Here is a 144,179-nt window from a genome sequence, read left to right as displayed (position 1 = left end):
CTGAAGCAACCAGGATCAGAACACAGAAGCTCCTGGTTCATAACAGTGATCTAGCCTAAATTCTCTAAGGCAATAAGTATTGTTAGGCTCAAATGTTACTGAAAGGAATGGAATGCAGACACTTGCTTTGTAAGGGGGGATTGCCTGCTGGTTGCACGAGGGGGTTGTCAGCGAGAATGAACTCATTGGTATGAGATGGCATTATTAATATCCATTGTTTATGGAAATATATTTTTAAAAGGAACTCACAGTCTGTAAATTAAAAGCTAGTCTATGTATTCTCAATACAGCAGTTACTCTCCTAATTCCTTCTCTCCTACCTCTCCCCCCACACTGCTTGTTGGTTATATTTATCTACTTTTATGTTACCATTATCTTTCTGTGTGCCACTTCCTCACCAATGTAGAATTCTGTTGACTTTGTTGGGGCTCTGCATACGTACAGCATTCATGATCTAGGCCTTGGTTTATACGCTTTCTGAAACTGAGACTGCTTCACATGGTGCAAGTGACTAAAGCAATGGGTGCTATTACAATATAGATTTCATTCTTTTCTATTACCATTTACAGAGTAACACCAGTTAAGAATTTCCCTCTGACATTCAAGCTACCTAGGGGAGCTAGATGGAGCAGCTGAAAGGGTTGTATAGTTTGTGCTGGGACACTGACCCAGAGAAGGGGATAATGTTTATTTTGAGCAGCAGTTTGCTTATATTTGTGGTATGTTTAAGTCTAAGACCAGAGGACCAGTTGTGGCTACTGGGGCAGTATGGAAGCTACAGGGGCACCTGAGGGGCACCAAATTAGGGCCTTACCTGGGACAGAGATCCCCAGGAAGGCTGGGGAGACTAAGAGTAGCTTTGCTCAGAGAGCCCAAGGGGCTGTTGCAGGAGACCAGAACCCAGGAGGGCATGACCAGAAGGCCAAGGACCATGAAGCCCGAGCAGGTGTGACCAGAGGGCTGAAGGGCCCAGAGCCTGAGAGGGTACAACCAGAGGGCCAAAGTCCAAAGCAGTGAACCTCAGCTGAGGGCAAAGGTTGAAGCCTAGACAGCGGTTTGAGGCTTAAGGGGCTAAATGCCACTTTGGGGGCCAGGGGGCTCTCTATGAATCAATATTGAGTGACATCTGCAAGGCATGGGCATAGCTGTAAGGGAGGACAGAGGCCACGATTATGGGCCCTAAGGAGACGTGTGCCCTACAGCACTAGTAGGTAGGGATATCCGCAAATTGTGGAGGAAGTGTCCCCTGCAACAGCTCCTTTAATTTTTTTCATTTTGCTGCTTGCTTCCTCTGGCTCTAATTGGTGGAAGGGACCTGCTAGCCAGGCCATTTGTCACTGATCCCCAGGGAAGTGAAAACCATGGTTTTAAATATTCCAGTTTTTGCCTCCCTGCCACCGATTGGCAGAGGGTCCCCAGTGACACTGCCTGTGGCTGAGCAGCAGGGAGGCAAAACCTACAGCATATTTAAAACCGCAGTTTTCACTTCACCAATGAACAGCAGCAAATGGTCCAGGAGGCAGGGTCCTTCTGCCAATCAGGTCCGAGGAGGAAAGCAGCAAAAAAAACCCCCAAAAAACAAAAAAAATTAAAGAATCTGCTGCAGGGGCCACTTCCTCCAAAATTTACAGAAATCCCTACTAATAGGGCCACAATTTAGTGCCCAATGAAGGAAGACTAAGGCAAACTGGGGCTCACTCTGGGACTTTGGGGCAACCTCCCTAAATACTATAAAAATTCCATCAAAGGGCGGTAGGTGAGGGGGGAAAAAGAAGGGTACTCTGAGGGGCTGGAGTGGGGCAGAAGCTGTGTGGCCACCAGCGGGCTATTAGTGTAGCTGAAAGGTTGTGAATTGAGCAAGCTATTTTATATTAACTACCATTGCTTAGATGGATTTAAGACCCAATATAGGGATTTTTTTGTTTCTTTTCCCTAAGTGTCAATTCAATTTTACTCTGAGTAATGGAAATAATTTCAGTTAGTTTTCTTTGCACTTTGAATTGACCTCAATGAATTCTTCATGTTAATAATTCTAGCATCTCTTACACTAATACAAATATCTTCTAGTCATTCCCTAATGCTAGACACAGGACTAAGAAAACTAACTGTCCTTGCTGACTTTTATACATGATGCAGAAATTCATAACAAGATGAAACTTGACATTATTAGGGAGAGCAATGTCACCAATTATCTTCTCTTAACTTTTCCCCCCAATGTATCTTTTTCCTAGTTTCACCTCACTTTTTTCTCAACTCCCACATAAAATAACCACATAACATATTTCTCAGTGTTATTTCTAACACTTTAGGTATCTTAGCCTAAAATTGAGATCCTTGGAATCCTTACTCAGCTTCTGCCTAAACCCTGAACATGGTATGAAATCTTTTTCACTTTCTACCAAAAAATTAAACATACTTTGCAGTAGATAGTGGGACCTAACTCACCCATATCAAGCTATATAAACACTTTTATTTTCTTGTTGTCCCATCAAATATTCTAGCATTTGATATTGAATGGAACACCTTCAATAAGAGTGAGAAACCTTCATCACAGAATATACTCTAGCCCTGTGGTTAGTGGATGCTCCTACAGGATAGAAGATTTGAGCTGAGATCTCTGCTCCAAATCAGAAAGAGGAGAGACTTGAACCTGAGTCTCCCAGGTGAGTGTTCCAACCATTGGACTTAATAGCTAAAAGGGCCTCCTTTCTGGTGCGAGAGAGAATTAACCTGAGTGCCTAACCTCAGAAATGGGTGGATGGCCATGAATACTTAGTGAAAGGAAGTATTTTCTTCCAGCACAAAGTTATGTGCCTAAAATACAGAAAGGATTTAGGTATAAGCCCTGCATTTCTCCTTGACATTTCCTACTAACGAGAGTACTGACCCCACTCATCATGTGCTATGGCTTGTCAGTCTCATACTAATGCACTTAACTCTGTGGGTGCTGCTAGAGGGCCTGGTGTCTTAAGAGTCAAAGCTCATGAAACTGAGCCAAAATGCCTTTTATGGATCTAACCCCAAGCCCCTTCATTTGTTTAAGCCTTTATCTTTTTTGGCGTTTCATTTGATTTTTTTCCTCATTTAAAACATCTTTAACTTTATTAGGATCCTACTTTTAATTCATTGCAAATCTCTGGAGCCAGATAGTCAGCCAGTCTAAATTGGCAAAACTCAATAGATCCATGCTAATTTGTACCTACTGATGATGTGACCCTTGATATTTAACACCTCCAGTGCCCTGGTCAGCGCAGTGGTAGGCAATTAGGAGACATCTATGGCTTTGTGCCTAATGGTTCAATGCTGGTTATGACAAGGATTTCCTGGAACAAAAGTGCCATGGTTCATCATACTGTAGGGGTTCTGAATATTTTTAAACAAGAAAGACCAATTTATCTTCAATTTTATTTTTCTGATTTCATGACATTTATTAATTATTCTTTATTAATTTGCATTAATAAAGAATACATTATGATTTTAATCCCTTTCTATTGGTTTTACTTTTCATAGCATCCTAGATGGTATTGTTAAGCTACTAGGACAATTCACTGGTCCTAGAAGGTGAAACAATTGTACCATTTTAAAGAGCAGTGAAAGGAGGGGACTTACCACTAGTGTATATGAATCAACTGTTTCTATGTTATTTGTCAATGCAAATCCATAATAAGTGAGTCTAAATCACAATTATTTACTGCCTGAATGAGTAAGGAAGTAAATTATTTTGGTGTAGATTCTACTTACTGTGTTACAGAGTCAACAGATGAAACTGTTATTGCAGATTCATCTGACCCATAGTAAGTTGTTATCCCTCTGCCCCTTTAAAGTAGTGTAATGATTTCATCTTTGTAACCATCAGCATCTATGGTTTTGATTCTAACTTGATTTATACCAGGTTCTAGCTACACAACCCAGATATTTGTCACTGAAATTCCACAGCTGTGGTGGGGTTTTAAAATGCAGCCAGTGAAGTACTGATGGCAGAGGGCAGCCAAAATGGGCTAATTTCATATATTTCTTTGACATCCCATTTGTTACTCATAGGTTCAGCAGGGAAGCCATAGTCACCTCTCAGGAACAGGTCTGACTTTATTATTATAATAAACTAAAGGAGAGGGATACAACTGGAAGATAACTGTATTCTACAACTGCTTGGCCTTGTTTCTAACCCACCACTCACAACCAGTTCTATCCAAGTAACATGGTTACATTGGTACACACCTCATAATGTCAGTATCCTTAAACCCTGGAGACATTTTGCTAGAATTGCTCTAAGTGAACCCTAAACCAGAACTTTTCATGTGTAAACAACTTCAGATATAACCATATAGCATATAGCCATATATATACTAGTTGGAAATAAGTGAGGAGGGAAAAAGACCTGGACAGAGAATGAGGGGGTTTTGTATGATAAAGACAAGGAGTGTTTGTGCTGAACTAATGGGGTAAAAATGTAGGTTTTTGGATAGAGACTGAAGAAAGTGGTTGCTTATAGGAAAAAAAGGAGGGATGGGTCAAAATGATGTGCAAGACATCTGGAGTGGAGAAGGAGAAGGAAGGTATCTTCACTTTATAAATCTATGTTGATGCTTTAGTATATAAACAATGTCTTCACTGCCCTTGCAATGAATTCCACACCCTGTTCCTATGGCACAGCACCATGCTGGTACAGTAAATATAACTTGCACCAACAGAGGCAAATTGATCCCTGTAGTACATCCTTTATATACTACATATGATTTACTTAGGCTTTATTAGCTAGAATAGCAGTTGTTGCAGCTTGATATTATTCACTGCCAAAAGCAGAATATTTCATAGCAGCGAAGCAGTTGATTTGCAGTCATTTCATCTCTATCGCCTTAACTCCAGAGTTAACGTGTCCAGAAAAGTTAGTTCTTTAAAAGCCTAGTGAAGGTTTGAAAGGCTCAAAGAATCTAATTATAATCAAGTGTGAGGTAGGAAAGTAGAATAGTTTTTCCCTGTGATTTCTAGACTGTAGGTGATATGGTTCATTTCAAAGAACCAGCTAGGACTTTTAGTTTTCAACAGAGTTCATCTTCATTGTAATTTGTGCCACCTTAACCCACCTACTTTAATTGGCTTTCTGTCCACAGAATATAGACTTTTTTCACCACCCCTGCCAAGCCTGGACTTTGAACAACCTCCTTCATTAAAGTCAGTTGCCATTCACAGTTGCAGGTGACATTGATTAATTGTCCAATTAGTTTAATTATAAGGAGGAAAAGATGTGCAAAGCAACAAATGTATCAGGAGTGTTTAATGTACAGTAGACATCTAACCTAATAAGAATTTTAAAAGCCTGACAAATCAATATTTCTTTTTTTTCTTTCTCTCTCTCCTTCCTCTTTTTTTTTTTTTTTTTTTTTTTTTTTTTTTTTTTTTTTTTTTTTGCCTCCTCTGTGGTCTTTGCTCAGAACATACAATGGATTAGGAGGGAGCTTTAAAGTCCTCTCTTCTAGAGTTTGTTTGGGGAAATGTTTTTAATATTGCTTGTATATATATGTATATATCTTCCTGAGCCAAAACAAAGGACATACATTTAAAATATTTTGAAGTTAAAAGCTGCCTTGAAGATATCTAATTTTGGTGCCTTCATAATATTTTTGCTCTGAATTTCAGTGATCCTTATGTTCTTTAAAAGACTGTGATGTTCCTTTAGCAACACTGCAGGAAATAGAGAATCTGTGATTTTCTCTATTTTGTTGGTAATTATAAACAGGAGGTAGTCACAGCTCAGATACTTGTTTGTGTCTTGTGCTAGATTTTTTTTTTTAACTTTGATGGAAAAAGAAAGCTATTATCCATGGTTAAGAAAATGCCACCTAAGACAAATTTAAAATTCTTCCAATTAACTCAAGTAATTAGAATCTGGAAAATTTCCAGTGAACTTCCCATACTCAGTTTGAACTGAAAAATATGCACAGAAGCCAGTGGTGCTCAGAAAGGTGTGAAGAAATAGAGTAGATGTTGCCCAATGAAGACAAGCCCATACAGATGTGTTCCTGGAACTATCTGCTAACTAGAGAAGAATGTTTTACATAGACCCATATGGCACAGTAATAACTCTAATACCATATGTTTTTACTGCTAAGTACTCAACATGCCATGTTTTTAAACCAATGAACTGTGTACATCATAGGGCTTCAGTTCTGCATAGTTTAAAGCATATCATACTGCTCAACAGTGAACACAAAATAATAGTAGCACGGGCGGTGCTAAACTCAGCAGTTTCCTTTTAAAGGAAGAGATGAACACCTTTTTCAGCTTCTGTTTGCCTTGGCTTGCAATAAACCCTTAGACTCAAAGAGAAACTCAATCTGGCTTAAGCTCAAAATTATATGAAAAAAACACCTTTTATATCATTTCACTTAAAACATAAATCAGTGAAAAGACCACTTACAGTTAGGCCATGTTTCTCACAAAGTTCTGTAAATCTGCCACACATTTTGGGCTGGAGACACATTCCCCTAAAAGCAAACTAACTTAGTGCTGTATTTAATTAGTTTTACTAGAGCTCAAGTGGTTTGACTGTAAACCACTGTAGTACTGCTCCTATTGGAAATCAGTAGTAAAACTCTGCTTCAGTAAAATCCTGCCTCCACAGAAATTAACGGAAGTAGGATTTCATCCAGTGACTTCAGGGGTGTAGGATCAAGGCCTCAAAATGCTGGTATTCCTATTATCATGAGATGATGTTTAGGGCTCAATTCTGCAAGGTTCTACGGGCTTCAGAGATGGGAAGACAATATTACAAGGTTACATATGCTCCAAAGGTGGGGGGGACAATATTTTAGTTAAAGTGGCTCCAATAGCCACAATGTCAGGTCCTCACACTTCAGTGTCCTCGCACTTCATCTCTTCTATGACATGGTCTGGCACCCAGGCCTTCGGTATAAGCTACTTACCACGCTACCAGCCAGAAGTCTGCTTAACTTCATTATGGAGATGATCTCGAATTGGTCCTTTACTCTGAGTGCGTTATGTGGAAAGACAAGTTGTCACAAGAGACTCAGGAATGGAGTACCACAAGGCTCCATCCTAGCACCCACACTGTTTAACATCTACATGGCAGACTACGTAAGCACCACATAGACCAAATACATGTACGCAGACAACCTGGCATGTACTGCTGCCAGCAATAACATATCATCAATAGAGGCCAAACTAAACCATGACATGGAACTCATAGCTTCCTACATAAAACAGTTGCAATTGAATCTGAATATACAGAAGACCACCTTAACACTTTTTCACCTGAACAATCATGCCACAAATGCCAAGATAAGAGTTGTTGTGGAGTGAAAAGAGTTACCCTCTGAGAAGACACCAATCCATCTAGGTGTCACTCTAGACAGAAGCCTAACCTTCAGCCACCACCTGGAGAACATGAGACACAAGGGAAACCTCAAGGACAGCAGCCATTAAGAAACTAGATGGTACAACATGGAGTGCTGACTTCTCTACTTTGAGAACAACCGCACTAGCCATGGTCTACACATCAGCCTTCCTGTGTGGTCAAATACCACCCAAAACTGGACAGTGCCCTGAATTCTGTATTACAAACAATAAGTAGCTACCCAGTATATATGGAATAGGAAAACATGTCCATCTTATAACATCAAGAGGTCTGGAATACTGCTTGATCTGGTAATCAAAACCCAAAAGGAAGACCATCCACTACATGACATGACTGAAAAATACCCAATGAAAAAACATCTAAATAGCAGAAAAGCCCTACTATTGTCCACTAGAAACATCATAGAGGAAGCAGGAGACACCATACTGTCATCATGGCCCCAGAGAAGGTGGGAAGAGCAATGGAATAACAACCACACCCCACTACACAACTAGATACTACTACTATCTTCATTTGGTGGGCCAGTAGGGGGTGCTCCTATGCTGAGCCGCCCACCTCACTGTGCCCGACCACCTTCCAGGCTCTGAGTGCCTCCCTGGGGATGCCTCACATCTGGCTGACCCCCTTCCAGGAGCACACCCACTAGCCTGAAGGTAATGCTGCCACCACCCAGGGTCTGGACTGATCCTGGCACCGTGCCCCCTGGGAAACACAGGCCTAATAGCCCTTGAGGGTACTCGACCCACTTCAAGAACTTGGGGTGCTTCCCTCAGTCTGAATCAGAAATAGTGGTCTCCTTTAGTCAGCCGAACCAAGGGGACCCCAAGGCATAATCTAGACCCATTCCCAATAAGTCTCCCATGCTAGGTACAAAGGAGAACTTTATTGGTTACAAGAAGTAGGTTTGGAATAGGGTACAGGGTAGAGCAATATCAGAGAAATCCCATAGAGCAAACTGTCATGGCTGATAGCCTTTCATCATACATCGGAGTTACTGCAAGCTATATATCTAGTTAGATCTCAGGTAGCTTACTCACAAGTATCATCCAGCGGTAGGTGGAGATTCCCTCTGGAGGCAGGCAGTTCCTTGATCATGAGTTTTGAGAGATCAAGTTTCAGATGGTCCAGCTCTTCTCTCTCTGAGTCTTCTTCATGGATGCTGTCCCCTCCTCCTGGGCAGTCTTTAACTTATATAGCCCTTATGACCTCATTTACCTGGTCCAATGGAGGCCAGCACCTGTTGGCTGTCAGCCAACCAATTTGAAATGCATCACTGATTGCCAGGTAGACTGGCATTACTCAGAACAATAGGGAGCCCAAGCCCCTCACTCAGTTATGTGATGCGAGTCATGTAGGCAGACAGAGCAAGTTACCCCCCTCCCTCAGGAATATATCCAGCTCAGGTTACAGCTCAGGGTCACATGAAGAGATGGGGAAGAGGAGTGACCATGGTAACCAAATTGTCACATAGCAGAGTTTTTGGGGAGAGACAGAGGTGGCATTCTGCCAAACTTCATACCTTCCTAGTCATAAACTCCCACATAAGGCATGAGTAAACCTGAATTGATTGTGATCAGGCTATGAAGCCTTCAACAAAATCAAACATAAAATGAATCTTACAAACTCACCATCGTGCCCCTGTGGCAAAGGAGATCAGACAGCCCAACATATAACAACTGACTGCCCTCTATATGGTCCACCAGAGGGAGTGAACATTCTGAAAAATTGCAATAATATTGATGAATCTACTCTTAAATGGTCGGAGGAGTTAACTTTCTAAAGTCATATGCAAGAAGAAGATACCTGATTAAAATAAAGTTTTAAAAGATGTGAATGTACTAAGTTTTCCTGAAAGTCAGGAAATTAATCATTTTTTTTATTTTTAAGGAGAATGGCTTGTCCTTCAATTTTATCAACTTGTCAATTCAAACTATGAATAATAAATGTAAAATGAATCATGCACTTCAGTATATAAAACAAGTAAACCCAGAACAATAAAAGTAAGTCATTTTAGAAAAAATGATGATACAATACATGTTAAATAGTGGTTTGTTTGTTTTTTGTATTTTCTGATAATATTAACATTAAAAGACTATTTAAAATGCAATTGACTTTCCACCATGTTTGTTTAACTGCCTTCACGCAGCCTATATATGAAATACATGTTTTTTTGCAGAACAATTCAAGGCACTTTCTGGTTTTCCGTTAACAAACTGATATTTTGTTCAGGTCAAAAAAACGTGGTGAAAGGATGCTTAAATGTAATTAAAAATACTGACACAGATTTTAGTTATTTTATTTGCACCCATAACAATGGTCTTCAATTTTGACCATGCAATTGTAAAAAGCCAGAACGCTCTTGGAAAAGGTATGTGGATAATTAGTTTAGCTCTTTTTGTCATTATAGTTTAAGATTGGGACCGCTTTCATTAACTTCTTCTGTTTCATTATTAAAATGTGTGTCCTGTGTCCGTAGGACATTTTTTGCACAGTACTGTTCTTAAGTTAATGGTTCAGGAAACTAGATTAGGTGCATTTTGCTATAGTTCTCCATTCCAAGGATTCTGCGTATTCTTTCCTTGTCTATTGGAATAGGCATGTTGTTGATGGAACCAGTCGGATCCCTCAGTTAGGTCTAAGCTGCCTGCCTGCAATCAGGGATCGGGGTCCCCCATTCCCAGCTCAGGTGCTTCACAAATCATGCCTGGCTCTGCGGAGTCACTCACCCCTGCAGGGTCAGGTGCTTCAAGAAGTTTACCTGGCCTTCCCTGGATTAGATGGAACATATAACCCACCCGAAAGTGAAGGATGGGGTTAAGATGCCCCTACCCATCTTTCACCGGGGTGGTTACTGGCCTGGTATTTCCTGGGGGCTCCCACGCAAGTGGGAGTCCCACCAGACCACCCACTTCTGGCAGGGTGCAGTTTTAGGTCATACCCAGGACCAGAGCTTCCTGCTCCTCCTTACAAGTTGTTCCCATGCAGCAGCTTAGCAGGCAATGTTTCTTGCCTGCCTCCCAGCAGTAAACTGCTCTTGTTGATATAGGTGGCCCCAGTTCTAAAATGGCCGCCATAATCAAAAACCTGCTAAGTGCTTGATCTAGTAGCCCTTAAAGTGGCACGCACCACTAGTGCCCTGCCACAGCTCCCTTCTGACTTCCTTCCCTTTTGTGGGTAGCCATTGCTTACAGAGACAGGGTACAAACTTTCAGGCAGTTAGACTGGGTAAAAAATGGCTACCTAATCTAATTTAGCTCACCCATGTGTGGACCTTACAATTAGATCCTAAAATCTAAGTGATGAACCGTACAGATGTTCCCCAAATTTTAGACTGGTCAATAAATGGCCAGCTCGATCTAACTTCAGGTCACCTAATAGAAGCACTATCTTAGATCGGGCATGGTTAGAGCAATCTAACTGAATGTCTGTACACATTTGAAGTCCAGCCCCAGGGCTGGGAAAGCCCAACCACACACCCCAGCTCCAGGACTGCACTTTTCTTACACCCCCCAAGCACTCTCCCCACCCTCACATGGCCACTCTAACCGCCTTGGACCAGCAACTTCCCTGAGCCTGCAAACCACCACTGGTAATCACTGTTATCAGCATTCACTGGTGCCAGAAGCCCAATCAAAGTCAGGGTGGGGGAAGGGTGGGCAGGTTCAGGAGTGTGGGAGTTATTCATCTGGGAGTGGGGAGGTCTGGCAGATAAAAATAGCCCCTGGTCACAGGGAGAGAGAGCCCTTCAATCCCACCAACTCCCTCCCACCCCCCACCCAGATACCAGCAAACCTTCTGCAGAGCCTCTATCCCCCCCATGATCCACTGGCCTCTCCCTCTACTCTGTCTTTGCTCAGATTCCTGGCACCAGTGAGTGCCTGTGAAACCAGCAGTGGAAAACCAGCAGGATTGGGTGGGGGGCACTAGGGGGTTGTTGATTCATAGATGTTAGGGTCAGAAGGGACCTTAATAGATCTTTTAGTCCGACCCCCTGCATAGTCAGGAAAGAATGATGGTTTCAGATGACTCCAGCCAGATGCCTATCTAACCTCCTCTTGAAGACCCCCAGGGTAGGGGAGAGCACCACCTCCCTTGGGAGCCCATTCCAGATTTTGGCCACTCTAACTGTGAAGAAGTTCTTCCTAATGTCCAGTCTAAATCTGCTCTCTGCTAGCTTATGGCCATTATTTTTTGTGACCTCCAGGGGCACCTTGCTGAGTAGAGCCTCACCAATTCCCTTCTGTGCCCCCATGATGAATTTATAGGCAGCCACAAGGTCGCCTCTCAACCTTCTCTTGCGGAGGCTGAAGAGGTCCGGGTGCCCTAGTCTCTCCTTGTAGGGCTTGGCCTGCAAGCTCTTAACCATATGGGTGGCCCTTCTCTGGACTGTCTCCAGGTTATCTACATCCCTCTTAAAGTGTGGCGCCCAAAACTGGGCTCAGTATTCCAACTGCGGTCTGACCAGTGCCCAATAGAGGGGAAGTAGCACCTCCTTGGTTCTGTTTGTCATGAATCTGCTGATGCATGATAAAGTGCTGTTGGCTTTTCTGATGGCTTCGTCACACTGCCGACTCATGTTCATCTTGGAGTCCACCAGGATTCTGAGATCCCTTTCCACTTCCGTGCTGCTAAGCAGGTCATTTCCTAGGCAGTAGGTATGCTGGACATTTTTCCTCCCTAGGTGCAGCACTTTGCATTTCTCCTTGTTAAATTGCATTCTGTTGTTTTCTGCCCATTTGTCCAACATGTCCAGGTCTGCCTGTAGTTGTTCCCTGCCCTCCAGCATGTCCACTTCACCCCACAGTTTTGTATCATTCACAAACTTGGACAGAGTACACTTCACTCCCTTGTCCAAGTCACTGATGAAGACATTGAAGAGTATCGGTCCAAGGACTGAGCTCTGCAAGACCCCACTGACCACGGGGGGAGTCCAGGGAGAGATCCTCCCAAATCCCTTTAAGACTCTGCTAGCCCCACAATCCCACCAACTGCCCACCCATGGTCTGACTACACTTCTCCCACCCCCGCCTCTCCCCCTAATTTGACTTATTTTAGATTGGACTCCCAGAATCTATCTAATCAATCACTGAGTTAGATTAGGTAGTCATTTTTAACCCAGTCTAACCTCCAGAACATCTAAGTGTAATGTCTGAGTGTAGAGCCATTTACATGTCCTCCAGTTATACACTACGTTTCTGGAGAGTTTCAACTCTATTATAACTCTTAACTGCTTCATGCATCCACTCAGGAAGTTTTGTTTGTTCTATTCCTGGTACCATATGTTTGAACCAAATTGCTCAAATGCTTCTGATTTGTTCAGTAAATGATCCCATTGTGTAATAAGAACCACTACATAAGGTAACCAACTGGTTCATGCCTCAGGATAGTAAAGGTACTGGTCCCCATAGAGGCAAGTGATATTCGTGATCGTCATCCAAGCTAGAGACTTCTTCATGAACAAACATTTTGAGAACTAAACCAATAAGTCTGGGAAACCTGAAAAAATATATAAATATAAATTCATATATTTTGAAAATAAATTTTAAAAGGGCTCTATATATCAAAGTTAGAGGCAGACATGGTCATTTTATATTGGACAAGCTCTAAAAAAAACAAGCTTAATTTTTTTTAAAGAAACCTTTATTAAATACAGTTTTAGGCAAATCTCCCCAGGATATGTATTTTTAAAAGTGGTATATTTTAGAGGTGCATTCTGCACAGTTGAACAAAAAATGAGAACAACTCACTTGTCAAGTGAAATAACCTTAAGTGCCCTCTCTGAAACTCTATATATAATGTTTTATATAGTGTAAAATACTGAATATATTGTTTTAGTACCCAAGGGAAATTTTCTAAGTAAGGATCCAAAGTCTCCGTAGATGGGCATTGTGCAATGATCCATAACACCAAGTCAGTCACAAAAATATGAGCAGACCCTAATTGTCATCCCCACGAAATACATTCTATTGAGAAAATGAAGGTAAAACTTAGGGGAGGAAGAAATGATTCTATACTGTCTGTCACTTAATTCTGTCCATTCCAATATGCATTCTAGAGGCATGTCAGAATTGCCTACGGGAAGAAAATGACAAGAGTATAAAATAGCTAGAGTTAATAAGGAGGAGAGTAGGTAACAGGTACTAAGGAAATCAGATTCCTTAACTGCTATACCCAGATCACCCCATAACTAAGACACCAGTTACTTAACCATAGTACCCAAAATATTTTAACCACAAGATTCAAAATATGCATACAGCAATATTGATTGACCACAACTCCTAGAACTGAGCTAGAATCCAAAAAGATACAGTGCCAGAAAAATGTTTGCTCATCTTTAGTTTCACTGTCTAAGAATTAAGGTGACTGTGAGCAAAAAGAGGTATTGTGAATAAAGCTGACTGGAAAAGAATAAAATAATAATGTGGCCACTTCTATTTTTTAGAGCCTCATATTCTTAGAAAATTAGAAACCTTCCTGATTCCAAATCAGGTCTGGAGGAAGAAGAAACAAATATGTGCCACTGGTCATGGCATTTTATACGTCCTTACTGAACCCTCTACATTATGTACCTGATCTATCCAATTACCTCCTATCTGTGAGTTTAAGACACTGCAGAATATGCATCAAATTTACAAGGAGTTAATGGGATGATCTATGTAATTGCAGGCCTGTTAATCTTTCATTGATAGTGGGCAATATAATAGAACAGGTCTCAATTAATGAAGAATTAAATGAAACTAATATAACTAAAGCCAATCAACCTGGATTTATGGAAAACATATTGTGCCAGAATAACTTGATATCTTATTTACTTATTTATTTATCATGAGATTACAGTTTAGTTTGGTTGATACAAGTAATAGTGTTGTTGTTTATTTAGACTACAGTAAAACACTTGGCTTGGTGCCACAAGACATTCTGAATACAAAATTAGAATGATAAAAAATCAGAAATGGCACAGATTAAGAAGAGTAAAACCTGGCCAGCTGATAAATTTCAAAATGTAATTGTAAATGGGGTCTCATCATTCAGTGCATTTATTTCTAGTGGAGACCCACAAAGATCAGGTTTTGCCCTTTTTATATATAACATTTTTATCAAAGATCTGGAAGAAAATATAAAATAATTGCTGTTAAGTATACCAGTGATATAAAAATTAGGAGAGCAGTAAATCATGAACAGGATATGTCCAGACACAGAACCATATGGATCATCTTGTAAGCTGTGCCCAGGCAAGTAGTATGTATTTTAATACATTAAAATATATTAAATGTTGCATATTTAGAAAGAAAAAATGGAGGCCATATTTACAGGATGATGGTCTCTAACCTGAGAAACAGTGACTCTGAAAAAGACCTGGAGATCATAGTATAGTGACCTAGTGAAAAGGACTCTGCAATCGTTGGATGTAAACAGAAGGAAATAATAAGGAGAAGGAACAAAGTTATATACTTCTGCAATTGGGACAGTACCACACCTATCTGGCACCCATAATTCAACAAGGATTTTGGTAAATTAAAGAGAGTTCAGAGGACAGCCAGAGGAATGAGTAAAGGGTGATAAAGTGTAACTTATACTGAAAGACCCAAGGATCTGTTAAACTTAACCAGGAAAAGATTAAAGGGTGACTTGTTCACAGTTCATAAAGGAACACAACATGAGGAACAGAACCCCCAGGAACAGAATAACACAGAGCTCCTGCAGGGAGTGGTGTTCAGAAGCGAGACCAGGGTCAGGATTGGGATTGAGATTGCAGGGCTGTGACAGTGCAGTGCCAGGGTACAGGGCAGAGCCACAATCTGCTCCTGGCACATCTCTGCCTGCAGAATTGGTGCCCATCTCAGGGATTGTGAGCAGATCACGGCTCTTCCCTGGGCCCTGGCCCCATGCTGTCACTGCCCTGCAATCCTGCTCCCAGCCCTGGCCTTGGCCCAAGAACTGGCCATGACCCCACCCACCCATCCTGCTCCCAGATGCCACACCCCACCCACTCATGGACCCATCCCATCTGCCCAGCCTCATGCCTTGCCAACACGGGTGCCAGGCTAGTCTCCACCCACCAGCTCCATCTGGCACCCTCTGTCATGGGTGCAGGGTGGACAGGCCAGGGTGCCCAGGCTGCAAGGGTGGGTCCAGTAGTGATGGCAGAGACTGATAGCAGAAGCCACTAGGAACCACCACTGAGGGCGCTGCTGGGAAGCAAGCTCAGCTGCCACACCCCCCAGCTCTGCTGCTCACATGGAGGCAGTAGGACTGGCCACACGCACCACGGCCCAAGCTGCCCCATGCTCTTAGCCTGGGTAGTGCTGAGGGACCTGCTGTGGATTAGACAAAATCCCTTGGCAGGCTGGATTCAGCCCATGGGTCATATTTTGCCCACCCCTACTCTAAATGTTTTAAAGATAAGCAACTCAAAAGGAGATTTACCTTGGAAATATTTTACCCATGCTGTGTTTGGATGGTCAGGAGAAGTAAAATGATTCACTTTCATTCTTCCAGCATTCCAGGATACATAGCTCCCAACTGCTCTACTCCTTTCTACCCTTCAAAACTCTAGTGGTCCTGCCCCTCCCCCCCCCACTTCCTGTTCAGAGCAACTACTCTAAAAGTAATTGCAGAGAAACTATGGACCTGGAGAAGACTGCTTCCCACTGATATATGGTACATGGTCTGGCTATGGAAAGCTCAATTTCAGCCCAATCACAGAGCCATGGGGAGTCTGACATTGATGTGGCCACTCCACACAGAGAGGTTTAACAGCTGAGAGATCCTGGAGCCAGGAAAAGCATGCTTTCCCCAGCCCCAGGATCTTGCCACCCAGTCCAGGATAGCTCCCCCCACAGCCAGCATAATCCTTGCTGCCCCTAACCCCACTCCCACCTCTGACTCAATCCCAATTCACTGGACACGTGCAAGATTTTATCCTTTAATTTTTGTTTAATGTTTTTTTCACTTCCTTCTTTTTATTCCCTCTTCCCCGCACCTCACTTCAAACAGTTTTTTGAGATGTCTCCCCTCCTACCCTCTGCTCTGGCTGGACTCCTCCTGGATATAGAGGGAAGACCCCATGCTGGTTTCTCTGCCTCCCAGCTCCATGCTACCCTTCCCTCCTTTTCCACCACAGGGGAGGAAAGAGTCCTGACTCCTGTCCACTAGGGGTGTGCAAAGCAGGCCCTATTCGATTCAGATTCAACCCTAATCAGGGATAGTGATTCGATTTGTCGATTCAGATCACTGTCCCTGATTCAATTCAGCCAAATATGAATCTGAAGATTCAATATTGATTTGGAGAATCAGCGATACAGACATAGACACAGTTTAAAAGTTTTTTCTACATACCTTGAGGTACCAGCACAGCTTGTGAACACTGTGATGCTGGGGTGCATGGAGTGTCCCACAGGAATGTTGGGGAGCCCTCCATGTGCTTAGCAGTAGACACAGAGTTGGGCTGAAAGGACTTCCGGTCCACTTCCAGGTCTGCCTGGGAGTGCACTGGGGAGCCCCCTGAGCCCCCTTGGTTCAGTGATTGGCTGCAGGGGGACCCCAGGTGGCCCCCCTAGACCCAAGGGGCATCAGTCACTGAGCTGGGGGGGGGGCTGTGCAGGGGGACCTGGTGGACCTGGAAGTGAACCAGAAGTGCTTCTGGTCCACTTCTGGGTCGGCTGCCAAGTATGCTGGGGAGCCCCCCACACTGATTGATACAGTCCTGGTGAAAGGTGCCCTCTAGCTCTAGTGAACTGAATGCATTCAAATACCCCTGACATGGGTGACTGGTGCCTCCTGAATCGGGGGGGGGGGACCCTATCACTGAGTGGAGGGGGTCCCCCCAGCAGCCAATCACTGAGCAGTGGGGAGGTCTTCTGGCAGCCAATCGCAGAGCAGGGCAGGGGGGTGGTGGCTGATTGCTGAGTAGGAAGTGATAGACTGGCTGGGAACTGCACATCTTGGGATGCTGGAGAAATGAAAATCAAGTGTTTACCTCCCCTGACCATTCAAGCAATACCGTGGAACGACATGGATAAAATGTTTCAAAGATAAACCTCGTTATGAATAGCTTATTTTAAAAAAATGTTTAGAAAGTACTTACAATGGGTTAGCAAATAAATGCTCCTCTTTTAAGTGTCTTTACGATGGTTTAAAGGTAACCTGTAACATGGCCTTTAGCTTTTTGAAGCCAGTGTAAACCCTTTAACGGAGCAGACTGTTAGCTCCCATTATGGACAATTTGCCACCCAGAATCCAATTTAATACTGAATAGAGGTTTTTAATTTTTTTACTACTTACATATAAAAGTGAACACAGTCAAAATATTTTTAGACTGCTGGACTAACAACTGACGATTCTACTGCATGTCTGCCATTCTTCCAGTGTTTTATGGAATGTGCACAAAAAGAAACTGGAACATCTGAATTTTATCAACTTATCTGCCAAAAGCTTGCTAGTGTTGCTCTGTATCAGCCTTTCCAGGCTAGGCACATGCAGAAATCAGGCTCACATCATGCTGTGTTTTATTTCACAAGTATTATCTATTCTGAAAACAGTCCTATCCATGTCCTTCAACAAAAAATGCTTATCTTGAAATGTTAATCTGAAACGAGAGCAAACAAAAAAAATGAAGTCCATGTAGTCTTGTGTTTTGATTACTGCATTAAACTGATTTTGACCTTCATTCAGAATTCAGACTGAACCTGGATTTAAATTCTTAAATGTAATAAGACCAGATAAATTTTCCCCAATTTCAATATTTTTAAAACCCCAGGAAGGAATAGAAGTAAAATGCTTCAACAAAGCCAATTTTGGCCTACCTTGTAATATCAGGAAATGTCTGTGCTTACAAATTTAAAAGCGTCATATGGTTTAGGTGAAGTTTAGAAAGTATCTAAACATTTGAATTCTTAGATTGATATACCTTTTCATAGGAGATGATCATTAGAACTGTAAGGATTCAATAAGTAACCCTAAAGCATCTGCTAAAATGGAGATAGTCCGTGGCATACATGCATTTTTGGTAGTTTGCTCTACACGGTACTTTTAAACTTCTTGGATGCCCTACATACCTAAGGAACTGCCTTCCCTCTTATGCTTCCTTATGATCCCTAAAGTAGGTCAGCAATGAGCAACCTTCTACAAGTACCACATGGGAGGTGGGAATTTATTTTCTGAAGTTGCTCCTCAGCTCTGGAACTCTCTCCCTCTTGAGACCTACCAGAGCCTGAGCCTGGACATCTTTTGGAAGTACTGTAAGACCTTTTTGGGCTGACATTTACCAAATAAAGGTAGGATGAGATGTTGTTTAAAAAGGGGGTCTCTATTTTACTTTGATATGCTAGTTCCCTTTTAAGTTGTTTTTGTTTTCCTGTCACTCTCCCATTTTTAATTTATTCTGTTTTCTAACTGTAAGCCACCCTAAGCCTTTATTTGGAAGGGCAGCATATACCTTGCATATATAAATAAATACATTTTGCTTTCCTTTATTCCTTGATCTTTTATATATAATAAAATGTGGGCCCAGACCCTCAGCTGCTGTAAATTGGTGTAGTTAAATTAATCTGCCTTGTGATGCCTAGCCCACACCATAATCCTTGAAAAGTCAGACCATTTTTTCCAGCTATTATACTAAGGTGTTAGTTGTTCAGCACTGACATCACAAGCTGGGATGATGTAAGGGAAGCTTATACTTAAGGGCTGTACTACAGCAAAGATCCAGAGCAGTTGTAGAAGTAGGTGGAAGAGGAAGTAAACAGAGGAAAGATGGAAGTTCAGCAATCTCCAGGTGCAATTAGTGCTTCGTTCTCATACCCTGGTACCATATCTTACATCGGCATAACCTCAAACAAGGATTGTTGGTTCAGAGTCGAACTTCACAGCCAGTCCCATCATTGCAGGGCATATACACTAAGTATGACAAATATGGTTTTCCTCAAGAGGCACCCTCAAGCAAGCAATGCTGCTCTGGGGAGACTGCTTCTTATATTGGAAGAATTGTTGCCTCCTCCACAGGGCTCTTGGAGTAGGTCAGTTAGCTCAGGTAAGTAACAGTGCCAATAAACCTGCCTGTGCAGCCACAGTTACGCTATTTCTGGCTTTGAAGGAAGTCTGCCTGGGGCAACCTTTTGTTTTAGGATACCAACATCCAGGATAGCAAGTTTTATCATATGGACATAGCCATTATGTCTGATCTGTTTTTTCACTTTCACCATTGTCTTTCAAGATGGATGTGGGCCAACACAGTGATGTGACCAGGAAAATCATTTATTTTTTACAATAATGTGAAACCAAAATCTGACCCATTGTGTACAAAAGTGGCACACACTGACTGCATGCATACAAATGAGAATGTTAGAATCGATGTGCATTATAAAAAATAAGAATGATTCTTTGTATATAAAAACACAACGTTATAATACATTGTTAAAACTTCATCTCATTTGGTCAGTAATTATAAACTTTTATGAATTAATAAAATGGGAAAGGTTGTAAAGATGAAAGTATCTAGACAGTAGTATTTAAAAAAATACCCTGCATGATGTAAATAATTTGCGATTTTTTTTATTTCATGCTGGGTTGTTGTTTTTTTCCAATATACTAATGACCTGTTTGAGTTAGCACCTTACGCTTTGCCATAAGCCTTTAAACACATTTAGTCATTAATGACTCAGAACTGCTATATTAATATAACACTAACACTTTTTAAGCAAGTCAAATAGATACTAAGAAAAAGTAAATATTGTACAGCTTTAAGCCAATATTTCCCTAGTTAGAAAATAACAAATATTTTTTATCCAATGCACTTTGAGTATTCCCAGAGAATTTTTATCAGTGACAAGCTAACACTAAAATTTGTTTCTGGTGTATACTTTCTGAAAGGGTGTTAAGAGTGGTTATTGTAATTTAGTGTGCCAGATTCTCAGGTGGTGTCACTTGGTTAATTGAATCCAAAAGAATGATGTGGAAAAACACAGCCGAGTAGGTGGACATAATTTGTAAAAAATAGTGAACAAAATCAAAATGTTAAGTCCGCTCAATATGTATACTTTCCATGTCAAACTATCTAGCCATTTCAAATTAGGCCACCATCCTTATTTCACTACTCAACAATGTAGAGAAGAGTTGTTGATTATAAGGATCTTTCCAATAATAGTTTCCCCCATCTTGTGAAGAAGGGACTTCCTCTTCTTTCACAGCAATCTCCAAGGGATTATTAGAGTTAGATGGTGGATCTAGTATTTTGGAAAACTTTTCTTCCCCTTGTGGGGCAATATGCGGTATCTCCATAAACCAATTTCCGCTAAAATGTCCTTTTTGGGCACCTATACACATGAAGGATCTCTGCTCTGAAGCATGCAAATTAGCATGGGTCAGAGCAGACTCGATTAATTGAGTCTAATGCGAGTCTGCTGGAACGTGCTAATTAGTGCACTCCAGCTGCCTCTGCATCACATGTATTCAGTATCTCTGCATTTAAAAATAGCAGTGGGGGCACTTTAACTGAAGCTCATTGAACAAGGTTTAGTTAAAGCACCCCTGCCACTATTTTGAAGTGTGGGATGCCAAACACACATGACACTGCTGGCATTTTAATTAGAGCAGCTCTCAGAGCACCCCCACCTCTGCCCCAGAGCACATGTATAGATGCCCTTTCTGATGTTTATTTTTATAGGATGGGTAAGCACCCTTTTGAAATAAACGATATGTAACCTGTGCCAGCACACTAGGCCGGGTGATGTGCCAGATTATGGATCCTCTGGGTCCCAGTAGCCCTAGGAACCTCCCTCAGCCCAATCTGCTGACTGAGGTGTCCCATAGAGAGGTGTCCCTCACCCTCACCACCCAGGAATTTACTCCAAACCCAATGAACACATTGGTTTCTTTATTATGTAAAACTATATACAGAAAAGAAATGAATAAGCAAAAAAAGAAAAATAGTTAATAATAAAACAACAATTTGAATAAAATTGACAACTGCAACATTAGGTGAATAATTCCAACACACTGGGTGGTCCGACTTGTTTCAAACAACTTCAATACTTACATTCACCTGGTTATAACCCTTTAAAACAGTTTCCCTTCTGGTCAAAATCCACTTCCCATACAATAAATGGCAACAGAGCTATAACTATGCTCCACCACTAGATGGTGGAGGCAAGGGTCCTGTACCTCCAGGGACTTGGAACTCCTTTGGTCCTTCCTGACCACAGCCAGATAAGCCTCCAGTCAACTGTTGCAGGCAATAGGCTTCCTTTTGTTCCTTCCGAAATACACCTTCTGCAAACAGTATGAAATTAGGTGTCCCTTCACACCCCCATGCAGTTTGTGTCCTTTCAGCCCACTCCCTCTTGGGGCTTTCTCCCCTCCCAGCACTTCCACCTGCAAATTGGGGATTTCCCTTAGCATGTCTCTATTCTTGCAGCCCCAAGCCTTCCCAGCTCGAGCAGGGGCTCGAACAGGTCCCCGACCTGGCAGTGCAAGCCTTCCTAGCTCAAACAGGGGTTTCTCTCTGCAGGTTTCTGACCCAGTAGCTTCTGCCAGCTCTCAGCCAGCCTACCACTCTGCTGACCAACCCCTTCCCCACTTCTCCTGGCCCGGGCACCTGTGTCCCTGGTTACTTAGCTCCAACCCAGTGGGGAATCAGCTTCTTGTGGGGTGACACAGACTCTCTCCCATCCTGACATTTGCTCCCTGATCCAGTTTCAGCTCTGTCTTCTCTATAGGTGTAGGAGGGGCTGAGTCTCTGCCCCCTCTCTCCAGGCTGAAGTTGGCTCCTCCTCTGCTTCTTTTTCCCCCCACTCTCCACTTTTTATGAAGCACTAACAGCCAATCAGAACCCCCATTTTGCAATGGGGGGGGTCCTCTGGTCACAGTTCAAACAGTCCAATAAAAATCATGCACTGTGCATGGCATACTCTCCTGCCTGGAAAAGCTATTGCACCCTCTGCAAATTGTTTGCTGCCCTTTTTGCAAAGTGCTTAGGCACAGCTCACCCACTCAGCCTGCAGCCAAGCAAACCTTGCAGCTGTTACATACAAAATTATAATATAATAAAAGGTTTAATCTGTCTATCTGCCTGTCTGTTTGCCTGTGACACTCTTGTCCAACTGCGCATACGCTGATTGGCTGCATGGGCCAGGAGGCCGGGGGCAGGGCCAGCTGAGTTAAAACAGGATCCCCCAGTATGGCAGCTTCCTCTGCCCCACTTCCACATGTGGCAAAAAAAAAAAAAAATTTGGCACGAGCACTTTACAAGTGGCAGGGCCAGCTGAGGCAACACAGGTGCCCTCTGCTGGCACCACCTCCTTCTGCAGCCTCCGGTGCAGTGTCTCTGTCCACCCCACCTCCACAGAAGCACTTTAATGGGTAGAGCACTTTAAAAGCAGTGGAGCCAGCTGAGGAAAGGTGGGAGCCCCTCCATCATAGTGAGATCAGACTCAAAGGGGGGGAGAAAGAGGAGTTCAAGGTTTGGGTCTGACCCCACTCCTCACTTCCTTCTGCCCCATGACTCAGGTGGGGTGAGGTCAGAACCGAAACAGGGCGAGGGGGGTTGAACCAGAACCAGGAGGAGGGGTGAAGTCGGGTCAAACCCAAATGGGGGAAAGGGGTGGGGCAGGGTTGGACCTGAACCGGGGGGGGGTTGGCCGCAAACTTGGGAGATGGGGGGTGGGGTCAGACCCGAACCAGGTGGGGCAACGTTGGACCCAAACCTGGGGGGAGGGGGGGTCAGATCCAAACTGGAGTTGAGGGTGGGTGGCCAAGTCAGGCCCAAACCAGGGCAGGGGGGGAGCAGGGGTGGAACCAAACTGGGGGGCTCAGACCCAATTTGGATAGATGGGGTGTGGCAGGGTTGGACCTGAAGTGGGGGAGGGAAGGGGGAGCAGGGTCAGAGCTGAACTGGGTGGAGGGAGGAGAGGAGAGTCGAACCAGAACCAGGGTTGAAGGGGGTAGGGAGGGGTCTGACGCAAACTGAGGAGGGGCAGGTTCAGACCCGAACTAATGGGTGGTGCAGGATCAGACCCTAATTAGGCAGAGGGAGTGAGACCCCCTCAGGGTCAGACCTGAACTGGGGGACAGGGGAAGTAGGGAAGCAGGGTCAGACCCGAACTGAGAGGGAGGGGGACAGGGTCACACCCGAGAGGGGGAGAAGGAGCAGGGGTGGACCCAAACTAGGGGGAGGAGGGGAGTAACGGGGTCGCACCTGAACTGGGGGTGAGAGGGGGCAGTGTTGCACCTGAACTGGGGAGGTAGGGGGAGAGCAGGGTGGGACCCAAAGGGGGGCTGGGGTTGGGCCCAAAGGAGGGTGTGGGTCTGGACACGGGGCTCCATCCCTGTGGCCCCCCTTCCCCTGTCATTCTTGACAGGCAATTTGCTAGTAAATAATATTAGATTATGCCAAATTCTTTTTTTGCTCTCTATCCATTTAGTCCTATAAGTTGTAAATTGAGGGTGCAGCAGCACAGCTTACAGAGCGGGGCTGGAGAAGGGCTTTTTGTAACTTTGAAAATTACTCCCTAATTCTAGTCACAGTTTCTAAAGCTCTGTAGTGCTATGATCTGATATTTTAATATCAATTACATATGCCAGAGGAAAATTCAGATAATTTTAAAAGCTGTCTGTTGGCCTCTTCTTAAGCATAAATCTCATGTCTAATATGCTAAACACCAATTTCCAGACCCAGTCTTCAATTAACCATAAGCAGTAGATGTTGGAACTGTGTCCAGGAAAATTTGGATTTGATACATATGTAGTGTCAAGTTCATTATTCATGTAATCATAGTGCCAGTAGAATTACACTCAGTTTATCACAGTGGACAACTGAAATAAAATTATAGAAAGAAAATATTCTTAAATACAGGTCTTTAATCTGACTCTGATCTCATTGCAGTCAATGTTCAAATACTGAATGGAAGCAGGATCAAAATTACTAATCATAAAATGCTTATGGTCAGTATTAGAGTGACACATCAGATCAAAGTAATACATGTAATATGTTCATTGAAAGATGGCATTTATAATTAAGGACAAGAGGTCAATACTTTAAAAATGAAAAACTGCTCAAAGGCGTAATATTACAGATTAATACCAAGGATTAAGTGTGTCATGACCCAAAGGGTATGATTTTGTGTGTGCTTCGGCACTGCAGAATTATTTCCCACCACGAGGAGCTTTCTTTGCATGGTGCAATTCTCAGTTGCATAGAGACAACCCCGGTGCAAAGGAGTTCCCGCCACCCGTATGTCAATTTGTGTCCCACTATTGGCTGTTTCTAAAATTATTCCCATGTGGCGGCTAGCGATTGGCTTGCTAGCTGTATAAGAGGCTTGAGCGGTTTCTGCCCAAGTTGGAGGAGGAGAAGGAGGACTTCACATCTCGTGAAGAACTCTAAGCATACTGTGGAGCTTAACAAACCCAGCGTGTGCCTTAAGAAGGATACAAGGGCCTGATCAACCTCTGGCCTCTCCCCGTCGCCGCCTGATCCCTCGACGTACCCTTCCCTGCGCGCTTGTGGAGAGTCACCTTTCGGACTCTCATCGTGGTATCCAGAGCTCTTCTCGGGTTATTTCGTCCGGTTGATTCAACGGGCTCGCGGTTCTAGAGCTTTCAGCCGGCCTTGGACCAGAGTTCGTGGTTAGAACTCTTGTCCACTCTTCTTCTTTCCTATCTGTAACTGCAACGCAAGCAAGTTTTCCTGCCTGCACCGCGACCATCTACGGTGTAAGTAAAATAATCTTTAATCAACCTCTACGCGTCCATGCCTAATTCTAGTCCGCCGTGCCGAATTCCCCGCCCCACGTGCCAGGGCTTCTGGCCACAGCCCGCCGCGTGCCCCCGAAAGCCTCGGACCGCTCCTGGCCCGCACAAAGTGATCCAAACACCAGCTATAATCACATAGCAAATAAGTGATAATTTTGAAATAATACACATGGTGTCTACTTTCCTTGAATTATATTATGGTAAGTTAAGATTTTATAGTTTCGTTGTTGTGTATACCTTATGGAATTTTTGCTTCATGGTATGTACGATCTAACTCTTTCTAGTATGTGGCGCTTCCTTCTCCAAATGACTATACTCAATGAACAAAACCTTTCATGTCTGTTAGTCAAAAATAATTTTAAAATCAATGTAGCATGATTTTCCAACATCTTCCAATCAAGTGCATTTTTTATCTGTGTATGAATTAAAACTTTTAACAGCCTCCCCTTGCTCGGTTCTTATTCTCAGTAGCAAGGAATGGAGTGATCAGATAGGGCACGTGTACATGTGACACATGAATCATAGAATCATAAAAAAAATAGGCTTGGAAGGGACCTCAGGAGGTCATCTACTCCAACCCCCTGCTCAAGGCAGGACAGTCCCAAACTAGATCATCGCAGCCAAGGTTTTGTCTAGCCAGGTGTTAAAAACCTCCCAGGATGGATATTCCACCACCTCTCTGGGTAACATGTTCCAATGTTTTACTACCCGCCTAGTAAGGAAATTATTCCTAATATCTAACCTAAACTTCCCTTGCTGCAACTTGAGGCAATTTCTCCTTGTTCCATCATCTGCCAGCACTGAAAACAGTCTAGCTCCATCCTTTTTGGAACTACCCTTCAGCTAGTTGAAGGCTGCTATTAAATCCCTTCCTAATCTCCTCTTCTGTACACTAAATAAGCCTAGTTCTCTCAGTCTTTCCTCATAAGGCAATTCCCCCAATCCCCTCACCATTTTTGTTGCCCTCCACTGGACTCTCTCCAATTTGTCCACAGCCTTTCTGTAGTGGGGGGGCCAACACTGAACACAGTACTCCAGATGTGGCTTCACCAGTGTTGAATAGAGGGGAATAATCACTTCCCTTCACCTGCTGGATACATACCTACCAATGCAGCCCAGTATGCCCTTAACTTTCTTGGCAACAAGGGCACACTACTGGCTCATATTCAGCTTATTGTCCACTGTAACCCCCAGGTCCTTTTCTGCAGAGCCGTTGCCCAGCCAGTCAGCCCCCAGCCTGTACTGATACATGGCACTGTTCCATCCTAAATGCAGGACTTTTCACTTGTCCTTGTTGAAGCTGATGGGATTAATTTTTGCCCAATCCTCCAATTTGTCTAGGTCACTCTGAATCTTAGTCCTACCCTCCAGTGTATTTACTACTCTCCCCTGTTTGGTGTCATCTGCAAACTTGCTGAAGATGCACTCTATGCCATCTTCCAAGTCGTTGATGAAGACAGTGAACAAAACCAGCTCCAGGACTGACCTCTGGGGCACTCTACTTGATACTGGCTGCCAACTAGACCTCAAGACATTGATTACTAACCTCTGAGGCAATGCTGCAGCTAGTTTACTATCCAACATACAGTTCATTCATCCTGCCTATACTTCCTTAGCTTGTCTGTGAGAATGTTGTGGAAGACCGTATAAAAAGCCTTGCTAAAATCAAGGTATATCACATCCACTGGTCTTTCCATATCCACTTTCTTGCACGCCCATCTCTAGGGGTTTTCTGGTGACACACCCAGCCTGGAACTCATAACCTACTGGCCCAGGATTCAGCACACAAGCCCCTAAGTCAGAGAGCAAGGGAAACAACAGGCTGTCCCCCATATCCCTGCCTGCACCACAACCACACTCACATACATACGTTTGCCCACCAACACCACACCCTTGAAAAAAAAATTCAAACACTTGATGGATGGCCCTCTGGCATGCAAGAAGAGGCCATCAGCAGCTACAAACATCACCCTTTTCCCTGCCAGCAACGTACACAGCCCTAGAGACCCAACAAAAGCCTCCAGGACTGCTGGCTTCTTCATGCTCAGGTCTCAATGGTCTTGGCTACCCCAAAATGAAAAAAAACAACAAAAAAAGCCATTTTGGCCCTAACAATTTCCCCTTCCTCAGAGCTTTTTCACTTTCTTAAAGATGGGCACTACATTTGCCCCTTTTCAATCATGATTGCCATGAGTTTTCAAACATGATGGCCAGTTGCTCTGCAATTTCATCAGCCAACTCCCTCAGCACCCTCGGTACATCATGGCCAGCCCAACAGACTTGTATAGTCCAGCTTTTCAAATAGTTCCTAACCTGTTCTTTCATCACTGTTGGCTGCTCACCTCCTCCCCAAACTGTGCTGCATGGTGCAGTGGTCTGAAAGCTGACTTTACTTGTGAAGACTGAGGCGAAGAAGGCATTGAGCATGTCAGCCTCTTCTGAATCCTCTGTCACAAGGTTGCCTTCTCCCATTTAGTAAGAGACCCACATTTTCCATGATCCTTCTCTTGCTACTGTCACCCTTCTTGTTACCCTTCACATCCCTTGCTAGCTGCAACTTCAATTACAGTTTGGCCTTCCCAACTTCAGCTCTACATTCCTGGGGCAATGCTCTTATACTCCTCCCTTTTTATTTGTCTAAATTTCCACTTCTTATAAGCTTCTTTTTTGTGATTTATTTTACTGAAGAGTTCCCTGGTAAGCCAAGCTGGTCTTCTTTTATACTTGCTTGTGTTCTGACATACTTGCTAGTCTTCCTGTGCCTCAAGATGGCTTCTTCCTGCACTCTTATTAAGGCTTCTTTAAAGTATAAGCAACTGTCCAGGACTATTCTTTCCCTCAGACTGCCTTCCCAGGAATCCTGCCCATGAGTTCCCTGAGTGAGTGGAAGTCTGCTTTACTGAAGTTCAGGGTCCTTACTCTGCTGCTCTCCATCCTTCTTTTTCTCAGTATCCTGAACTCAATCATCTCATGGTCCCTGCTTCCCAAGTTGCCATCCACTACATTTCGCATGAATTCTTTCCTGTTTGTGAACAGCAAGTCAAAAGAACATGGCCTCTAGTTGGCTGTTCCAGTACTTGCACCAGGAAGTTGTCCCCAACACTCTCCAAGAACTTCCTGGATTGCTTGTGCACTGCTGTATTGCCCTCCCAGCAGTTGTCAGGGTGATTGGAGTTCCCCATGGGAACCAGGGCCTGTGATTGGAAAACTGCTACTAGCGGTTTGAATAAAGCCTCATCCACCACTTCCTCTGGTCTGGTGGTCTATAGCAGACACCCACCACAGCATCACTCTTGTTGTGCTCCCCTCTATCCTTAACCAAGAGACTTTCAAGAGACCTAGCCCCAGTTTCATACCGGAGCTCTGAGCAATCTTATGGCTCTTTTACATAAAGTGCAATTACTCCTCCTCTTCTACCTTGCCTGTCCTCCTGGAACACTTAATATCCATCCATGACAGTGCTCCAGTCATATGAACTATCCCACCAGTCTCTGTTATTCCAATCACATCATAGTTCTGTGACTGTGACATAGTTCTGTGCCATTGCAGATAATAGTCAGCTCACCCCAACTGCAGGAGAATTGGACAGGCTCCACAGAAAAAAAGGATCAGGCCCCTCACTGCTTCTACTTTCAGCAGACACCTGCTGAATGCAGAAGTGGCAAGAAGCCTGACCTTTTTGGGGGGGGGAGGGGCGGGGGATGTTGTTGTTGTTTTGCGGCATCAGCCTACCTCTCATATGGCCAGGGCACAAGCTGCCAGTAGGCCGAGCAGGCCCTGAGCTGTTGGGAACCCTGGTCCTTCCCTCCATGTCCATGGCTGTGCCCCATAGGGCTGTCCAGATGGGATGCTAATGGGATGGGTGCTGCCCCAGCTTGGGGTCAGGGAAGAATTGGATTGGGCCGGGTGCTGCCTCCGAGCTGGAACAGCACCCAGCCCACTAGCACAACTATTGTACTAAGCTAACTATTGACCCAGTCAAACAATCAGCATTTAACTGATTAACCCCTCTATTTTATGAGGACTAAAGATGCTCCCTGCCTCCTCCCCCCCACCCCACACACACACATTTTAAGGGTCTTTTTATGGTCTTTCATAGAAGATAATTAAATTATTCGCCCCAACAATACTGTTGCCTATGAATGTCTGGAATAATACAACTCATCATTCTCAATTTTATGTTAGGAATTTGCTTACTATAGATAATGATCTACATATTCATGAATTCAAGTTTACTGCAGTTTGGTTTTACAGACTCTCCTGCAATATTCTGAATTATCCTACTAGATAAACACACCAAAATACATTAGAAATGCTTGTTTTTCTTTTAGATGACAGTTGTGTTTCAGCTACCAAATATGCTTTCTTTGAACTCCCAAGCTACATAGTCCACCCACCATCTCAACTAATAAAAAGATTAGCAGTAAAAAATATAAGAACATTTTGCAAACAAAAGATCAAATTCTTCACTGAGTTAAACCCTCAAAAACCCAAGAGATTGTAGTGAAATTGCATGAAGTGTTAACACAATACAAAATTAGTCACAAATGGTAAGATCCTCAGCTGGGGTAAATCAGCGTGTCTTCATTGATGTGTTCATCAACATAGTATCACTGATTTATACCATCTGAGGATCTTTCTCAAAAGGTTCAAAGGCACCTTATCTAATTGTCTGCATCTTAGCTTTCTGCAAGAAAAGCAGCAAGAAAACAGCCAGCACCCTTTCCTGTGGGTGGTACAATTGATTTTTTTCTTACTTTCTCACATGGCTGAAATCAATAAGCATGTACTTTCCTCTGCTTTTCTTCAACTTTTGTGTATAAGTAGGAAAGATTTGGCATTGCCACCTTTCTTGTATCTGTGGGATGAACAAACGTAGGAAGCTCTGAGTAGCCCATGTTCCCCCATGCTTAAAGTGATAATGATAACTTGTTATGAGCCTACTCGTACTATTAGGAGGAAGAGGAACACGAGAATAAAGACTCTGGACTTCAGAACAAGCAGACTTTAACAAACTCAGGGAACTTATTGGCAAGATCCCTGGGGAGGCAAGTCTGGGGAGATAGCCCAGGAGATGTGGCTGTACTTTAAAGGGGCCCTTTTAAGGGCAAAGGAGCAAGCTATCCTGATGTGATGGAAGAATGATAAATGCAACAGGAGACCACACTGGTTAGACAGCAGACTCTTCAATGAGTTGAAACTCAAAAAAAAGTCCTACACAGGGTTGAAACTTGGTGATGGTACTAGGGAAGAGAATAATAGTACTGCATGGGCATGGTGGGAGAAAACTAGAAAGCCCAAGGCACAATTTGTGATGCAGCTGGCAGGGGACATAAAAGGTAACAAAAAGGGATTCAACAAGTATATCATAAGTAATAGGAAGAAAAGAGAAAACCACAGGACCCTTACGGAATGTGGAAGTCAATCCAGTCATGGATAATACAGAGAATGATGAACCATTTAATGCCTCTGAGTGGTGTACAAAGTGATCAGGAACAGCCAAGTTGGATTCAACAAAAGCAAGTCATGCCTGACCAATCTTGTTTCCTTCTGTGATAAGGTTCCAGGCACTGTGGATGAGGGGGAGGCCTGGAGGTGGGTAGTAGATCTGATGTACCTTGACTTTAGCAAGGCTTTAGCAAGACACTGTCTCCCATGACATTTGTGTTAACAAGCTATGGAAATACAGACTCCATGGATGTACTTGCAAGGTGGATGACATCAAGTTGGGTGGAGTTGCAGACACTCTGGAGGGTAGGATTAGGATCCAGAATGATCTTAAAAGAATGGAGAAATAATCCAAAATCAATCAAATAAGATTCAACAAGGACAAATGCAAAATCCTACACTTGGGACAGAATAGCAAGTGCAGGGTACGGCATGACTGGTTAAGATGCAGTAGTGTAGAGAAGGACATGTGGCTTACAGTAGACCATAAACTGAAAATAAGACAACAGTGTGCTCTTATTGCAAAAAAAAAAAATAAAATAAAAAAGCCAAGAACATACTGGGTTGTATTAACGGGATCATCACGTGCAAAACAAAGGAAGTGGCTCTTTTCTCTATTCAGCACTGGTGAGGTTTCACCTGGAGCACTATCTCTAGTACAGGGCCGCATACTTCAAGGAGGATGTGGAAAGGGCTTGGAAAGAGTCCAGTGCAGAGCAACAAAAATGCTTAGGAGCCTGGCAGGCAAGATTTATGAGGAAAGGCTGAAAGAACTAGGGTTATTTACTGTGGTGGAAAGAAGACTGAGGGAGGATTTAAAAACAGTGTTCAAATACGTGAAGGTGAGGACAGAGAAAATGTAGACAGGCTTTTCTCTGTGGCTGTAGAAGACAAGACTAGAAGCAATAGCCTCAAGCTACAGCAGTGGAAATTAGGTTAAAGATTTGGAGGAACTTTCTGACTCTGAGGGTGGTCAAGCATTGGAACAGGCTACCTGGAGAAATTGTGGAATCTCTTGGAGGATTTTAAGAGCAAGTTACATGGACACTTGATTGGGATAGTCTAGTCAGAGATGATTCTTTCTTGCATAGAGTCTGGTCTGGATAATCTGATGAGAGTCTACCAGCCCTACATTCCTATGATCCTGTGAACTCAAAATAGAGTATGGAAACCATGACTAAGTGGGGGATTCAGCATCAATGCAAAGGGGTTCAGGGTTTCTGTCATGTTTCCTCAGATGTTTTAGCTCAGGGAAGCTAACCCACTATCCATTTCCTAGAGACACAAGTTTTGGATTTGGAGAGGAAGGAAAACTGCCCTCCCAATTAAAAGCTAGAAAACTTTCTTGATTTTTATACCTTCTGGGTCGCTCTTATGGTGTTATGAATCAAACTGGGATTTGACTCCTCAGTAGGTATACACTAATATTTAGGACTACTCTCAGCTAGGCCCCACTCCCTGGGTGCATCTACATGAGACATTTACTGTGGAGTTGACTAATTAATAAAGTGTCAGCATCTACATGTGTGGTGTTATTAGGCTGGAGTAAACTAATTAACTCTGCTATAGGATAGTACTGCACAACACAAGTACTATCCTATGGTGGAATTATTTTCTCTGCTGCAATACACATATAGATACTGACCAGGGCTGGGTGGGGCATGAGGGTGCTACAGTGCAGAGGCTGCCTGTTGGTTAGCCCTGCACAGGAGCACCTTTGTGCCACAGCCAGTCCCTCTGCAACACATTAAGCTGGGTTGGAGCAACCCCAGGCTGGCAGGCTGATTCCCAGAGCCCCCTGCCAGCTGGGACTGCTCCACCCTGGCTCATCATGCTGCGGTCCCAAGCACATGTGTAAATGCTGTGACCAGGAGCAACAAACTCCAGTGTGAACTGCACTGGAGTGTATTGCATCAAATTAATTTAACATGTAGACATGCTCCCTGTCTCTTAATTTGCTGTAGCTATATGCCAAACAGGAAAGATAAGCTGTTTCCTCTGTTTGTTCCTGTTTCTGAAATTTAGCCATGCTAGGAGTCAGTGGGCACATCTATATGAGACATTTACTTCACAGTTGACTAATTAACTGCACAGTAAATGCCTCAGCATCTACATGTGAACCCCTATCAAGGCACACAAAATTAATAAACTCTGCAGCAGTATTTACAAATCCTACCCTTCTGCGGAGTTTTTTCATGTGCAGCAGCACACATGTAGATGCCAACTCAGCTGACTGGGACTTGAGGGTGCTTAAGTACAAGGACTGCCTGCCGGCTAGCCCTACATTGAAGCACCCTTGTTCCCCAGCCAGCCCCTCTGTAGCACATTAAGCCCAGTCAGAACAGCCCCAGGCTGGCAGGCTGACCCCCTGGGATCCCCCTGACAACTGGGGCTACTGCAACCTGGCTCAAAGTTCTGTCCTCTGGGTGCATGTGTAAACCACATACCTGGGAGCTTCCTGGGAGCAATAAACTATGGAGCAATAAACTGTGTTAATGGCATGTGTAGATGTGCCCAGTCTGACTACATATTTCTCCTTTTGTATATGTTTGTAATTACAGGTAGGAGAGGGTTTCAGTACCAAGCTGAGGTCTTGGTACCGCAGGTTAGGAATAGGCTCAATCTTCAGCAGTTGAGCACAGGAGAGCTTCCAGAAATGGACTGGATTGCTGCCATCAGGTATGCTTAGGAGGCATTAGGATAGATGGCTGGAAGATCTGGGCTTTCATGCAGCCCATGTAGTTCTCTGAAATAGGTCAACAGGCAAATGGCAAGTGGGGGAAAGATTTCAGGTGAAATTATACTGACCAACATTAAATATTTGATCAGATGAAGCACATATGATGTCTGGTGGTGGCATTTGGTATAAGTGTAATCATAAGAATGAAGTCTTTTCTCAGTGCAAATGTCTGAGATGTCCATGAGCACTGCTGCCACTGTAAGATGGCATGCCAAGGAGCTATAAGCCCAAGGTAACTGACTCAGTTGCTTTGTGTTTTTTGTGGGCATTTGCACTAGTTCAAAGCAGGTGCTTCTTAATCAGAAAAACATTTTCTGTTCAGTGTGCAATCATGTAAATGATCATTAATGTGCAAAATAGTAGAGGATCTGGATCAGGGAATATAGAGTTGGAGGAAGAAAAAAGGAAACAAGAAATAACCATGTGAAAAACACTAGAAATGTGATGGAGAAGTGTCTGAGCTGCCTGGCTCAACAGGCTACTAGTAATAACCCACAAGCATCAAAGAGATATAAGACTTTTAATCCTATTCAATCAATATATTGTAATTATAAGGTTTAGTCTAACTAGCTAGGCTGCCTAGATGTTGGTTATGATTTATTTTGCTTACATTTAGTTACTTTGATTTTCTCTCTGTTTTCTATTACTTGTGTCAAATAAACCTTGTTTTATTTAATCTAATTGTAATTAGTGGCTGTTGCTCAGGATAAATATTGACAAGATATTCCTGAGAGAAAGAAATTGAAACTTACATTTGGGGAAAGAAGTGCTGTTCTGGGCATTCACTTAAAATTGTGGATTCCATGGCTTTATCCCCTAGAAGTGTAGTCAAGAAGCTGATTTGTGATTGGCTAGCGATAACAATATCTAGAGATTAGGGAAGGTATAAGTCAAAGTGAGAGAGAGCTTCCTTTTTTCTAAATTGTTAGGATGAAATGCAGTCATAATATAAATAGGCACAACAATTTGCTAAGGCAGAATTTGCCCCTTAAGATGGAAAATCTGTCATGAATTTTAAAGAGAAGGAATCAGACTTTTGACGCTCCAGAAGGAAGAAGCAACTGTGATATAATGGCTTTGAGCTGAAGGTGGGAAGTTGTGATATACCGCTACAGATGGTGCTGTTCTTTCTTAAAGCTTACAAGGAAGCTTCCTGCACAGGGTGAACCAAAAAGTCCAGGCATTATTTAGGCCTGACTACAGCTCTTATGTTTTATACTTTCATAGAATAAGTGTTTGACAGCATTACATTTTATACTGACTTGAGAGGAATGAAACTATACCCCCCATTTCTCTCATATATTGTAGAGAGATATTGCACTCAGGTAACAGTGACACACAGAATTTAGCACTATTTCATTGCAGAAAACCAGGGGCCTTGCTACATATTTTAGCTTCCATGTGCTTTGCAGAATGAATGAGGCCTCGACCATGTTAATTACTTTCACTGGGAAGCCCACCATGCTGCCCACACTTCATAATTATTCAGTATACCAAGTATTATCACACCAGCCATGTGGCTCTATTGTCATTTTCTTCCTCTAAATGTTACTGATCTATCAATTAACATGGCAACAAATCATGCTTGCAAGAAATAAAATAAATAATAGAGTTCAACTCATCATCTCTCTTTCAATTTCTCATGCTCCTTCTTCATGAGCTGTTTCTCTTCTAACATTTACCAGCTTAGATATCATTCTCTGCACCTAAGTTAGAACTATGATAAGAAGTGCCAGATTGGGCCAGGTCAATGGTCCTTCTAGCCCAGTATTCTGTCTCCAGCAGTGGCAGAAGTGGATGCTACATAGGGAGAACACTGACATCTCTAGAGCAATCTATCACCTATTCAGTATCCTTCTTGACATCCACCATTTTTCATTTAGAGATGCCAAAGCAAACATCTCCAATCATTCTGTTCAACAGCCATTAAGAAATCTATCATCTGTGAATTTATCCAGTCTATCTTTGAACCTAGCTGTGTTATCTGCCTCCACTTCCTCTTGTGGCAATGAATTCCACAAGTTAACTACATATTGTGTAAAATGGTACTTTTTTCTTGTATTTCGCCTGTCACATAGTAATTTCAGTGGGTGCCCTCGAGTTCTAGTATTCTGGGACTTGGTGAACAACAGTTCCCTGTTCACTTTGTCCACACCCTTCATTATTTTACAGACCTCTATCATATCCACCCTCAGCCTTTTCCTTTCCAAACTGAAAAGTCCTTTTTGAGATATGTGGACCAGAACAGAATGCGGTATTCGAGATGTGGTCTTACCATGAATTTGTATAGTGGCATGATGATGTTCTCCACTTTTTTTTCAATTCCCTTCTCAATGATCCCCGACAGTTTTTTGGCTCTTTTGGTTGCCATTGCACACTGAGCTGGGTGTGTGAAATTCATGATGCTGCTAGACATCAAAGTGAATTCTTATGTTTTAAGTATTGCATATACAGAAAGTTAGTCACACATAGGAATGCAGTCAACAAAATTATTCTTGCAAATACTAACCATTTGCAAATGTATCTCTTTTCTTCTATTTGAGAATCATTTGTAAACCTACCCTGATTTCTTGTCATTTGCAAATATCTTATAAATAAACAAAAAATACAGTTTTACAGTTTGGACAAGAAATGTTTAGACTCTGTATAGTTTGCAAACAGTTCATTTTCAATACTTGTTACACGTGGTATCTGGTTAAGTCAAGTAATTCACACGGCATAGCTTCCTCTGAGAGACACAATGACACTATTTTAACAGGAAAATAATGAAAAAGCAAATAATGACTATTCCTTTCCACATATGAACTCCTCAAATGACCAGTGGCATAACAGAGCTGGCACCTGGGACAAACTGTGGGACAGCATGGGAAGGGTGTTTTATACATTTTGCTGGAAAGTACAGGAAAAAACCTCCATTGGACATTAAATCCTTCTGTAGTGTTTACCATTTCTTCCCACAATCAAACTCTTCCATGGTTTTCCACTATAAATCTCACCAATCAGTAGACAGTGTAGATCCAATCCTATTATCATCATCATCATCATGGCAAAATCCCTCTTTTCAGTGGGAGCTGGATTATGCCTTCTGTTCAAAAGAATACATGGTGTTCCGAGTAAAATAAAGTTTTTCTTTTGGAGGAAGACTTATTCTTGAATAACAGAGTGAATGCTTATCTATGAAAGTTACCACGCAAGTTCACATGAAACTCGGATAGCCTATTAAAGAATATCATGCCCTGCATACCACACCCTTTGGTTTCCAGATATTTAATATATTATCCTTACTATTTTTCATTAATATATGCTAGCAAAGCAATGTTAAACTAGTATTAGGTATCTAGCTGCACAGAGCTTGTAAAGAGAGAGAAAAATTACAAATACATTTTAAGAAAGCTATAGAAACTCATAATTGTACCAAGCAAAACATAGTGATTAGCTTTCAAGATATTAGACCTTATTGCAGATGGAAACAAAACTCAGGAAGGATTCCAGAATTTCTAAGGTATAATGGTTTGATTCAGCTACAATTAAAGTCAATCAAAAAACTTGCATTAATTTCACTGGACATTGGATTAAAACCTTAAAGCACATATTGCTAGTTCTGATAAGTCAAAAGGTATTAGACCATAAACCTACACTAATCCAGCACTTTATATTACCCATCCTGGGACTTGGGCCATTGTAATTTTGAAAGTATGAAATTTAATGGTAGTACTCAAGAAAACTATTTTCTGAAAAAATTATATGAACTGTCTAAATCTTTGAGGTGGTGAATGTAAGAAGCAGTCTTGATGGAGAGAGATTTGTGTCAAGGGACCCCATACCAAGCAAATAACAAAGATGACATTATACTCTGCTCTACTGTCAATCTAAAGAAATACGTATCTTTCCGTGCCTATGAGCAGTTTCAGACAGTCTTGCAGGCAACGTGGTGCCCATGGGGCCCAGGTTGGAAACCACTGATACAAAGCTTTTTTACATGTACAGTTATTTGGGAATATCTGTAGTGCATTCTACCTTAATGCAAGCTAACTTTCAAATATTGAAAAGCCCTAAGTGAGAGAAATATATACAAAGCAGTCAAAATAAAGATGTTTTACACTACTTGCATGTCTAAGATTATACTCATCTAAGAGTCTGTGTTGATGAAAATTACCAGGGCCAGTCTACTGCTAAAGGCCAGACCTAACGTTAATAGAAAGTTTTCAATATTCCACATATTTAAAAGAACAGGGCCAGTTTTTCAAGCATTCTGCAGAACAGAATTGCAATTATTTTTAGGTGCCTACCTAGAGGCCAGGTTTTTAATGTTGCTCAGCACCCAACTAACAGAGAGGGCTAGCTTTTCCAAATAGCCCAGCTGACCCCTTTGAAACAATGGCCATTTATTTTTGTGTCTCAGTGGGAACAGATCCCTTTAAAAATCTGTGGTTGCCAAGCTCTTTTGAAAATTCTTGCTTAGATGTCGTAAGGATCATAAGTTAACTCAGAAATAGCCTATGCTGCTAGAAATTCACTGGTAATTCTCAGAAATATTGCAGGGGGACTGAGCTACTTCAGAACTGTTAGGCAAAAAAACATGGAAATTGAAAGCTAGGGGGAGGAGAGGAAAAGGAAGGAGCAGGAAGCATTTTTACAGATTGAAAGAGGCAAGCATGTTGACTTTATGACATCTTAATGATGCGCTAAAAACGTGCTGTGGGGGGACAGGCAGTATGATCTAATAGGTCTTTTCTATCTCCAGCTTCTCTAATTTTATAATAGTTAATAAATATTTCTGAAGTGTAGTCAAGCAAAAACTGTAGGAAACAATGCATTTTCTCAGGTCCTCTACTTGGGCTTATGCAGCAAAATAAATAAATAAGAAAATCTTAAAATATCTTTTTAAATGACGTTTATAAGACATTTGCCTCAGGCCATATATGATAATGTTTAAATTGCCTTCTTTCCCATTTAAGTGGTACAAACGTAAGAGCAGGAATGATTATTCAATGCAAAAGTAGAAGCAGTAGTGATTTAAATATGCTTCAGCACACCTCATGCCCAATTTCTATAGATGTGCAAGTGGTCTTGAACTGATGAGAGGGAACATGACTGCAGCATTAATCATTTGGAGATAAAGGCTAATTTATAAATGCTTCTCTCCTTCAGCTTTATGCCGAGTTTCAGTTTTGCAAATAGGAATTAGAACCACAATTAAGTTCAACAAGCATCTACAAGCAATGTTTTATTAAATATATTTTATATTCCTACACTCTCACCTTTTTTTAAAAGCATCTTTGTGGTCTATTTCCCTGTTTCTTAAACACGGCTTTCAAGGAGTTCCTATCATCCTGGTATTTAAACTCCTTTCTTTCACAAGATTTCTGTCACCAAAATTTAGTGTCTCTGAGATGTTTGGATCTCCGGCTTCCATCTGGTTTTTTACTTTCCTGAACCCAACTCTGAAACTCCAAACAAAGTCCAAATGCTTTGTTATGCCACGCTGAGTTTGAATATGTTCAGGGTCCTAGAAAGAGGACCATATCCCACACTACAAAAAAAGGCAGGCATCCCCACAATTCTCTATGGCACACCTAATTTAAAGTCAGTTCACCTCAGAAGTGAACTAACTTTAGATCAACCTAGATTAACCCAGTCTGAAAAGGGTTCATCCAGCCTAGTGAACACCTGTATGAACCCACCACCCCCTTCCCCAAACCCTCCATGGACCTGCATGGCTTGTTTGCACCCTCAGACTACATTTCGGCCTGATGCTACATTTCACACTGAAAATAAATATCTAGGGTTTTTAGCAGGGAGGGTCCCCCCCTACCTGGACCCTTAAAATAAAATTTTGTGTTAGGTATAGTTAGTGTACAGGTGCTAACCATCCTCAGTTGACCAGGGGAGTCTTAGGTTTTGAAAAGTGAGTTAGCCTGATCCCAGGCACCATCTCAGGAATAGCAAGGGAGTGCTGTGGTGGCATCTCTATTGGCTGCTCTGGGAGCCCATGCCTGGCCAATTCCAGCTGCTGTACTCAGCTGTAGCAACAGTAGCACCAATACTCTGTTCCTCTGGCTTTATCTTGGCTGTGCAGGTCAGCAGTGAGCTCCAGCTGGAAACAAGGAGGCAGCAGCTAGTAAGCTGGGGAGTTAATCTTGTGCTTCTTTCTGCACAAAGATGTGGAACAGAAAAGAGGAGACAGCTGCTTCTTTCATATGGGGGGTTCAAAGAAGAGGAAGCCTACATAGGGGGGCATGGTAGAGGGGAGAGAAAGATGAGAACCAGCCAAAAGGGGACCCAGCAAGAGATGAAGAAGGAAAAACAATTTTCTAATTCTCTCTCAAGTAAGCCAGGGGCTTCAAAGGTGCTGAAAGCTTCCTTGTGTGAAGAATTGTCAGTTATTTCTTTGTCTTTTACTTTCTTGAAAAGAAAACAAGCCAGAATTGAGCAGCGTGGGTACAGAACTGTCAGGTCTTCCTTTGAGCTCCTAATTGTCAAAAGAACTGGGCGTGTCAAGATTTCCAAACATTGTCATCTATTCCTGTGGCCTTATCAGAGATAAAAAAAAGGAACAAGAGACCTGGTTTTGATCTCTCTTACAACATATGTCAGCAATATCCCCCACTGGAATCAACTGAGCTGCTGACATGCAAAACCAGCGTAAGTGGAATCAAATTAAAATATCCAGAAGAACCTACAATAGCTTTTAAGCTGGAGTTTTCAGTCCAGAGCCTCAACCCTAGTGTAAACTCAGCAACTCTCTTGCTGGCTTCTGGAGACTTTTTTCTGGATTTGTATTGATACAAATTGTATCAAGGTTAGGTGCCTAGAATAAGTCTGGAGCTGAGACTCAGGCTTGAAACAGACTTCAACTTTATGCTGGCATAAAAGTTTTTAAGACAGAGCAAAAACCAAGGAAACAGACATCATAGCCCTTTGTTACACTACAAGTGCTTAAATTTTGTGCCAACAATGAACCTAGTAATAATGGGTGTTTATATATGTGCTCTGGGAGTAGGAGAGGGGGTGTTTTAATTAGAGCAGCTCTTAGAGCTCCTCTAATTAAAGTGCCTGGAGCATCACATGTATCAGTGTCCCTGAGCTGGAAAAAGGTGATGGAGGCACTTTAACTAAAGCTCATGGAGAGCACCCCACCACTGTTTTTTTCAGTGTGGGAACAATGATACATGTAATGCTGGAGTCTGCTGGAGTGTGGTAATAATCATGCTCCACCAGACTTGATTAATTGTGTCTGCTCCAACATGCTGTAATCACAATGTGTCAGAGCAGCCTTACTGCGTATGTATAGGTGCCAAATCTGTTCTGGTTTTTGTGGCTATTTGTTCATTTGTTCGCCCCCAGCTCCTGCAGTGGCCTTGGGGCTTTGGCGGGCTTTTAGGAGAGCCCCTCACATGGCGTGAGGCAGTGGGGGGTTTGGGAGTTTTGGGAGTTTAAAGGGCCAGAGCTGGGGTGAGCGAAGCAGCCATGTGGTGGGGCTGGGACAGTGGGGGGGATCGGGGGGTTCATGCAGAGCTCCCCACACAGTGTGGGGCAGTGGGGATTGCCCCCCTCCCCCACCTGGCAGCACCTGGTGAGTGGGTTTTTTTTTTTTCAAAGAGCCAGGAGCTGGGCCAGGCAAAGCAGCCATTGACAGGGCTGGGCAAGTGGGCAGGGGGTGGGCCTGGGTGATTTGGAGATTTGTCAGCAGCCGAATCTCCAAATCAGATTCAGCTGAATCGATTTGAGACAGTGATCCGAATCACTGAATTGAATCACTGTCCCCCAAATTGGCCGAATCCAAAGTGAGTACTAGCCGCTTCACACAGGCCTAGGTTCCCCTGCTTGCAGACCCATGCCCCAAGTTGGGGCATGGCACCTGTGGGTCCTTTCCTGAAGGATTAGGATCCTGAAGCCCCAGGAGGGGAAGGGGAAGGGGACTGATCCTCTATGACAACAACCCCAGCTACATCTGTAGAATCAGTGAAGCAGATCAGCTGTCCTACAACGTATCACAGCACAGCTGGTTGTACTCCAAAGAAGACATCTGTTTCCAGCCTTAAACTGTTCCTCTTTCTTCTGTTATGCCCTTGGTCCTAAAATTTAAATAAAAATGCTCTTCGGGTAACTTAGCTACACTCCTTTCTAAAGGATTTGAAATGGAGAAAAAGTGTTTTAATTACTTTTGCGTATGTTCAGTATACATGTTCTAATTTTTTAGTAGATCTAAAAGAAGATTTTTGATGCAAAGGAATTTTGCCCCCCAAAAAAGGTTGGGCAGAAAAAAATGGACGAAGATGTTAAAAAATACTTGTAACATTTCTGTAACATTTAGTTTCAGCAGTTTGCAAAGGCAATATTTTGCTTCATAAATGCAGAAATAATTCATTTTTGATATTTTTAGGGGTGTAGGTTGTATCTGTGTTGGTCTAAGGACATAGACAGATGAGGTTCTTTGGGGAATCTAGTATCTTTTATTTGACCAATTTAAATAGTTGGAAAAAAATTTAGCAAGCTTTTGGGTTTAAAAACCCTTCATCAGGCTGAGGAAGTCTCTGACTGCCTATCTTGCAGCCCAGCCTCTGGCTTCTTTACTTTTCATTCCATCCAGGAAGAGCACACACCAACTGCAGAGACTTCCTCAGCCTGACAAAGGGTTTTTAAACCTGAAAGCTTGCTAAAAAAAAATTTTCCAAGTATTTAAGCTGGTTTAATAAAAGATATCAGATTCATCCAAAGAACCTTGTCTGCTGATATTTTTTTAAACATTCAACCTTTTTTCCAAATTGGACTTTGGGTTACTAAGTTAAACATAGACCTAATTAAGAAAAAATGTTGAAAATGGTTAAGTATCCCCAAACCACAACACATTTAAAATAAGATACTACTAAACATTTCATGTCGAGTCAAAACCACTTCTTCCCCCCTGCTCCCCTTCACCTTTTTTCACATTTGACCAAAACTATTCTTTTCCAGTTTGACATGAATTGGTTTATTTTTCTCTTTTCCTTTTTTATTTTTTTTCTGGGAAGTAGGGGGAGGTTAGCCACTGAAACTAAGGATCTAGCATTCACTCTGATCTGCTCTTATGCCTAGTCTCAGACATGTCACATACAGTATCTGTATTCTGAACAAATAATTATACTGTGATCTAGCTTTGAACATTGCCATATGGTTTCGGCAACTACTTTGGCTTCTGAGCACTGTGCACTATGAATTCCCCAATGGATTAGTAGGATGATGTCCCACCTATGGGGATAGCTTTTGTTTTCAAAGGCTTACTATGAAGGATTTCATTACAAAGGGGAATGTTTTGAATCAACACCATTGCAGTGAGCTCTGATGAGATTTGCAAATTCAAATTCTGAGGTACAACAAACCACACATTGCATCTCTAATATATGTTAAGCAATATAAAGATAAAAAATATAAAATGTTTGGATATTTTAAGTTTAGTAGAACCACATTAAAATACACTGAATAGAGGTATTTATTCTAAAAAGCCAGTGATAGATGGTATCAGATTTTCTCATTTATATTCATTTTTATGGAAAGTGTTAGCAATTTTCCTGTAGCATGGTGTTTTCATTATTAAGTCTAAGAGCGATGATTGGCTTATTACTGCAGAAAAAGCCTGCATTTATCTGGATGATAACAGTAGCACTGAGAGATGTCAAAGATGTATGAACATAATACTACCATTTACTAATGTCCAACTCAAACTTTCATTGTATGAGTGCAATTTTTTTCATCTTGTAGTTCTTGAAATTACAAGTGTGAAAACTACAAGTAAATCAAATAAGAAAGAACAATAACTGTGAAAATCAGTTTGTTGATTTAGCTGTCCTTTTGCTGCTGATATTGGAAATGGAAAAAAAATCTTGTAGTGTATTTAGAAGTGGTATATGAACCCAGGCTATAGGAAGCCGGAGATTACCAAACCCTTTTCTCAGAAAGAAAATGAAAAGGCCTTTTTAAATTATTTTTGTAGGGGCCGAGGCCATTGGGATATGAGTGATGCTAGCAATCGTTTCTACCAATACTATTTATGTTTTTGGCCATGCAATACATGCCCTGCATTCAAACATTTGTAATGGTTGGTGCTGTTTTCTTTAAGTATGTCAAACTTTAAAGCCATTTATGTGTTGAACATGCTGCAATATTTCTCATAGCATTTTGTTTTTCTTTTTTTGTATTGGTTGCATAGCACGTCAGAGATACCCAAATGGGTGAGAGAAAACCACATTGTCTCAAATCCATTAATTCTTTAGTGCAGCCACAACCCTAACATAGGAGGGCCAGTCCTCTTGGCACAGGTAACAGGTGACATCACTCCTGAACACTTAATTTCACTTCCTATTTTTCTGCTTTTTCTCAATCCCCCCATCCTCCCCCTGCATGCCACCTATAACAATATTTTGTGATTCACGTGCTAATGACTATGCTGTGGACACTGTGGAATTGCAGGTTCTAAATCACAACATCCAGAAAAGGGAGTAAAACTTTCTTCTGCTGTTTATCAAGAAATGCTGGTAGATTTCCCATAATTTTGGAATACTGCAATACTCTTTCTTTGTACTGTATTCTCCAGAACGGTTTGAATCTCCTGTACACACACCCTGATAAATCATTTGGCATATTTTTATTTTCATTCTTATGCCCATTTTAAAATAGCCTTTGCTATGGAATGGTTTGATTCCACTGTAATATGCTTTGCATCTCGGTCTTTCTGTAATACTTCTGGATTTGATTCACATAATTACAAATATCCTTGTTTCCTGGTGTTTAGTATTCTATGTGCAGATATTATCAGTGGTACGCTCTGTATTGATCCGAATACACTGCTTTGTAGATCTGGATAGATGTCAGTCAATTATACTGAGTTTATATCCATATACCAATCTCTCTGAAACCATATATTTTGACTGGCTCTGGAGAGAAGAAAGTGACAAAGCATGAACATAAGCAGGATGGATGCTCAACAAGGGGAATGTATGTATGGGGGTATATGTATTTGAGAGATAGATGACAAAGCTCAGAAATGATTTACCTGATGAAGAATATGCTATATGATAGAACAAGCAGGAAAAAGTGCTATTTGAATTATTTAGCATTTGGCGAAGAGAGGGAATGTTCCTGGATTACACAGTCATTGTCACATTTTTTGTTTGGGTTGGAATAAAAATAGAATGAAAATGCCACCTTAGCGTGGGAAGATTTAGACTTTACTGCTAAAATGCTAGCAGGCTTATGGACAGCAATATTAACCCCAAGCAATAGATTTCATGCTCTGCTTCAGTCTTCAAGGAGAGCTTCTTGTAGACCTAACTGGTTGGAGGAAGAATATAGTATTTGCCAAAATCCCTGCCTGCCTTTAAGTGACTATAAACTAAATTGTACCAACACTGGACAGAAGTGATTTCAATGGGAGCAGTGAAGACTTTTAGTATGGGGAGAACTAGGCCCTGTGTCATATAAAAGACTCCATTTTGAAGCAGCAGCTGAAGTGGAATTGATAACGAGTGGTGCATTTCCCTTTTTATAAGACTTCAGTTTCTCTTTTATGAATCTTGCAGGTAATTATAAACTCACATGTATTACCTACCTGCCTTTAAGATGTGTTTACTAGTTAAACCAATACAGTCCAAGGTTTCAAATATCTGGGTTTTACATTTTCCAGGGGTAACCATCATCTCCTCTGATTCCTCTCTAAATATTTAATAATGTTTCTTGAAGTTAGGCAAGTAAGATGCTCCCTCCTCTTGCTATATAAAAATCCCTATAGTGATCTTCCAAAGAACCTGAACATAAGTCAATCCAGGGAGAATAAAAGCCAAATTGTTGACATAATTGTGGAAAATGTAATCTTGCATATAGCTGTATGAGAAGGATGTAAAGTCTACAGAGAAGCAGTCAGTATCAAATGGGACTGGAGCTAACTTTTCCAGTTTTAAAATATTGTGAGCTTTAAAAAGAAAAAAGGTTACATTCCTACAGATAGGAGCAAGGGCACTGTTGAAGGTATAAGCTTACTTTACCCATCAGAAAACCTGCAGAAGGAAGACCTGGGCAGCAAAGCTTACAATGTTTTTATCTTGTAGTTTCTTTTCAATTTGTCTCCCAAGCCCTGGAAAAGAACCAGGGAATTTGACACTGACTCCATGCATTGCCAGAAATCTGTATGGATTTTGTAGTATCCACAAGATGAGCTACTGCATTGGCTCTTGTGACCTTTCTGCTGACAGTTGGCCCCTAACAGCAAACCTCAAATAGAAGCAACTATTAGTTACTTCCGAGTTTCCAGCTTCACCCAGCTATTATTAAAAGTGATTTTGACAGCGCCCACAGCTTCTGTATTCACTTGTGTATCAAGAGGAGCTGTTGCAAGTGGATGGCTTGCTGTCTTTCCACATCATACTGTCAGCTTACTCACCTTCACACATACATCTCTTTACCTACAGGACCCTCTCTGTTAGATCAGAAAGCAGCGGGACATAATATATCTGTATGTAGATGAGTAAGAAAAGATGAGGCAAAGGGTTAGGCAGACAAGTTCAAAGAGATCTGCTGTTTAGGCTTAATCAACTTTCCATGCTCTTCAAACAGAGCTGGATTACTCAACAAACTTAATTGTAAGGACAATTGAAAATGACAGCGAATGAATCAATACAATCCCTGCTCTGTATTCCGTACACACTCGACTTTTATTAGTTTGGGGAGTAAAGAAAGAGGCAGGCCATAGCCAGCAAGTAATTATCATGACAGTTCTTGTTTACCATTTTCATTTCTCAACTTTTTATTCAAACTCATTTTATAGCACCATAAAGTTTGATAAAATTGTATTCAGTGCTTTATCTAAATATTGATCAACATGTTTATAAGGAAATTACTATGCCTTCTGCTTGAACAGCAGAAAGTGATAAATTAAACATAAAAAAAAAAACTACAAGCTGAGAATCCCATTTTATTTTATAATCTATAATCCATTACTTTGCTACAATTTATTTGCCAAAATGTGCCCAGTATTTTACAGTTCCACTGGTAAATTTGGTTCCAATAATGCGCATTTTAGTGAATAGGTCAAACAGAGGTAACAATTCCTATACTTCAGTCAGTTTTTTGTTGTAAGATATTTGTGGCTAATTGAATTAGGGTTCAGTTCCTGCTATGGGGAAATTCAAGCCTGGTATAACATTTTAGTGAAATGAAGGTGCTGTTTTTTGGCTAATGGCTAATCTGGGGAGTTCTGGAAATGTGCATACTGCTTTGTGAAGTTTCTAGCAGGAAACATGGTTAGATAGAATTACAGGTCAAAAGGACCCAAAGAAGCAGAGAGTACATTATAATATTATTCACTGATAAAAGTGCGATGTCCACTGTGACTCCTTATTTTTATCATCTTGCTGGGTTCTCCAATTTTGTTCATTTTGTAGATACATTTTGTAGAATGATTCTTTCACATAACATATCTGCCTTCATATCACTTGTTCTTCTCCATGCTACAGTTTAGCTTGCAAACCACTGGTGACCAACTAAGAGTATTTGAGAACTAATGATCTAAAGAATGTGTTTTTATTAGTGATATTAAAAACAAAAAGCATCTAAATGATGTTTCTTAGAATTATTGTGATAGATTTTGAAAAACCATAGAACTTCACTGTTTTGCACTGGGAAGGCACATCTACATGAGACGTTTACTGCAGAGTAACTAATTAGCTCTGCAGTAAAGTCTCAGCATCTACATATACAGCCATAGTAGGCCTCAGGAAACTAATTAACTTTGCTGTAGGTTAGTACTTGTAAACAAAAGCACTATTCTACAGCAGCATTATTTCGTGTGCTATAGTGCATGTTTCGACCCTTACAGGGCTGGCTAGGGCATGAGGGTGCTTCAGTGCAGGGGCTGTCTGCTGCCTAGCCCCACCCTGGAGCACCCTCATGCCCCAGCCAGCCCCTCTGCAATACACTGAACTGGGTTGGAACAGCCTTGGGCTGACAGGCTGACTCCCCAGACCTCCTGTCAACCAGGGCTGCTCCAACCCAGCTCAACGTGCTGTAGTCCTAGACACACATGTGGTGCCCAGAAGCAATAAACTTTGACACAATATGCTCCAGAGTTTATTGTGATGCATTTTCACATGTAGACGCACCTGACTTGTAACTTAATTTAACTTTTATTTTGCTGCAGCCATTCTCCTGTCATTTTTGTGAAAGAAAGATCATTCATCATGGGCATGTATTATCCCAGTAAAGCCAAATGAATACATAATTCAATGTACTCCAATAGACAGGGTCTGAATTTGGACTTTTAGTAAAAACTCTGAAGGAAAGATATTGACTCTCCGTTGTACAAGATCACTTCTGCACAGAGTTTTCTGAAGAACTTTACATGTAACCAAGGAGACCCATTTCCAAGTGATCCTTAACTTTGAACTTTTATGGTAAATATACTTCTACTGGTAAGGTCACTGATTTATTAAATAACTTAGAGATGAGATTCTGGACTTTGGCATAATCCATCCAGGCCTAAGCATGTGAAGAATGCAATTTAAATAACACTACACATAAATCAGAGCTCTACAGCATGTACATTATCAACCACTTAAAGCTGTAAGCCTGTACTATGTACATGCATCAAGAGGAAGTGACAGAAGCAAGACTCTTGAATGCAACAGTGACAGCAAGTCTCAAGTTTGTATAAACATAAAAACAAAACTCATAGATTTGGAGATGGGTGTAAATACTATCTTGTAGCCTGAATGTAAAATATTCCAATTCAGAGTTTGACTTCTCTGCCAGGTCTTCTTTTTCATATTTAAAAATCATACCAATAGACTCATTTGCACTTTACAATGATTCTCCTTCTCCGCTAATAATGCCATAGATTACTTGTCATGCTTGACATATTGGATTGTTGTAAGTTTTTCCCTTTGAGACTAATAAGCTTTTTTTTACCTTATTCTCTTTCCCATTGCAAATATCACTGTTGTATTATGCAGCCAATGATCTCCCTGACAATGGGAAAGAAAGCAAACAAAAAACAGTGGTGGGGTGGGGTAAAATAGGCAACATTACTGCAGTGTCAATAATCTGCTTCTAACTGTTTCCATGGTTTAGGAAACTCCACTAGTCTTAGGGCCTTGTTACACTCTATGTTATGAGCCACGCAAAAGTTGATCAACAGGGATCCTAGTTTTCTCTGATAAAAAATTGCAAGTTCTCTGATAAAAAAAATCACAGGTTCTCTGATAAAAAACCTAAAATCTGTGATTAAAATGAAACTTTACTATATATATAGGTATCAATTGAACACAATGTTTTATTGATACATTTACAATTTTAAAGTAATTTGGAAGCCTACCCATGCCTCAGTCACTATATTCTAATATTATAAAAGCATAAGTCTGTCTGTCTGTCTCTCCATAACGCTTTATTTATGCTCTGATTGGCTGACAAACAGCCAATCAGAGCACAAAGAAACATCCTGACAGAAGGCATCCTACTGCCATGATGATGGGGACACAGGGAATAGAGCGGTTGGAGGCAGCAGGGAGGTAGTGGAGCGGGGGAGGCAGCGGCAACAGAGAAGATAAAAGGGGGGGCGAGGTCAGCAGGGCTGGCTTTGCCCCCCCCCCCCACTCCCTGCAGGTAACACAGGGGGGAGTGGGCCCAGGTCCAATGCGGGGGGGTGGGGAGCAGGCCAGAGTGGGGGAAAAGCCAGCCTGCCATGGCAGGGGGGGAACAGCAGGTCTGACATGATGCAGATGCGGCAGCGGCTGGGGGAGGGAAACAGTGGGCCTCCTTCCACCATCAGGCCCAGGCCCACTACTCCACCACACCCCTCCCCCACACTGGCCCTTCCCCCACTCCCCATCCCCAAGTGGGCCTGATGTCAGGGGTGGGGAAGAGCAGGTGCACCATAGTGTTGGTGGTGATGGTGGGCCAGGAGTGGACCTGGATGGGGGTGAGAGCACAGGCCTGCATCCCTGTCCACTTTCTCCCTCCCCTCATCATTCTTGATGGGCAATTGACTATTAATAAAATAAAAAATTCTACATACCTATAAATGTTGGCCTTTGAACTTGTTGTTTTTTTTTTATCATAGAAAATCAGAGTGTCCTATGCCCCTTAGCTCACAGAATACAGATCCAGGCCCCTCATTCTCAAGCCACAGCCCCCCCAGCCCTGGCAGTCCCCCTCACTCTCCCCTGCACAGCCTCCCTGGCCCTGCTGGTGCCCCTTATCCCCCCCCCCCCCGCACAGCCCCTTGACCTTCCCAGCCCTGCTGCGGGGGGCCAACAGATGCCAGGGCTATGGGCCAGGGACCCAGGTCCTCAGCCCCCTACACCCTGCAGCAGCACCCGAGTCCCAGCTGCCACCCATGGGAGGCAGTAGCCGCTGCAGTGTAGTGCAGCATGGAGCCTGGCTCCACCTCCCCTGTGGGTGGCACACCTGGAGCAGAGCCCATTGAGGGGGGGAGGGTACACACAGATCTGGGGGGCACAGGTCCCTCTGCCCTCCCTGGGAGTGTGTGCAGCAGCAGGGAGCCGACCCTACCCCTCATGCCCCTCCAATGAGCTGTCGGAGGCCCCACCCCATCCTTCTTCCCACTGGAGCCCTGAGGCCATGTATTCTGGCTCCAGGATACATGGGCAGTTTGAGGCCCCAAACTGTATGCATCGCCTAGCTGGGCAGCAGACCCAGCCACAGCCCTGCCCAACTCCCTCCTTCTCTCCCTCCCTAAGGGGGCCTCAATCCCTCCTCCTATCCCTGACTTACCTGCAGAAATTGATCTCCAGGCTTCCTGGCAGCCATGTGCATATACAGGAACGTGGTGCTCCCTGGCTAACCACGCTCCTCCCACTCCCCTCAGTTCCTTGCAGGCTGGAACTCTGCCAGCCTGCAGAGAGCTTTTTGCAAAAGTGCAAAATCTGTGCGTTTCTCCATTAAAATGAAAAATCTGAGTTTTTCTCAGGTAAAGAGAGAAATCCAAATTTTTCCCATGGGAAACAGAAAACCTGGATCCCTGTTCATCAGTGTTAGTGCTAGCTTAAGTTTGGAGCAATCACACTTCAGGCCAGCAGGGGTCCAGAAGGCTGAAAGGCAATAATTCCCCTTTCCCACTCCTCCCTGCCTTTCAGGGTTCCTCACTACCCCATTTTGCCCCTACCTACTGGTAGCTGCCCGGCTGTCTGTCCCAAAGGAGCAGGGAGGGAAAGGTTAACTTGTCTACCCAGCCATTCTGCTGATTTGCTGTTCTTCTCAAGGCTAATCTGCACTGGAGAACTACAGGGGCATCAGCCAAGCAGACAGGTAGGTTAACCCTTTCCTGCCAGCTGCTCTGGGAAAACAGTGCAGGCAGTTACAAGTAGGTGTGGGCTGGGGAGTGACCAGGTATCTGGGTTGCTGGGGAGGGTAAGGAGGGGGAAGAGGACCTGATCGGGACCAGCAGGGGAGGGGCAGTGCATGGGGTCTTTACACCAAGGTGTAGCCTAGAGTGGCTACACCTTAGTGCAACACAAGCTTAGTAGCAGGGTTCAGAGGTAATCTTGCCCTGGATTGGTATAATTTTGAGCAGCATAACAAGTGCTTAAAACCAGTTTCAGGTGTTAATGTGCGGACAATCCACAGATTAAGAGCTCCAGGAAATGCCCCAAATTGCCATGTAACAAGACCCTTACTTTAATCATCTTTAAACTGAAGATAATAATATTACTCACTTTCAAAGATGCATAGATTCTAAGGGCAGATAGCACCATTAGATTGCCCAGACCAGGAGTTGGCAACGTATGGTCTCTAGCTCTCGGAGTCACTGCACCTAGCTCATAGAGCTGGATGGCTTTGCCTGTGCCAGTGCCCACAGAAAAGCCAGGAAGCAAGGAGCTGGTGTAGGGCCACGTGGCTTGAAGCTGTGCCCATGCTGCTGTCACCTCCCCCAGTCCTCTGCTTCCTAACTATGGGGACTTCCAGCTGCCCAGCCCTGGTGGGAAGCTGCATCACAGTTGGGAAGTGGGGAGGAGAAGGCAGCAGAAAGGATGCAGCTTCCAACTGTCCAGCACTATTATAGCCTCACCAGCCCATATTTTAGAAAGGTAGCCAGTCTTAATGTGAAGACACCCAAGAGATGTCCCTTGCTAGTCATACCACTGATGATTCACCTTTATTGTTTAAAAACTTGTACATTTTTTCTTAGTTGAATGTAGCCTGGGTGTACACTGGTTTGTACTCCCCTCTCCAATTCAGGGAAGTATTTGCAAGGCAGTGTGCTATGGAGGGACACAGCAGCCCAGCAGCTGCCTCCATCCCCTATAGAGTCAGGCCCAGTCAATAATTACTTAACTACTATATACAAGTTTATTATTACAACAAAACCATTAAAGGGTAAGGACATAGATTATATGTACAAATTTATAAAACAATAAACCCTATACCATATATATATATATATATATATATATATACACACACACACACACACACACACACACACACATACATACACACACAATTATTATTCAAAAATACAAATGAACAATAGAACAACCCAGAAGAAAGGATATTGATCAGGCAACCTTATAACTCTATTAATATACAAAGTATTACTTCAACTTATTCATATAAACTATAAAGCACAGTCTACAAATATAACCAGCAGTCATTAAACTACCTAGGTGCCCTCCAGGGCAGGGGCCCCACTCCCAAGGTACCACTACAGAAAAGGAGGTGGGGGAAAGAAAAGGAGAGGGAGACCCCAAAGCTCCCACTATCACCCAGGAGTGGCCCATGTGGTGCCCCTTCACAACCCTGGGGGTCCCTCCCCTGTGGGGACCCTCTTTCCAGGGTTACTTACTATTCCACAGTCCCAGAGGGTTGCCTCCCGTTCTCCAGGTTGAGCTCTGTTCCCTGCTGGTCTTTGCTTTTGCCTGAGTCTGCTGCTGCTGGCCCAGCTCAGGGCCACATGCACAGCTGTGTGTAGTGGGCACTTCACCTTGTGCTAAGGGTTGGAGGCCCAGGCAGCCTTGTGCAGCACTGGGACTCAGTCTGATCGCAGACCCTCTGTGCAGTGTCATCTGCACTGAGCTACTGCCCAGTGCCAGCAGCTGTAGACCTGAGCCACCTCAAGTGGCTCCCATGGTCTCTCACACTCCATGCAGCGCCTCCTGCACTGAGCTTCTGGACTCATGCAGAGGTTGGGGACCTGAGCCACGCAAGCGGCTCCAAAGATCCTGCTGCTCCATGCACCAGCCTATGCACTGTGTCTCTGGCTACATGTGAAAGGTTGCAGACCCAAGCCACATCATGCAGCTCCCAGGGTCCAGACGCCATGAGACGTGCTGTGCACCGAGAACCTAACTGCTGGAGCCTTCTGCAGCTCCCTGCCAATGGAAGTCTTCAGAGGCTCTTCCTGGGCTACTGCTTCACCCTGCTGAGCAACTCTCCTCAGCTCTTCTAAGCCCCACTCTTCTCTCTTCTCCTGCCCCAACACATCTCCCTCATGCTGGGCACGCAGCTCCTTTTATACTCTCCAGAGCTCCGCCCCTGAAGTCTTCCAGACCTGACAGTGTTGCAGTCTTCAATCAGGTCCATGGGAGAGCTCCTCTCCCCCTCCTTCAGGAAAGGGGCATTACTTTATTTCTCTTGCTGCCTCCTGATTGGTGGCTGGGCTCCACCAATCAAAAAAGCAGAATCTCAAGCCTGGGACTCAACCCAAGCTCTGAAAGGTAAGCCTGCTACATGAATTTATCTGGATTTCTGTTTTAGCCATTGACTTTCAGTTGTGTCTCTCTTGGCTAAATGAAAAGAGCCCTTTTGTACCCTTTATCTCTCCCTTTGAAGATTCACTATAGCGATGCCATCTCCCCTTCTTTTGGATCAGCTAAAGAGACTTGTAATCAACCCCCAGGAACACATCTTCTCCACTCCACTACTTTCTCAACATCCTTTTTAAAATGTGTTCATCTTAGTGCTGTACATTTAAATTAAGAACTCTTTATTAATATGTGTATTGCCATGCAGTCAGATTCAAAATAGGTTATATAAGTACCTAAATGGGTCTCAGGTAAAACTGAGGTGCCTAAGAACAATCCAGATTGGCCTTGCTCTACAAACTACAAATGCCAGGCTCCATTTTAGGCTGGGAAGTGCTTTAAGAAGCAGGTTTTGGGGTAGAACGTGGGCATCACAGCTGCCAGTTATTTAGGTGCCCAATCCTCAGCACTAGGGCTGGATCACAAGTAGTTATAGATTCATAGATGTTAGGGTCGGAAGGGACCTCAATAGATCATCGAGTCCGACTCCCTGCATAGGCAGGAAAGAGTGCTGGGTCTAGATGACCCCAGCTAGATGCCTATCTAACCTCCTCTTGAAGACCCCCAGGGTAGGGGAGAGCACCACCTCACTTGGGAGCCCATTCCAGACCATGGCCACTCGAACTGTGAAGAAGTTCTTCCTAATGTCCAATCTAAATCTGCTCTCTGCTAGCTTGTGGCCATTATTTCTTGTAACCCCTGGGGGCACCTTGGTGAATAAATACTCACCAATTCCCTTCTGTGCCCCCGTGATGAACTTATAGGCAGCCACAAGGTTGCCTCTCAACCTTCTCTTGCGGAGGCTGAAAAGGTCCAGTTTCTCTAGTCTCTCCTCGTAGGGCTTGGTCTGCAGGCCCTTAACCATACAAGTGGCCCTTCTCTGGACCCTCTCCAGGTTATCCGCATCCCTCTTGAATTGCGGCGCCCAGAATTGCACGCAGTACTCCAACTAAGGTCTGACCAGCGCCCGATAGAGGGGAAGTATCACCTCCTTGGACTTATTCATCATGCATCTGCTGATGCATGATAAAGTGCCATTGGCTTTTCTGATGGCTTCGTCACACTGCCGACTCATGTTCATCTTGGAGTCCACTAGGACTCCAAGATCCCTTTCCACTTCCGTGCCACCCAGCAGGTCATTCCCTAGGCTGTAGGTGTGCTGGACATTTTTCCTCCCTAGGTGCAGCAGTTTGCATTTCTCCTTGTTGTTAAGAGGAGCGTACCATGCAGTCTGAACCAGAAGCCTAAGTTCCCAAGAAGAGTGGTATTTGAGACATGCCCATGTACTTTCTGTGTTCTTTGGGCCTTCTGGATCACCTTTAGGACATCCCTTGCTCTCCCTATTATCTATATGAGGCACATAGGCACCTTGGCAAATTGGATTACACTTCATTGTCATCTAAGTCTCACTATGAATTGTACAGTGAGTCAGGTGCCTAAACCTAGACAATCCAATCATCTTTCTGAGGCAAGGTGACCACACGTTAGATTTTTCCAGCATAAAGAAGTGGGAGGTGCTTATAGAACTAAATTGAAACTGTTCCTTGCTGTCCAGGACCCCATGTGCTAGCTGGTGTACACATCCAGAACAAAGAGATTTTCCTCTTCCCCAAGGATGTAAAATCTAACTACAAGGTAAGAGATAGCTCTTCATTTCCTTGATGTACAAGGAGTCAAGGAAATGATGAGACAATATTCATCAGCATTTTAAGCAGTTGTCTCAGCATAACAGCTGTCTAACTATTCCCAAGTTTTTGCAAGTATCACGGTAGAAATTTTAAGATAAAATGTGTAGTATTGTATGATAGTTTTGCAAAGATGTACAAAGAGCTTCTCCCAACAGCAAGTTGTTGTTGTTGCAGTTGTTGTTGTCATCGTCATCACCGTCTATGAAGTGGGAAAGAAAATTTAAAGTTACCTTTATCAGGTCTTTTGTAACTTTTCTAGTCTCAGTTCTTCAACTGGTACTTATAACTGGGCAAGTCTACATGAGACGCTTACTGCTCAGTAGCCTAATAACACTGCACAGTAGCATTCCAGTCAAAAACTGTGCTAATACGCTTCTGCACAGTATTATTAGGGTACTGCATAGTAAACATCACAAAAAAACATGCACCAGCACTACTGCACAGTAGCATGAGTTACTGCCTATTTAGTTAGTACTTGGTTAACCAAGTACTAAACTTAATGCACAGTGCAGATATGCCCACAGTGTCTGAGTGTCCACAGGTAGTGGATAGTGACACAAGATAGGTAATTCATGGTTATTTTTCTTATTCATCTTGAAACTTCTTGATGATCTATTGCCACTCCTGAGTCATACTTAAGACTGGGAAATAGTATATTGATTTTAGCATGCAAGTATAAGACTATGTACCTGTCAAAATCTTCAGCCACTCCATCCACCAAGTTCATTTTCTATCTGCTTGCTAACTGGAATGTGATGGAAAAAGAGTTTTATTGTAGGACAGAAATGCACTTGAACCAATTAACCAGGAGTCAGAAATTTTAGTAAAAGTTTGTCACTGTATAATAAAACCACTTGTCACTGTTACAGGTAAAATTTCTCCTTTACTTCAGTACTGAAACATTTTGGCAGCTGCCCCTTGGTAGCTACATGGCCAACATCAGCCTAACCAAGTCTCAAGATTTTAATCTCACATGTTTCACAATTACCCCGCATGACTGACTTTGATGGGGTAATGTTCTATATTGTGGATGCCATCAGTTTATATCTGACTAGATCAGAACGGACTGCAATTCTGACAGAGTCCTAGTTCAGGATCCAAATGTTATGGCTGACCCCTCTCTCTCTCTCTCTGCAGTTTGTGAACTAAATCAAAACTTTTGTGACAAACATCGCTGAATTTCACTAAAGTTTAGATACAAATCCAGATCAAATCTCTGAAGCTCTCTGACTTGCATGGATAAAAGTAGCGTTGGAGTGAGGTTATAGCCACGACTGTCCAGAAAATAGGTTGCATAGTTGGATAAAGTATTTTGCAAATATAACTTACTATTCAATATGTGTTTTCTCCTTTTCATCCCTCTAATCACTCCATAAGAGGCATGCACCCCTACTGCTCTCAGATAGGGGGCAGAATCTGTTAGCTCAAGGTTTAGACATATATTTACTGACTGAAATTCCTAAGTTTAGGTCCTAGTGATGACCAAGCTAAAAGTCATTCACTAGTGTTCTTGTTGGATCTGATTTTTAAAGGACATTGCATTTTACTCTCTTATTACTGACAGTTCTCTCTTTTCTGAGATTGAAGATTAATGTCTAGGGAAGTATGAATTTTAATGTCTGGGGGAGTATTATTGATTCCTTATATAAAATACACAGTAACTTAATTTTAAATCAAAAAGAGGTTTTCCAAAGCACTGAGAATCAGTGACTGAATTTTAGGAACAACTGTGATTTTGCAGGTCTGCATTCCTATAGGTGATGTACTAACAGGAATTTCTTTCCCATCTCAGAAACCCAACTCCTTCCCACTGAAAGCGGACGCCTTTTGTTTCTTTCTAACAGAGTGTGTGTTTTCTGCTGCTGGACCTCATCAGCCTACGTTGCTACTGTGGTATGCTAAATTAGACATAGCAGATACAGCCCAGTTATACAGTGACAGAAAGCTGTCCCTCCGGAGCAGTGAGCTATGCAAAGGACGGCAGCCACGGAGGGTAGAGTAGGAATTTATTTCAATCTTAAAACAAAATTGAAGCTTTGAGTGAAGCAGACCAATGAGAGGGAAAGGGGATACAATGATTTATCCTGTGCAGCATCTCTAGCCATAAACAATGAATGGCTACTCTTTGATTATGCCTCCTCTCATCCCACCCAAAAATTCACTATTCCTTGTCACTCAGTATTAACCATTATTAGATGAATGCATTGATGAGAGATGATGCAAGGATCCAAACTGGCTAATGGAGAGGGCATTAATTCTCTAGAAACAAACAGCAAGTGACATTGAAATTTAAAGCTTGACAGCCAGTAAAAACTGATATGCTTTCTCTCCATTAGAAATAATGACCTAAGCATAAGACCATTCTGGAAAATAATGACCAAATAGCCTCTAGCTGCATCTCAAGCTGTCATCTCCTCCTTGCTTGTGCTTTGATTGTTATTGCTTAATTATGCTCCCCCATTTTTGCCTTTTAGCAGGTTGCCATCAACAGTTTAAATCAAGAGTCATTGTTTCTTCATCTTCAATGATGATAGGAGACAGTAGGAAAAAATGCTCCTTTCACTTCCAGACTAACAAAAAAAGCCTCCATGGAGTTACAGTCTGAATACAGATATGGTCTAAACATCTGGATCTCAGTCCTGGTGTCAGCAAAACTCCATTGTCTTCATTGGGAATATTGCTGATTAAGGTGTGAAGTACTACTCTACTGATCCATTTAATAATTTCTAGCTCCCTAGCTCTGTCCCTTAATCCATCATTTTTGAAGTGACAACCCTGTTCACCGGTTAATCCATTACATAGAGCCCTGATGGAAACTTCCTGCAAATCAGGCTGAACTTGAAAAGAATACATCCTGATGAAAGACAAATATATAGAGAAATCTGAAGCAGATCTGGGTTTTAATGACTAGTTATAACCAGCTTGGGTTTCTGGTCTCATTCCTTTAAAAAAAGCATTGCATATTTCTCTCTACTTTTTTTTCCTCCTTTGGCTGTCAGAGATAAAAACAAATCTAGTTTATTCTTATTGTTGTACTTTTATTCTAATACACTATATATCCTACATTTTTTAAGGCATCATTAAGCCTACAGCAGTGTTAGGTTTTTTTAACCTTCAGACTGAATTGTGAAACCTGGAGGAAAACATCTCACTGCATTCTATCCAAAGCAAAGTTAACTGACTGCAGACATATAAACTGTAATAAAAAAACATTTAGGGAAAGTAAAACCTTTTCCAAGTCAAAATCACTTTCTTCCTAAAAATAACAATGAAACCAAGATCTTTTCTTGGTGTTTGAAAAAAAGCAGCACCATTTAGATCAGCTTTGATTTTCCCAGAAGTAGAAGTCAGTCTACAGTGGAAGTGAAACTTCAATTTTCTAAACCCGTGCTATCCTTGTAAGTTGTAAGGTCAAGTATGTAGAAACTATTTCCATTCCCTGGATTAATTTGTAAGGTGACCCTCACAATTCATGCATCCTCCCTTTCCTATACAGAATGAGAAAAGGATCATCTGCTTCCCTAATGCTTTCCTTTGTGAGATGACAGATCCAGAAAAGGCCTTCCATGGTTGCACCCATATGAGCACAGAAATGTGGCACTGCAGACCTATCTATAACACCGCACAGGCCATACCTGCAGGCATTCCCCATGCTGGTGCTTTGCAGCTGGGGGGTGGGGGGAGGTTGACCCCAAGAGATCGCAGGGACAAAAAAAAAAAAACCCTAAAAAAAGTGCAGTGGTGCATGTTGCAGCAGCATGCACCACCAAGATGGAACCTAGCTGGCCAAAGCCACACTCCAGCTGCCAGCCAGGCTTCCTACTGCAGATTCACCATGGCAGCAGCTCCTGGAAGCCCCCAGGATCCCAGGTAAGGCTGCTGGGGCCAGGACAGTTACTGGCCCCAGCCTCCCCTACCCCACCTGGAAGACGTTCTGCGCAGCAGAGTACACATGACAAGGACAATCCCTGGTGACACATAGCAGTGGCACAAGGTGCTGCTGTTTGTCCCTAGGGAAACACACATTGCTGCTCATGGACATACCCCATAAGTCCAAGTTGGAAGGGTTGTGAAAGAAAGGGGAAGAAGGGCAGGGCAGGACTTCACACATTGGTGATGTACGTCATTCCTACAGGGAAACTCTGAAAGAGATAAAAGAGGATCGTTTAGTACTGCCATGCATGATGATCAGTCCAGCTTGTGGGGTCTTTTTTCATGGAGCCTGTCCCTGACATCATAGCTATAGTAAGGTTGTAACTCCAAGAGTTGGAGAAAATGCGGAAGACTTAAGGTATAATTCAGAGATTTGTATTCTCCACCAGCCTCCACAGAATATACTGATATCTAACTGGATAATGAGGGGGTCTTCCTATTTTGGATTCTGGGCCCCCTGATTATTTCATGCAAAAACACCCCCCACCCCTCCCCAACTTAATGATTTATAGGTAACTCAACAAAGAAAATATCCCCAGAGCCCTTCTGGAGAATATTTTACAGGAGATCATAATCTGATCTGACATAAGCACGAGTTAGAACTTCACAAATGCATTTCACAAAATCATTGTGCTAAGCTCATCTGTAGTGTGGAGCTGCACCAGGTACAAAATTGTCCTGTTTCAGTTGGAGATGGAAAAGACCTATTCATTCATCTAGTTCTTCCCTCTGGCACTGAGAATTGTCCCTTACAGTACAGTTTCTAGTGCTGAGACAGATCTAATTTTAGAAGTCTGAAGGGATGAGGCTTTCACCAGTTCCTTGGAAAGAAAATTTTACAGTCTAATAGATCTGTGTATAGTTATATATTTCTCCTTCCCCATCACCGAGACAATCTGTACATACAGTGTGCTCTGTTACAGTGCATGGCCTTGGAACTGGAAAAAAAGGCTAATGGCTTCCCTAGAGTATGCACTTAGCTGAACTTAATGTAAATAATTCCTACACCATGCTCTCAGTGCTCTCAGTGCATCTCCGGTGCTGGCATCCTGAAACGGATTAGCTCCTATCATTTTCAGGGTTGCTAATAGTCAGTTTCAGAGCTAATGTTAAAAGTCTTGAAAATGACAAGAGATGGAAACCCTAAAGCTGACTGGCTTCTCTCATTTTCCAGGCATCTAATAGCAGCTCTTTGACAGCTGCTTCCCCTTCACCAATTTTGGCGCCAATTATTATGAAGTTAAACCAAAAGTAGACTATGGGACTGAAAAAAATGCTATACACTTAAGGGATTTATGTACTTAGCCAGCATTTAGGTAAGCTATAGTTGTTATAATGTAAGCAAAGGACAAGCACTGGGACTGGCATTTTGTTATTCAGTTAAGCCAACTATGCTTTTATCCAGTATTCAGAGGTGTACACTGCATTTAGTTCTAGCCTCCTCTGACAGGATCTGCTTAGTTCCTTTTCACAGGGCAGAAATGAAACTTTTCCTAAAAGTTTGTTTGCTAAGGAAAAAAAAAATCCACTAAGTTCTCAGAACCCATTTTTGCCCTTTGGTACAGTTACATAATTTTCTACATTATATTTTTTGTAAATATGCATATTTATGTGGTAATTTCTATTCTCGCACTTTGCTAACTATATAAATCTGTGAGGTAACTGTAGAGCAAAATATAATTGCACAGTAATACCATTCCATATTCGATGTAAACATCTGTAGCTAACATTACAATATAATTACATGTACATAAATGTTTAGTTATCTACCAATTATAGTATAATTATTATCATGTTTATGATGAAAGCAACATGTAGAAGAGTTTTTTTTCAAAATTTGCTGTACCTTGAATCCAACTACTAATAAATGTATCTTTGTTTAGAAATTTTGAGGTAAAAAGGACTTTTTTTTAATTTATGCTAGACTGTATTTCTAATTAAAACTGCTGTTAGCAGTAAACCCATCACAGAGACCTGTTGCAACAGCTCTTATGACTGGAATGTCAACACTGAAGGCTACACTCTGTTTTGGAAGGACAGGGTTGAGAGAAAAGGTGGTGGTATTGCCTTATATGTTATAACACATATAATAGTTCCCTGGAGGAAAAAGACAACAAAGCAGAATGCATCTGGGTCAAGATGAAAAGTGAAAGATGCAGAACCAGTATAGTGGTGGGGATTTATTATAGGCCACCAAATCAGGAAGAGGAGGTGGATGGGGCACTTTTCAAGCAGGGGATAATATTGTCCAAAGGCTATGGATGATACTGATGAGAGACTTCAATTTCCTGGACATCTGCTGGAAGAACAATGCAGCCAAACATAACATGTTAAGCCTGTTCCTAACTTGCGTGAAGGTCAATTTTCTTTTACAGAAGGTGGAGGATACAACTAAGGGATCATCTATCTTGGATTATGTCTTAATCAACAGGAAGAACTGGTTATGGATGTGAAGGTGATGGGCAACTTGTGAGGAAGTGACCATGATATGATAGAATTCTAGATCCTGAGACAGGGAATGCATGAGGTCAGCAAAATTAGGATGCTAGATTTCAAAAAGGTGGATTTCATCTGACTCAAGGAGTTAATAGGCCTGGTACCAAGAGAAGATAGACTGGGTGCTCCTAAATGACACAGTATTGGAAGCCCAACAAGAAATTGTCCCTACATGATGGAAACACAAGAATGGCAAGAGACCAATGTGGCTGAACAAGGAGCTTCTAAAATGCTTCAAATTCAAAAGGAAAGCATACAGGCAGGTCATCAAAGAAGCATACCAGGAAATAGCACAAGCCTGCAGAGACAAGATCAGGAAAGCAAAGATAAATAATGAGTTGTGCCCAGTAAAGGAGGTTAAGGACAAGAAGGAAAGGTTTTGTAAATATGTTGGCCAGAAACATAGGAAGCAAGAAGCAAGGAAGCTGTGGATCTATTGTTAACAAGCCAGGGAGAACGCATTACAGAAGATGCAAAGAAGGCAGAGCTACTCAACAGCTACTTTGCCTCAGTTTTCAGAAAACAATTAAGCTGCAGCCATACCAGGATAAGGAAGGGGCAAACTGAGGGATGAGATAACAAAAGAAACTGTCAGAGAGCTTTTGATGGGTCTGAATGAATTCAAGTCAGCAGGGCTGGATGAACTTCATCCCAAGGTACTGAAAGACCTGGCAGAGGAGATCTCAGAGCTTGGTAATGATCTTCATGAAGTTGTGGGAGATGGGCCAGGTATCATAGGACCATAAAAGAGCCAACAAAGTGCCCCCCTTTAAAAAAGACAAGAAGGAGGACACAGGCAACTACAGACCAGTTAGCCTCACCTCCATACCTGGGAAGTTACTGGAGCACATCCTAAAGAAGGCCATTTGCAAGTATCTGGAGGAGGAAAAGCTGATCACAAGCAGCCAGCATGGACTGATGTGCCAAACAAACTTGATCGCCTTCTTTGACAAAGTAACTACTTGGGTGGATGAAGCAAATGTTATGGATATAGTGTATTTGGGTTTCAGCAAGGCTTTTGACAAAGTCCCACAAAACTTTCTTATGAAAAAATTAAAGAAATGTGGCCTGGACAAAACTACTATAGGGTGGATAGGCAACTAGCTCAATATCCACAAGCAAAGTATAATTATTAATAGGTCCATGTCAGAAAGGCAGATAGTTTCTAGTGAAGTTCCACAGCATTCTGCCCTGGGCTCTGTGCTATTCAGTGTGTTTTTAATGATTTGGATGCTGGCACCGAAAACTTCTGGAGCAAGTTTGCATATGACACAAAAGAGGAAAGGATTATGAACACATTGAGGAATGGGTGTGTAATTCAGAAGGATCTCAACAGATTGGAAACCTGGGCTTGAACTAACAGGGTGAAAGTCAATAAAAATGCAAAGTGCTACAACTCAGGAAGAATAATCAAAACACAAAGGAAAACCGTGTTTATCGTCTGAGTCTCCAGAGTCTGGAATAGACTCCCCCCAGAAGTGGTGCAAACACCTACTCTGGACACGTTCAAGAAACTTTTGGATGGTTATCTTCCTGAGGTCACCTGATCCGAGGTGACTTCCTGCCCCTTGGGCAGGGGCTGGACTCAATGATCTTGCGAGGTCCCTTCCAGCCCTAATATCTACGAAATCTATGAAATATAAAATGGGTGACACCTGGCTGATGGAAGCACTATGGAAAAGCATCTGAGATTCTTTGTAGATCACAGACTTAATACAAGTCTGCAGTGCGATGTAGCTGCACAAAAGGCAACGTGGTTTTGAGATACATCAATAGAAGCATTAGGTGCAAGGCAAGGTGATAGTGCCTCTCTATTTGGCACAGGTTAGGCCTCATCTGAAGCATTGTGTGTGTATCTGGGCTCCACAGTTTAAAAAGGTGATGGAGAAGTTAGGGTCCAGAGTCAGGCAACAAAGATGATAAAAAGCTTGGAAAGCACGTCCTATGAGGAGAGACTGAAGGAGCTAGGCATGTTCAGCTTGTAGAAAAGGTGTTTGAGGGGACATGATAGCAGTCTTCAAATACTTGAAGGGCTGCAATAAAGAAGAGGGAAAGTACCATTTCTCACTGAGAGGAGGTTGCAAGCCAATGGCTTGAAGTTGCAGCAAAATTTAGATTGGATATCCAGAAAAAAAGTCTTTATTATTAAAATAGTGAGACAGTGGAATACACTGCCTATGGAAGTTGTGGACTCTCCACTGGTCAGGGATGATCTAGAAGAGGTAGGACAGCCACTGGTCAGACATGATCTAGGTACAACTATGTCTTTGTTCTCCTATGGGTATCTCCTCTGCTTCTGGGCTTTGCTGATTGCCCCCGCCCCCCACTTTCTGCTATGTGTCAGGGTTGTGTCAAGCCTCCGCACAGGCATTAGGTATTTGCTATGACTAAGGCTGGGGACTTTGACTGGGGTGTGCTAACACTCCTGCTGAGACCAAAGCCAGAGGTTCCTGGCTAGAGGGTCATGTCCCTCTGGTCAGGGTCAGACCAATCACTGTATTTGGGGTCAGGAAAGAAGTTTACCTCACGGTCAAAATGGTACAAACCATGAGGAGTTTTGCCTTCCTTTGTAGTGGGAGGCATGGCCCTCTACCCGGGATCTCTTAAGCATATATCAACAAACTTTATCGGAGCAGGACATTGGCTGCCATGGTTCCCCTGCTTTACCTGTGGCAGGTTAGAGTATTATATGTGTGTTGTGTCAGGGTTGACAGTAGTCTCACATAGAGTTTAGATTATGGATTGTATAAGATGGTTTGGATAGGTATGATCCTGCCTTAGGGAGGGGGTTGGACTAGATGACCTTTAGAGGCCTCTTCAAGCCCCACTTTTCTATGATTCTGTGCTAGAAGGGAGTTAATCATTTTTATTAAGTGCTTGGGAAAGTAAATTTGCCTAAACTACTATTTCAGAAAACATTGCAAAGGATAAAGGTGATCATTTAAGGCCCATGTCTTCAACACTTTATTCATACTGATGAATAATGATTATGATTATGAATACAAATAGTCCCTTGTAGCCACTGGGATTAGCCAATGCAAGTAAAAACCAATTATCTTATGGGGTTGCAAAAATTTTTAGTAACATAAATATCTTTGTTTCTGAAGTTATGTTTGCACAATCCACAACAGTGCCATGCTGAAACACACCATGCCTCTCCATGAGAGATTGTGAAGTACCAAACTAATGCAAATCTACTGCCTCAGGGCCAAGAGACAGTACGCATAGAGAATATATGGAGTTGCCTCAGCGTGGGTCAGCTTGGTGCCATGCAGGCATTTTGTTTCAGGGTGGAAGTTGTACATGCCCTCTATTGTTGACATTTCCTCATATCAGCTAGAATAAAACTTGGATAACACACATCTTATAAAATGCAAATAACTTGCCTAGGCTAAGCAAATTAACTCCTGCTGCAGATTGGGCTCTGTAAAGGAAACATTTCCTCAGCAGTGGGTAAAATATATTAGATGAACCCAAATTACTACTTTTTTGGATCCAGATCAAGATGCAAATTTCCCCAAACCTTGAGGGTTTGGGAGCTCTGAGGATTTGACTCAGATCCATTGATAATAAATTATTAATAGGCAATGGGAGGATATAAAATGTGATACATGCTTTTAATTTTATTTTTCTTAAAACCCAACCCTAAAGCTGTTTCAGAAGCTTCCCTCATATTGTTCCAATTAGAGGCAATAATCCTTTCACCAGAACAGACACCAAAAGGTCAGTAGGGTCAACATTGCTCAGAAGACAGCATGATTGTTTCTAATTTCAGTCTTAAATTCCTCTTTCCGTGAATACTGTGTAAGATGTTTGTAATTTTTAAACATCATAAAAATATAATTGTATCAGAAGAAACTTTGGGGACTATCCAGAAATCAAGCATTGTATAAAGACATTTGAAAACAATAGTTGCCTGTACTCTTTAGTGTAGCAGCAGTAGTAAGGAGTGAAGGGACCCATTAATTGGTGGAAAAAAGAGTTGCAGATTCTTGACATATTAGACTTCAACAAAATCAACTGCAGTTATATGTCAGCTGTAGCAAATCCCACCATTGTGTATTGACATGCACCTGGTTTTCCCAGGCATTTCATATTTAGAGCAGAGAACATCTTGCAAAGAAAGGTAGGGATGCCAGAAGAGGATGGGTGTGGCCATGAGCAGATATCCTTACTTTCCATCTCAGATGAAAAACTCTATTCTTTAGCAGCCATTGTGAAAATTATTTTCTCTGGCAAATAGGGTAACTAAATATGAATTTACAATAAAGGATAGGGAAGTGAGTAACTTTTATCCCTTATAGGTTTGGCTATCAGAGGCCTGGGTAACAAGGAGTGTCCATGATTAAGCAGTTGGGAAATCTGGTCGTTTCTTTGGTGCTGAAATGTGGATTGGAAAATATGAAACATGACCTTGCTTTAGGCAGCCATTTTTTTCAAATATTGGGTTTCATTATTGCATTTCCAAATGCTATCAAGCTAAGATAGTTGAAGAGTGAAAATCTTAAGAAACTTCAAGTGAATTAAACTACCTGCTGACAAGTTTAATTTCACTGTGTAGAATGCTGACAAGGGTGGTGGATATATAATTGGGCTATCTTACAAAGCCTTCATATGATGTACAATTTTTATACGTAGAGACCATTCAGATATGCATATAGGGTTTTTAAAAACCTTTTAAATGTTCCATTGTTCGACCCAAAGTTGTTCAGAAATGTTTTTCCTTTAAGCGAGTTCTAATGGCTGTCACTATGATTTAAAGCCTTCTACAGAATCTTTCACATAAGGTATGGCTACCTAAATTACTTTGGACCTAATTTTAGATAAACTGCTATAGCAAGTGTTGAATAAATGCATGAGTAAGCAAAGAAAAGCAAAACAGATATTTAACATTTGTGACTAGCGTTATCTTTCCTGAGCATTTGAATAGAAGTAGTTTAGGTTTGTTAATTAGGTTCCACACAAAAAATTCACATTCAAAGACATTACATTACATTCATCATCTTTCTAAAAGGCTTGTCACTTTATTACCACTGGCGAAAAAGCAACTTAACGCAGATCAATTCCAAATGCATTCCACTGTAAGACATCTCCTCATCCTTTAACGTAATAATGCCAAAACATGAGGTGAACTCTCAGTATTAAAAATACATTTAAGCCAAGAAATGGAATTCTGGGGAAGAAATTAAGCTCCTTGATGTAAAAGGTGGTGTCTTGGTAAGTTAAATTCCACTTTTGTTAATAGATTTTGGGAGATTCTTAAACAAACACTTGTTGCGAGACAGTTGTACTTCTGTGTTTTATTTATAAAACAATAACAATATAATGAAGTAATAATAAAATATTCTATGTTAGACTGGGTTGGATAGGTGTTTTCCCACAAATTTGAGATGAGAAATTGCAGACTCAAGGAAATGTAATGCACACCTAGGAATAGATATTGTATTCTTTGCACATCCAAAACTTCTAATGTCAATGGTCACGTGCAAGTATTTATTTCTATCTGTGATAAAAAGCCTGGAAGCTGCAGTGTACACAGGTGAGCTCTCAAGCCAGAGGGCAATAACCCATCCTTGGGGGAGCCCATTAGTTGCCACCCTATCCTCTCCCCTTCCTGGGAAGGGGGAAGTTTGTCAACAGGCAGCTGCCTCCACCTCCCCACCACAGTTTAAATTGCCTCAAGTTCAGCCCCAATAGACTGCATATGGGGTGATTTCAGGGACAGCTTTCCTGAGCCTGGGTCCCAGCTCCCTGGATTTTAAATTGCCACATGTACCACGCAGCTGAGGAACACACATTTAAAGACTTCAGGGTCATGAATCAGAATGGAGGTGGCTTCCCAGTCCCAGTTCTCAACCCTTGGGTTCCTCAATCTCCACCACCGCTGCTCAGCTGGGTGGGGAGGCTGGAATTTAAAGCTCAGGGTCTGGGAACCAGACTTGAAGACAGCTTCCTAGAGCCTGATTTCTGATCCCCCTGGGCATTGCAATCCCTACCCCTGCCTGGCTGGGCAGTGGAGGCAACATTTAAAGCTGAGAACTGGGAGCCAGGCATGGGGACAGCCTCCCCAAACCCAATTCCTGGGTTCTTGGTTTTGCAATCCCACCCCCACTGCCCAGCTGGGTGGCAGGCTCATCAAGAGGAGCCAGAGAGAGCCAGAAAGCCCTCCCCAGCCTCTTTCCCAAACTGGGGAGTGCCCAGTTTGTGCAAGAGGGAGGAAACAGTTGCTGCTGTTCCCCTCCCCTCCCAGCCCAGTCTAGGAGAGGGAGAGAGCAGCACAGCAAAGCCCTCTTGCCTCTTCTTATAACAGGGACTCAGATATAAGAAACAGGCAGGGAGTATGTGCTGCTCCTTCTGCTTGGCTCCTGGTACTTGGGAGCTGAGTAGACTAAGCATCACCCCATGCCCCCTTTCCACTCATCACACCAGGGACTCCAGTTTGTGGTTAACAGAAGGGGCAGGAGGAGCTTCCCCCTGCACCTTCCTCCAAACCAGGGTAACTCCAGTCTCTGAAAGGCGTGGGAGCCTTTCCCCACCACTCCTCTCTTCCTGCTTACCAGGATATGTTAAACTATGGGAAGGTATACAAGCATTTCTTCTCCCAGAAGAAACTCTTTCAGGAGTCACTTCTACCTGGCTGGAACTAATTTATTTTTCTCCAGGAACATTCATTTTTGGTCTGGGAAAAACAGCATGAACACACATACACTTGTAGTTTCTACGAGGAGCACAGCAATGTAACACTTGTACATGGCTAATATATAACACATGTACATGACCAATCAGATAAGCCTGGAATTTGACACAAAACAAAATGTGACATATAACATAAGGATGTTTAGGTAACTGGAAAAAGTATATTCAAATTGAATATGACTATGGAGAATTATTTGCTTTGGTGTCACAGTCAGAGCTAGGAATCACTCTGGTGTTTTTGCCTAACTTGATCACAAATTCAATTCTACTTTTGGGGGTTTTTTTGTTTTTTTTCTAACCAAACTTTAGAAATCAAAATATGTATACTGAAAATAATACTACTTCCACCTTCCTCCTTCAATCATTTTCAACTGCTTTATATATGTATGTTAAAATGTATTCTTTAGCAATGGAAAATTACATGTTAGTGCCAATTCGGCAGTTGTTCTGCTGATGATGTTCTTTTTGAAACCAATGAGATTTTGAGTGCAGACTGATTGAGAAATTGGGACCTTAATCAATAGGAAGGACAAATCTCAAGCAAAGGAAAAGAAAAGCATCTTGAGGATCCAAAGATTGACAGTATTAAATATTTCTGCTTTTCATGTGGCAGATTTCAAAAGCACTAAATTTACCTCAAAAAATCACTTAAAAGAAAAGCCAAGCTGCATTTATTATCCAAAACAATATATGTCAGTTTCTGGCCTTTTGCAGACCTGGATGTGACTCAGCTTAGCAATGGTTTGCAAGAATGACATAAATCGTGATCCTCTGACCCAAGACTGGCCTCCTGTTGGGTTAGTGGATATTCAGGGGAAGAGAACCCTCTATCTATACCATCAAAAATGAGATCCTGCAGGGATATGTGCTGGGTCCAATTTTATTCAAAATTTTCCTCAGTGATATAGAAATCAGGCTGCCCAGTGAAATCTCCAAAGTTGTGGATAATACCAAATTATTCTAGGTAGTCACATCCCAAGTAGATGGAGATAAGCTGTAAAATGGTCTTACCAAACTAAATCAGTGGGCAAAAAATGGCAAATGAACTTCACTATCAACAAGTGCAAGGTGATGCACTTGAGGGAAAATGACTCCAGTTATACATGTGCAATGCTGGGTTTTGAACTAGCTGTTACAACTCAGGAATGAGACCTTGAAATCATTGTAGATACTTCTTTAAAAATGTCAGCTCAATGTGAGCAGCAACAAAAAAAGACAATCAAGTGTTGTGCATCATTAAGGGAATTAAAAACAAAACAGAGAACATCATCCTGCCATTATACAAATCTAAGTTATGCCCACACTTTGAACACTGTATGCAGTTCTGGTCTCTGAAACTTTAAAAGGATGTAGATGTAGTACAATTAGAAAAGGTACATAGAAGGCAACCAAAATGACCAGGGACATGGAACAGTTGCCATTCCAGGAGAGACTAAATAGGCTGGGACTCTTCAGTTTGCCAAGGAGAAAGCGGAGGGAGGATATGATGGAGGTATAAAATCATGAATGCTGTGGACAAAGTAAACAAGGAGCTGTTAGTCACCAAGTCTTGAAATACTAGAAGTATGGGGGCAATCACTGAGATTGGTAGGAAATTGGTTTAAAACTAAGGAGGTAGCAGAGGCAGATAGCATAGCCAGGTTCAAGAAGGGATTAGGCCAGAGGTATCAAATTCATTTGGTCCTGAGAGCCCACAGGCTAGACCGATGACACAAGGCCAGCCCCAAGGGCCAGATTAGGCCCACAGAACCTCCCGCAATGCCAGATCCAACCAGCCCCAGCTCCAGCTGGTTCAAGAAACAGTAGGAAGAAGCCCACCATTGTGGGCACTTGGCTGTAGCTGTGGGAACATGCTGCAGTGCTGGGCTTCTTCCTGTGGTGCTGCTGGGGTTCCAGTTCTACTGCTGAGGTCTGAATGCCTGGCAGCAAAGCTGGGAAGAGCTGTGGTGTTGGAGTCCCAGCAGCATCATGGGAAGAAGCCAGACATCCCAGCTTGTTCTCACAATGGCAGTCAAGTACTAGGATACCAGGCTTCTTCCTGCAATGCTGCTTGGGCTCCAGTGCTGGAGCCCAAGGTGTTTTGCTGCTGCCACAGGAAGGTCCTCCATCAAGGCTACTGGCTGGATGACACAGCTCTGTGGGCTGAATTTGGCCCATATGTTTGACGCCGCTGGACTAGAATGGATGAAAGATCTATTAATAGCTGTTGAACAGAATGGTTGGAGATGTTTCCTCTGGCATCTCTAAACCAATAATGCTGGATGCCAAGGAGCGTACTGACTAGGGGATAGATCAGTCTAGAACTACCTGGTCCAATGCTCTCCTTCTAAAGCATCCACTACTGCCTGGGTCAGAGACAGGATACTGGGCTATATGGACCTTTGGTCTGACACAGGATGGCATTTAGGGCACAGGATGGCATATGGGGCGGGGGGATGGTGGTGCTTTAATTAGAACAGCTCCAAGAGCCCAGTCTAATTAAAGCAGCTCTATATCTTCTGTATCAGTATCTCCATGCTTAAAAATGGTGGCAGGGGTGCTTGAACTAAAGCTCATTCGACAAACTTTATTTCAACAGCCCCCACACATGAAAATGATGGTGGTGGTACTGAACTAAAGCTCATTTGACAAGCTTTAGTTCAAGCATCCCCACCGCCATTTTTAAGCATGGGGACACTGATACATGAGACACAGGAAGCTACTGGAGCAAGGTAATTGTCATGCTCCAGCAGGCTCGATTAATCCAATTCCAGCATTCCCAAGTCAGACCACACACAGCTTTTAACACCTGCACAAAGTCCCACAACACGTTCAATGCCTGCACATGTAAATGCTGGCCTATTCCCACTTGCTGCAAAGTAATTTACTGTGCAGTAAATTTAAGTGGGCATAAATGCATGTGTAGATACACCCAGTGTGCTTTATTTTAATATCCTCAAGGCACAATAGTTCATATGCCCCAATCTATGTGGCTATAGCTCATAGAGAGTAGTTCCTGGGAACATAACAAATGTATTTTATAGTATTGACTATTCATAAAATAGGCAAATTTCATCCCGTCTTTCTTGTCCCCAAATTTCACAATGAGTACTGTTATACAGATTTTTCTTTTCCTGTGGGAAATAATTTTCCACTTTTTTTCATTTAATTTCAATAGCCATTACTGTATAGAAAGGCACTTGACAGGGATTGGGATATCCATATGTGTAAAAGAAAATTCAGTGAATTGCACAAGCTTTAAGTATTTTAGGTTTTTCTCCAAGTATTACTAAGTATATACATAAAATAATAGGCAAGGATGCATTACCAGCCTTGTATACCCTGCATTTGAGCTGTATATTATGGGATAGGAAATCTAAGTATTAATTATCTATTTTTCACAGAATCTAAACTTATTACCATTATCATCACCATATTTAAGTGTATTGAGTTAGTATATGAGACACTTCACAAAAGTGCCCAGTTTCTACTCAGGGAAAGTGTACAGAATTAGGGCCACAGCCTGCCAGCTCTCATCACTGCAATCCATTGTACTACCATTGCTAAGTTACCCAAGGCAGTGATAGGGCTAGGGGCATGTTTGGTCACCGTTGACTGCCCATGACTAGGTACACATGTACAGCTGGGTCAGCTGGAGCAGTCTTTGGCTAGAGTCTTACTAAAGAATTGAACACATGCCTGTACAGCAATAGGTAATGTTCCTAAATGTTAAACTTCATATAAAAGTTATAATCCTAAACTGCTTAAGTCAATGAGAGTTTTTCCGGCATTGAATTCAAAAGGTCCAATATTCACCCAGTGGGGAAAAATGAGAAACAATAGGGAAAGTTTGGAAAGAAAAGAGAACAGTGGTATCAAGATGGTACCACAATAATTTAGTTGGGGTCAGTAAATGTATGTTCTTTTGAGGGGGGAGGTGTTTGTTTTTGTTACAGGAACATAAATATAACAAAATAAAGAGGATAAAGAAATGAAAGAGAAAAAAGGAGATTGTATTATTGACTGCATTGTAAAATTCTGTTATATGTGAGTTTTCAAGAACTGAAATGAGAGACAGGGTAGTAGCTAGGCAGACCAGAACAGGGAGAATATTCTAAGCATAAGTAGGGTGACAGGAAAATTGCTTGTTACAAATAATATAACCTTATTGTAATGCTTTGTAGTGGCAATAGTGACATCACTTGAATACACTGGTATAAGCTGGTGAAGCTCTGTTGAATTCAATATAGCTATGCTGATTTACCACTTAAGATCAATCCCACTGGGTCAAATTCATCCATTCATTTATTCATGGGATCCATTTGCTTTATTTCCTTGGAAAGCTGAGACCTTCAATGATTTTTTAAAAAGTTGTTTTCACAGAATAGGGGTGGGGAACCATTTGGAAAGGTCAGGGAGTAGCACAAACTACATTCTGATCCCATAAAGTTTGAGCAGTTGAGAAATCTGCTCAAGTATGTTCTTCTGTCCTCATGAGACAAAATAGATGACAAGTTAAAATACTTGAGATTGGTGAATACTTGTGTTGTCTCTCTCAGTTAGACTCAGCTTGGCACATATACAATTCATGCACATTTGTATAATCTGTTAGCCATTTTTCTATTGTACTTGTAAAATGCAAAAATATGACTACTGTATGTTGCATTCCAACACAGCTTGATTCAATAAGATGCAACATATGGCAGTATTATGCATTAACTTGCAGAGTGATGCTGCTCGGAAAGTGGATTGGATGGAAAATGTTTGTCGCTCTTACAATAATCAAGCCTGCCACGAGCAATATCAGCTTCAGCATCTGATGTTTTGACACACTGATGGATTCTGGTAGCAGCTGGAATCCATTGACAAAACAAGATGTATTAAAAACTGGGGATGCTTGTGATAGGCTCAGTCAAATATTATAGAGGGGAAAAGAGTGAGAATGAAAAGAAAAACTTCAAGGAAAAAGAGAAACAGGAAAAATTAGCAACGCTAGAGCAATATGACCATTTTTAAATGATACCTCTCCCCACCCTTTCCAACAAGCTTTTTAAAATTGCTTTATGTTCTGTTCACTGTCTGTTGTGGTTTCACCTTATTTTTAATTCCATTGTTTCTCCCTGACAATCATGGATTTTCCCTAAACAGATTGCAAATAAAAAGCATAAATTTGCTGCAGTGAACTCTTGAACCCAGGATGTTAACAGTGGGTTTGAAATTAGAAAGAAAAGAGTCTGGTCCACTTTTGGGGCCCATTGTGCCCCCAACTGAAATGACCATGAAACATTTTTTTTTATTGATTCTGTTAGGAACAGAAATAGACTTAATGCCACTTTAGGAGCACCTGGCTGCCGTTTGAGGGTCCTAGATCAAAAGCCCATATGTATCCTGGATATCACGAGAAGATGTGAAGAATGTGCCCCAGGAAAGATAAAGTCATCCCCTATGTGGAACAGCTATGTGTTACAGTCCTGTTAGCCAATCCATGGCACCTTTTCTGGCTGTTCTCTAATGTTTAACCTCTCAGTCAGAGGTAAGGTTTCAGAGAAAAAGCAGGTCCGATGGAGGAAGAAAGGAAAACAGAGAGAAAAATCAATCGATAAACTGAAATAAAAAAGTAAGCCATCCTCTTTGTTCTCAGTTCCACTGGTGCAGGTATAGCTATTAGAAGATAATCCTCAATTGTTCTCTTCTTTGACAGCCTGGTATGTGTGAGGATTTAGACTGTAGAGAATGAAAATGTCACACTTATACCTCTAGGCTTGTTCTCATATGGCTGAATTCAATGTGATTTGATGGCTCACAAGGCTGGTTTAGAATGATTGTAGTCATGTTCAATACATGACCTTCCAAGGACTTGCTGGTGGCCTGAAAACACAAAATGTACTGTGTAACATTCGCCCCTCTCTAGTGCTATTATCTATCCCCCTGGCACTCGTTAGAGAAAAAGAAAATAAATACATTTTAGATAACCTTAAAAAGCATTTCTTTGAAAACTGTCTTGTCAGGTATGAAGTGTTTCTGTGCAACAGAAAATGAATTAGGGCTTTATAATAAAAAATTAAAAATGAAGTTTATTTTAGAGTCTCATTCAGGTGTACTGGCTATTTGTTTTATATTCATTAAGCATTCACTTTGGATCCCTAGTAAGTACAATTGAACAGATCCTAGTTTGCAGATCAGGTATTTAAGTGGTTCATAGATCTCTAGTAGGTAGATTAGGGTCTTTTGTAAGGCCTTCCATATACAATTTGTTTCAAGTATTAAGCCATTCCTTCAAGGGTAATGAAGAGCACTCGTGGATTTCTATGTTCTGGACCTAATGTTTTAAGTCTACAACTGTTCAAAAAACACTGTAGTGAACTGTTGGCTTAGTATTCTACTGGGGTGCAATTAAAATCAACCTGAATTTAGAAATCATTCATATATAGCCCCTTACCCAAATCAGGATCCAAATCATCCCCAGTCACTGGAGACAGATCCAGGGGCAGTGCAGTGATGTGGGCACACCTGCCCTTCATCTGCAGACACTGCAATTGCTGACTGACCTGGGCACAGGGGGAGCTCCAGAGCTGCTCCTTCCCCATTCCAGCTGTGGGCTGAAGCTGTGCAGGTTGGCAGGGAACAACAGAAGGAGAAGGCAGGTTTCCTCTTCCTGCACATGCTCACATCTCTCCACTTCCCATCCCCTGTCCCTTGCTGGCTGAGAGTAGACATTGGAAGAAGGAACCCCCTTGCTGCCCTCATTGACACAGGTATTGGGAGAGCCCCAGAGCTGCTCTTGCCCGTCTTTAGCCATAGGCTACAGGGAGCAGCTGGGCTGGGAGTCAGGCTTGGCCAAGGACAGTTACAGCAGCATATAAATTCCTCCTTCCAGCACCTGCTCCTGGCAAGGAGGGGTAACAATACTGGGGAGAGGGCGACTGGCAGGGAGCAGGCTCTGGAAGGAGGAACCTGTGTTCTGATTAAGTACGTTCATAAGTGTTTGTAAGATCAGGGACTTGTAGAAATCAGACTTTCCAGAATAAATGCCTAGATACCTGAATAATAGATGGCTTTTAGTATAATGTGCCTGAGACATACAAAAGGCAGCCTCTCAAAATTTCATCTCACAAATACCTCTGACAAAGACTATGCATTATTATTAGGAGCAGGGGGCTTGAGGGAAAGAAATTGTGTGCTTGCAAAGGAGAGGACAGGAAATAAGATGGGACAAATCGAAGGTGTTATATTTGGCAAATTGTTTGGAAGTAGGCCACCCACTTCTGGCTCTTTCCACTAGGCTAAAATGTACGATTTTTTTTCTGGGGCAGTTTCATGCATTTACATTGGTCTTCAATAAAAAACCCATTTGCTAATATATTTAGCACAGTTAATGCTTTTATAAGGAGAGTAGGAAACAGGGTTGTCTCAGTAACAACTGCGTAGTATGTATTGACATATGATTAGTAGCATATCATGGGGCGGGGGGAGCAAGTGGGGCATCAACCCTGAGTGCCAACATTGAGGCGGGGCCAGTATGGCCCCCTCCCCTCTGCACCACCTGGCCATAGAAGCCAGGCAGGCACAACCCCATGCCCAGTAGTGTATCTGGCAGGGGGGGTGGAGGCTTTGCCATGGGAGCTGCATCCCTGAGCCAGAGGGAGGGGAGGGGAGGGGAGGGGAGGGGAGGGAGCAACAAGAGCATCAGGAGTGGTCCCCGCTGTGTTACTACATGTACCCCAGCGGCTGCAGCCCAAGCCAGTATTGCTACAGCAACAGTCACAGCAATACCAACTGGAACTTGAGTGAGGAAAGCAGGCAGGTAAGACTCCCCCCCTCACTCCCCCCACCAACCCACCCCCCTCTTCCCACTTCCTCTTGCTCTCCACTGGCCAGCATAATTCTGTTCTACTCCCACCGCCCACCTCTATCTCAGTGAAAGAGCTCTCTGTGCCTCTGCAAACGATTACTATTTAATGTCAGTCATTGTACTTGAACAAGTGAAGCATTTTCAAACAAAATGGGACAAACTCAATCCTGACATCATTGGTTTTGAGACCCTACCTCTGAGTCCCCAACCCCTGGCCATGGCATGCTGCCTTCCCTGGAAAAGCTAGCTTTCTGGAGATGTTCCAAATGATTAAAAAGCATGAAAGGCTACCTTTATACTAGTACAAAATAAATTTGACCTGATATAGCTCACAAGTTTTGTGTCATGTCCAGTGCACTGGAGCCTTATTGGCTAGCTGGTTTATAGAAGGCAGTTCTCAAAGTTACATATCCCTTTGGAAGCCTGTGGCAATTGAATGCCTAGCTTCAGTTTCTGCCTTCTAAAACTTTCCACTTTGATGACATAACTGGTCACTCAGGTCAGGAATCGCCAAAAGTTGTTGTCATCTAAAGGTCACCTGGGGACTACTTAGGCCTAGATATTTAAAAAAGACCCCCCAAAAACCAAGAACAATCTGTGCAATATTTAAAGATACAATTTCCGATCTAATAGTTTTCCATGACTAAAAATTAGTTGAATCTGGCTCGTGAGTTTCAAACCTGATGATTTATGCTTCTCACAAGGTGAAATGTGATTCTGAAAATTCTGTTAAGCCAGAGCTTAAAGTAAAATGCTTTAAACCTAGTGAAGTAACATTTCTTCTATAAAGTGTCCAAAAAAGCCCTTTACTTCACTAGATCTGTTGCATTCTTAGCAATAAATCTGAAAATAAGGCTCCTGATTTAGGTGCCTAGATATGGATTTTGGAGTTTAACTTGAAGCACTCAGATCTGAAAAACTTGTATTGGGTTATTTTTTTAATTACTCCTTTATCCGCATTATTTTTTCTTGGATTATTTAAAAGTTTGTCATTCATTTTAAACAAATTAGAAGTTCTAAAAATTAAATGATTTTATGTGTCATAATAAGGGTAGTCTACACTGGTTCCTCAGTGCCCCAAGGGTTTTTCGCATTATACTATGTCCCACACACCAACTCCCACTTATACATACACCAGATCTAGTACATACCACAAGCCAGAAAATGCCCTGTAATATCCTATAACAAACAGGAACTTTGGTACGAAAAAGTAACCAAACACCCTCCAGAAAAACAATACAACACATAAAAAGAACAGGAGAGACCTTATAATGGAAAAATAGGTACATGGTCCTGGAATGTGAGCACAGCCCACACTACAGAGAAATATCTCCCAACAATCCTTGCCATGATGAACTTGGGAAAACTGCTTCTTGAACTGAAATCCACAAATCAGTTTTAACCTTGAGTATGTTTCTCAGTACCACTAGGAGCACCTTGCTCAGTCTCCCATCTCTAGCTATGAGCTAGCTCTGTGGGTTTTTTTTCAAAAAAAGGAAAGCAAACTTTGAGTTTATGTTGCAAATTATTCCCTGTTGCACCTAGACTAGCATGCAAGCTGAGTGATGCATGCATGCAGTTGGAAAAATAACATTTTGGTTCCTTCAGGTGACCAGCAGAAGCTTTAAAGCATGAAACCAATTGAATAAATACAATCTAATGTAATATGATCTATATATGGTGCAACAAGTATTGTACCCATGATAAAATCTCAAGAGAAAAGAAAATGATCAAGTAGAAGAAACCTCATTCAAAAATGGTGGTTGGAACTACCCATCCTGACCTTTCTTACTTGCCCACACAAACTTCTCTATAACCTAAGTTAAAGCACAGCCTTGAAAAGATTATTAACTTGCCTCAAGAAGCCTGACAAGCCTACCATCCCTGGCTCAACGTGTTATGGAGGGGCTGTCTGGGGCACCAGGGTGCTCCAGTGAGAGACTAGCCATCTGGCAAGCCCATGCACTGCAGTACCCTCATGCCCCAGGCAACCCCATCAGTGTGTACACATGAGTTGTGGTGCACTAAATAATGCCACCACAAGATAGTACTTGTGTTTACAAGTATTGACCTGTGGCAGGATTTATTAGTTCACTGCAGCCTAATAGGCTGCGTAAATGCCGAAACTTTACTGTGGATCTAATTAGACAACTCTGTAGTAAAAATCTTTTGTAGATGCACCCTCCAAGTAGACTATGTCTTTGCTACTGCCAAATGATTGAGGTATTTTTGGTACCTCTAAAATATTTCTAAGTATCAAGATGGATTAGCTATTCCAATACCCGTATTAAAGCAGTTGCTCTTCTAATCAGCCTTGCAATCCTGATAAATTCTTCTTACCCACTGATTTATGTTTAAATAATTGTTTATATAAACTACTGAGCATTAGCTTCTCAAAGTTATTTCAAATATTTTGTCCGGCACTACATATAACAGATGATTACAACACATTCTGACTTAATCTGACTATCAGAGGCAAAACAGCACCCGTATACCATTCTGGGCATTCCTGTCTTCCCCTTGTTTATACTGGCATTCTTTCAATCTATTTACATACAGCAACAAAAATTAAATGCAACTTTCTGAAATAGTCCCAACAAAAGAGAAGGGTGATTGTTATGAAATTAGAATAAACCTTTAACAGATTGTGACTCTTCAGGCAAGTGCAGAGTTTTGAATAATTGAATTTCTCTCTACGTCTGACTAGTATTTTATTGCTAACATATATTAGAGACCTCCTCTGGGCAAACTGATAAGCAATGCCCATAATTAGTTATTGACAGTTTTTAATCACGCAGCTATTCTTTTATCAACAGCGAAGCTGACTGGAAGACGACTATTCCACTTGACACATGAGAGCTTTAGAGGTTTTAAAACTTGTTTTCCTTCTGTTTGGGAATGAAAACAAAGCCTTTCAAATATTTTCATATCAATGAAACTGTGTTGACATATCTGTTTTCAATTGGAAAAGTCCACATTTTTTACTTTTCTCTGTCACACAAGCGCACAATCTCACTTTCCTGTCAAAATTGCCATTGAAACCAACACATGTGTCTTTGGAAAACAGCATATTCCAGAGCAAATACATTTGGCTGAGGATGTTCTGACTAGCAATCTCCAGGAACAGAGCAGGCCATACATTTTTTAGATGATTTGTATTTTATTTTATATTTTTAAATGCCTTTTTGTTGCAGGGGAGCATGGGCAGGGGGAAGGTGGGGGACCAAAAATCAAAACTTTTTTTTTCCTTTTCTGAAATTAAAAACATGTATTGCAAAGTAAGTGTGTGTGTGTGTGTGTGTGTGTCCATAACGCTTCTAGGCAACTTTTCATGTGCTATCAAGAAGGCAAGTGGTGACTGGCTGGGCAGGCTGGGCTACGCAGGCCCAAGTTTGCACTGCTGCTGGGGAAGTTTGGGAGCGGGGAACACGCCCTAGCTGTCCAAGCAGCAGGGCTTCCCACCCCTACTTCCCTGCCTGAGGACAAAGGGGAGGATCACGGGGGTTGGTGCCCCCACCGCCCAGCCCGGACATCCCCCAAAACAGCTGAAAGTGTGGGGGAGGTGGTGGGCAGGGAGGGAGGAAGGGGAGTGGGGAGGCAGGAGGATGTGGGTTAGGTGGACCCAGAGCAGTGGGGGGGGGAGGAAGGAGCAGGGTCAGACCTGAAGTGGCAGGGGGGAGTGAGAGAGTGGGCCTGGACCCAAAGTGGTGGGGGGAGGGGTGGGAACAGGGACAGACCCTTAGTGGGGGGGGGGAGGTGGGGGAGCAGGGCCAGACCCAAAATGGTGGGGGGAGGGTCAAGCAGATTTGGACCCAAAGTGGCAGGGGGGAGGGGGGAAGGGGGAGCAGGGCCAGACCCAAAGCGGCAGGTGGGGAGTGGGATAATGGGACTGAACCCAAAGCAGCGGCAGGGTGGGAATGGAGTGGGGTCAGACCCGAAGTGGCAGGAGGGGGGAACAGGGTTGGACCCAAAGTGGTGGGGGGAAGGAGGAGAGCAGGGTCAGACCTGAAGTGAGGGGGTGAAGCAGAGTGGGGTTGGACCCAAAGTGGCAAGGGGACTGTGGGGGGGAAGCAGAATCGGACCTGAAGTGCTGGGACAGGAGTGAGGGTACAGTGGGACTGGATGAGGAGCAGCAGGGGGGTAACAGAGGGTGCGGGGCTGGACATGGGGCTCCGTCCCTGTCATCCCCCCCGTCATTCTTGATGGGCAATTTGCTAGTTTCAAATAAGGGTCTATAGTGTTAAAAGCTGGGCCTGTGTGAAGTGACTAGTATTTACTTCGGATTCCAATTTGGTCAACTCGAAGGACAGTGATTTGATTCAGTGATTCAAATCACTGTCCCAAATCAATTCAGCTGAACCTGATTTGGAGATTCACCTGCTGCCAAATTGGCCGAATCTCTGAATCAGACAGGCCTCATCCCCAGCCCGGTCTCCCAGCCCTGTCAATAGCTACCCTACCCAGCCCCAGCTCCCAGGTCTTTAAAAAAAAAAAAAAAAAGCCCCAAATTCACCAGCTCCTGCCAGGTGGGGGGGGGGGGGCAACCCCCACTGCCCCGCGCTATGAGGGGGGTTCTCCCACATGCCCCAAGAAACCCTGACAATTGCTACAGCAGCTGGTGAATCAGGGGTGTTGTTGTTTCTTTGTTTTTAAGAACTGGGATCTGGGGTGGACGAAGAAGGCATGAGGGAGTGGGAGAGCAGGCAGGGCTGGAGGGGCCCATGGCAGAGCCCCCCACACAGCGTGGGGGCAGTGGGAGGCAACAGGGATCACCCCCCTGCCTGGCAGCAGCCGCTGAGTGGAGGCTTTTTTTTTTTTTTTTTTTAAAGAGCCAGGAGCTGGGACCGGGCAGTGCAGCCATGGTGGGGGTAGGGGATCAGGGGGTACTTGGGGGGACTGGGGGAGCAGACTGGGGATGGGGCCTGGCAGGGGTCCCCCCATGGTACCTTCCCCTCTCCTCCAGCCTCACCTCCCCTGCCCCTGACTTACCAGCACAGAGTCCAGGTCCAGCTGCCTGTGGTGGTGAACCGGGACTGCCCAAATCTCCAAAGCTCTCTGAATCTTTTCCAAATTGATTTGGAGAGCTTCAAATTCAGACCTTTTTATTGGTCTCCTGAATCAATTTGGATTCGGAGATTTGGCTGCCGAATCGGGCCGAATCTTCTCCAAATCGAATCAACATCCAAAGCTTTGCACAACCCTATTAAAAACAATTTTGACCTGTTTTGATCTTTCAGAGTTCTTTCCAATAGAATAATTGCTGTATTATTTTTCCATAGTCAAAAATGAGTAAAAACTAGAGCTGGCATTTTGTGAGAGATGCCTTGAGCCTAAAAAGGTGTCCCTTGAGCCTAACAAGGGGTGCCTAGTCTAACAAGGTTGAGAACCACTGACAATTTAATCTTCAACTAAAAGGCTAAATCTATTTAGACTGGGAGAAGGGTGAAAATCAGGGCTGCAGAACTAAGAGCCTCATAGGAAAAGAATGTTATTATTTTCTTTCACAACTAGATCTATTTTCTTATCTGCTTTGGTTTTTCTTCCTCAAATGTTCCAGTTTCTCTGCTCAATTGTGCTTGCAAAATTTTTTCCCTGTAAAGCAGTGAAGATTGAAAGAGTATGCACAGTCCATCTTTATTTGCAGGAAGTCAAAGGGCGTCCAGTTCCCTCTAGCCTACCCAGAGGCAAGAAGCAGTGGCTCATGCAATAAACAGGCAACCATAAAGAGACAGTAAGCCTGTAGGAAGAAGGAAGAATTAGTTAGCTTCAGGCCTTCTCCATTAAAAGCCATGAAAGCAGGACAGAAATCAAAGGGCAACTGTCATTCTTTTGTGTTTCTCATGTGCTACAATTTTGTGGCTTTTAGCTGGGCTTTGCAATTCTCCACTGTTAGAGACACTTTGAACAACATCCTGCCACCTCTGCAACCAACAACTCAGAACAAATGTTCTCCTCTCTTCTGACAGCAATGGGTACTCTTCTAATAAAACGTTTCCATTGCTTTCCTCATTATGTTCGTCAGTTCTTTTTGAGAACAGGATTCTTTTACATTCAGTTTTGGACAACTGATAAAATTTGATTACAGAATCCTCGAATGGTAAGGGCAGGAGAAAATAAGTACTGTTCCAGATTAAACATGTCTGGGAAACCTCTTTGAAAGGAAACAGGAGCTATGCTTTGGGATGCCCTATCACTGTCTTCAGAAAATCCTCCATATCAATTGGAAGGTGAAAAGAATGAACACCAGCATTCTGGCTCAAGCAAACACCACCAGCATCATTCTGTTTGTATGGCACCAGCTCAGTTAGACAGGACATGTTATTAGTTCCCAAACTATATTCTTTACTCCCAAATCATTAATGGTCACTGCTCTCATCAGCAATCCCTTGCAGTTGAGGATAATTGTCTTTCATGATTGCATTATCTGTGGGTCCAAATATGACTGACAAGGCTATTCCAGGATTGACAGATTCTGTTGCAATTCAGTCACATGTTTCAGTATGCGTTGGGTGGCTCTGGTTTCTTGATTTGGTCTGCGACATGCTGTTTCTGCTGCTCCTGCTTTTCTGTTGTCATTGTAAGGTTTCAAGTACTTGAAGCTTTGCAGCAAACTCTTCCTCCATTTGGAGTGGTCCTGGGTGCTAGTTTTTGTCAATGTTGCATTTTTCAAGTTGGCCTTGAGGATATCCTTGAAGCATTTTCTGTGCCCTCCTCTTGAGTGTACTTCTTGACCGAGCTGAGAGAATAAAACTTGCTTCAGGAATCTGGAGATGGATATCTGGGTGATGTGATTGGTCCAGCAAAGTTAATGTCAGATGATCCTTTTTGGTCAGAGGGGAGAGCAACAAAGGTGATGTCATGGTGGAGATCTGCTATAGACCACTAGACCAGGAGGATGTGATAGATGAGCTTTCTTCAAATAGCCAGTGGAAGTTTAATGATCAAAGGCCCTGGTTCTCACAGTGGACTTCAATCACCCCGATGTCTGCTCAGAGGACAACACAGGAATCATACAGGCAATCTGGAAAGTTTTTGGAGAGTGCTGGAGACATTTTCCTGCTGCAAGTGCTAGAGCGGCCAACTAGGGCCCATGCTTCTCTTGACCCGCTACTCATAAACAGCGTAAGAGTTGGTGAGGAATGTAGTGTAGTGGATGGCAACTTGGGCAGCAGTGACCACACGATGATTAAGCTGAGGATCCTGAGGAAAGGAAGGAAGGATAGCAGCAAAGTAAGGACCCTGGAGTTCAGAAAAGCAGACTCTGACTCACTCAGGAACTCATGGGCAGGGTTCTCTGGGAGGCCAGTCTGAGGGGGAAAGGATTCCGAGAGCTGGCCACACTTTAAATAAACCTTACTGAGAGTACAGGACTGAATCATGATGTGCAGGAAGACTAGCAAGTATGGCAGAAGACTAGCTTGATTTAGCAGGGAACTCTTCAGTAAACTAAATCACAGAAAGCAAGCTTATAAGTGGAAACTTGGACAAACAACTAAAGAGGAGTATAACAGTATTTCTTGGGCATGCAGGGATGGAATCAGGAAGCCCAAAGGACAATTGGAGTTGCAGCTAGCAAGGGATGTGAAGGGTAGCAAGAAGGGTTTCCACAAGTATGTCAGTAACAAGAGGAAGATCAGGAAAGTGTGGGTCCCGTACTAAATGGATGAAGCAACCTAGTAACAGAGGATGCAGAAAAGGCTGAAGTACTCAATGCCATTTTCACCTAAGTCTTCAAAGACAAGGTCAGTTCCCAGCCTACCACACCTGACAGCACTATTTGGGGAGGACATAAGCAACCAACAGTGGCAAAAGAACACATTAGGGACCATTTAGACAAGTTGGATATATACAAGTCCATGGGACTGAGGGAGTTGGCTAATGTGATTGCAGAATCACTGGGCATCATCTCTGAAAACTCGTGGAGATCAGGAGAGGTCCCAGATGATTGGAAAAGGGCAAATATAATTCCCATCATTAAGAAAGGAAAGAAGAAGGATCCAAGGAACTACAGACCAGTCAGCCTCACCTCAGTCCCTGGAAAAATCATGAATCAGGTCCTCAAGGACTTCATTTCTAAGCATTTGGAAGAAAAGAAGCTTACTGGGGACAGTCAGCATGGATTCACTAAGGGCAAGTCATGCCTGACCAACCTGATTGCCATCTGCGATGAGATGTCTGGCTGTGTGGATGCGGGGAGACCAGTGGATGTGGTATACCTTGACTTTAGCAAGGCTTTTGATACAGCCTTAGCAGGCAAGCTAAGGAAGTATGGGTTGGATGAATGAACTGCAAGGTGGATAGAAAATTGGCTGGATCATTGGGCTCAGAAGGTAGTAGTCAATGGCTCAATGTCTAGTTGGCAGTCAGTATAAAGTGGAGTGCCCCAGGGGTCTGTCCTGCGGCTGGTTTTGTTCAATATCTTCTCCAGTGACCTGGAATATGGGACACAGTGCACCCTCAGCAAGTTTGCAGCTGACATCAAGTGGCGGGGGAGTAGTGGGGATATGCTGGAAGGTAGGGTTAGTATTCAAAGAGACCTAGACAAACTGGATGATTAGACTAAAAGAAATCTCTTGAGGTTCAACAAGGACAAGTGCAAAGTCCTGCACTTAGAATCCCATGCACCAGTATAAGCTGGGGCTTGACTGGCTAGCCAGCAGCTCTGCAGAAAAGGACCTGGGAGTTACAATGAGCAATAAGCTGAATATGAGCCAGTAGTGTGCCCTTGTTGCTAAAAAGGCTAATGGCATACTGGGCTGCATGGGTAGGAGTGTTGCCAGCAGGTCAAGGGAAGTGATTATTCCCCTCTATTCTGCACTGGTGAGGCCACATATGGAGTCCTGTGTCCAGTTTTAGACCCCCCACTACAGAAAGGATATGGAAAAATTGAAGACAATCCAGTGGAGAGCTGTGAAAATAGTTAGAGTGCTGTACAACATGGCTTACGAGGAGAGGCTGAGGGAACTGAGCTTATTTACAAGAGAAAACTGATGGGGGACTTAATAATAGCCTTTAAACCTGAAAGGTGGTTCCAAAGAAGATGGAGCTAGACCAGGAGTGGGCAAAATATGGCCTGTAGGCCAGATCCAGCCCGAGAGGCCATTCTATCCGGCCCGCAGGGCCCCTAAAAAAATGTAGAAAATTAATATTTCTCTGTCCTTGGTTCCTGTCAAAAATGGGCAAGGGCAGTAGGACCCAGGGCAAGCCCAGCAGGCTCCAACAACAGCGAGGCCTACCCCGCCCCACCCCCCAGGTGGAAGCCCCAGCTGCAGTTTCTGGGCTGGGAGCACGTGGCTGCTCTGGTGCGGAAAGCTCAGGTAAGACCCCAGGCAAGGAAGGAGTGTGGGGGGGGGGGAAAGGCCCTTCCCTGCCCACACCTGGTGCCACACGCTGCAGCTTCTCACAGCCCACATGGGGCTGCCTGTGCCCGCTCTGGAAAGCCCCATGCAGACTGCAAGTGCCTGCAGTGTGGGACACTGGGCATGGGGTGGGGGAGGAGCTGCTTCCCCCCTGCGCTCAGCTTTTCCCTGGGCTCCTTCCCTGTGCAGAGAACAGTGGCCCCTCACCTCCCCCATGCCCGGCGCCCCACATTGCAGGTGCTCGCAGTCTGTGCAGGACTGTCCAGAGCAGGCACAGGCAGCCCCAGGCAGGCTGCAAGTGGCTGCAGCATGGGGCGCTGGGCATGGGACAGGGAGGAGCTGCTTTCTCCCCCCCATGCTCAGCACCAGCTTGTAGCCCTGCCCCACTGCCAGGCTGGCAGTGGGGCAGGTTACAAGCTGGTGCTGAGCATGGGAAAAAGTGGCCCCTCGCCTGCCCCATGGCCAGTGCCCCGCACTGCAGCCACCTGTAGCCCACATAAGGCTGCCTGTGCCTGCTCCAGACAGCCCCGCGTGGGCTGTGAGCACCTGCAGCAGGGAGCGCCAGCTGTGGGGCAGGTGAGGGGTTGCTTTTCCCCATGCCCAGCACCAGCTTCTTCCCTGCTGGTGAGCAGGAGGTTGGGGCTGTGAGCTGCCCCCTGCATGTACCATGGGGCTGGGGGGCACTGGGTGTGAGCAGGCAGGGAGCCAGTGGGAGCACAGGGCCCACACTGGTGTCCCGGGGCCAGTGCCGGTGGGGCCCAGAGCAGGGTGGCAGGAGCACAGGGTCCCAGCCAGCAGGGGCTCTATGGAGCCAGGCCAGCTTCCCCCTCCCTGCTGGTGCAGCCCAGCCTGGCTCCACACACCCCTGTTGGCCTGCACCCTGCCCTGGATGCCACCGGTGCTGGCCCTGGGACATTGGTCCCAAGACATTAGGACATTGGTCCCAAAATGGTGACCAGGGGGTGGGGCACCTGTCAAGGGGCAGAGCACCCCATGCGTCCCTCGACAGCCTGCCAAAGTGGACATCCACCCAAAATAATTGCCCACCCCTGAGCAAGACTGTTCTTAGTGGTGGCAGATAACAGAACAAGGAGCAATGGTCTCAAGTTATATCCAGGGAATTTTGAGTAAAATATTAGGAAAAACTCTCTCACTAGGAGGATAATAAAACACTAGAACAGGTTACCCAGAGAGGTTGTAGAATCTCCATCCTTGGAGGTTTTTAAGACCTGACTAGACAAAACCTTGGCTAGAATGATATAGTTGGGGACGGTCCTGCTTTGAGCAGGGGGTTGTACTAGATGACCTCCTGAGGTCCTGTCCAACCCTAATTATCTATGATTCTATAATTTTATACAGTAGCAGAAAATGATTCCTGAAATCAGGCTCAGTTTGTATATATGAAAGATAATTGCTTTATAAAATGTGCCTACTGTATCCCATTGTCCTATAGAACAGTCTTCATTGCATAAATCAGAGAAACAAAGGTAATGATGACTATAATTGCAACCTCTTCAAGAGAAGGGTTTTTATCCTGTGTTTGTGCATTGACCTGTACAATTGATCTAGTGGGATATTTAGGATTTTGAATGCAGAAGCTCTGTAGGTTTTAGCCTACTGATGTAATATCACATTGTAAAGGCTTGTTTGCTAGCCAGGGGCTTCTGAGTAAGCACCTAACACATAATGTACTATAATTTCCTTTAATATTCATTAGATTCTTGAGTTTAATAATAACCATAGAATAAGAGAAACTGGATCAGTTTAGTGAAAGGCACATTTAGAGGAATATCTCTATTTAGAATACTCCTATTTTTCCATTTATTTTGCCCGTGTAGCTTTCAAATGTCTATATTTACTTCTCTCTGACTATATTTCCACTGAAGAATGCTGAATGAAACTCCTTTCACACAATCTCAGTACTGCTTACAGGCTAGGAAAAGGGTTCACTATGGAATGACAAGGCATTTGCCCCCTCTTTCCCTTTAGAAGATTGGAATGTTCCTTCTGCAAGTTTCTGCGAAGCACAGGCTCCAGGGTGAAGTGGTGCAGGTCTGGGCTTTATGTCAGTCAGCCCTGCTCCAGTTTACCCTCTTGGGGCACATCCAGATGAGCCCACACAGGCCTCTTGCTGCACCTCAAGGCAGTTTGAGAAGCAGCAAGAGGCATGCGGGGAACAAAAAAATGTTCTCCATGCTGCATATTTGCAGTGCAGGCTCAAAATTTGATACCTGGATTTCCAAGTATCAAAAAAAAAAAAAAAAAAAAAAAGCAGGTCAGGGAGGCAACCAGAGGCTTGGGTCCTCCAAAGAGACACTCTGGTAGCCGGCCAGAGCATCCCTAAGCATGCCCCTTGCCCCAGTGCTGCAGCACACTGCCTGCCGGTGCAGAGCAAACAGCAATGCAGGCTGCAGCGACCTGGACCTGGGCTCCGTCCCAGGTAGGTAGGGGGTGGGGGCTGTGAGGGTGCAGGGGACCATGGCGGGCAGCTTAGAAGGTGTGGGTCCCCTGCCTGACCCCTGCAGGGCCCACATGCCCCCCCCGACCTCCGCACAGCCAACAGCACCCCTGCATGACCCACAGTGCGCCTACAGTAGCAGTCACCATTGGGGCTCTCAGGACCCTCCTGGCACAGCCCCACTACACAACACAGCATGGGGCAGCACAGCCTGGCACTCAGGGCTGCCTGTGCCATATCACACCAGCCTGGCCCATCCTGGCTTGGAATGGGCTATGCGCCTTTGGGCAGCTCCAGGCCACTTGGGCTATTATTCAGAGCCTGACACCAATCACAGGGAACTCCTGTCTGGCAGCTGGGCACACTGGGTGTGTGTGAATGGGGGATGTGGAGTTCGCAGGAGCTGGGTGGGAAGGGGTGTGCCCAGCTGCCAGGCTCTAAGGCTGCTGCTGCAGGGATGAGCTCTTGGCCCTGAGGGAGGAGGGGTGGTCTGTGGGCCCCCTGACCAGCCCTCCCCACCCCCACACATCCTTCACACATCCACAGCCCCTCCCCCACCCACAACGCCCCCCACCCCCAGTCCCTACTTACCAAGGACAGCGCCCGGGTCACACTGCCTTGCACCACTCCTGCTTGGCCCACATGTGGATGCAGCATGCTGGGGCAGCAGTGGGCACCATAGAGATGCTCTGGCCAAATGCCAAAGCTCCGCTGGAGGTCTAAGCCCTGGCTTGCCTCAGGGCATGGTAGGGAACCGTGCCCTTCGCTGCTTCTCTCCTGTGTGTTTTTATTTGATACCTGGAAATCCAGGTTTCAAATTTTGAGCCTCCACTGCAAATACACAGTGCAGGGAACATTTTTTCTTTCTCAGCATGCCTCTTGTGGCACCTCAAACTGGTTTGAGATGCTGCAAGAGGCATGTGCCTGCTTGTCTGGACACATCCTTACTGGGTGTGTCTACATGAAACACTTAGACTAATCTAATGTGCAATAAAGTGTCACCACCTACATGTGTGCAGCCATTACTGGGCAGCAGATTAGTCTAACGCATCATTTTCCCATGCCTGTAGATGCAGGTACTAGAAATTGGTGCATTAAACTAATGCACCAAAGCATACATGTAGACATTGACTGGGAGCAAATTGTTGATGGTCAGCCTAGCTAGCAGGGGGCCACAGGGGCAGGGAGAGCTGTCCCAGCTTGGATGGATGCTGCCTGCCTGCCAACCATGTAGAGACTGGGAGCAGCCCCCATGCTCCCTACCAGTCCAGGGCTGACACCTGGGGGAGCCTGGAGCTGCAGGTGGGCAGACCAGTGCAGAAGCAACTGTAGGCTGAACTGCTTCCATCGGGAGCAAGTTCAGCTGCGTATGGTGGCACGATTTAATGTGCCTGGATTTCCTCTGCAGAAAATTCAGGCACATTAATTGTATGTGTAGATGTACCCAGTGTGAATTGCCTTGCTCCTGTCTGACTTTGTTTGGTTTCTTATACTATTTTGAAAAGCTTTTCTACATTTGTCAAGTTGAATTGCTTTTAGCAGCGTTGTACAGTATATTAAAGCCATTGTGTCTTACTCCATTTCTCTTCCACTCACCTTCAGTTACATTATATTTGTAACGCTAAAAAATGTAGGCTTTTTGGGGAACATTATAGCAGAATATTTTATTTCTCTTTAAGATTCAGTTGTGTGTCTTTTAAGCCAGAGTCCAAATCTCTTACTGGCTATGTTCCTCATATATTCTTGTAGCATACTGTTTATGTTATGTCTCTTTGTGTGTCTGGAACCTTATGTAAAACTATTAATAAAGTCTGAGTAAAAGCTTTAAATTTTAATAGTATAGTAGTCTCTGTAAATCAAGCTCAATATCTAAGTCAATTATGTTTCTCAGATACTATCTATGGGGTTAAATCAATTTCATTTAGAACTTGCTAAAAGTGTACCTGATAATAAGTATTTAGAAAAATATGTGACTTTTATGACTAATAGTTATGAATTACCCATCACTTTAAACCTGATACTAATACTAATATCAGAACCACATCACTAGAATGAACTCTTAGCTTATGAAGCATTATCACTGCAGACATCTGGCAAATTGGTTGTTAACTTCTAACACAATTGATACGTCTTTTATTATTGCAATATTCTCATTCAACAAAAGATTGCCCATTTCCCAGCAATGAACCATTTTAATGATTTTATGTAGAAATCTGGCTAATGAAAAGTAATGGTAGAGGACTTCTGAATCTAGTTCTTTATCCTATGGTCCAGCAGCATTCATTATGATAGCACAGAACACACAAGAATGTCATGCAGGTACAATACAGTCTTTTATTATATGCTCTATTATAAATGGAGGAATGAAAAATTGTCCTAATATGATTAGATTTTCTTAGAATATTGTGATTGTCCAACAAATAGAAGCATTAGAATAATTTATTATTCCTATTATGTCTTGCAAATGCCTTACCTGAATCATTCATCTTTCCCTGTTACTGTTCTCTCTTGATTGGAGCACCTAAATGAGGAAATGAAAGCTCTTAGATTAAAGAGTTTCAAAATAATATTTCAGACCAGTAATATTTCCAACCTAAAGATATGCATAAAATACTCATTCTTATTACTGTTGCTTTATTATTTCTTCCCTGAGCATCAGCATGTAGCAATTAACAAATAAATAAGAAGGAACATAGTAATACAGAGAAATTACCATGCCAAATCAGATCTGTCCATTTAGTTCAGTATCTTGCCTGTTGGTAGCCAATATTAGAATATTAGGTGTTTCATAAAAAGATGCAGGAAACCTCTTAGTGCAATAACCTGATTGCTGGGGAGTTTTCTTCCTAAGACACATCACTAGTGGGTTTAGCTTGCATTCTGAAATATGAGTGTTTATATATCACTTGCCCATCTTGTCAGTTTTTTTACCCAATCTAATGTAACTGTGGCATCTAATTTTTCACATACTGTCTATCCCTTTTTCAATTTTACCAAACTATCAGTGATTTTTCATGGCAATAAGCCCCATTGATTAATTATAAATGGGATAAAAATATCGGTATTAAATGTATTGGTTCTTAGTTTCTTTGGTTGACCCTTTATTCATGTGCAAATACAGGTAGATATGAGCACCTGATCTTATATTTATGTATAACTAAGTGTTTTGTAGAGATATCAGGGCATTTCCTTTTTTATTCCTTAAAATGGATGAACTGATTAATTAGGATTCAAGGCTTAATCCAATAAAGATCTGAGATGTCTAGAACGTAGGCACTGTAGCATCTAGCATTTAGCTCTGGGCATGAAGTAAAATCCAGAAGCTTATGGTGGGGGTCTTGGCTCTCTGTGTAGCACACAGGAAGTCTGGCACTTTATCATGGGACCTTAAACACCCGGCACGCTGAGCAAGGGGTTTCCTATTGGCTGACTTTTAGAACAATATTTACATAGGCTCTTGACAGACATTATAGATCACAGAAATTGTATCTGTGCTTTAATTTGAATGATACTGCTGTGGTTACATAATTAATTAATTCTTTAGGTAGTTTATGCATTCCTATATTGTATACTCATACTAAGGACTTGACCAGACTTTCCAGAAACCTCTGATGCCAATCCAGAGAACCAAATGCTATAGAATTTCTGAACTTTATTAGTGTTAAACATATTAAATATGTTGTGTAGGGGAGAAAGCTAGTTTATGAACCAGTAGGCACCACTCAGTCTTGGAAACTCTAATTAATTGTAAGCCAGGTGCTTTAAAGAAGATAAGACAACTCTTTGGTTAGGAACCAAATCTTTCTTGGAATATTAAATCTTTTCTAATGGAAACGTTCCAAGGACCTACAAGGCACTGGTTTGAGGATTGAGCGATTGAGGATCTAATTTCTACCGTCTAGGTAAAGGCAAAAAATTTCAACAAATTCCTTTAAACTAACAGCTTTCAAAGTGTGATGTCTCCTTTCACATATGACCACAACACCTAGTCCTTTTACTGATGGTGGGAGTGCTGGTGATACTTTCCACTTTTTGCCTCACAGGTTTCTTCCTCATTCACTATATAGGGTATGTAAGCACCTAAATCTGGTCAAACCAAATTGTTCTTTTCAAGTGGAAAAGATCTACATAGGGATCCTATGTCCCTAGTCAGACTGAATTGCCTAATAAAGTGAGGCACCTAAGTTTTTGCAGTTTCAAAGCCTAGGCATAGGCACCTATGGAACCCACTGGAGACCCAGCTCTTCAACTGATATAAATACATGCATTTATATAAGTAACCACTCTGGCCAGTGGAATTCTAGTAGATTGCAGAGGCACCACATCTAATTTTGTCCCTTCGTATCATAATATTTCAAATATTTTCTCTCCTTAATAATCATTTCATCCAGTTGTAGCTGGCATCGGTACTGGCATGGCTCAGTGGTCTGCCATACCCAGGACATTCCATTCTGATGTTAAAAAAGGACACTTTTGCTACCTTGCCACCCCTTATTGTCATTGCTGTTGTCCTCATGTCAGGTGTTATTGTTGTGTTGTCAGTGTTGAAGACTCAGGAACAGCAGTACCAGCAAAAGTCACAGCCAGGAAATTCCAACACCAGCATTGTCTTAAAGGATGACCACAAGCTCAGTTTGTGGCAAAGATTCAGCCAGGTTTATTGTTCACAAGCACAACCCTAGCACATTTTGGCCTAGCGAGTACATCAGACCAGGGGTTAACACATTTGTGTTTGTGACAAGTAGGCAGCACAATACCATGCAGACTCCCCTAGGCCACTACAAAGTTCCCACATGTTTCAACGCTCTTTTTATGCATGTTTAAAACAAATTACATATTATATTCCATCTGTCTCCTGAATATCTTAAACCGTCCTATACCATGGGTTTGTTTCATATCCTGATCTGGGTGTTCCTGTTCCAGCCTTATCATCCTGATATTGAATTATCCTACACTTTGTATAGCCATCTCACCCTCCCATCTCATGCCAGGAGCTCACATCTGGCCCCTGTGCCTAGTTTTGCTTAGGTAAGGAGTTCATGCATCAGTCAGATTTGCCGATCAATCCTACTCTGGCCAGTGCTTTAGCAAAGCCTTTGTGTGAACATTATATACTGATCAGTGTTCCAGTGAAGCATACAACGTTCCCCTCCTTTTTGGGAAAGCACAAATCATCCTGGAAAAGCACAATATACAGACAGAAAGTAACCCAATGGGTTTAGACACTGGTTTGACGTTACTTTGTTATACCCAACTATACATTCATTCCCCATTTGTGTACACTGGCCTGCACATTCTCTCACGTGACCTGTAGACAGTTTGTACCCAGTTGTTTGTCCCATAGGTTGGGTCTGGGAATGTTAAGTCCAGGACTTAAGTTGAGAGGAGTGGCCTGCCTATGGATATTTGGAACACTTTATCTATACTGTATGGATAAGACATTAATGAGGATACTAAATGATAATACTTGAGCCTAAATGTGCATACTATAAAATATGGAAACCTATGGAAACCACTGGAGACCCAGCTCTTCAATTGATATAAATACATGCATTTATATAAGTAAGCAATCTGCCCAGTGGAACTCTAGTAGATTGCAGAGGCACTCTAGTTTATTGCATACTATAAAATATATATTTATATAAAGAAAACGCATAGACCCAAAGTTTGAAACCAGAGAAACCCAAATGTTCTCAGAGGTGATGTTGCCTCAGTTGTGTCTTTACATATCCTAGGTGGTATTTTAGTTAATGATAATTTAGTGTTGGGTTTTTTTGGCTCTCAGTTTCTGATATTCCCTGTATTTTACAATTCCCTATTTTACAATAGTCTCCACTGGATAAGCATCAAACAAATATTTTACAATCCCTGTCCCTGTGTCTAATAAGAAACTTACAAGCCCGTCCCTATCTTAGATGTGAATATGGGGTTATCCCTAAATTTCTAAGGTCAGGGGTTGTTGAAAAATGTACTCTGAGTCATGGGGAAGGCTATCCTAAGCTATCAATTTAGTTGCAATTGGTTCATTGACTCCTGAGGTAAAGGCAGCTGCCAGAGTTACAAGATGCTTCTTCTTATCTTTTTTTTCTTTGAATTCCTGCCAGTATCATATACCAACAGCTGTGCCTGCATTTTTTCAGTCACTCCCTTAAGATTCATATTTTCTTGTATTAACTGTCCTGCTGGAATTCACTCACCATGTTTCCTATATCCTTTCCTTTCCCAGTTTCTTAACCTCTGTAATCCTGGCCCTTCCTTGGGGTACATAGCCTGAACCCTAAGTTTTCCACTGTTTTAACTGTGTCCATAGTTCAGTAACAGGAGGTCCTTCATGCCTTTTAATATCTGTTTCTATTTTTCCCAACCATTCACTTATTGGTAATCTTTTTCCTCCATCCTCACACCAAGCATTCATCCATTCTGACACACCAGGAGGTAATGCTTGTAACACAATTGCTTTCAGTGTTTCCTGATCAATTTTGTTATCTTCAATTATTTCATAAAAAGCTTTCACTCTTTCTGCTAGCCGTACGGGGATCTTCCCAGGCAATATAGAGAATGTTCTCAGGATAGTCATTTCTACAGATAACTTCAAATGTTTTGGACTACTCTTTTAATCGTTTTGGGGAAAACTGGGCATTTTTACATGTGCTCCCCGGGGGGGGGGGGGCGGCACTTTAATCAGAGCAGTTCTTGGGAGCTGCTCTAGTTAAAGTGCCCATAGCATCTCATGTATTCAGCATCCTGCACTTCACAATAGCAGCAGGGGAGTTCTAACTAAAGCTCATTTGACCAGGTTTAGTTAAAGCACTCCCACAGCCATTTTGAAGCACGGGGACACTGAATACATATGATGCCAAGGCTGCTGGAGCATGCTAATTAGCATCCTCCAGCAGATTCGATTAATTGAGTTTGCTCCAACTCATTCTAATTAGAATGCATTGGGGCAGGTGTCAGGCATGTGTATAGGTGCCTACTGTCATCAAATCCCACAGTGTTGATGTTAAAGGACCCTAGCAAAGTTCAAAACAACAGAGGCTCCTCCTGTAAGGTAGTACCCACTGCTTGCAGTAATTCAGAATAGTAGTAGCAGGTCAGAAAGTCATTAAAATTTTGGGAGGATCCCCCTGTAATGAGGTGGGTGCCAGAGTGGTAGAACCACCACATCTTGATGTTGTCAGTTGACAGGGGGGGCTGCTTGGGGTACCTCTCAAGCACCCCTTATCCATGACCTCCTCTACCCCTTAGCCACCATCCAGTCCACCAGGTGTCAACTTGACTAAAAAACAAAACAAAAATAACACCCCCCCCCCCCCCAAAAGAATACCCTGTTATAGGTTAGCTGGGCCAATCTCATCAAGACCAAAAAAAGCAAAAGTATATCTTGCAACTTACCTGGGTACTTGCTGCACTGCCTTCAGCAGCCTCCATCCAACTACTCTCTATGTCTGTTTGTTCTGGTCCTGCCTCTGGTTTCCTCTCCATCATTTCCACAGGGAGTTAGCTTCCTCCTGTGCCTCCCCCTCTGTGTTCTGGGGCCAGGTTCCTTATTGTGAGCACATAGTCACCTGACCCTTAAACTTCTGCCTTGGGTCCTCTAGAGCAACTCATACCTATGCCAGGCAACTTTCTGACTCTTCTCCTCGCAGCCTGCCAGCAAGTTGTGGTAAAGCCCATGTCCCATTTAGTATTCCCCTACCCCAACAGAAGGCAGCAACTGCTGCAACAGGGTGGAGCCCAGCTCCTCCTGCTGCCTGCCTGCTGCGGGCTAGGGCAGGTGGCAGAGCCAGCTCCTTACCACTGCGTGCACTCCTGGGAGGCAGTGGGACCATGCCACCCAGAAATGTGCACAGGGTAGATGTGCACTGTCCACTGCAGCCTCAGGCTCCTACCCTGCTGACCTCCCATGGGGCTGTGGTGGGTGTGACCTGGCACTGCAGGGCACAGTGGGGCCATGCAGGAAAACTGCTTGTCACTGCAAGCTCCATGCTGCCCTAGCGATGCATCGCCTGCAGCATAACTGTGCCATTGCCCCCATTGTATTCTTCCATGCAGGAGACCCATCACCAGGGCAATGCAGAGCTCACAGCAGCAAGTAGCTTTCCTGCATGGTCCCACTCTTCCCTGCAGTGCCAGGTCGCACCTACCAGGCTGCAGAGGCTCCAGGGGAGGGCAGCAGGGTAGGAGCCCGAGCCTGCAGCATGCAGCATGCACCCACCCCCACCCTGCACACAGATCTGGGGGGCACATGTCCCCTATGCCCCCATGACAGTGCACACAGCAGCAGGAAGCTGGTCCCACCCCCAACCCCTTGAAGGAGCTGCCTGTAGCCCATCCCACTTCCTGCTGGGGCCTTGTGGCCATGCATTATGTCACTGGGCCCCATGCCCTAGCCCCAGCCTTTCCCAACTCCCTCCCTCCCTCCCTATGGGGGCCTCCCTCCTCCCCCACCCCACCACTAACCTGTATGAGCTGCTCTCCAAGCTGTCTGGCAGTCCCCTGCCTGAGCACCCTCCTCCTACTCCCTCCCAGCCCCTTGCAGGCTGGATCTCTGCCAGCCTGCAGAGGGCTTGTTGCAAAACTGCAACATCCATGGGTTTTGGATGCTAAAATGAGAAATCTGCATTTTACTCTGGTAAGAGGGAAAATCCATGTTTTACTCTATTTTTCCACAAGAAACAGAAAACCCAAATCCCTGGTGATCAGTAAATATAAATCAATGTTCAAGCAAGGTCTACACCCCCTAAAATGCTGATTTAAATTTGGGGGAGGGGAGGTTCCCTTTCGGGTCAAGCACCTAATTCTTTTACTTTTCTTTTCTTCTTTTTTTTTTTGAAGAATTATGAAAATTTCTATATAATTTAGCAATTGTTTTTGTAGTATTTCCTACTACAGAGGCTTGCAGAACTCTGTAAACACTTGAGAAACAGGTCTGCATAATGATAAAGTCCAGGACTTTGCTGAATAGGCTTGTAAACACCATAAAACTTGAAATGAAGTACTTACAGAAAGTGTGCAATTTGTCCCTGCTCCAAAAAGCACACAACGTAGTCCAAATAAAGAGTATGTGGCATGCTGTTCTGAGCAGGAAATAATATAAAAATCTCATACTGATCCTTTGATATTTCATGGAAGTAATGTGATAGAATCTAAAGGAGGTTTTTTAAAACCTAAATAATAGAAGATTAATTCACATGCAAGAGTTTGCATGGAAAAAGGTCTGAAGATAACAGAAGGGTCATCAGACAGAAAGGTAGAAGGGAGCAGTCAGGCAGAAAGTTCAAGTTGAGTAAAATGTAGCAGTCACCTTCCTGACCATCATAATGGGCCTGAACCAGGGAACTTCAGATATAAAAGCATGAGTTGTTACAGCTTGAGCTAAAGAGAAATTGTCAAATCTCCTATCCCTTGAGAACCCATCCAGGGAGAGGCCTATAAAATGTATTCACAAGAAAGTTACCTGAGGTTCCAGGAAAGTGATATATAATACCTGGGGCATAAAGCAAGTTGGAAAATGGAGGAAAAACATCCAGTGACAAACAAGAAATTACAGCAAATCCTCTCTAAAAAGCACACTGCATGTAAAATTCTGCTTTCATTTTTTTAAGATTTGTTATACAAAATTTTCATTCTACACTGCACTTTCTGTTACACTTTGAAGTGTAATTTTTTTGTATATACATTTTAACGGCATATAAAAGTTTTGTGCAACGGACAGGCCTTTAAACAAACATGTTTCCCCGTGTACTGTCTGTATAAAGATAGGTACACATTGTTTATTTTCACTTTGAGGCAGCTGCATTGAACTAATCATCCTCTTTGTAAAACTCAGTTTTAATAATAACTGCACTGTGTCATCTTAATATAACATCAGTAACAAGTAGTCTATGTTGGAAAAATATTAGTAAGTCAATTAATTCCTTCATTTTGTTAAAATTAATTGACATAGAAATTCTGTTTTTTAATTTCTGCATTATTCAGTTTGGTTGAGATTTTAAGTGATGATACAGAGCAACATTAGCATAAGGGCAGTTTTTATGCTTACTCTGATGGAGTACCTTACTAATAAAATGAAAATGTGTGTTAAATGTCACCCATTATTCTTTTAAGCCCACTACCTCATTGTGCTGACTAGCAAGTCCACAAGCACCAAGTCTTAAATCATATGCAAACTGGAAAAAAATACCCTGAAGTCAAACCCAGAGTGGCTGCATACAATAAATTCTATTAACCTGTGTCATGTTTAGTAGATGAAAAATATCACTACATCATGAATCTTTCACTAAATAGACATTTCAAAATTGCAAAGAAAGAATCAACATTCTGAATCAGTTGAGACCACATTAGGAATTGTGATACAGTTCATTACTCATGAGATGTTACACAGCACTGGTGATTTCCATAGGCTTAATTTGACATGAAACCATTAAAGTATATAAAAGAAATGATAAGAAAACAAACTTGTAATACATTTAGCTTCAAAACAGAACTAAATTTGCACACAGACTTTCTCACTGAGACATGAAAGGTGGACTGCAATGACAAAAGTGATGACAAGGAGCTAAATTAATGTCAATCCTTATTTTTTCTTAGTCATTTAACTCACAATTACATACAGGAAACACTTCAAAGTATGTTAGACTACATATAGCATATATTGATACTGAAAAAGTATTTCAGCATAAGAAATAATAAATTATTTCATACCCTTTTCAATACATAAATAGGCATCATATTGCTAGAATTACACAAGCAATTTCTAGCAATTTATTTTGTAAATTTAATCATCTCTGCTACACGCAAGTTGTCCACACATTTCTAATGTGAATTTATTCATTATCCAAAAAGTTTTAATTATTTTGTGTGATCCCACTGTGGTTTTCAGTTTGCTTCCATGCTTTTTATATTTCTGAAGAATGAATTATTCCCTTAAATTCAGTTTTTATTTTCCAGGAATTTATAAGGCATCAAGCTTCCTTGCAAACATTTTGTGAAGCACCTTAAATAATTCATTTCTAATTCCAAATTTCACAATTCTGCTCTTGCAGATTTTCACAAAAGATGCCATGGATACACACACACATGCACGTACTGCAGATCATATAGGTACAGAAGTAGCAAAATCAGAGTACCATGTTTTATCACTGGGTCTCTGACAGAGCAAATGATGACATTGCTCTCCAGTGGTTGGTCTACAGAAAGGAAAAGGAATCTGCTGCCAAACAGCCCTCAATGAGTCTTCTTGAGACATTGGATCAAGCTGTGCGTAGATTTAATATTCTTATGTATTTTTTCTTATGTATTTTTAGTCATCCAGACCTCTTTACTTATTCATTTTAATCTTTACTGTTTTGTCTGTTTAGCCTGGGACAGGCAAAGTCCAGCCTGCAGGCCGGATCCGGTTAGCAGTGAACTCCATTTCCCAGCTACCCCTGTGCATGGCTGGAGCCAGTCTCCATGGAAACCCCAGCCACAGCTGTACTGTGAAAGCTCAAGGCTGGGGTTGCCATGGAGCCCAGCCCCATCCACGCTGGCAGGGTGCATGTCAGAGCAGAGCAGGGTGGCTGCTCCAGAGCTCGAGGGATCTTGCACTGCAGGGGATCCTGGCTCTGCCCTGCCTTCTTGCAGTGGTGACAGCCTCGTCTGGAGCAGGGGCAGAGCTGCAATCCCCTACCTGTGCGCCCCTGCCCAGAGTATGCAGGCTGCAAATCCTGGCTGTCTCCTGGCTCCAGAGGAAGTTGCTCCCATCTGCAGCTCCAGAGCAGCCCCTTGCCCTGCTCTGCTGCACGCCCTGCCAGCCTAGGTGGGGCTGGTCTCCATGGCAACCCCAGCCTTGAGCTTTCACAGTACAGCTGGGGTCTCCATGGAGACTGGCCCCACCTATGCAGGCAGGGGCTGCTGGGAAATTCAGTCCAACTGCCAGCTGGATTGGCCATTCCACCCACTCCTAATTTAGGCCCTGATCTTGCAAAGACTTACTTGCTCAAAATTAGATGCTGTGGATAATTTTATTAAATCAAAATGAGAATATTTACTATTTGTAGTTAAATATATGAGTTGATCTTTATATGGTCAGGGCTACAGACATGCAGTCTCTCCCCACTGGATTGGCTCCAAAGTGGAGTTCAATTCCTCCTCCCTACCCCCCACCCCCCATTCAAACTGTGAATGCCTGTTGGGTTTGGGGGATCACTGCAACTCAGAGCACTTTCTGTGAAGCGCCATGAGTTACAGCAGGGAGCAGCACATCTGTCAGTGCCCAGTGTTGTCATGATGCAGCAAGAGATAGATTAGTCCGTTTCCTCCCCGGAACATTACTGCAGTTCTTAGTATCCATGAGCTCAGAGTGAAATTCAGACTGTATTGAACTGTGTTGTAAAATGAACTTCAGCAGAGTCAGGATTTCCTTTCATGTTTGCAAGGGAAGACAAGAAAAACAAAAGGCCAGATCTAGACTGGTATATTTTTATTGATTTTCTGACCTATTTGATCAGTTGATATAGTCTTGGCATTTTACTTCTAAGGAAAGGAAAATATTTATCTTGTTTTTCTTTCTATCCAGTGTCTTGAGTAGACTTAGACCTTAAATTAGGTCTATGAGAGGATGGACATAAAAACAAATTACTGCATAGTAAAATAGAACAAGCTTTACAGTTTGTCACCTGCACTGCAATACCTTTCTATGTATATGCTTTTCACATGCAGTTATGGAATATTAATCTAGGATAGCCTGTTCTTCAGTGAAAGAACTAATGCAGGTTAGTTTTCCTTTACTATAGGGTAAGAAGATATACAGGTAGTTACTATGTCAGCAGCGACAGCAGTCTCTCGATATGAGAATGACAATCTTCCAGTAGATCAAGAAGTCATCAGTGAGTCCAGAGATGACCGAAGAGGTCAATCCAAGATCTGCATGTTATTATGTGTGTAGCTAATATGCTGTAAAACCCTTTCCCTCACTGCCTAGCCCTAGGTACATGTGCTTGGTTTGTCCTTGAAGAGGAACATACTTCCCCACTGATAGCATGAAGGAATTATTTTGAGGTTTATAGTAAGCAGGAATGATCTAGGATGGAAATTTGCTTTCATTTACAGTTTTAAACCACAAATGAAACAAAATTTGTTGGCTAACTTTAGTACAGAGAAGACACTTTTCTTCTTTGGACCTAGTACCAGATTCCTTAAGTAGCTGTTCTTGTAATGAAGGATTAAGCCTTAGGTTTCATATACTATATGCTAGGTAAAAAACTGGCTCATTGTTAAGAGAACCACTTACAGAGACACTAGAAATGCAGCTAGCAGTTAGGCTATGTACCTACAGACTGACCTTTTTGTCCCTCCTTTAAACCCTTTCTTCCTATTTCCTGTATTCCTCTTTCCAAGTTCTTTGCAGGTTGCTTCTGAGTCTACATGGCTGTGTTCCAAAAAAAAGCACAGAAATCAATGGTTCATTTTATTTTTATTAGTCATTTCTGCTTCCTATGTGATGACTTGTCAAAGATCCATAATCTCACTAATGCAAAGGACTAAAGAAAACAGGCACAAATTAAAGCCTTGAGTCACCAAAGTGTGTGCTTAAATACCACTGACTTTGATGCTTGAGTTTTAATTAGGGTTTCCATAGGCCTGTGCTTGGCAAAGCAGAAGCAAAGTCAAAATTCAGCAGTAGTAACAGTGCAGCTGCAGCATGGAAAAACAACTATAAGCAACAACTTGAGTTATGTCAAATCAACAATGACTCAATTATAGTTCTATTGTTATTCTTGAAGAAGTCATTAATAAGGAAAGAAGCCTTAGGCAATGATAGGGATTAAGATAGGGAGGTACAGTATAATAGTAATTAGAATTCTACATTCACGCTTGTATGTTATGGCTACAATATATAATTTGAAATACAGATGTTTATAAAGGTTCCTTTGTTCCTATATTGCACCTATTATGCTTCGCCCTCTCAAAAATTGTTTTAATATTGGGCATGGGGCACTGTGAAACCTTTCTTTATCTACTGTATTAGCCCAACTGTAAAAGCCCATTCACTCAAATCATATTTTATTAAAGTTTCCCTAATTGTTGCTGCTGCTTCATTTTTAAACTTAGTTTCTGAAAGCAAAAATAAAATTGCATGAAACATACCAATAATGGACAACATTGCCTAATGAATATAATTGCTTCAATTTATGAGATCTTTTCCAGCGAAACAGAAGCAATTCTACTAATAAAAATTCATATGGTACAGACTTGTCATGGTGGGTATCCAAATATTTATATAATGCTAGCAGAAATGTCTAATGCAAATGAAAGAGGTGTTGGACAAGTTTTTGGTCTTCAAGGCATCACAAAGAAGCTTTGCCTTGTACATTCCCTGGATCATCATGGCTAAAATAACACTCCAACCCTATTAATGCAAATGTAAACTCTGGAAAGACATTCGGTACATTTATTTTTAACTTCCAAACTAAGAAGCTTGAAGTTAGCTTGTAATTTTTGATCAGTAGGTTCCCAACCTTCAGAAAAGTTAAAGGCTGTATCTCTGTTTGAAACATCACTTTTGGCTTTATCTTTATGATGAAGTAGACTGGTATTTAAACAGTACTAAGGCCCCATCTACATGTTACACTTAAGGTGTGATTAACAAGTTAATCACACCTTAAGTGTTCACCCGGCCACAAATACAAAGTTGGAATAACTTTGTAGCTGCTTCCTATCATGACATTCATTGAATATGTGGCCAGGAGCCCCTGTGTCTGGAAGCCCCAACAGCTGATTGGAGCTTCCAACTAGAGGAACCCATGTGCACCCTTGAATCTGGGAATTTGGCTCCCAGCCATGGGAACACATACACCTGTAACTGGAAGCCCCAGGACTCCCAGCTGCATGTGTGCCCCATACAACCCCACAGGAGAGAGCAGCTGATGTGGTGTCCTTCTTGCCAGCTATAAGGCATGATGGTACCCGATTCATGATCCCACAGTCATGCCTTCTGCCATGCATTTGTGGCATGGCAGGAGGCACAATTGTGTGGATTGCACATCAGATCTCATAGCATCTTTACCTGCATGTGTAGAGGGGCCCTAAATGTTGGGAAATTTCAGATGAAATTTAGGATCTGTGTTTCATAGCTTAGACTTATCTCATAGCGGGTGCAGCTAATACCAGGTATAATTTATATTAGGTGCAGCTAATATCAAGTAGGGGGTCCTCACAACCTCAAAATCTAGAAAATGGAAAATAAATAAATACTATGCTAACCAACATGTTTTTTTCTCAAAGAATTAGCTCAGTTTACCTTTTTCAATGGAAAGACTTCTGTATCTTTCAGGATTAACCCACATTATCATCTAATGTATTACTGATAGAATGTTAATGTCACCTTACCTTTCATTTCCATAACAGTAGTCATAGTTTGCATGTACTTAACATAATAGTGGATATAATAATTATCATTGGCATAATGGGTTTAGAAACAACTAGCATAAATAGCAGATATTTGCTCGTTTGGCAATGATGGGTACCTCGAAACTGTGCGGGCCGGGCCCCGATCCCGCCGCCAAGTGCGAGTCGGGGGGGCGATCCGCGGCCCGTCTTTTGCGCACGCGGGCTGTGGCCAGCAGCCCAGGCACGCGGGGTCGGAGAAAACCGGTGGTGAGCTAGAATCAGTCACAAACGCGTAGTGGTTGATTGAAAAGATTGTTTACTTACACCCAAAGATGGTAGTGGTGTAGGCTGGACAGGTTTCCAGGCGCAGCTCCTGCTTAAATCCTCGCTAGAGGACTACGACAAATTCGGTTACTCCCATGGAGTTGTTTAGGCTCCGTGGGTTCGGTTCAGTTCCCTAGTCCCCCGGAGTTGTTTAGGCTCCGTGGGTTCGAAAATTGGGTTTACAGGAAAGGGATACGTCTTAGATTGCGATCGGCGACACGGAGAGGCTAGAAGCGAAAGTTCCGTGGGTTCGGTTATTAAGCTTGAGAGAGGCGCGTTGGGTCCGCAAGGGTCCGCAGCGCTTGGAGATCTTCACACAGTGCGAAGTCTCCTCCTCCTGGCGAGTTCTCTCTCTCTCCAGTTTTCTCTCTCTCTCCCCCTCTCCCTCTCCGACTTGGGCGGAAACTACCCAAGCCTTTTGTACGGCTAGCAAGCCAATAGCTAGCCGCCACGTGTGCCTACATTTGGAACTGGCCAATAATGTGGCGCGAATCCAAATACAAATGGCGGGAACTCCTTTGCAACGTGCATCACTAGTATGCAAAAGAAATGCACCCTGCAAAGAAGCTGTAATTTGGCGGGAAATCCCCCGTTGCACCAGAGTTCTCTCTCACAGCAGAGAACTCTATCGTGCAAAGAAAGCTGCAGTCGGCGGGAAAATAATTTAGCAGTGCCGAAGCACACACAAACAAAAAACCACAACTTTGGGTTGTGACAGAAACAACAGACATCTTTGTTTTATTTCCTGTTTGATGAAATATATGAAGGTAATAATAATAGTAAAGTTGCTTTCAGAGAAGTGCAAATTCACCCATTGCTGTTTTGACAATGTTCCTGTGTGGAAACAGTTTCACATTCAAAACATTCATTTGGTGGGGGATATTTCTGTGGGCAAATCCATAGCTTTATATTACAGCAAACATGGTTCATTTCTTCCCACTGAAAAATTATTCTTTGGAAGAAAAATAATATTTTCCTATTTGAATATGTACTTATTTTCACTAAAAAGTCAAGAGAATATAAAACTTTTTCATTTGCAACATCAGGAGTATCCAAATATATGATATGAGACAATGGCCAATAAAAATCATTGGAATAAATCTTTTATGTAGCTAGAAGTCTTGCACAGGAGAGGCTGTCTTTTGGAAATGGTGACAAGGAGCACTGTAGCCAAAAAAAAAAATTAGCTATGACTATGACTTGACTTCTAAGGGAATTAGTATTTTTATCACCAGGTAACCAATATGGCTTCTTGCAGACATGGAAAAACAAAAAGCCCCCCAAACCTTGGTGCTTTAATTTAAACTTGGTGCACTCCCATGCTGAACCTGATGCATGTCTAGAAGAGGCAACACATTAGTTGCACCCTGCTTTCCCAACACCTGTAGAGATTGGGTGCGTTCATGGGGCTTTTTTGGTGCTTCTACCTAATAGTTGATTGAATCAGCTTTAGCTAAAAGTGCCAAAAAGCCACGCTGAAGTGCCTGATCTATAAAGACGCTGTGGAGCCAGGCAGAACAAACATGCTGCTGCTTTCGTAAAGTGCCTATTTTTAACAGCTGTCAGCACCCATGTCGGCTATGCTGTAAAAACATAGGTGAGGCAAGGTACAGTATACTGTTTCACTGGCTACAGGCATTCAAAGACCCCAAGATGGAATCAGAGTTACACAGTTTTCTACAAGCAGCGTAGTTTAGATCAGTAGTGAACAGAACACACATTCGTCCTTTGGTTTAGGTGCAAATCTTAGACCAGGTTCCACTATTTTTAAACCAGTCTCTGTGCGCCAAACTTCTGTTCTGTTATAGGCATAGACTCGTTTCCAATCACTTATACCAGTAAAAAAGTATAATGTCTGTATTGGGCCACTATGATAAAACTGCACAAGGGCAGCACTATATTCCTTGCTCTTGATTTGAAGCACTCCACACTCTAAAGCCTTGAGGTACTTTGTTGTGTTTATTCTACTGAACTTCCTTCTAAATGTCTTCTTTTTTAATTTTAGTCATCTGTGTGGATGTGCACTGTTTCAACACACATTTTCTCTCTCCCCTTTGTCTAGTAGCAGGATCTCATCTTCCAAGCATTCAGAAATCATGAATTGAGTCCCCAAATCACTGAAATTATTAAAAAATAATGGCATTCAAAAATCATAGTATATTTTAGGTTCTCTCTCTTCCTGTTTCTGAGCCATAAAGATGCACTCACATCATTTTTACAAGCTTTGTTCTGTAACCAGAAGATTCTTTTTTAAAGGAGAGCTGAGATTCCCTTGCAATATTGTAGTCCCAGCATCTGGAGATTTAAGAAAAGCATCAAATATAAAAAAAGCACATTAAGATCAAATTGCAAGAGTCTCAAAAATCCCAATAAATACAATAGCTGTTCAATGTGTAGAGATAGGGTGAGGGCTGTTTTCAACCAAAGTATACCTTAAAGTGCAGTTCTACTCTGTGCAGTAAAAGAGACAGTAAAAAAAGACATGTTTTCTCCCAGTGGGTATCCTGAGTCACTTCTGCTTATGGTAGTGAAGAATATACATTTTTCACACCTTTTCCTTGTGGTAGCCCTGCAGAGCCACAACAAAGAAAACATTGTGAGATGAAGTCTATTCCTTCTTGTGCAATCCCAAATTGGTTGCTCAGTTCTCCTGGGGTCAAACAGCCCCACCTATTCAACAGTGGTATGTTGTGTGGGACCCTGAAAAAAATAAGCTCAAGATAAATGCATTTTACAGATGGACCTAAGGGAAGAGTTTGTTTTGTTTGTTTTGTTTTTTGTCTTTTTACTGGGATGAGAAGTAAAAACCCAGCTTGACTTCATTGAGTCCCCATTGAATTGGCATTAGGTAACCTTCATGTGGAACCCTGCTAATTAGGTAACCTTGATGTGGAAGGCAGTAAGCTTGGAGTAAGGACCAGATCAAAGGTGGTCTGGCCTAGTGTTTAGGCCACTGGGAAGGGCAGGAACCAGAGGCAGAGTCCAAGGTACCCAAACCAAGGGGGAATACCAGAAGCAGAGTCCAAGTTAACAGGTCAAGACAGGATTCTGGAGGCAGAGACCAAGGGGAGTTTCCAAAAAGCCAGAGTCCAGAAGCAGAGCCAAACAAGGTCAGAAATCCAAAAACCAAAAACACATGATCCAAGGGGGCTTACCATAGCAGACCTTCAGAAAGATCTGTTATCTACCTGCAGTCTGCTGCCATAGGTAGATTTAAATGGAGACGCTGCTATCCCCAGAAGCCAATCAGGAGGTGTTAACAATGTTATGATGGTTCATTGGCCACGGAGTGGGGCTGCCAGTTAGAGGCTTTGCCAGGTTTAGCCAGCTAGGTAATTAGTCCTGGCTGAACTGGCTAAAAGGGGTTCCTGCCAACATGCATCATAATACATTTTTTACAGGACTGCTTTTCAGACTTGAACTGTACTTTATACCTAAATTTCTCAAAAAGTCTCAGGAAAGTGATAAAGTACCAACAGAGGCTGCACAGCATTGAGGTAAACCATATTTGGTCATCAAGCAACACTCGTGGTCACAATCCCTTTTGCAGTGTGACAGGAGATCACGGCCGTTCATTTTTGCTGTTCAGCTATAATTACCCTTTTTACCTATCAGAGCTTAACCTCCCTGGTTTAGGGTATCAGGGCTCAAGAACACAGGCAGTAAAATAGTGGAAAAACTTTAATTTTATACTGCTCTTGTGAATGATAGCAAATTATTGAAGGTATTGTATGTTGACACTAATTGTACATAAACTCAGAATTAGTTAAGTAGGACTCAGGATTCAGAGGCTACATTACCCATTTCTACCAAACAATGTGTGGGGTTTAGAGGACTAGGAAAGGAAAAGTGATCTGGTAAGGGGACATTTTCTTATTAGACATATAGGCCACATCCAGATAAGCAAGCACATGCCTGTTGCAGCATCTCAGAGCAGTTTGAGCTGCTGCAAGAGGCTGCTGAGAACAAAAAAATGTTCCCCATGCTGCATATTTCCAGTGCAGACTAAATTTGATACCAGGAGATCCCAACTTCAAAAAAACAACACGCTGGAAAAAAGTGGTGCAGGGCATGCTCCTGGAGCATGTCCTGAAGCAAACAGAGGCTGGGTCCTCCAGAAAAGCACTCGAGCATCCATCCAGAGCATCTCTATGGCTGCCCAATGCCCCTGCTGCCCCAGCACACTGCCTCAGCATGCTGGGGCAAATAGGAGTGGGGTAAGGCTGCAGCAAGGTCTCGGACCCAGGTGCTGTCCCAGGTAAATAGAGACATGGGGGTGGGGGGCAGAGGGGGCTATGTATGTGGGGATGGGGGGAATTGTGGTGGACTGCATGGCGGGGGAAGGACTGTGGGGATGAGGGGGACTGCTCAGGACAGCGGCCATCAAAGCACTCATGCCTGCTCCTTGCAGAGACCCCTGGCAATGCAGCACCACCTCAGACCAGCAGCTGTACATGACACTGGTGCAGGCCTTTGGCCAGAACTGGACCGGGGCTCATGCCGTCACCCGGGGCTTCTGGTACCACAGGCAGAAACCATGCATCCTTGGGCCAGGCTAAGTCCTGCCTCCATGTGCCCCATGCACCATTGGGCCAAGCTGGCTCCATGCAAGCAGGACCCAGCCCGGCCCAAGGGTGGTGGCTTCTGCCTGCGGTGCCAGAAGCCCCAGGTGACAGCAGAAGCTGGCTCGGTTCTGCCTGAGATCACGCGGGCCAGACCAGGCCAGGCCAGGCCAGGCCAGGCCAGCACCATGTGCAGCCACCAGTCTGAGGCGACGCTGCACCACTGGTGGTCTCTGCCAGGAGTGTGCATGAGCACTCTAATGGCTGCTGCTCCTGCAGGGGAAGCTGTGTGCCATGTGGGAGGTGGGCAGGGGACCCACCCATCCCAATCAGCACCCCCCCATCCACATAGTCCCCTCCACCCCCACACAGTCCCCCCACAATCCACCCATGAGCCCCAAACCACCCCAAACAAGCCCCAGACCATCCCCACAGAACTCAACCCCACAAACTCTACATCCACTCCTACACCCACCCACAAACTCCCCCGACAAACTCCACACCTACCACCCTACCTCCTTCCCCCCGACAAGTCTCATACCCTGCAGGCCCAGACAGAATGGGACAGGACCTGCTGGGGGGAGCTGGGGCTGCAGAGGCAACTGCCACACTACAGCCCTGCCCCATGCCCACACTGTTGTTGGACATGTGGCCCCAGCCTTTGGGGCTCCTGGTTTCAGGAACCGCTTGCAGGGTGTGATAGGCTGGGGGGAGTGGGGTAGGTGGCAGCAGGGGTGTGTGTGAGACACAGAGAGATGGGGGATGGGGATGGGGGAGCACTCAGGGTAGGAGAGGCCACCAGAGCTGGGCTTAGAGCTTAGAGTCCCCCTAGTGCAGCCTGTGCAGGTGGAGGCTGGCTTGGAAGGGAAGAGGCTTCCCAGCCCAGTCCATGAGCCCCAGTCAAGGGCTTCCCAGAAACAGCTTGGGGATCCCTGGGGCCTGAGCACAGAAGCAGAGAGCAGAAGACCAAGGGCTGGCATTGCTCAGAGCCACAAAGCAGCGGGTGGGACAGCTCCAGCTCATACCCTGGTGCTGAGAGAGAGCTGTTGCTAGGAGGGAGCTGTTGCTAGGGGGGCAGGCAAGGGCTGTGGGTCAGGAGTAAGGAGCAAGAGCTGGGGCAAGACACTGGCATATCAGTGCTGCTCAGCACCCCATATCCTTGTGAGCAAAGTGGGCAGGGGCAGTTCTGCTTTTTCTATGATAAAAAAACATAACAAAAGCCAATGCCGAAGTGTATAGATATTTAGAGTTTGTTTTATTATGATGATAGAGGCACTGGAAGGCTTCCAAATTGCTTTAAACTTGTAAATACAGCAAAAGCTTTGTTATTGCCTGTAACAGGAGGGCAGCCTGGGTCGCCGTGTTCTCCCCTGCCTCCACTTTCACTGTGTCAAGACACCGATTAGCACCCCCCAGTTCTCACCCGCCATGTCTTTGATGGAATATAAATATATGGGAGGCTGCCCTTCATCTGCTCGCCCACGGTTCTCCTGTTATCTCTAGGTCTCCTCCAGTATTGAGTATTCTGTATACTCCCGCCTTATGGGCTATGCGTGGCTCCTACCACCCCTGTACCACGCCCCAAGCCTTGTATATGTTCCTGACACTGTTCGGTTTCTCTCTGTCCACGCCCTCTCTGGCGCTCGGGCTCTCCACAGCCCAGTCTCTCCCTCCCTCCTTGCGCCTTCTCTGGCACTCGGGCTCTCTGCCCTCTCTCCAGGGCCTTCTCAGTAATGCCGCCCTCTCTCAGGGCTCTCTCTGCACCTGCACTGGGGCTTCTCAGCAGTGCCCCCTCTCCAGGGCTCCTCATAATGCCACCCCTCTCTGGGGCTCACTGCGCCTGCACTGGGAATCCTCCACAATGCTGCCCCCTTCTCTGGGGCTTCTCCACAATGCTGCGCCCTCACTGGCGCTGGGGTCCCCACTTTGCTGTGGGTCCCCTATGAGGCCTCCTCCATCCCCTGATAGCCTCACCCAAACCACCGGTGAAAAACAGCAAACACAAACACAAGCCCCTTGGCTATAACATAAACAGAAGCCGCCTGGCTATAATCATGCTCCAGCCTACTGGGGATTCTTCATCCCGCAGCAGTGACCAATGCTGCTCTTGCATTCAGGCTTCTCTTCACTTTCCTGGCAAGGAGCTCCTTCCTCCTTGGCTGCTGGCAGGGAACTGCCTCTGGCCTCAGCCCCTAGGCTTTATATGGGAGCCAGGCCCTGCCCCTTCTGGTCAGCTGACCTCCTCTGGTTGCCCTGGCAACCCGTAGTTGGGCTCGTCCCTCCCTGCTAGGGCTCCTTCCCCAGCAGTTTTTCCCTTCATAGGAGCAGGGCACCTCAGTGCTCTGCGACATTCCCCCATGGGGAATTGGGGGTGCCCAATAATAAAATATGCTGGTTACCTGAGAGGCCCGAACAGGCGTCTTTGCCTATTTGGGCTGCTGCCTTTCCCACCGCAACCGGAGCGTCGCCGCCCCTTCCGCAGGCCCTGAGGGACAGGGAAGCGAGCCCTGCACAGGCTGCTATGCCCCAGGCCATGGGAGTCAGCAGCGCAGGCTTTATTGTATATCAATAAAACACTGCTGAACTGATCTCTCTTTATATACTGGTATTTCATGTTAATCACGGAAAAACATGGATTTTGGGTATTTTAGTGAGAGAATTTGGGGTGCTGCCCAAAGGCCAACTCTGTAGCCACAGCCCACTGGCAACTGACCCAAAGGTGTAGGTGGCTCTGCTACAGTGCCCATACCAAGGCCCAGGTGCAGTCTCCATCTGGGTCTGGAAGGCATGTAGCAGGTCAAAGGAGGGCAGATGCTGTCGCAGGTGGGAACAGGTCACAGCCACGCAGCAGCCCCCACTGCCAGACTGATGCAGTGGGGAGAGAGTGCAGGGACCAATCTAGGTTAAGGCTGCTTCAGCAATCCAGCTGGCACAAGGGGCTAGTGTCCCTAGATACCAACTGACCAGGCCTCAGAAGCACCTAAGGGCAAGTAGCCCTGAGCTGCTTGCCAGGGCAGTGTTTTATACTGCTCAGGCCAGCACAGGTGCTGGCCCCAGCCTCCAGCTCCCCCTGGCTGCAGATCTGGGAGAAGCTGGGTGGGGTCAGTTTGCCCCAAGCAGCACAATTTATCCCACACCAAAGTGTATGTTCAGGTACGTGTGCTGAGGCACAAATCTCTGGCATAAATTTTGCCACTGCTATTTGAGCTACTGAAAGCACATGTGCCTACATGTGCACCCATAAGGCACATCCAGACAAGTATGCATGTGCACTTTGTGGTGCCTCAGAGGCTTTTGAGATGCTGCAAAATGCATGCAGCGCTTGTGAATAGGTTCTCCCCACTGCATGTTTACAGTGTGAAGACAAAGTTATATACCAGGAATTCCCAGTACCAAAAAAAAAAATGGGGCAAATAAAAGCAGGGTGGCACATGTGGCTGTACCGTGCACCACCTGAAACCAGAGCCTGGCCAAACAGACATTCCGGCTGCTGACCAGAGCCACTCTCCAGCTGTGGGCCAGGCTTTGTGCGCCCAGATCACTGCCACTTCAGCCCTGGGAGGCCCTCAGGATCCCAGGTAAGGCTGCTAGGGCCAGCCCACATGCTAGCTCCAGTTTCCCCTACCTCACCCAGGGCAATTCGCCTTGCATCAGAGCGTGCATGCAGGGGCATTCCCTGGGAACAAGTAGCAGTGATACAACTATGTGCTTCTGCTAATTGTCCCCAGGGAAATGCATGTACATGCTCATCTGGACATGCCCATGCTTTGATGGGTGGGAACTAAATTAATAGCTTACCAGGAGTATATCTATATTCATAAAGATATACTTTAGCCGTGTTCCAAAGCTAAGGTCTGTGACCTATTGCCTATTAACATTTTGCTTGTTTTGTACACAGACTCCATGATTATTAATAAGGATGCCCAAAGAAGGCACATAATGATCCAGGAAGATAACTGCTAATTTTTTTAATTTTTTTTTTGAGGAAACCTGGTTTGAAGCTAGCTCTTTTTGCAGCTGCAGCATATTTCTAGTATGCTGTAGTATGCTTATGAACTGTCATCTTCTGAAATAATGTAAAAGTCTTCATATTGTCTCAGTACATCTCACCACACCAGACTTTGAAGTCATCACACAGCTGAGTTAGCACAATTAGTTCTACACTGCTGTGCAAAGTACCAAAATTTAAGGCCATACACACTCCTTAGATTAGATAGCGCCCAGTCTGAAAGGAAGCTGAAAGGCAAAAATGTGAAGCATCAGATAGCTAGTTTACTGATAACTGAATTATATTGGTGCACAAAAATATGACACCTCTTTAATATAATGTGTCATTGTATACCCAGTTATCCTATCAGCTCCCTTCTGCTGTTTGTGATAATATAAATCATCTCATTTCTCATATTATTTAAGGCTATAACAGAGTTAAAACTTGAAACATGCAGTTTGAAGGAAATTTCCTGAATACACTGTTAATAGCTCAGACTCATTTCAACTTATTTTACCAAAAAATCAGTGAAGTAATGAAAATAAACAAACTATCAGTATAAACTGGAGAGGTTTTTGCACATTTTAGAAAGTCTTTTCACAGAGAAAATGCCTAGAAGATTGGGAGGGGCTAAGAGGGGTTCAGTGAACAATTGAATGCTGTTGATTAGTAGCGCTGAATAAAATAAAAAAAAAATACTTAGGTCTTCTTGAGCATGTATTAGAGATCAAAAACACCAAGACTTTGCAGTAAATGCATGACTAGTTGCCTTCACTAAACACTGTTTCATCACTGCATACATTAGACGTTCCTTTTGTGTGCGTTACGTTTTTTTTTTTTTGACATACCACCATTTCTTTGTGTGCCTTTGCTTTCATTGTATAAAGAACAAGACAATCTGTTATTCAGATTTTGCAAATATTGTCTGCTGTGCTTTCAGCAAAATCTTTTTATTAAAATATCAGAACAATAGCATCTGGATTCACTTTGACAAGTTTTACTGTCAAAAAGAAAATGGGTACAAAAATGCTATAACACATCTGCCAAAAATAACTTCCATTATTTGATCTGCAGAAGAATAACCTTTCATTATTGTGGCTGCTTTTTAAATAAGTATTCTCAAGGCTGTCCTTTTGCTGGACACCTTAGTCCTTCCTTCCTTCCTTCCTGTTTTGTACTTCATTAACTATGTTTCTTTATACTGAATGTTGCGGTATGTATGGTAAAATTGGTAAGAAACTGCTGCTAATGTGTGATGCCTTTTTAAAATCTTTCTAACCAGTTCTAACAAGGAATTGTATATTAAGTGGCATGTACATTTTAGAAGGATAAGACTGACAGTGCTAGAAACTGAAGTCTAGTGTTGACTTTCAGAAGTGATATAGTGAGTATAAACTACTCAGGGGCAGGCAATTCTTTTGGGCAGAGCGCCACTTACTGAGTTTTGGCAAGCCATCGAAGGCCACATTACAGGAAGCCGGGGCAGATAAACGTTAATTTTCTAAATTGTTTAGGGGTCCCATGGGCCAGATAAAATGGCCTAGTGGGCCACATCTGGCCCGTGGGCCACATTTTGTCCACCCCTACACTACCTGATCACCATGACTCAATTCCTGTTTGAATGGGTAAATGTACTTCAGACTCTACATCAATTAAACATATGCAGAGATGGTTAGTCTGAAATCAGACAGAAGGTAGGACAGGAACCATTGGAACAAAGGTTGTTGCCAACAAGAGCTACTGCCTCTCTGAAGCAGTAAGTTTCTAAAGGTGCCTGAATATGTGTAGGGAGGCTGCTCCGACGTTCTGTAATTACAGTGAACCAGAGCAGACTCGATTAATCAAGTCTTCTGGAGCATGGTAATTAGTGCGCATCCAGCAGCCTCTGAGTCTCATGTAGCAGCATCCCCACACTTCAAAATGGTGGTGGGGGCACTTTAACTAAAACTTGTTTGACAAGCTTTAACCAAATCACCCCCATCACCATTTTGAAACTCAGGGACACTGATACATGAGACCTTGTGAGTGCTTTAATTCAAGTAGGTCTCAGAGCCATTCTAAATAAAACACCACCACCCCCCATGCCCCAGAGCACATGTAAAAATGCCCTAAAGTGCCACGTTATCTTATCTTCTGCGTTGATTCAATAGTTGGTTCCTACTAAGATTGTCAACAAGAGATGGTACTAGATGTTAAGAGATGGTACTAGAATAGAAATTTGGGATTGCTAACACCTGTCCTCTGTAAACTAGTCTAAGATCACAAAGTTATTTGGCATTTATCATCAAATATCTATCAAATGGTAACTCCTAATGTGTATCAGATTTGAATTATACAAAAGCACAAAGTTCTGTAGCCTAACATTAGTTCTCCAGCATCACAGAAACCCAAGAAACTGTGTGTAAACTGTAATAATATAGGATTCTCCAGCTTTTCAGTGGCTGAGAACCACACCCACATGAACTGTACCAGGGAGTCTCCACAATGCACAGACCACACTGGTGCAAGCCAAGACTTGGCCCATGGCACATGCATGGCACATGCTGGAAACCCCTCCTGAACATAACAATGCGCTCATGGGCAGCCCCCATTGTAAGCGACTGGGGTTCAGGTGATCTGGCCTAATGGTTAGACCATAGATTCATAGATGTTAGGGTCGGAAGGGACCTCAATAGATCATCGAGTCTGACCCCCTGCATATGCAGGAAAGAGTGCTGGGTCTAGATGACTCCAGCTAGATGCCTATCTAACCTCCTCTTGAAGACCCCCAGGGTAGGGGAGAGCACCACCTCCCTTGGGAGCCCATTCCAGACCTTGGCCACTCGAACTGTGAAGAAGTTCTTCCTAATGTCCAGTCTAAATCTGCTCTCTGCTAGCTTGTGGCCATTATTTCTTGTAACCCCCAGGGGCGCCTTGGTGAATAAATACTCACCAATTCTCTTCTGTGCCCCCGTGATAAACTTATAGGCAGCCACAAGGTCGTCTCTCAACCTTCTCTTGCGGAGGCTGAAAAGGTCCAGTTTTTCTAGTCTCTCCTCGTAGGGCTTGGTCTGCAGGCCCTTAACCATATGAGTGGCCCTTCTCTGGACCCTCTCCAGGTTATCCACATCCCTCTTGAATTGTGACGCCCAGAATTGCACGCAGTACTCCAACTGCGGTCTGACCAGTGCCCGATAGAGGGGAACTATCACCTCCTTGGACCTATTCGTCATGCATCTGCTAATGCACGATAAAGTGCCATTGGCTTTTCTGATGGGTTTGTCACACTGCCCACTCATGTTCATCTTAGAGTCCACTAGGACTCCAAGATCCCTTTCCACTTCCATGCCACCCAGCAAGTCATTCCCTAGGCTGTAGGTGTGCTAGACATTTTTCCTCCCTAGGTGCAGCACTTTGCATTTCTCCTTGTTGAACTGCATTCTGTTGTTTTCTGCCCACTTGTCTAACCTGTCCAGGTCTGCTTGCAGCTGTTCCCTGCCCTCCGGCATGTCCACTTCTCCCCATAGCTTTGTGTCATCTGCAAACTTGGACAGAGTACATTTCACTCCCTCTTCCAAGTCACTGATGAAGACATTAAAGAGTATCGGTCCAAGGACCGAGCCCTGAGGGACCCCACTGCCCACACCCTTCCAGGTCAAAACCGACCCATCCACCACGACTCTCTGGGTGCAACCCTCCAGCCAATTCGCCACCCACTGGACTGGGTAGTCATCCAAGTCACAGCCTCTTAACTTGTTCACCAGTATTGGGTGGGATACCGTATCGAAGGCCTTCCTGAAGTCTAAGTATATGACATCCACCCCTCCTCCTGTGTCCAGGCGTTTCGTAACCTGGTCATAAAGAGAGACTAGATTGGTCAGGCACGATCTGCCTGCCACAAACCCATGCTGGTTTCCCCTCAGCATAATTTGTCCTGCCGGGCTCTCGCAAATGTGAGCCTTGATAATTTTTTCAAAGACTTTGCCAAGGATGGAAGTGAGACTGACTGGCCTATAGTTGCCCGGGTCCTCCTTTCTCCCCTTCTTGAAAATGGGGACCACATTGGCCCTTTTCCAGTCGACCACTGAGGGAAAGCACTGGTTCTGGGTCAGAAGGCAGGAGCCATATACCAAAGCCAGAAGAAAATCCAGAAGCAGAGTCTACCATACACTCCAGGGTCAGGATCTAGGGATCATATGTTGAGTACCAATCCGAGGGGCAATCCATAGGGCAAAGTCTGAAAACAGAGCCAAATCAGGGTTACAGGTAACATATCTGCTATAATATCCAAAGTCAGTCCAGAAATAAGGCAAAAAGCAGAATCAGGAACCAGGAGAACCAAAGTGCAGGAACCAGGAGGCTTGCAACAGCCAAACTGCCCCAGCTGGTGTTAAATGGATAGGTAGCACTCCCAGTGGCTAATCAGGATGCTCACTGCTCCTAAACTGGGGCAGAATTCATTAGCTGGTGCTTGGAGCAGGTATGGCTGCTGAGGGATTTGGCTCAGGCTGATCCCCGGCCAGGCCCCATCCCCTGCCTGCTACCCCAGCCCCTCTGAGCACCCCCTGAGCCACGTCAACGGCTGACCCACCCAGCCCCAGCATCCCGGCACTTAAAAAAAATTTTAAAAAAGCCCTGCATTCACTGGCTGCTGCAGCAGCCATCAGAGCCTCCCTCCACCCCACTAACCCAGTGCTGGTCTCAGCAGGGCAGTGGCAAGAGCTGGTGAGTGCGGAGCTTTGGGGGGGGGTTTGGGGGGGGTTTAAGTGCCAGGATGCTGGGTCAAGGTGGGGCAGCCATTGATGGGGTGAGACAGCAGGTGGGGAATGAGGCCTGTTCAATTCAGAGATTCGGCAGTGGCCAAATCTCCAAATCAGATTCAGTCGAATCAATTCAGGGCAGTGATTTGGATCACCAAATCAAATCACTGTTTCCCTAATCGGCTGAATCTGAAGTGAATACTAGCCACTTCACATAGGCCTACCAGCCCTGGCATTTGCAAGAAGCAGAAGCCTGAAGACCCTTGTTGCTGCTGCAGCCAAAGCAATAGGGAGAGCAGCAGCCAGGGCTGCAGATTAATCCCTCACTAGTCTGTATTTCCGTAGCTTATTAATGAGCATGTTTGGGAAGTCAGTGTCAAAAGCTTTGCTTAAGTCAAATTACGTCACATCCACTGCTCCCTCCCCACAAACACACTGCTATCCACAGAGCCTGTTACCTTATCATAGAAGGAAATCGAGTTGGTTAGGTATGACTTACTCTTGGGTGAGCCCATACTGGCTGTTCCTGATCACCTTATTCTCCTCTAAGTGCTTCACAATATATTCCTTGAGCAGCTGTTCCATAATTTTTCAGTGTATTGAGGTTGGACTGACTGGTCTGTAATTCCCCAAATCCTCCTCTTTCCCTTTCTTAAAAATTGGAACTACATTTGCCCTTTCCAGTCATCCAGGATCTCACCCAAACTTGATGAGTTCTCAAAGAGGACATCCTGTGGCTCTGAAATTGCCTCAGCCAATTCTTCAGCACCCTAGGGTGCATGCATCCCTTCTGGTCCTGCTGACTTGAAAGCATTTAGTTGCTCTAAGTAATCCCGAACCTGTTCTTCTACTGGTCTAAGCTGTTTGTCTTCTTCCATCTCTTTGCTGCCACCCATGCTCATTATTTCATAGCTAACCCTACTTGTGAAGACTAAAGTGAAAAAGCATTAAATACTTCAGCCTTCTCTGTATTATCTGTTATAAGGTTGCTTTCTGCATTTAATAAGGGCCATGTGGTTTCCTTGGTCATATTCTTTTGACATATTTGTAGAATCCCATTTTTTTACTGCCTTTTATGTCTCTTGCCAGCCTGTTTTTCTGAAGTCCAGTGTCTTTATTCTGCTACTCTCTTTTCTTCCTCCCATTAGGATCTTCAACAGTATCATTTTGTGTTAACCATTAACCAGGTTACCTTTTGTCCTCACATTCTCAACCAATTCCTCCCTGTTTGTGAGCAGGAAGTTGAGAAGAACTTCCCCTCTACTTGGTCTGTCTACTGTATCAAGAAGTTAGTTTAACATACTGTACTCCAAGAATTTGTTGGACTGCTTATGCACTGCTGTGTTTCCCTCCCAGCAGATCCCCATGAGAGCTAGAACTGGAAACTTCTGTCAGTTGTTCAAAGAAAGGCTTGTCTACCTCCTCCTCCAGGTTTGGTGGCTACAGTAGATGTTCATCATGACATCTCCCCTCTTCCCTCTGACTTTAACCCAAGGCTTTCAATAGACCTACTTTACACTTCATAGTGTATCTCAAAATATGACTATATCTCCTTTATATATGGCAACACCTTCTCTTTTTCTTCTGCCTGTCATTTCTGAACAAATTATATCCATCCATGACAGTTCTCTAGTCATGTGAACTATACCATTATATCTCTATAATCCCAATTACATAATAATTCTGTGACTGTACTAGGACTGTTAATTCTTGCTGTTTATTCCCAATCCTTCTCACATTAGTATATAGTAATTGATTGTTATATTTGCTCCCTGAGAACACTACTAAGGCTTTTGCTATTTCTTCCCCTTACTAAGTTTTTATCCAGGTTCCCTAACTGTTTACTCTCCCCTTTACTTTTGCCTCCATTCCCATAGACCTCCTCATTATGTTAGCAAGCCTGTAACAAGTCTTCTATGTCTTTATCAGATGGACCCCATCTTTTCCCAGTAGCCCTTCTTGGAATACTAATTGCTAGCAATCTTTTAAAGTAACAGTTGTAACATTTTTAGTCATATTATTACCTGTAAAATATGTTTTAATATCTATGGTCCATATTAATTCCCTAACATCAAGCCTGGGGATTATCCTTGAGTTTATGATATGATTAGACATCAAAATAGATAAACATATGGACAGAGAACATATGTCCAGTTGTGTCAGATACCAAAAAGATCTCTATGAACCTTATATCTGCAAATCCTGGGCTCAGCTACTGCATTTCTGCATAACGAGTGTCCTAAGCGTGTTTTAGTTTCAGCAATCTGTTCTTACTAACACACATGCTAGGAACACATCATCATCTAAATTAGCTGTACTCTAAAATCGCTTTCTGTTGAGCCTAGAGATTTCTTATCAAGATCATTGCAGTGATTTTCATAGCTGCATATAGTAATGAAACTAGTTACATGAGATATTATTACTTGTTCTCTGACAGCATCCTTATATGACAGCTTCATTCCACTGGAAAAGATATATGCATCTACAAACAAGGTAAGACTTAGCTGCGGAGAGAGGCTGTTCAGGCTCTGAACTACTGAAAGATACTGAACTCATTCTGATGGAATAAGAATGACCTCCATGTAAGCCACATATAGACTTAAATAGAAAGCTCATCTGTTTGACTTGCCTTTTCAACAATAAACCCTGACACCCATATCAGCTTCTCATAAATAACAACTTCAATAACTTTATGTTCTGGTTCCTGGTAAAAGAATTGAATTTTTATTTACTTAATCTTCATGAAAGGAATTCAGGTGCCTTGGTGATGGGTGGCTTTCTGAAAAGCTAGAGAGATAATCAATGGAAGTATAACAAAGATGATTTTTACCCTTTCTTTTGGCATTTTAGCTTATATGTACAGAAGTTACACTAAAAAAGCCATGCTAGCAACTAAGTTAAATGTCCTCCAGGTTATAATGGTCCATTGGGCTAACATGGGTAAGTCTCACCAATTTCTATAGTGAACAGCATACAAAAGGTCATGTCCAGATGAGCATGACCACGTGGTATGTGGCACCACGGCAGCACCACATTCTGCACATTCAGCTGTTCTGCTTGCTGCCAGGGAACAGCATGGATGGTTGGGTTTTTTGCCCCCTGGATATGCAGAGGTGGGGGGAACCTGCACAAACAAAAAGCACAGCAGCGCACACGGAGGGCAGCATGTGCTGCTCAAAACTGGAGCCTGGCCAGCGGGAGACATATTCCAGCAGCCAGCCAGGCTCCGAGCAAAAGGATTGCAGCTGCTGCAGCTCCAGAGGGACCCCAGGACCCCAGGTATGGCTGCTGTGGCCAACCCAGTGCTGGTCTCAGCCTCCCCTACCCCACCTGGGATAACCTGCCGTGTGCCAGAGGGCATGTGACACAGGCATTCCCCAGGGACAAGTACCAGTGGCACAAGGTGTGTCACCGCTAGTTGTCCCCAGGGAACCAAACCTCCACACTTGTGTGGGCACAGCCAAAGAGTTATGATTAGCAGCACATTCAGCCATCTTTGACTCCCCAGCCCAAATCACCCAATTACGCATTTATAGCTGTCACAAGCTGAAGCTTAGAGCCATAGCAAGACCCTATAATAACTGCTCTACCGTACCCTCACTCCTCTGACATCCACAGAGTTCTTTAGAACAACCCTTACAGATACAGCTTATAGTAGATACAAATCTGCAGACTGCCCTGCATACTTCTTTTTCTTTGCTGGATTTTAATGCAAACACTTTGATGAAAAATTAGAAATGATCCACTATACAGACTTCAGATTTCTTCAGCTGCTTGTATTAAATACAACTTCTTGATCAATTTAAAAATCTGTTATACCACTCTTTCTTCTGTGCTCTTCCTTTAGAAAAGGGCACCAGGAAATGTACAGAAAATAAAGATGTGCCTTCTGGTACCTTCTGGTAGAGGAATTATTAGTCTTCTGTAATATAAATTACAGCCAGACTCAGTGTTTAATTAGAAAAAAATTGCAAATGGAAAAATCCTTGTATTTCTCTAATCTAAAATCATCTGATAGGGAGTTTAAATGAGAATGAACATTTGATAAAAATCATAATCTTTGACCTGGCTGCATAAAAGGTTTCATTTTTATTATAGCTTTGTTATGCTTTCTGAGTTTGTTTGGGTTTAGAAATAACAAACAGAACGCATTAACCACATGGAAACTTTCATCTTTTTGATGAACTAAATATATTCTCTTTGTTTCCCTTTTTCGCATCATTGACAATAAGCTTTTGCGTCCAACTGTGATAATGTCCTGTGTTCAGAACATACACTTCTCGGTATGAATCTAACAACAGGCAATTGACATCTTGATGGCTTTCTTGTCCTCCATAAGGAGATAAACAAATACATGCATATGCAACCCATGCTTAACTGGAGAGAGACTTGTTCTGACTAGCAGGGTTTTAATACACCTGTTAAGTTTAATACATATGTCAGGCACCATCTGTTGAAAAAATACTTTTTTTCTTCCTCCTTGTGCTTTAAATAAGGCAAACTAATAAAATGTTAAGATGCTCAAGTATTTCAGAGGTAAAGAAACTCATTTTAATGGATACCCATCAAGAGCTGAGGGTTTAACATAAAAGCTACATTAGTACAGAATGAGGTTTCAATCAATGGATTGTTCAGTTTAATGGCTGCTCACATTATTCACATAATACTGCTATGAATTCACATTACCTTATTTGTGGTGACCTATGAGTACTGTGACAAAACATTAATTGCTTTAAATATTGTGGCTAACTACTGTATCTGGAGTTATTAAGCATTGTAATTAAAATCTTGTTTAAAAAATCTTTTGCTCTCAAATCTTTTGATCCAATGATTGACACACAATCACTGCTTCATTGTGGGTAATTTTCTAAGTTATTTCCAATATTTAAAATATTCTCTTTATATTTGTTCAACCTCTTTGATTCCTAGATAACCTAAAAATACAATTTCTGTACCATTTATTGAAGGAACTACTTCCTAAAGTGTGAATTCTGGCATCTTTTGTGAATCTATCATTACTCTATCTGTGCTCATTTTTACAATGAATAAATCTAAATAAATGAAATCTGGTCATCTTTCACCTAGAGAGCATGGTGATATGTCTGAAAGATGGTTTGAGGGTCATGCTCCTCAGAGCTAGTGGGTCCATAGCAGTATTTATAAAATGTAATCCTATTCCTGGACTAAATAAAGTTTGCTATAAGTATGTCTGAAAACTATTTTGCTTTAGATTTATTACCTCTGGGTCTCGATCTGTAATTTAACAAGCAGCTTGAAGGTATCATTTAGCCAGTCTCTTCAAGTGATTCACACATGGTCAGGTAATACCATCAGCAAGAGGACGATGGATGGTGGAAGGCTTGCTGATCACTGATCCTGTGGTGATTGCCATGAGTCTGAGATTCATTTGTAGTACATTTCAACACTGTCACTAACAAAAAGAGAGTGAATAATACACAGGATGGTTGCAAATTTCTTCCTGTATACTTGCTTGTGTAAAGTCATTGTTCTTTAAGGAAACAGAATAGTCAAATAGTATAATGGATTAAGATTCAGGTGACCTGTATTCTGTCCCTGCTTGTTGAATGACTAGGGCCTAGGAGCTCGCAACTACATTTTCAAAAGTACCTGCTGATATTGTATGACTTTGTTTTTGACACCGTGGGCACAGCTACAAAAGACACTTTACTTGATATTAGAACTAATTACTACTCAGTAAGCCTCACTATCTACTTGTGCAGATACTTACTACTAATCTGCTACCAGTAAATACAAGTAGCAAATTTACTCCTGGTTACTTACTACACAGTACAGCTGACTGGGAGCAAATGTGCTCCTAGTCAGCTGGGCAGCACGGAGCAGGAGATTGCTCCCTGCTCCTAGGAGCTTCCTACTGCCAGGGCAGGCATCACCACTGGAGCCCAGGCAAGGAAAATGTCCCCCTGCCCTGGCAGCAGGGAGCTTCATCCCCTGCTTTATGACTGTGATCATTCTCTGGGAGATTCTGGTGTGGGCACAGCAGACCTGGGAGTTGGGGTTATGCCCTGCTGCCACCTTCTGCCCAGAGTGAGCCATGCCTGCATTGCCCACCACCCCATGCCAGCTGGGCAAGCAGAAGCAGGGCAGAGCCCCTGCTCCCAGCACTGCCACACCCACAAAAGCACTGGGAGTGGGGACTCTGAGCTGTTGCTACGGGCCAGCCAGTGGGGCATGGCAGGTGCTGCCACTGCTTTCCAGCCAGCACAGAGGAGCCTGGGAGGGGGTGAGTGCTGCCACCACTTGTCAGCTGGCATGGGGAGATACCGCTGCCACTTGCCACCCAGTGTGGGGGAGCACAGGTGGGCAGGCATGGCAGTGCTGGGAGCGGGGGCTATGCCCTGGTGCTGCTTGTCCCCTTCCACCCAGAGTGAGCTGCGCCTGCATCCCGCACCCCCTCACTCCGCTTCCCAAGTTCTGTGCCCCCCAACCTGGCTGGGCAGCATGTCCCATCCCCAATCCCTCCCTCCCCCATGCCTCTTCCTTCCCCCCTCCCCCAACCCCAAAAAACTTACCAGCTGGAGGCTGGTGTCAGCTGCTTGTTTAGTCTATGGCCAAATCACCAAATCTTTTCTGAATCTTTTTCTGAATTGATTTGGATGCTTCAAATCAATTTGGAGCTTTTAATTGGTCTCCCTATTCAATTCAGATTGGGAGATTCAGTCCCCAAATCAGGCCGAATCTCCTCTGAATCTAATCGGCTACTGAAGCTTTGCACAGCCCTACTAACCACCTTTTTCTGCACATTTGACCCATGGAATATACAGATAATATATGAACAGCATGTCCAGAGGAAAATACATTATACTGATCTATGAGACAAGTAGTAAAGCCCTGATTCACCAAAGAACATAATGCATATGCAAGTTAAGCTTTTCATCTTCAGCTTGTAGGGTGCATCTACAAGTGCAATTAATGAGAAACAAGGCACAATTGGAGTTATCAGTTATAATTGCAATTAATAAAATACTCTGGAGCTGTTTGAGCCAGAGTGAACTGTTCCTAGGCTCAGCATCTATATTATGCTGGGGACACTAGCAATTTAAGCCAAGGGGTGGCAGGGGCGCCAGGGCACAGCCCCAGGCTCTGGGTGGTGGCGTCAGGCAGCAGAGGGGTTGGCTAAGGGAAAAGGGTCAGGCAGGAATTTGGCCCCTAACTGACTAGGCTAACCAGGTGCAATTTGCAGCCACGGTCACCATCTACAAGTGTGTTTGATCACACATAATGACTCCATCGTAAGATAGTGTAGCGTGAACTGAACTAATGTAGCTGATTTAACATAGAGTGTAATAATAGTGAAATATAACCATGTTAGTCTTGTCCTGGAAGCAACTTGAAAACTCCATTTTGTATCCTTCTGCTTGACATAAGTAAATAAACTCCGCATAGCCTTTATATACAAGTGTGTGTAAAAGGGTGAATGGTGAGAGAATGGCATAAAGACCATTAAAGAAGATTTAACTGTTTATGTAAGCAACAAGGCGCCAAATGTAAGTTACCAATCAGTAAACTAATTAATTAATGGCTGAAGAATCCCTTTTAGGCCTACAGCACAAAGAAGATAATGAAGAGAAGGAATGCACCCATCCTGCCAGACAGGCAGCAAAAACACTCCAAGGCTAAGGTAAGCTGAAGACAAAAGAAGAACAACCACAAAAACAGAAGCTGGGTATGAAAAAACCCCAAACCACTGAAACAAAGGATGCCAGTTTCTATAAAAGAACACTTTGAAAATGCCAACTTGGATGAGTCTCTTTCTCTACTGTTGTTTCATCAGAGCACAGATGCATCTGTTCACCCTGCTCCAGCTGTTATCTTCAGATCTGCTATCTTCAAATCATCATCTACTCAGTAAGCCCGGGTTGGTCACCCTGGGCTGATATTGAGCAACTATTGCTGGTAACTATATTTGGTGTACGTGTGGATGAAATGGTTGTTTTGTATATGCGTATGCCTGCGTGTAATGATGCGTGTGATGATTTGTGTGTGTTTGTATGAATGGTGTGCCCAAACCTCTATGTCTAACTCATGTGATCAATAAATACAGCACCCTGCCTTATCCCCCTTTATAGAGTCTCGCTCATGATTTGAGCAATTTGGCAATTTGAGTAACAATAGTAGTATCCCCAACAGTACTATCTTAGGGCAGAACTAATTAGTTTACTGTGCCCTAATACCAGCACATACGTAGACAGTGATGCTTTACTGCAGGGCTAATTAGTCTACTCTGCAGTAAAGCTCATGTGTAAATATACCCAATAATCTCATTGAACTTGACTGGACTACTTGAGTGGGTAAAATTAACAGGAGCTTTATGACCAAAGTCAAATTATTCCAATAGGTACCTGTGGCAGAGCACTGTTTGTGCCTGCCACTTTAAGACCAGAGACAAGCAGCCAGCAGGTGCTTGATTGTGGCAGACATTTTGACCCTGGCTGCCTATATAAATAGTTCAGTTCCCTGCTGTTACAGTACCTAAATGAGACTAAGGCAAGATTTAGTTCCTCAAATCCCCAAAAGGATTTTTTAAGCCCCAAACTGCCGATGTGCCTAGAATCATTATCTACCTTCTCTTTCACCTGAAAACTTCTCTATCGTGGACTTATGCTTGTGCTCAGAAGAGATCCAGCTCAACTGTCAAGAGTATAATTTCCACTTAGAGTCTATTGTAGTCCAGATGAGAGCTGAATATGACCAAATGTTCAGCTAAACCACAATCCATCAGGTGTCCATAGATCAGCCCTATTGCTTGAGTACTAGTGACAACACCGAGTTCAGGACAAAGCAGAGCATTCAAAATCACTCTAACTAGTAAAGCCAATAGCTGGTGATGCCCCTAACTTTCACAGTGTTCAGAGGATGTGGGAGACTTGTGTTTTAGGCTGTTTTCAGTATAAGGGGATTCAAACACATGTCTCCTACTTCCCAGGGCATTGCCCTAACCACTAGATTATTGAATGGTCTTTTGGCAACTTTCATGTCTTCTGTTGAAGTTGGTCCTCTGGACAGCTAAAAATACAAGACACATGGAGACAAAGCAAGAAAAAACAAGAGAGGCCCTTAGTATCTAGTCTAGTGGTTAGGGCACTTGCTTGACAAGAGGAAGTCCATAGTCTTGCCTCACTACCAGAGTTATTTCTGTTATTTAATAAATAATTGTCTAATGCAAATCCATAATCAGTTCTGGGAGCACACCTCAACCCTGTGTAGAGTGGGTGCATTCTTGGGGAGTTACTAAACCAAGAATCATCTCCTGTCTCATGATGCATATTCTTAAAGGTTTTAAATTTTCTTCCTGAAACAAGGCCCTGTCCAGCAAATGCGCTCTTCTGCCAGCTGCTTGGAAATGTCTTATTTCCAATAGATCTCTCCAAATCTGTTCTGATGTAACAGCAAAATACACAAGACTTTTGGTATCAGCCTCTGGCCAGCTGACAGCAATGATTTGCCAAACACAACCAATTTCCAATCAAGTGCTGTGGAACTCCAGTAGAAATGTTGCAGGGATCACAAACTATATACCATGTAAGGTTTAAATGATTAATTGCTGTACAGAGACTGCTAGGTGATGTCTCGTACAGAAGAAGGGAGTAAGTCAACATCTGTTCTTGCCTAACAACCTAGTAGCAAGATTTATAGGACTGGAAGAAGTGGGCAAACCACCACTATTATCATTTTCCATTAAACTCCATGTGTGCTTTCAACATGGTCTGTTTCCCCCTAAAGATCTAGAGAGTTAGGTAGAGTCTACACACCCCTCAGTCTGATTTGTATCATAACAGATTAGGCAGGAATGAGACATGACTGGTCTACATTGTTTCTGAGAGTGTTCAACAGTCTATACATGTTTGGACCTTTTTTCTGGTCAAATGGAGTTGGGCTGCATGGGTGCCTTTTAATGGTCTGAGGTCAGGGAGCTGGGGATTATGGAGCTACTCCCCAGTATTAGGCTTCCCACATGTCTAGATCTTTAAAAGACATTTAAATATCCAGCTGCACAAACCAGCTTTGAACATGCTGTTATATGAGGAGCCCAAGGTTGGGGAGAAACTTACCACTGTTGGGTATCTGTGGGTGTACATGTTTAAAGGCCATGGGTACAGCCCAGCCCTAGGGAATGGCTCTCTAGGCTAGGCTCCTGAAACTCCCATTAAATAATATAGATCACATGTGCAAATTAAAGAATGACAGCTTTGCAGTACATTTAACATTTTATCATGTGATAAATTGCTTGTACATGTGGCATGTTATGATTTATCGCAAAATTAATGTGTTAATCTTGCAATAAATGTAACATCTGCCAGGGGCGTTAGGAGTCAATTATGATCAAACCTTTAGCTTAACACCCTGGATAACTTGGAGAAGCACCGGCTGGCAAAGCACCCAGGGGGTCAGCCTACCAGCCCAGGGCTGCTCCGACCTGGCTCAATGTGCTGTGGAGGGGCTGGCTGGGACATGAGGGTGCTCCAGTGCAGGGCTAGCCAGGAGGCAGCCCCCACACTGAGGCACCAGGGGAATTTGGACACATGCTTGCACCACAGCACCGGGCACTTTTAAATGGCAAAATGTGCATGAGCGCTGAGAAAATGGCAGTGGCACGTTTTTGAATGAAAACACATCAAAGGTTCTTTAGTTCAAAAGTGCACCACCACCATTTTCTCAGCAGTGATGTACATTTTGCCATTTATACAAATGTACATGATGCAGCGCTGGGCACGTCAGCTCACGTGCAGAGCAGACTCAATTAACTGAGTCTGCTCTGATGCGCTGGATCACTGCCACATCAGAGCAAATGTATGTGTATAAATGCCCCTTGTGCCCTAGCCAGCTGCATCAACATGTGTGGTGCTGTGGAGTAAAAAACTCTCAGCAGGATAGTACTTGTATTTACAAGTACTAACTGGCTGTGGAGTTGATTAGTTTACTCTGCAGAAGAGCCCTGAATGTGTAGATGTGAAACATTTATTGAGGAGCTATTTGTCTACGCCACAGTAAATGTTTCATGTATATTTTCCCAGGAAGTATTTAAAAGAACACTGTCAAGTTGACAAACAAATTACTTTAAAGCATGTACTTGCCTCTGTTAACAAAAAATACAGAAATTTAAAATTGGTTACTCCTTTATAAATAAAATTTGGTTTTTAAACTTGCATAAAATTTAAAAAGATAGTATAATCTCTACACTTCAGGTTTCTCTGAATAATTTTCCGGGAACCATACAGTTTCCATAGTGAGAAAAGCATTTAAAGTCATAAGTAAATATAAACTAATTTAGAATATAATTAGGGATAAAACATCTTTTTTTCTGATTGTGGTTAAGATAAGCAGTCTTTGAGAAGGAAGGAATTAATGCAAAAAAACCCCAGTTCCCCCATATGTTTAAAATGGTTGCAAATTTTGTACAAACTTTTAGATCACTAGACCTAAAATTTAAGACAGATTGGCAGATCAAACTACACTTGGTTAAATTAAATACTATTTAATAACAGTACTGTTAGCTATAATAGCCTGCTTGCCTATAACCATAATTACATATCTACCTTGAAAAATATTTTGTGAGAACAAAAAGCTCATGTGGATAGTTAAATATAAGTACTGGAATTTATTTCTTCTGATTACAGCAGAGATTTACTATACCATTCTTGTTTATTCTGTTCTCCTGATTATTTGTATTTTTCAAACTGATTTGTTATTTTTAAATCCTTTCATTCCTATAACCTAGACATTAATCTTTGTGAAAATTGATTAAGTTCACTCTGTTGACAAACTTGATGTGGCCCATAACTTATCCTTCGTTTCTTAGTTGATAGTTTGTAGAGGACATATAGGAGTTGAATAGGCTTACATTTGAGTAGGGTTAAGAGACGTGTGTCACTCCTTTCTATTTTTAATAGAGAACAAACTGAAAGATGGAATTCCAGCATAGTATCCATGTAGCTTTGATTATATAGCTGTAATTTCAGTGTTTCCCTCAAAAGGAAGGTTCAGTTTTAATGAGAATTAAAAATAAACTATTTAAGGTGGTCTAATAAAAAATATCAGATTCACCCAAACAACCTTGTCTGCCTGTGTCCTTAGACCAACACGGCTACAACTTACACTCCTGTTAAAAAAAACCGGAGGCATTCAAAATCTTCAGCATGACAATTTTTCTGAGAACTACAGGCCCTCACACAATTTTCATATAAATGTACATAACATTTATTTTAAAAAACAAATTACTCAAGGATAAATATGTGGGATTTTTAATAGATAAAAACCCTATTTCCTATGTGAGTTCACTAGCAAGATCTTCCCACAGGTAGACAAGTATCACTACTCCTATTATAAATAGAAGGATATTGATTAGGACCAGATCCAGATCAACTTTATTGGTGCCCATACTTAGGCATTGCAAATCTTGAAAAACAGGCACCTTATTTCAGACCAGCAGGATTAGGATCCCTGGGTCCCTAAAGTGTTAATGGAGAGAAATAGGTACATCTGAAGAGAGATCTGCAGTGCATGTGCACTGAATAGGCAGGAGTCTAGAGCTAGCCAATACAAAACACTAGACACAGAGGTAGAACTTCATCATCAGATCTGGGGCACAAAACCCAGTGGAGAAGCACCACACCAGCAGAAATTCTGTTTTTGCTAAGTCTATTGGATACATGATGTTCATGCATTTTATATAAAACATTCGTTAAAAAAAAGAATTCTGGGAACAAAGGCCAGAAGTGTGACATCTTCCGTCATGGGAACTGTCTTCATTACAGGAGTGTGGTAATGCTTTCTTCTTGCATTTTTGGTTTCTCAGTAGCAAGATGAGAAGTGGAGAGCATTTCCCCTCTCTCTCCTTCTACCTGCCCCCTCCCTCACAATATTTTTTTTATATAGACCAACTGTGACTGTTACAGCACTCTCCCAGGATGTGGAAGATGCAATTTTAAAACCCCTTCAGAGGATGGCTTTTAACCCAGGTTTCCTACCTCCTACGTGAGTCTCACACTTCCTGGGCAAATATTCAAATCACTATTTTTATTATGCAATGATGGCCTTTACCATTACCACCTGGCAGTGAAAATGACTTAAAACAGCATTGCTGAAATAACAGACTAGCTCCTATCCTCACTGAGGCACCAGGTCTTGCAATGGACCCAAATCCATGCTGTGCCCCACCCTCCCCCTGCCCCCCCCCCCCCATCAATACAAACAGTATCATCACTGAACTGAATAAGTATAACATCTGAGGTTCAGTCACCTGCTCCTCTACCAATGTCATACACACCATCACCTGCTTACACTGTCCCTCTGCTGTCTACATGGAACAGATGCGGTGATGCTAATGTAAGAATGAATGAACACCAATCTGACATCAGGTGCAGAAAGACACAAAAGCCTGTGGCAGAACATTTAATCCTCCTTGGACATGTTGCTGACCTCAAGATTGCTATTCATATGCAAAAAATCAATACTAAAATAAATAAATAAATAAATAACAGTTTGAATGGGGAACTGTAGAACGAAAAATCATCCACAAACTGGACTGTGTTAAGTATGGTTTAAACAGAGACTACCGATTCATATACCATTACTTGGATTAGCTTTTCTGACCCCTTTGTTTCTATGGGTTCTTTTCTTCTTTGCTGTCCCCTCCCCACCTTTCTCCCTTCCCTGACTCTCCCTTCTCCTTTCCCACCTTTATATTCAAATCAGTCATTCCACTTTACACACAGCTCTGAAATTATCTTGAGTTCTTGAAAGCTTCTTCTCCCTAAAGATCATACTTAGTTAGCCTATAAGGTACATATCTACTCTGGCTTCAACTATGTGTCATCTTGACAGTTAACCAGTTTTGGGTGGATCTATATTGGCTTCTGCCCACTTGTGAGCTAATATTCTTGGTAAGCATCCTATAGAACTCTCATTCCCTTCTACTGAATGGTGGATGGTTGAAAAGGTTGGTTGAATATCATGAAATAATTCAGAATATAATGAATATCGGGTTAAAGACGAAAGGATCTCATCCTAGTGTAATTTCTACGTTTTATAAATCAAAATTAGCTGAACTGTCCTCTATAGTTTTTACAGCATATTTGAAATAGCATAATGTGACTATATTTTACAACAGATTTACTATGCATTTCTTCAAAATTATAATCTTTGACTCTTGTGCTTAATCAGGCAAATATGTACCAATGTCAGCGGCATCTCTTCCTTTCAGCTTGATAGAATTAGGATAATATTAAATGCAAAGTATCTTCCACGTTGGGAAATTAACTCATTAGAAAAATGCTTCTCCAGCTTATATTAACAATGATGTCTGATAGGCTGAGGTTAATTAAAAAAAAAATCCCTGAACAAATTTAAGCATCAGTGTTTTGTGTTAAAATCATTTAAGTTCAGTAGCATTGTAACAGAAAAAAACCAACTCTATACAGAGTACTGTATGGATAGTACATGTCTAGAAAGGACTTTCAGAAAAAGGGCATTTGAACTTCCAAATTTTCCTACAATGAAAAGAAAAAAATTTCCCACTGGAAAAAGTGAAAACTGCATTGTTTTAAAAAGTTGTTATTTTTTTTTAAATTATTCTCCAGGCATTTTCTAGATCTGAGATCTAAATTTGGGTATAGAGAGAAAGTAGTATGATTACTATGCCTGCTAAAAAAAAAAAGAAAGAGGTGCTATACTCTTTGGCCTTTATTATAATGATCTTGGAAGTATGCAGAGAACTCAGTGAGTGTTTGCCTAAACAAGGATGACACAAAATAGCCCATAACAAATTTTTCAAGTACAGAGATAATTATGTAGCTTTATACAAATGGGACTGGTCATTCAGGAGTAAAGTTGATATTGGCAAGTATGGGGGCACATTCACACTTTATGAATTCTGAATTTGGTATTCATAAACAACAAATTAGTCATCTTTTCATGAAAGCAATTTCTCATTCAAAAACAGTTTTCCTGAGTCACACAGTGTTAGACTCTGTCACAAATAGGATCAGTTGTTTCACACCATAACCATAATAAGCATCCCAGGGTGGAAATTTCTTGATCACCATAGCTTTAAGTCACACTAGATTATCATAGAAAAGAATGCTCAGAACACTTTTGTAAAGTCTTACATAGCATCTCCTCATTTCAATAAAATAAAAAGAAGTAAACTCCACAGACAAAAACTGTGCTCTGTTTCTGGCTAAAAAAAAAAAAAAAATCTCTATTCACATATTTTCCGTTGCCTCTCTTCTTTTATCCCTCAAGCATTTTTCACAGATCACCACCACCGTAAGCAAAGTTCTTACTTCTTTTTAAAGAGCATGGACAAATGATGACATTTCAGCTAGGCAACATGGAGCTGGGACTTACTGCAGAGGTGATGAATAGTAACTGTCTGCCTGCTCTTTTTGACCCTGGCATAATTAAAATATAATCCCTTAATGAAATAGGTCTAAACTATTCCAGTTTGGCTTTTTTTTACCATAGAGTAGGGGTGCTCACCCACCCACCTGCAGGCCAAATTCATCCTCTCCTCTGAAGCCAGGTCATCCAGCCTGCAGGGAAAGTCCAGAAATTTGGCCCGGTGAACAGTGGCAACATTACTTGCTGCCAAATTTCTGGACCCATAAGAAACCCCACAGGCCACATAACACAGCCCTATGGGTCAGATCACACCAACAAGGAGCTGGATCCAGGCAGGCAAGATCAGGGCAGTGCGTGATCAGGCTGATGTATGGCCAAATAGGGGCAGTGTGTGATTGGGCTGGCGTGTGGCCAGATCAGGGCAGAATGTAGCTGGATTGGACTGGCACACAATCCGATTGGTGTGGAGTTGGATCGGGCCAGTGCAAGATTGGGCTAGCACGTGGTCAGATTAGGCCCATGGACTGACCCCCTAAGGTGACCCCCCCCACAGGACTGACCCTGATCCACTCTCTGGCCCACAGGATCAGAAGGTTGGGCACCACTGCCATAAAGGAGTGATTCTCAGATGGGGTGACTGCCAGCTGCCCTCAAACTGAGAAGCATGCTGTACCGTGGGTGGGCAGATAGACATGAGGCTGCGGAGCTATGCTTTCAGGCCAGCTCATCTGTCCCCACATCCTTCCCAGGTTCCCAGGACTGGTGGGAGGGGCCACAGAGGCAGGTGGCTCTAGTCACTGTCATGTGAGACCCCGATGGGGAACAGCCTTGGCAATGGGAGCTGTGCTTGCCCTTCAGGTACAGACTGGGGTCAGACAGTGAAAAGAGGGGGATGGTGGTATGAGGTCCTGATCCAACGGCCTTCACCTGGCACCAGCAAGATTCTAGCTCAGTGATTCTCAACTGGGATGCCACTAAATTCAGGGGTGCCTTTATTCTAAAAAGATTGAGAACCACTGCCATAAAGTAACAGCAGGCAGATGGACAGTTACCATGCATCAGGCTGCTCCACTGCAAGTCCCTACCCCCTGCTGACTCATTGCAGTTGGATCATTTGTATTGGTCCTACGTATTTATTGTCTCACAAACTTCTCCTAACACTAGTAGGGGTGGGCAAGAGGGGCACCTACCCTGGGCACCAAATTAGGAGGAGTGGCAGAATCGCTCCCCACTGGCAGCATTGCTATGCTGGGAATTCTGAAACAGTTCCCGGCTGCTGTTGCTTTAAGAGCTGGAGCAGCCAGAATGAGTGAACCTGCACCCCCCACCCCCATGTGCCCACTCTCACAAACCCATCCTCTTCATTTTTAGTAGGAGAACTGAAGGACAGAAAGGCAACAGCTGCCTACCGTCAAACAGAAAGTATGACACAAAGCCAGGAATTAAACCATGGTTTTCTGAGCCCTCCTGTTTGATCTCAAATGGTCCTGCCCCTTGCATAGTCATTATACTAGTATAAATGAGGGGGTAAAGTACTACCAAATGAAAATGGGGCCGTGTTACACCCACTTTGTACTAATGAAAATTATAATACAGTGTGCAGGGCAACAAAAAAATCATGGCCTTTGTCTACTGTCTTAGCCAGTCCCTCCAGTTGAACCAGGAACCCTTTTGACTGGTTTTCAGAAGGAAGAAAGTAGAGAGTAATATGCTGTAGCATATTCTGTATTAAGGAAATTTAACCAGTGTAACTACGTGTATTCAATTATATAGGGCCAAACTAGACAGACATTCAGCACACGTGCAAAGTAAGACAAAGTAATGTAGTTTATTTTGGTGGGTTACCAGATTAAGGTTAAGCAGTATAAACTCCGATTTGAGTTCATACAGTCCATGTACATTAGGGGTTTTCTCCTGTGTAATTACACCAATATAGATACACTGGCATGAATTCCCATACTAGACAGTGCCTCAAAAGGAATGATTTATTCTTCCCCTTGAAATCATAAGAAATGTACAAGAAAGCAGCTTATCAAGATTCAACTACATGAAAAAAAATATGACTGGCTACATGAGGCTGTTAAAGAATCTTTCATGGTCAAATAAATGGTAGTGTTCCTATTTATTAAAAATACAAAACATAATATGCACGATCCAATGCATGACAAAGCTCCATGCAAATATGATGCACTGAAAAGCAATGAGATTGTGCATCACACTGCCTGGTTGGATTACTTCTGAAAATCAAACTGCATAACCGGAATTCAGCAGGCTCATCCCAAGTGAATGCCCAAATTTCATGAAAATATATTAAGATGACAATTACCTCTTTTTCATACTATAATAATGGATCATGTTTCTGTTCCCCTATGCAGCTTTAGAAAGGTAGAAGATGTAGACAACTTGTGCCATCTCTTTGTTTCCAAATAATAATAGATAACAGTTCCTCCCAACCCATGGTGGGAGGAGAGTTATGATAAATTCATTAATATTTGTGAGATACGGAATGGAGGCGGGGCATGTGAGGGTATGGAAAAATAGTTTCTCAAGCCATCCATGCTTTCTTGTGTGTGCTTGGTCATATGCACAGTGGGTATAAGTGGACAGAGCCTTGCTTGTCGGTGGCTGTACTAACTTTGGCAGGGAAATGATATTGGCAGACCCTAAGTGACCACCCTCTTCTTAAAGAGACACTGATTAACATCATTAGGGAGATACAGGAGGCAGATGAGGCCTGGACATGTTCCTGGTTACAGTTACTTCCTTCCAAGATGTAATCCTGCCTTTGAAGCTAAAACTCCCTGTAGCCTTGGGCACATCACTTAACCCCTCTGGCATAGCTTTTGATCTGCAAAATTGGGACAGTAATATTTCATTATAAATCTCATAGGTGTTGCTGTATGGGTTCATTAGTTAATGCTTCTTGAGTACTTTAATCATGTAAACTGCTATGTGATTGCTAAGTATTATTAATATTATTAATAAAAAATTAATGAAAAAGTTACTTTGCATTACATAGTCCCTTCCACTTCTTTAATGAAAAAGATGAAAGCGTTATGTATGAGAAACATGCACAGCCTAATTTCAACACCAAGCTGAGTGAAGTCCAAAAAGTAAACAAACAGCATAAATTACGACAAGCAAATGAGAATGTTAAATAGAATATAATTAGCTTTGACTTATTTTATCCATACATATTATCCTTGACAAGAGAAGCTGATTTCACAAGCTCACCAAGAGACTACAGTAAGCGACTGGTTCTCTCAACATCAGGACACAGATGTTTCATTTTTACGGAAACTGCTCTTTTTGTGCTAAGCATAAAAGTTCTCGGTTCTAAATTTAATTAAACTTTTGGGGGAGAAAGTTCCAAAGTAATCTGCAATACCCAAACCCACCCTTCCACCGATGTCCACGGGTAATACTCTCAGTGCTGAAAGTTCTGTTCTGTATTATACTGTCTGTTGTTTATATCTATCTTTAATGTTGAATGCAATAAACACTTATTGAAACATTTTTGGTTTTTGGTACATCAGGGGAATGTACTTCTCAACTTTGAAATGCATAATATTTTAAATGTCCTATTAATTACAGTTAGAAGCGTGTAGGGCTCAGTATCCAGAATGTTGCATGACATGTTCTCTCAAGCTGGAGACAAATAACATTACAGCACTACAAACCATGTTTACAAATCTTTGCTGTAAGGCCTTAATGATTCTACTGCCAAGACATTTACGACTTTATAGATGATCATCAACACCTTGAGTTATACCTAAAAGCGAACAGGGAGCTTCCACACAATTTAAAACATACAAGTAGCTTGCTTGTATCTGCCTGTCCCATTTGTCACGTAGAGTGCTATGCTATACATTAAACAGGAGGTTCTGAACTGTCTTCCCAGGGAGTCCTAAATAAAGCACGTCACTGAAGGCTAACCTAACGATGACAACAACACAGTAATTGTATCATGATCTACATCAGAAAGAACAGGCAAACCAAAGACAGAATTATGAGGACAAATTAAAATCAGCAGTAATGGAGCCAATAAAACTCTGAGGTGTCAAGACACTCAAACCAAGGAATGGCAAGTCCCCACAAGATTCACGACAGCAATTACAACCCCACACAGTACCCACAAATGAATCACATCACATACATGAGCCACCAGCACCTCAATATCAGCCGTATTAAAAGTTCATTAAAAACCTAACAAAGAAACACATGGCTACCTGAAATTCATCCACAGCTCGAAATCGCAAAGCCAAAGATACTTCTGTGAATTTTGTTCAACCCCCTAATCAGAATGCAGGCTGATATAAAGGAATTGGAGAGTGCAAGCGAATCAATGAAACTCATTAGCCACTACCCTTTCAATTTCTCTCTGAAAAGGAAATGTTCAAGGCAAGTGGAAACTGAGTTTCAAATCCACTAATTCTTTGACATAAACTGGGAAGATATATTTTATACCCTCCAAAATGATCAGCATTCACCAAGTAAAACACAACCTCAGTGTTAAAGAACCCTGGAGTCACTAACTTTTGTTACCTATTTAATTATGTTCTGGGCAGTCATTAAATTTCTAAATATCTAAAAGATTTTTCAGTGTTGCTACCATATCTCTGTAAAGTAAAGATAAGGTGGCTTTAGAGTTCTGGAAAACATTCAATGTGCAATACAAAACCTGCACAGAATTTGTCATTTGCATAACAAAGACTCCTCCTATAATCCTGGTTACGAAGAAGATTTTATTTTTACTGAAGATACATCAAAAGATATAATGCCATGATCAATCATTTTTCAGAGGAATACCCTAAATTTAGCAAAATAAAGCAGCATCATAGCTCATGGAAGGCCAACCTATTGTAAAAATATAGAGCACGGTATCCTGTAGAATATCTAATGGTAAAGCAAATGGCTTCACCCTGTCACTAAAAATACTCCATAGAGGATTCTAAAGGGTTTTAAAGATTAGGTATCATCATTTAGTAATTTCTCTCTCTCATCATTGCAAAAGGGATATTTGTCTACGCCTATTTTGTATATTTTATAAAGGGAAAGGGGGGAAAAACTCACTTTTTCCAGTTTCCTTTCCTTGAGAAGGAACACCCTCGTTACTTGTGCAAGTTGGGACCCATTCTGTATTGTTGTTCCAATTAAGTTCATCCTCCTCTTCAGCTTTGTTTTTTGAGAAGTAATTTGATCATATATTTAATTATATGGGTCATTTGCCACACTTAATTGTTTTGTGATTCTTCTTTAAACCCTGGATTCATTGAAGGTGTATGTCAAGGGTGCCCATGCCCATTAAGCATTGAGAGGAAGGATAGTCCTGTGATTAATGTCTCAGGCAGTAGGTGTAGACTCATTTTTGCCTGTGATCCAAACTGTCTGCAGAACCACAAAGAAGTCACTTTACTGAACGATGCCTCAGTTCCCCATGGTGATAAAATGGTGATAACAGTATTTCTTTCTACTTTGTCCTGTCTCTAGTTTATAGAGCAAGAAAGAACTAAAATACAAACCCAGAACTCAGGTCTTTTTAGCCTGTTAAAATACTTAAAGAGCACACCTTGCCAAAAAATGTGGCCAGCTAAATGGGGAGAAGAAAAGCTGACCCACTTAATGGTATCAGAAGACAGCTATGCAGAAAAGTGTCTTTATAGAGGAGGGGATTTTTTTCTCCGCACACTTCCTTTGTGCTTTATGACATTCTGGCTGTGTTTGCTCCATGCAAGTGAAATCTCTCGAACCACAACTACATCTCCAGGAGTGCATTTATATTCCCACCTACCCAATGCACCTGAAGTGACTCACAGAGTGGAAAATATATTAAAGGACATATTTGCAATATATCTAAAAACTGATTTAGAAAACCAATTTAGTTAGCTATCCCTCCATTTACAAAGCACAAACACTTTACAGCAAAGAAATGAACAGATGCCATCACAAACCTTACACTACCCACAAAACAAATACATTATTGTTATCAAATATAATGAAATATATATTTCATCACAACACTACAGCCTTGCCACTGACCCATGGAATGTTGAGGCATATTATAATATGCTCTGATATTGTTATCTTGATTTAGGTATCAAAATATTTTCTTTTAAAAAAGCACTATTAAATAGACAATACAGTAGCTAATTATCTGGTAACAAAATAATTCCTTTGCTAAAGTTGTCTATTAAAGGCTTTCTAACTTCAAGAACAGCAGAAAACAAAGCAAGCTTCTTAGGGGAGTTGTAAAGTGTCCTCCACTGGACTCTTTGCAGAAGAGGCATTGCTCTGAGATTGCTTAGAAAGAATGTATCCTGCATCTATACAGAAAGCTGGACTAGATGCTAAGACATTCTTATTATGTTCAAACTAATATGTTGGATAAGAAAATACAATATTTCAATCTATGACAGAACTTTGAACTCAGCTCTCCAAAGACTTAAACTCTTGCTTCAATTTTAAATGGCCAAATAGTCCCAAACATAGTACAGTAAAAGGTTTGTTATCCAGCAACCATGGGGAATAGAGAGTGCCAGATAACAAAATATGCTGGATAACTGAGTGGCCTGAACAAATGTCTTTGCCTGTTCAGGCCACCACCTGTCCTGCCACATCTGGGGTGTCACCACCCCTCCCGCCGCATCACTGCCCCCGCCATGGGCCCTGAGGGACAGGGAGGGGGGACCTATGCAGGCTGCTATGCCCCGGACTGTGGGAGCTCTGCAAAACTGGAAGTGCCACAGTGGGCACTTACAGTTTCACTTTTCCCTTACAAGCTGGCATGCTGGTTAACAGAGCATGCCGGCTTGTAAGGTGCCAGATAACTCAGCTTTTACTGTAGTCTCATACATTTAAAGGTGGCTTGGTTCTGTTAATAGATTTCATAGACATTAGGGGCTGGAAGGGACCTCATGAGATCATCGAGTCTAGCCCCCCTACCATAGGCAGGAAGTAAACTGGGACAGCGTGATCCCAGCAAGAAAAATATCCAAATGGTTTTTTGAAAGAGTCCAGAGTAGGTGCTTGCACCACCTCTGGGAGGAGTCTGTTCCAGACCCTGGACACACGCACTGTAAGGAACTTTTTTTAAATGTCTAGTCTAAATCAGCCTTCCTGGAATATATGGCTGTTAGACCTTGTTATCTCTTGGGGAGCCCTGGTGAACAGCTGTTCTCCCAGGTCCTGATGTACCCCTCTTATATAATTGTAGGCTGCTAAATTCATTTGCATTTTAAGTTGATTGGTATATCATTAATGTGTAATAATAACACAGTAGTGTTAGAGCAATGTAGCCATGATGGTTCAGGAATTACGTGAGAGGCAGTGGGGGTTTTAGGTGTTATCTTTTATTGGACCAACTGAATGTGTGGAATAAAGTTAGACAAATTTTCAAATGCAATGCATTCTGCATTGGGTCTGAGGAAGGAAGCAGGCACTGTGAATGTGAAGAACTGAGAAGGGAGCTCTGAAATTGGAGGAGAGAGGGAAATTCCCAGGGGTAGCAAACAACAACACTAATAACATATTTTTATAAGACTGTGCTGTTAATGTTTGGAATCTTGTTTTGTGATAAATTGGGCATTTCTTTATACATGATTAGAATAATATGGGCCAGACCTGTAGCTGATGTAAATAGGTGTATAGCTCTAAACAAGTCAGTGGATTTACGCACATCTACATCAGCTGAGAATCTTGTCATGTTTGTTTATTCATTGGGAAGCACCCATTTTACAATGTCCCCCACTATTAATGTCTTAGCTTTTAATTGCTTGTATTTTCAAAATAATGTGAAAGCAGCTAGCCACACTGATTTTGCTTGATTACCTTCTGCAGATTTTAAATGGCATTCTTCTTTTCGGGGATTTCCTAGGGAGAGGTGTCCTTTGTTTTTTTGTTTGGTAAATTAAGTAAAGCGTGATACATTTGTAATATAACCATGTGTGACAGGTATCCACTCAGGGCCACCCTTAATGTGGCCCCCACACCTGTCTCTGGGGCAACCGCCCGCCTATTTGCCTGCCATGCCTTGATCTTAATTAATGAATTAGTATTAATTAGCAGGAGTCTGCCCTTATACTGCCCTGCCACTAGGGGGCGCTATCTGGGGCTCTGTTTCCTCCCCTACACTGCAGTCCACGCCTCATCGATGGGAATCACTGTTGTCTCAGTTCTCTCGCTATTTGGCCCCTTACTGTTCTCCCTGGGCCTTCCTTCTTTTACTGCACACTCCCTCTGGTGCTAGGGCTCCCTCCGGCCCCCTCTCACTCTGTGCCCTCTTTTTTGGGGCCTTTCTACAATGCTGCCCCCTCCTGGGGCTCTCCGTGCCCACATTTGGGCTTCTCAATAAGGTGGCCCCCTTTCTAGGGCTCTCCGTGCCCAACTTGTGCTTCCTAATAATGTTGCCCCCTATCTGGGGCTCGCCGTGCCCACACTTGGGCTTCTCAATAGCGCTCCCCTCTCTGGGGCTCACCACACCCCTCTCTGGGGCTTCTCAAATGCCCCTCTCTGGGGCTGGGGTCTATGCACCCCATGTGCTGCGCCCACTGGCGCTGGGGTCCTCACACTCCACTGTGAGTCCCCTATGAGGCCTCCTCCATCCCTTTATAACCTCACCCAAACCACCAGTTGGTTTAACAAACAGCAACACAAACTTGAGCCTCCTGGGTATAACTCAAACATAAGCCGCCTGGCTACAACAACATTGCTCAACTCCAGTCAAGCTGTACCTGCGGTTCTAGCTGCTTCTGACATCATTACTCCAGGAACTCCTGACTCTCTGGCTGCTGGCAGGGAACTGCCTCTGGCCTCAGCTCCTGGGCTTTATAACAGCCAGGCCCTGCCCCTTAGGGTCAGCTGACCTTCTCTGGTTGCCCTGGCAACCCACAGCTGGGCTCCTTATTCCCTGCTAGGGCTTCTTCCCTAGCAGTTTTCCCCTCTATGGGAACAGGGCACCTCAGTGCTCTGTGACACCGTGTGACAATTATTAATACTTATTATTTGTATTCTGGTAGCACCTAAAAACCCAAATTAGTTCTGAATCCCTACTGAACAAAACTCTGTGCAAACATACAAAAAAAGACAGTGCCTGTCCCCAAAACCCTTACATAGACCGGTGAAGGACAATAAGTGGAAAATGCTGTTCCTTAGTCTTCATTTTGTTTTTCTTCTGTTTTTCATTTTCATTTTAAATTATATGTATAAATCATACATTGTGGGAGACAATCTGAACAGGGAGAAGAGCAAAGGACTAGGAAAGTAAAGTAATGAGAAAGGAAAGGGGAAAGAGAGAGGGCAGAGAGATTGAAGTTGCAGCAAGAGATACTGTAATGGATGGATGGAATAGAGCTGAAGAAAACCGATTAGCAAGGAAGAAAGGAGATCCAAAATCAAAATAAATAAGAGAAATAAAGTTACGGAGTTATTCCTTCTGCACCTGTTGTCTCAGCTCTGTCCTCACTTTCTACCTCTAGGCTGCTCCCAAAAGTGCTGTTAAAATCCATATTGTACCTCTTCATTGCCTTTGCCCCAACGTTCATTTCAGACTGTTTTTGATTTGGGGGGTCTTTTTAAAATACTTCTACAACAAAGTTTATCCTAATTTCCATCCTAGTCCCTCTGTCTTTTAAACCTATTGTTCATGCTATTGCCTGTCCCCCACTCTTCTTCACAATTTTAACTACAACCCTTTATGCTCCTCATTGCAGTAAATAACATTTACTTTTCCTGTCTCATCATTTCTAAACTTAAATAGCTAAAAACAAATTCTGATCACACACATACCTGGTTAAATTTAAAATAACTGTGCTGAAGTCATTCTGGCTCTTATACTCCAGCTAGTCTAATTGCTAGGTCTGACAAAGTAAAAAATTTCTTCTGCTGAACTTAAAAACAACACATTTTTTCATACACTGGCAAATGCCAGTTTTCTGTTCTTAGGCCCCAATTCAGCAAATCACTTAAATATATGACTTAAGTGTGAACTTAAACCTCACTGAAACCAAGCATGGATCTAAATGATTCATTCAATTTTAGACCTCAATACAGCTCTTCAGTTGTTTGTTTCACATCTGTAACACATTATAAACTTTTAACCATCCAGAACTAGTTTTTTGGTATCATGCTCCAGTTTCTATTACTGCATCATCAATCTTCATTCTTGTCTCCTCCTCTTTGACAGAAATTTCTGTTTCTTGAAAATCTACAGCATTCAGAGTTAATGTTATCCTTTCTCCCTTTCCATGTCTATATATCTGGAATTCTATCTATTCCAAAAGCAAACCTCCAGGGTTAAGCAATAGGCCCGTGTGAGTAGGCAGGTATTCGATCTGGCTTCAGATCCAGTCACTTCAGATGTCAGTGATCCAATCCAGAGCTCCAGACCAGGTTCCCACTTTGATACGGCCAAAGCGGCTCTGAAGCTTCAGAGCCGCCTCGGAGATCCGACCATAGGGTATAATGGGGGATCAAGGAAATATGTATAACTTTGTTGTTTTGTCTCTGATTTGGGTGAAACTTGCAGGAATGGTAGCCTCTGCTGAGAGCATGTAGCCTGCCAAGTTCCAAGAAGATCAGTGGAGAGGTTTGGGGGGAACTGCACCCCAAATTCTTGAAAGCAAAACTCATGTCACATGTATGTTACAACACAGGGGGGTGAAAACTGCAGGAGGGGTGGCTCCTGCTGAGGCCACAAAGCCTGCCAAGATTCAAGAAGATAGGTGCAGGGGTTTGGGGAGAACTGCATCTCAAACTGCTGACAGGCAAAACTCGTGACATGGATGACCCTGTGTGTGTTAAGGTGCAGCGGGCTGAAAACTGCAGGGGTGTTGGCCCCTGCTAAGGCCATAAAGCCTGCGAGTTGTGTGTGTGTCTTGCTGGGGGAGTCTGTCTTCTGGGGCCCTGCATCTCTGGCTGCTGACAGGCAAAACTTGTGATGTGGGTGGGTGACATTGTGTGTGTTTTAAGGTGCACCCTTCCCAGCACTAGGGCCCCTGCACAACAAGGCAGTATGCCCCAGTGAGGCCTCCTCCTCCCCTACAGCCTCACGCCTAGTCCACCAATTTACGTGAGAACAGGTAAAATAACTTAGCTGGCTCAACACCAGTAGCATGAGCAGCAGCATCAAAGGTAGCCAAAGAACTGTCACAGAGCCTTTCTTTTTATAAGGGAATTGACAGCAAGAACTAAAGGTGTTGTGTTGTGTTGGACATATGATGTTATTCATGATGTGTGATGGCTTATCTTGTGTTTTTATGTCTATATGTGTATTATGAAAAAAAAAGGAGTACTTAAAAAAATGTATCTTTGGAAGCTTTAAGGTTGAAAACCACTTTGTCAGGCTGAGGAAGTACCTGCAGTTGGTCCCAGATGAAAGGGACAGTAAAGAAGCCAGAGGCTGGCCTGGCCTGCAATGCAGGCAAGAAAGCCAATCAGTGAACATGGAAATGGAGGCGTTGGGGGGGAGGGACGGGCTGGGGTGAGGGGGTAGGGGGGAAAAGGGGGATGTAGCAACTCAGGTGAAAATGCAGAGGTGCCTGGGGTGTCAGATGTCTGGCAGGTCACAGTGTGCCAGAACTCTACGGTGTATATTGAGTCCATGAGTTTCTGTAGCTTCTACCTAGGAGGCTGATAAAGTGCAGTTCATAGGCCCAGCTCTGTGGTACAAAGTGGTTTGTTCATTCAAACAAGAACCTAACCTCATCACCAGAGCTGAAGCTAAATTCCTACAGCTCAAAACACAAAACGTGCCAACTATCTCCAGTACCCCCACAAAATGCACACCAGAATCTATCAAAGACAACAAAACCCAACTACCTGTGGGGGCACATTCCTCACCAAAAAAACACTCTGCTTCCAGTCTCTCAGGCCTGATCCTGAGAGGGAACAAATTACAACTGAAACCACTTTTCAGAGCTGGGCCTATGAACTGTACTTCATCAGCCTCCTAGGTAGTAGGTACAGAAACTCATGGACTCAATATACACAGTTGTTACGCCTCAGCTCTGTGTTCTTGGGCAACCCTGGCACAGGATGCAGTCTGTCTGACTCACAAAGGACTCACCCCCCCTCCCTCCCCTCCTCTACCTAAACGAAACTGATTAAGATGCAGTGAGAGACGCACCTAAGACCCTCAAGATAAGGGTGACAAGAGTGAACCAACTGCCCTAGGTCTCATTTACATCCGAGATGGAACCAGATGACCATTCATTTACATGAGAGATGGAGAACAGAAAGCCTGAAGCAGAGACTGC

General features: G+C 43.0%; 1 long non-coding RNA gene across 1 annotated transcript; it reads right to left on the bottom strand.

The window, feature by feature from the left end:
• Positions 1-51,720: 51,720 nt before the first annotated feature.
• On the bottom strand, positions 51,721-140,719 carry LOC102572819 (uncharacterized). The gene is made up of 5 exons (XR_009461616.1): positions 140,658-140,719; positions 90,033-90,080; positions 58,831-58,928; positions 55,476-55,531; positions 51,721-54,985 (listed from the first exon to the last, which is right to left on the bottom strand). It is a non-coding gene; the product is annotated as an uncharacterized LOC102572819 (long non-coding RNA).
• Between the last annotated feature and the right edge of the window lie 3,460 nt (positions 140,720-144,179).

The sequence above is a fragment of the Alligator mississippiensis genome, chromosome 4 (genome assembly GCF_030867095.1).
Source record: "Alligator mississippiensis isolate rAllMis1 chromosome 4, rAllMis1, whole genome shotgun sequence".
In the NCBI taxonomy this organism is placed as follows: domain Eukaryota; kingdom Metazoa; phylum Chordata; order Crocodylia; family Alligatoridae; genus Alligator; species Alligator mississippiensis.
The sequence above is the reverse complement of the archived record's forward strand: the minus strand, read 5'-3'. Positions and strand labels throughout refer to the sequence as shown.